Here is a 144,179-nt window from a genome sequence, read left to right on the forward strand (position 1 = left end):
GCAACATTTGAAAATGGACCATTTTTTTCGTTTCTGAAGCATGTCGTAAGGGGGGGGGTGGTTATCTCTTTCTCCAAAAAACAGTCGTTTTTGATTGAACAATAAAGGCCTCCAAATGGTATTTTATTCACTTCCCATGGAGGAGAAACACTTTTTAAGGCCTCAGAATGAGTAAAATGGCCATTTTCATTCACTTCTACCCATTCCTCAAATCTTGTGTTTAAGGCCCCTGGAAGCATGAAAATCACTTTAAACATCTCATTTTATCTTTAAAAGTGATTTTCCACGTACAAATGTGAATTGTAGTTCAAAGAGGCAACATTTGAAAACGGACCATTTTTTTAGTTTCTGAAGCATGTCGTAAGGGGGGGTGGTTATCTCTTTCATCAAAAATCGGGCGTTTTTGATTGAACAATAAAGGCCTACAAATGTTATTTAATTCACTTTCTTGGGTGGAGAAAAACTTTTTAAGGCCTCAGAGTGAATAAATTGGCCATTTTCATTCACATTTACCCATTTCTCAAATCTTGTGTTTAGGGCCCCTGGAAGCTTGAAAATCACTTTAAACATCTAATTTTATCTCTAAAAGTGATTATCCACGTACAAATGTGAATTGTCGTTCAAAGACGCAACATTTGAAACTGGACCATTTTTTTCGTTTCTGAAGCATGTCGTAAGGGGGGGTGGTTATCTCTTTCTCCAAAAAACAGTCGTTTTTGATTGAACAATAAAGGCCTCCAAATGGTATTTTATTCACTTCCCGTGGAGGAGAAACACTTTTTAAGGCCTCAGAATGAGTAAATTGGCCATTTTCATTCACTTCTACCCATTCCTCAAATCTTGTGTTTAAGGCCCCTGGAAGCATGAAAATCACTTTAAACATCTCCTTTTATCTTTAAAAGTGATTTTCCACGTACAAATGTATATTGTAGTTCAAAGAGGCAACATTTGAAAACGGACCATTTTTTTAGTTTCTGAAGCATGTCGTAAGGGGGGGTGGTTATCTCTTTCGTCAAAAATCGGGCGTTTTCGCTTGAACAATAAAGGCCTACAAATGTTATTTAATTCACTTCCCGTGGAGGAGAAACACTTTTTAAGGCCTCAGAATGAGTAAATTGGCCATTTTCATTCACTTCTACCCATTCCTCAAATCTTGTGTTTAAGGCCCCTGGAAGCATGAAAATCACTTTAAACATCTCATTTTATCTTTAAAAGTGATTTTCCACGTACAAATGTGGATTGTAGTTCAAAGAGGCAACATTTGAAAACGGACCATTTTTTTAGTTTCTGAAGCATGTCGTAAGGGGGGGGTGGTTATCTCTTTCATCAAAAATCGGGCGCTTTTGATTGAACAATAAAGGCCTACAAATGTTATTTAATTCACTTTCTTGGGTGGAGAAAAACTTTTTAAGGCCTCAGAGTGAATAAATTGGCCATTTTCATTCACATTTACCCATTTCTGAAATCTTGTGTTTAGGGCCCCTGGAAGCTTGAAAATCACTTTAAACATCTAATTTTATCTCTAAAAGTGATTATCCACGTACAAATGTGAATTGTCGTTCAAAGACGCAACATTTGAAAATGGACCATTTTTTTCGTTTCTGAAGCATGTCGTAAGGGGGGGTGGTTATCTCTTTCTCCAAAAAACAGTCGTTTTTGATTGAACAATAAAGGCCTCCAAATGGTATTTTATTCACTTCCCGTGGAGGAGAAACACTTTTTAAGGCCTCAGAATGAGTAAAGTGGCCATTTTCATTCACTTCTACCCATTCCTCAAATCTTGTGTTTAAGGCCCCTGGAAGCATGAAAATCACTTTAAACATCTCCTTTTATCTTTAAAAGTGATTTTCCACGTACAAATGTATATTGTAGTTCAAAGAGGCAACATTTGAAAACGGACCATTTTTTTAGTTTCTGAAGCATGTCGTAAGTGGGGGTGGTTATCTCTTTCGTCAAAAATCGGGCGTTTTCGCTTGAACAATAAAGGCCTACAAATGTTATTTAATTCACTTCCCGTGGAGGAGAAACACTTTTTAAGGCCTCAGAATGAGTAAATTGGCCATTTTCATTCACTTCTACCCATTCCTCAAATCTTGTGTTTAAGGCCCCTGGAAGCATGAAAATCACTTTAAACATCTCATTTTATCTTTAAAAGTGATTTTCCACGTACAAATGTGGATTGTAGTTCAAAGAGGCAACATTTGAAAACGGACCATTTTTTTAGTTTCTGAAGCATGTCGTAAGGGGGGGGTGGTTATCTCTTTCATCAAAAATCGGGCGCTTTTGATTGAACAATAAAGGCCTACAAATGTTATTTAATTCACTTTCTTGGGTGGAGAAAAACTTTTTAAGGCCTCAGAGTGAATAAATTGGCCATTTTCATTCACATTTACCCATTTCTCAAATCTTGTGTTTAGGGCCCCTGGAAGCTTGAAAATCACTTTAAACATCTAATTTTATCTCTAAAAGTGATTATCCACGTACAAATGTGAATTGTCGTTCAAAGACGCAACATTTGAAAATGGACCATTTTTTTCGTTTCTGAAGCATGTCGTAAGGGGGGGGGTGGTTATCTCTTTCTCCAAAAAACAGTCGTTTTTGATTGAACAATAAAGGCCTCCAAATGGTATTTTATTCACTTCCCATGGAGGAGAAACACTTTTTAAGGCCTCAGAATGAGTAAAATGGCCATTTTCATTCACTTCTACCCATTCCTCAAATCTTGTGTTTAAGGCCCCTGGAAGCATGAAAATCACTTTAAACATCTCATTTTATCTTTAAAAGTGATTTTCCACGTACAAATGTGAATTGTAGTTCAAAGAGGCAACATTTGAAAACGGACCATTTTTTTAGTTTCTGAAGCATGTCGTAAGGGGGGGTGGTTATCTCTTTCATCAAAAATCGGGCGTTTTTGATTGAACAATAAAGGCCTACAAATGTTATTTAATTCACTTTCTTGGGTGGAGAAAAACTTTTTAAGGCCTCAGAGTGAATAAATTGGCCATTTTCATTCACATTTACCCATTTCTCAAATCTTGTGTTTAGGGCCCCTGGAAGCTTGAAAATCACTTTAAACATCTAATTTTATCTCTAAAAGTGATTATCCACGTACAAATGTGAATTGTCGTTCAAAGACGCAACATTTGAAACTGGACCATTTTTTTCGTTTCTGAAGCATGTCGTAAGGGGGGGTGGTTATCTCTTTCTCAAAAAAACAGTCGTTTTTGATTGAACAATAAAGGCCTCCAAATGGTATTTTATTCACTTCCCGTGGAGGAGAAACACTTTTTAAGGCCTCAGAATGAGTAAATTGGCCATTTTCATTCACTTCTACCCATTCCTCAAATCTTGTGTTTAAGGCCCCTGGAAGCATGAAAATCACTTTAAACATCTCATTTTATCTTTAAAAGTGATTTTCCACGTACAAATGTGAATTGTAGTTCAAAGAGGCAACATTTGAAAACAGACCATTTTTTTAGTTTCTGAAGCATGTCGTAAGGGGGGGTGGTTATCTCTTTCGTCAAAAATCGGGCGTTTTCGCTTGAACAATAAAGGCCTACAAATGTTATTTAATTCACTTCCCGTGGAGGAGAAACACTTTTTAAGGCCTCAGAATGAGTAAATTGGCCATTTTCATTCACTTCTACCCATTCCTCAAATCTTGTGTTTAAGGCCCCTGGAAGCATGAAAATCACTTTAAACATCTCATTTTATCTTTAAAAGTGATTTTCCACGTACAAATGTGAATTGTAGTTCAAAGAATCAACATTTGAAAACGGACCATTTTTTTAGTTTCTGAAGCATGTCGTAAGGGGGGGTGGTTATCTCTTTCTCCAAAAAACAGTCGTTTTTGATTGAACAATAAAGGCCTCCAAATGGTATTTTATTCACTTCCCGTGGAGGAGAAACACTTTTTAAGGCCGCAGAGTGAGTAAATTGGCCATTTTCATTCACTTTTACCCATTCCTCAAATCTTGTGTTTAAGGCCCCTGGAAGCATGAAAATCACTTTAAACATCTCATTTTATCTTTAAAAGTGATTTTCCACGTACAAATGTGAATTGTAGTTCAAAGAGGCAACATTTGAAAACGGACCATTTTTTTAGTTTCTGAAGCATGTCGTAAGGGGGGGGGTGGTTATCTCTTTCGTCAAAAATCGGGCGTTTTCGCTTGAACAATAAAGGCCTACAAATGTTATTTAATTCACTTCCCGTGGAGGAGAAACACTTTTTAAGGCCTCAGAATGAGTAAATTGGCCATTTTCATTCACTTCTACCCATTCCTCAAATCTTGTGTTTAAGGCCCCTGGAAGCATGAAAATCACTTTAAACATCTCATTTTATCTTTAAAAGTGATTTTCCACGTACAAATGTGAATTGTAGTTCAAAGAGGCAACATTTGAAAACGGACCATTTTTTTAGTTTCTGAAGCATGTCGTAAGGGGGGGTGGTTATCTCTTTCTCCAAAAAACAGTCGTTTTTGATTGAACAATAAAATCCTCCAAATGGTATTTTATTCACTTCCCGTGGAGGAGAAACACTTTTTAAGGCCTCAGAATGAGTAAATTGGCCATTTTCATTCACTTCTACCCATTCCTCAAATCTTGTGTTTAAGGCCCCTGGAAGCATGAAAATCACTTTAAACATCTCATTTTATCTTTAAAAGTGATTTTCCACGTACAAATGTGGATTGTAGTTCAAAGAGGCAACATTTGAAAACGGACCATTTTTTTAGTTTCTGAAGCATGTCGTAAGGGGGGGGTGGTTATCTCTTTCATCAAAAATCGGGCGCTTTTGATTGAACAATAAAGGCCTACAAATGTTATTTAATTCACTTTCTTGGGTGGAGAAAAACTTTTTAAGGCCTCAGAGTGAATAAATTGGCCATTTTCATTCACATTTACCCATTTCTCAAATCTTGTGTTTAGGGCCCCTGGAAGCTTGAAAATCACTTTAAACATCTAATTTTATCTCTAAAAGTGATTATCCACGTACAAATGTGAATTGTCGTTCAAAGACGCAACTTTTGAAAATGGACCATTTTTTTCGTTTCTGAAGCATGTCGTAAGGGGGGGGTGGTTATCTCTTTCTCCAAAAAACAGTCGTTTTTGATTGAACAATAAAGGCCTCCAAATGGTATTTTATTCACTTCCCATGGAGGAGAAACACTTTTTAAGGCCTCAGAATGAGTAAAATGGCCATTTTCATTCACTTCTACCCATTCCTCAAATCTTGTGTTTAAGGCCCCTGGAAGCATGAAAATCACTTTAAACATCTCATTTTATCTTTAAAAGTGATTTTCCACGTACAAATGTGAATTGTAGTTCAAAGAGGCAACATTTGAAAACGGACCATTTTTTTAGTTTCTGAAGCATGTCGTAAGGGGGGGTGGTTATCTCTTTCATCAAAAATCGGGCGTTTTTGATTGAACAATAAAGGCCTACAAATGTTATTTAATTCACTTTCTTGGGTGGAGAAAAACTTTTTAAGGCCTCAGAGTGAATAAATTGGCCATTTTCATTCACATTTACCCATTTCTCAAATCTTGTGTTTAGGGCCCCTGGAAGCTTGAAAATCACTTTAAACATCTAATTTTATCTCTAAAAGTGATTATCCACGTACAAATGTGAATTGTCGTTCAAAGACGCAACATTTGAAACTGGACCATTTTTTTCGTTTCTGAAGCATGTCGTAAGGGGGGGTGGTTATCTCTTTCTCAAAAAAACAGTCGTTTTTGATTGAACAATAAAGGCCTCCAAATGGTATTTTATTCACTTCCCGTGGAGGAGAAACACTTTTTAAGGCCTCAGAATGAGTAAATTGGCCATTTTCATTCACTTCTACCCATTCCTCAAATCTTGTGTTTAAGGCCCCTGGAAGCATGAAAATCACTTTAAACATCTCCTTTTATCTTTAAAAGTGATTTTCCACGTACAAATGTATATTGTAGTTCAAAGAGGCAACATTTGAAAACAGACCATTTTTTTAGTTTCTGAAGCATGTCGTAAGGGGGGGTGGTTATCTCTTTCGTCAAAAATCGGGCGTTTTCGCTTGAACAATAAAGGCCTACAAATGTTATTTAATTCACTTTCCGTGGAGGAGAAAAACTTTTTAAGGCCTCAGAATGAGTAAATTGGCCATTTTCATTCACTTCTACCCATTCCTCAAATCTTGTGTTTAAGGCCCCTGGAAGCATGAAAATCACTTTAAACATCTCATTTTATCTTTAAAAGTGATTTTCCACGTACAAATGTGAATTGTAGTTCAAAGAGGCAACATTTGAAAACGGACCATTTTTTTAGTTTCTGAAGCATGTCGTAAGGGGGGGTGGTTATCTCTTTCATCAAAAATCGGGCGTTTTTGATTGAACAATAAAGGCCTACAAATGGTATTTAATTCACTTTCTTGGGTGGAGAAAAACTTTTTAAGGCCTCAGAGTGAATAAATTGGCCATTTTCATTCACATTTACCCATTTCTCAAATCTTGTGTTTAGGGCCCCTGGAAGCTTGAAAATCACTTTAAACATCTAATTTTATCTCTAAAAGTGATTATCCACGTACAAATGTGAATTGTCGTTCAAAGACGCAACATTTGAAAATGGACCATTTTTTTCGTTTCTGAAGCATGTCGTAAGGGGGGGTGGTTATCTCTTTCTCCAAAAAACAGTCGTTTTTGATTGAACAATAAAGGCCTCCAAATGGTATTTTATTCACTTCCCGTGGAGGAGAAACACTTTTTAAGGCCTCAGAATGAGTAAATTGGCCATTTTCATTCACTTCTACCCATTCCTCAAATCTTGTGTTTAAGGCCCCTGGAAGCATGAAAATCACTTTAAACATCTCCTTTTATCTTTAAAAGTGATTTTCCACGTACAAATGTATATTGTAGTTCAAAGAGGCAACATTTGAAAACGGACCATTTTTTTAGTTTCTGAAGCATGTCGTAAGGGGGGGTGGTTATCTCTTTCGTCAAAAATCGGGCGTTTTCGCTTGAACAATAAAGGCCTACAAATGTTATTTAATTCACTTCCCGTGGAGGAGAAACACTTTTTAAGGCCTCAGAATGAGTAAATTGGCCATTTTCATTCACTTCTACCCATTCCTCAAATCTTGTGTTTAAGGCCCCTGGAAGCATGAAAATCACTTTAAACATCTCATTTTATCTTTAAAAGTGATTTTCCACGTACAAATGTGGATTGTAGTTCAAAGAGGCAACATTTGAAAACGGACCATTTTTTTAGTTTCTGAAGCATGTCGTAAGGGGGGGGTGGTTATCTCTTTCATCAAAAATCGGGCGCTTTTGATTGAACAATAAAGGCCTACAAATGTTATTTAATTCACTTTCTTGGGTGGAGAAAAACTTTTTAAGGCCTCAGAGTGAATAAATTGGCCATTTTCATTCACATTTACCCATTTCTCAAATCTTGTGTTTAGGGCCCCTGGAAGCTTGAAAATCACTTTAAACATCTAATTTTATCTCTAAAAGTGATTATCCACGTACAAATGTGAATTGTCGTTCAAAGACGCAACATTTGAAAATGGACCATTTTTTTCGTTTCTGAAGCATGTCGTAAGGGGGGGGGTGGTTATCTCTTTCTCCAAAAAACAGTCGTTTTTGATTGAACAATAAAGGCCTCCAAATGGTATTTTATTCACTTCCCATGGAGGAGAAACACTTTTTAAGGCCTCAGAATGAGTAAAATGGCCATTTTCATTCACTTCTACCCATTCCTCAAATCTTGTGTTTAAGGCCCCTGGAAGCATGAAAATCACTTTAAACATCTCATTTTATCTTTAAAAGTGATTTTCCACGTACAAATGTGAATTGTAGTTCAAAGAGGCAACATTTGAAAACGGACCATTTTTTTAGTTTCTGAAGCATGTCGTAAGGGGGGGTGGTTATCTCTTTCATCAAAAATCGGGCGTTTTTGATTGAACAATAAAGGCCTACAAATGTTATTTAATTCACTTTCTTGGGTGGAGAAAAACTTTTTAAGGCCTCAGAGTGAATAAATTGGCCATTTTCATTCACATTTACCCATTTCTCAAATCTTGTGTTTAGGGCCCCTGGAAGCTTGAAAATCACTTTAAACATCTAATTTTATCTCTAAAAGTGATTATCCACGTACAAATGTGAATTGTCGTTCAAAGACGCAACATTTGAAACTGGACCATTTTTTTCGTTTCTGAAGCATGTCGTAAGGGGGGGTGGTTATCTCTTTCTCAAAAAAACAGTCGTTTTTGATTGAACAATAAAGGCCTCCAAATGGTATTTTATTCACTTCCCGTGGAGGAGAAACACTTTTTAAGGCCTCAGAATGAGTAAATTGGCCATTTTCATTCACTTCTACCCATTCCTCAAATCTTGTGTTTAAGGCCCCTGGAAGCATGAAAATCACTTTAAACATCTCCTTTTATCTTTAAAAGTGATTTTCCACGTGCAAATGTATATTGTAGTTCAAAGAGGCAACATTTGAAAACAGACCATTTTTTTAGTTTCTGAAGCATGTCGTAAGGGGGGGTGGTTATCTCTTTCGTCAAAAATCGGGCGTTTTCGCTTGAACAATAAAGGCCTACAAATGTTATTTAATTCACTTCCCGTGGAGGAGAAACACTTTTTAAGGCCTCAGAATGAGTAAATTGGCCATTTTCATTCACTTCTACCCATTCCTCAAATCTTGTGTTTAAGGCCCCTGGAAGCATGAAAATCACTTTAAACATCTCATTTTATCTTTAAAAGTGATTTTCCACGTACAAATGTGAATTGTAGTTCAAAGAATCAACATTTGAAAACGGACCATTTTTTTAGTTTCTGAAGCATGTCGTAAGGGGGGGTGGTTATCTCTTTCTCCAAAAAACAGTCGTTTTTGATTGAACAATAAAGGCCTCCAAATGGTATTTTATTCACTTCCCGTGGAGGAGAAACACTTTTTAAGGCCGCAGAGTGAGTAAATTGGCCATTTTCATTCACTTTTACCCATTCCTCAAATCTTGTGTTTAAGGCCCCTGGAAGCATGAAAATCACTTTAAACATCTCATTTTATCTTTAAAAGTGATTTTCCACGTACAAATGTGAATTGTAGTTCAAAGAGGCAACATTTGAAAACGGACCATTTTTTTAGTTTCTGAAGCATGTCGTAAGGGGGGGGGGGTGGTTATCTCTTTCGTCAAAAATCGGGCGTTTTCGCTTGAACAATAAAGGCCTACAAATGTTATTTAATTCACTTTCCGTGGAGGAGAAACACTTTTTAAGGCCTCAGAATGAGTAAATTGGCCATTTTCATTCACTTCTACCCATTCCTCAAATCTTGTGTTTAAGGCCCCTGGAAGCATGAAAATCACTTTAAACATCTCATTTTATCTTTAAAAGTGATTTTCCACGTACAAATGTGAATTGTAGTTCAAAGAGGCAACATTTGAAAACGGACCATTTTTTTAGTTTCTGAAGCATGTCGTAAGGGGGGGTGGTTATCTCTTTCATCAAAAATCTGGCGTTTTTGATTGAACAATAAAGGCCTACAAATGGTATTTAATTCACTTTCTTGGGTGGAGAAAAACTTTTTAATGCCTCAGAGTGAATAAATTGGCCATTTTCATTCACATTTACCCATTTCTCAAATCTTGTGTTTAGGGCCCCTGGAAGCTTGAAAATCACTTTAAACATCTAATTTTATCTCTAAAAGTGATTATCCACGTACAAATGTGAATTGTCGTTCAAAGACGCAACATTTGAAAATGGACCATTTTTTTCGTTTCTGAAGCATGTCGTAAGGGGGGGTGGTTATCTCTTTCTCCAAAAAACAGTCGTTTTTGATTGAACAATAAAGGCCTCCAAATGGTATTTTATTCACTTCCCGTGGAGGAGAAACACTTTTTAAGGCCTCAGAATGAGTAAATTGGCCATTTTCATTCACTTCTACCCATTCCTCAAATCTTGTGTTTAAGGCCCCTGGAAGCATGAAAATCACGTTAAACATCTCCTTTTATCTTTAAAAGTGATTTTCCACGTACAAATGTGAATTGTAGTTCAAAGAGGCAACATTTGAAAACGGACCATTTTTTTAGTTTCTGAAGCATGTCGTAAGGGGGGGGTGGTTATCTCTTTCATCAAAAATCGGGCGTTTTTGATTGAACAATAAAGGCCTACAAATGTTATTTAATTCACTTTCTTGGGTGGAGCAAAACTTTTTAAGGCCTCAGAGTGAATAAATTGGCCATTTTCATTCACATTTACCCATTTCTCAAATCTTGTGTTTAGGGCCCCTGGAAGCTTGAAAATCACTTTAAACATCTAATTTTATCTCTAAAAGTGATTATCCACGTACAAATGTGAATTGTCGTTCAAAGACGCAACATTTGAAACTGGACCATTTTTTTCGTTTCTGAAGCATGTCGTAAGGGGGGGTGGTTATCTCTTTCTCCAAAAAACAGTCGTTTTTGATTGAACAATAAAGGCCTCCAAATGGTATTTTATTCACTTCCCGTGGAGGAGAAACACTTTTTAAGGCCTCAGAATGAGTAAATTGGCCATTTTCATTCACTTCTACCCATTCCTCAAATCTTGTGTTTAAGGCCCCTGGAAGCATGAAAATCACTTTAAACATCTCCTTTTATCTTTAAAAGTGATTTTCCACGTACAAATGTATATTGTAGTTCAAAGAGGCAACATTTGAAATCAGACCATTTTTTTAGTTTCTGAAGCATGTCGTAAGGGGGGGTGGTTATCTCTTTCGTCAAAAATCGGGCGCTTTTGCTTGAACAATAAAGGCCTCCAAATGTTACTTATTTTGCTTCCCGTGGAGGAGAAACACTTTTTAAGGCCTCAGAATGAGTAAATTGGCCATTTTCATTCACTTCTACCCATTCCTCAAATCTTGTGTTTAAGGCCCCTGAAAGCATGAACATCACTTTAAACATCTCATTTTATCTTTAAAAGTGATTTTCCACGTACAAATGTGAATTGTAGTTCAAAGAGGCAACATTTGAAAACGGACCATTTTTTTAGTTTCTGAAGCATGTCGTAAGGGGGGGTGGTTATCTCTTTCGTCAAAAATCGGGCGTTTTCGCTTGAACAATAAAGGCCTACAAATGTTATTTAATTCACTTCCCGTGGAGGAGAAACACTTTTTAAGGCCTCAGAATGAGTAAATTGGCCATTTTCATTCACTTCTACCCATTCCTCAAATCTTGTGTATAAGGCCCCTGGAAGCATGAAAATCACTTTAAACATCTCATTTTATCTTTAAAAGTGATTTTCCACGTACAAATGTGAATTGTAGTTCAAAGAGGCAACATTTGAAAACTGACCATTTTTTTAGTTTCTGAAGCATGTCGTAAGGGGGGGTGGTTATCTCTTTCATCAAAAATCGGGCATTTTTGATTGAACAATAAAGGCCTACAAATGTTATTTAATTCACTTTCTTGGGTGGAGAAAAACTTTTTAAGGCCTCAGAGTGAATAAATTGGCCATTTTCATTCACATTTACCCATTTCTCAAATCTTGTGTTTAGGGCCCCTGGAAGCTTGAAAATCACTTTAAACATCTAATTTTATCTCTAAAAGTGATTATCCACGTACAAATGTGAATTGTAGTTCAAAGAGGCAACATTTGAAAATGGACCATTTTTTTCGTTTCTGAAGCATGTCGTAAGGGAGGGTGGTTATCTCTTTCATCAAAAATCGGGCGTTTTTGATTGAACAATAAAAGCCTACAAATGTCGTTTAATTCACTTTCTTGGGTGAAGAAAAACTTTTTAAGGCCTCAGAGTGAATAAATTGGCCATTTTCATTCACGTTTACCCATTTCTCAAATCTTGTGTTTAGGTCCCCTGGAAGCTTGAAAATCACTTTAAACATCTCATTTTATCTCAAAAATGATTATCCAAGTACAATGTTAATTGTAGTTCAAAGACGCAACATTTGAAAATGAACCATTTTTTTAGTTTCAGAAGCATGTCGTAAGGGAGGGTGGTTATCTCTTTCTCCAAAAAACAGTTGTTTTTGATTGAACAATAAAGGCCTCCAAATGGTATTTTATTCACTTCCCGTGGAGGAGAAACACTTTTTAAGGCCGCAGAGTGAGTAAATTGGCCATTTTCATTCACTTCTACCCATTCCTCAAATCTTGTGTTTAAGGCCCCTGGAAGCATGAAAATCACTTTAAACATCTCATTTTATCTTTAAAAGTGATTTTCCACGTACAAATGTGAATTGTAGTTCAAAGAGGCAACATTTGAAAACGGACCATTTTTTTAGTTTCTGAAGCATGTCGTAAGGGGGGGTGGTTATCTCTTTCATCAAAAATCGGGCGTTTTTGATTGAACAATAAAGGCCTACAAATGGTATTTAATTCACTTTCTTGGGTGGAGAAAAACTTTTTAAGGCCTCAGAGTGAATAAATTGGCCATTTTCATTCACATTTACCCATTTCTCAAATCTTGTGTTTAGGGCCCCTGGAAGCTTGAAAATCACTTTAAACATCTAATTTTATCTCTAAAAGTGATTATCCACGTACAAATGTGAATTGTCGTTCAAAGACGCAACATTTGAAAATGGACCATTTTTTTCGTTTCTGAAGCATGTCGTAAGGGGGGGTGGTTATCTCTTTCTCCAAAAAACAGTCGTTTTTGATTGAACAATAAAGGCCTCCAAATGGTATTTTATTCACTTCCCGTGGAGGAGAAACACTTTTTAAGGCCTCAGAATGAGTAAATTGGCCATTTTCATTCACTTCTACCCATTCCTCAAATCTTGTGTTTAAGGCCCCTGGAAGCATGAAAATCACGTTAAACATCTCCTTTTATCTTTAAAAGTGATTTTCCACGTACAAATGTGAATTGTAGTTCAAAGAGGCAACATTTGAAAACGGACCATTTTTTTAGTTTCTGAAGCATGTCGTAAGGGGGGGTGGTTATCTCTTTCATCAAAAATCGGGCGTTTTTGATTGAACAATAAAGGCCTACAAATGTTATTTAATTCACTTTCTTGGGTGGAGAAAAACTTTTTAAGGCCTCAGAGTGAATAAATTGGCCATTTTCATTCACATTTACCCATTTCTCAAATCTTGTGTTTAGGGCCCCTGGAAGCTTGAAAATCACTTTAAACATCTAATTTTATCTCTAAAAGTGATTATCCACGTACAAATGTGAATTGTCGTTCAAAGACGCAACATTTGAAACTGGACCATTTTTTTCGTTTCTGAAGCATGTCGTAAGGGGGGTGGTTATCTCTTTCTCCAAAAAACAGTCGTTTTTGATTGAACAATAAAGGCCTCCAAATGGTATTTTATTCACTTCCCGTGGAGGAGAAACACTTTTTAAGGCCTCAGAATGAGTAAATTGGCCATTTTCATTCACTTCTACCCATTCCTCAAATCTTGTGTTTAAGGCCCCTGGAAGCATGAAAATCACTTTAAACATCTCCTTTTATCTTTAAAAGTGATTTTCCACGTACAAATGTATATTGTAGTTCAAAGAGGCAACATTTGAAATCAGACCATTTTTTTAGTTTCAGAAGCATGTCGTAAGGGGGGGTGGTTATCTCTTTCGTCAAAAATCGGGCGCTTTTGCTTGAACAATAAAGGCCTCCAAATGTTACTTATTTTGCTTCCCGTGGAGGAGAAACACTTTTTAAGGCCTCAGAATGAGTAAATTGGCCATTTTCATTCACTTCTACCCATTCCTCAAATCTTGTGTTTAGGTCCCCTGGAAGCTTGAAAATCACTTTAAACATCTCATTTTATCTCAAAAATGATTATCCAAGTACAATGTTAATTGTAGTTCAAAGACGCAACATTTGAAAATGAACCATTTTTTTAGTTTCAGAAGCATGTCGTAAGGGAGGGTGGTTATCTCTTTCTCCAAAAAACAGTCGTTTTTGATTGAACAATAAAGGCCTCCAAATGGTATTTTATTCACTTCCCGTGGAGGAGAAACACTTTTTAAGGCCGCAGAGTGAGTAAATTGGCCATTTTCATTCACTTCTACCCATTCCTCAAATCTTGTGTTTAAGGCCCCTGGAAGCATGAAAATCACTTTAAACATCTCATTTTATCTTTAAAAGTGATTTTCCACGTACAAATGTGAATTGTAGTTCAAAGAGGCAACATTTGAAAACGGACCATTTTTTTAGTTTCTGAAGCATGTCGTAAGGGGGGGTGGTTATCTCTTTCATCAAAAATCGGGCGTTTTTGATTGAACAATAAAGGCCTACAAATGGTATTTAATTCACTTTCTTGGGTGGAGAAAAACTTTTTAAGGCCTCAGAGTGAATAAATTGGCCATTTTCATTCACATTTACCCATTTCTCAAATCTTGTGTTTAGGGCCCCTGGAAGCTTGAAAATCACTTTAAACATCTAATTTTATCTCTAAAAGTGATTATCCACGTACAAATGTGAATTGTCGTTCAAAGACGCAACATTTGAAAATGGACCATTTTTTTCGTTTCTGAAGCATGTCGTAAGGGGGGGTGGTTATCTCTTTCTCCAAAAAACAGTCGTTTTTGATTGAACAATAAAGGCCTCCAAATGGTATTTTATTCACTTCCCGTGGAGGAGAAACACTTTTTAAGGCCTCAGAATGAGTAAATTGGCCATTTTCATTCACTTCTACCCATTCCTCAAATCTTGTGTTTAAGGCCCCTGGAAGCATGAAAATCACGTTAAACATCTCCTTTTATCTTTAAAAGTGATTTTCCACGTACAAATGTGAATTGTAGTTCAAAGAGGCAACATTTGAAAACGGACCATTTTTTTAGTTTCTGAAGCATGTCGTAAGGGGGGGTGGTTATCTCTTTCATCAAAAATCGGGCGTTTTTGATTGAACAATAAAGGCCTACAAATCCTATTTAATTCACTTTCTTGGGTGGAGAAAAACTTTTTAAGGCCTCAGAGTGAATAAATTGGCCATTTTCATTCACATTTACCCATTTCTCAAATCTTGTGTTTAGGGCCCCTGGAAGCTTGAAAATCACTTTAAACATCTAATTTTATCTCTAAAAGTGATTATCCACGTACAAATGTGAATTGTCGTTCAAAGACGCAACATTTGAAACTGGACCATTTTTTTCGTTTCTGAAGCATGTCGTAAGGGGGGGTGGTTATCTCTTTCTCCAAAAAACAGTCGTTTTTGATTGAACAATAAAGGCCTCCAAATGGTATTTTATTCACTTCCCGTGGAGGAGAAACACTTTTTAAGGCCTCAGAATGAGTAAATTGGCCATTTTCATTCACTTCTACCCATTCCTCAAATCTTGTGTTTAAGGCCCCTGGAAGCATGAAAATCACTTTAAACATCTCCTTTTATCTTTAAAAGTGATTTTCCACGTACAAATGTATATTGTAGTTCAAAGAGGCAACATTTGAAATCAGACCATTTTTTTAGTTTCTGAAGCATGTCGTAAGGGGGGGTGGTTATCTCTTTCGTCAAAAATTGGGCGCTTTTGCTTGAACAATAAAGGCCTCCAAATGTTACTTATTTTGCTTCCCGTGGAGGAGAAACACTTTTTAAGGCCTCAGAATGAGTAAATTGGCCATTTTCATTCACTTCTACCCATTCCTCAAATCTTGTGTTTAGGTCCCCTGGAAGCTTGAAAATCACTTTAAACATCTCATTTTATCTCAAAAATGATTATCCAAGTACAATGTTAATTGTAGTTCAAAGACGCAACATTTGAAAATGAACCATTTTTTTAGTTTCAGAAGCATGTCGTAAGGGAGGGTGGTTATCTCTTTCTCCAAAAAACAGTCGTTTTTGATTGAACAATAAAGGCCTCCAAATGGTATTTTATTCACTTCCCGTGGAGGAGAAACACTTTTTAAGGCCGCAGAGTGAGTAAATTGGCCATTTTCATTCACTTCTACCCATTCCTCAAATCTTGTGTTTAAGGCCCCTGGAAGCATGAAAATCACTTTAAACATCTCATTTTATCTTTAAAAGTGATTTTCCACGTACAAATGTGGATTGTAGTTCAAAGAGGCAACATTTGAAAACGGACCATTTTTTTAGTTTCTGAAGCATGTCGTAAGGGGGGGGTGGTTATCTCTTTCATCAAAAATCGGGCGCTTTTGATTGAACAATAAAGGCCTACAAATGTTATTTAATTCACTTTCTTGGGTGGAGAAAAACTTTTTAAGGCCTCAGAGTGAATAAATTGGCCATTTTCATTCACATTTACCCATTTCTCAAATCTTGTGTTTAGGGCCCCTGGAAGCTTGAAAATCACTTTAAACATCTAATTTTATCTCTAAAAGTGATTATCCACGTACAAATGTGAATTGTCGTTCAAAGACGCAACATTTGAAAATGGACCATTTTTTTCGTTTCTGAAGCATGTCGTAAGGGGGGGGGTGGTTATCTCTTTCTCCAAAAAACAGTCGTTTTTGATTGAACAATAAAGGCCTCCAAATGGTATTTTATTCACTTCCCATGGAGGAGAAACACTTTTTAAGGCCTCAGAATGAGTAAAATGGCCATTTTCATTCACTTCTACCCATTCCTCAAATCTTGTGTTTAAGGCCCCTGGAAGCATGAAAATCACTTTAAACATCTCATTTTATCTTTAAAAGTGATTTTCCACGTACAAATGTGAATTGTAGTTCAAAGAGGCAACATTTGAAAACGGACCATTTTTTTAGTTTCTGAAGCATGTCGTAAGGGGGGGTGGTTATCTCTTTCATCAAAAATCGGGCGTTTTTGATTGAACAATAAAGGCCTACAAATGTTATTTAATTCACTTTCTTGGGTGGAGAAAAACTTTTTAAGGCCTCAGAGTGAATAAATTGGCCATTTTCATTCACATTTACCCATTTCTCAAATCTTGTGTTTAGGGCCCCTGGAAGCTTGAAAATCACTTTAAACATCTAATTTTATCTCTAAAAGTGATTATCCACGTACAAATGTGAATTGTCGTTCAAAGACGCAACATTTGAAACTGGACCATTTTTTTCGTTTCTGAAGCATGTCGTAAGGGGGGGTGGTTATCTCTTTCTCAAAAAAACAGTCGTTTTTGATTGAACAATAAAGGCCTCCAAATGGTATTTTATTCACTTCCCGTGGAGGAGAAACACTTTTTAAGGCCTCAGAATGAGTAAATTGGCCATTTTCATTCACTTCTACCCATTCCTCAAATCTTGTGTTTAAGGCCCCTGGAAGCATGAAAATCACTTTAAACATCTCATTTTATCTTTAAAAGTGATTTTCCACGTACAAATGTGAATTGTAGTTCAAAGAGGCAACATTTGAAAACAGACCATTTTTTTAGTTTCTGAAGCATGTCGTAAGGGGGGGTGGTTATCTCTTTCGTCAAAAATCGGGCGTTTTCGCTTGAACAATAAAGGCCTACAAATGTTATTTAATTCACTTCCCGTGGAGGAGAAACACTTTTTAAGGCCTCAGAATGAGTAAATTGGCCATTTTCATTCACTTCTACCCATTCCTCAAATCTTGTGTTTAAGGCCCCTGGAAGCATGAAAATCACTTTAAACATCTCATTTTATCTTTAAAAGTGATTTTCCACGTACAAATGTGAATTGTAGTTCAAAGAATCAACATTTGAAAACGGACCATTTTTTTAGTTTCTGAAGCATGTCGTAAGGGGGGGTGGTTATCTCTTTCTCCAAAAAACAGTCGTTTTTGATTGAACAATAAAGGCCTCCAAATGGTATTTTATTCACTTCCCGTGGAGGAGAAACACTTTTTAAGGCCGCAGAGTGAGTAAATTGGCCATTTTCATTCACTTTTACCCATTCCTCAAATCTTGTGTTTAAGGCCCCTGGAAGCATGAAAATCACTTTAAACATCTCATTTTATCTTTAAAAGTGATTTTCCACGTACAAATGTGAATTGTAGTTCAAAGAGGCAACATTTGAAAACGGACCATTTTTTTAGTTTCTGAAGCATGTCGTAAGGGGGGGGGTGGTTATCTCTTTCGTCAAAAATCGGGCGTTTTCGCTTGAACAATAAAGGCCTACAAATGTTATTTAATTCACTTCCCGTGGAGGAGAAACACTTTTTAAGGCCTCAGAATGAGTAAATTGGCCATTTTCATTCACTTCTACCCATTCCTCAAATCTTGTGTTTAAGGCCCCTGGAAGCATGAAAATCACTTTAAACATCTCATTTTATCTTTAAAAGTGATTTTCCACGTACAAATGTGAATTGTAGTTCAAAGAGGCAACATTTGAAAACGGACCATTTTTTTAGTTTCTGAAGCATGTCGTAAGGGGGGGTGGTTATCTCTTTCTCCAAAAAACAGTCGTTTTTGATTGAACAATAAAATCCTCCAAATGGTATTTTATTCACTTCCCGTGGAGGAGAAACACTTTTTAAGGCCTCAGAATGAGTAAATTGGCCATTTTCATTCACTTCTACCCATTCCTCAAATCTTGTGTTTAAGGCCCCTGGAAGCATGAAAATCACTTTAAACATCTCATTTTATCTTTAAAAGTGATTTTCCACGTACAAATGTGGATTGTAGTTCAAAGAGGCAACATTTGAAAACGGACCATTTTTTTAGTTTCTGAAGCATGTCGTAAGGGGGGGGTGGTTATCTCTTTCATCAAAAATCGGGCGCTTTTGATTGAACAATAAAGGCCTACAAATGTTATTTAATTCACTTTCTTGGGTGGAGAAAAACTTTTTAAGGCCTCAGAGTGAATAAATTGGCCATTTTCATTCACATTTACCCATTTCTCAAATCTTGTGTTTAGGGCCCCTGGAAGCTTGAAAATCACTTTAAACATCTAATTTTATCTCTAAAAGTGATTATCCACGTACAAATGTGAATTGTCGTTCAAAGACGCAACTTTTGAAAATGGACCATTTTTTTCGTTTCTGAAGCATGTCGTAAGGGGGGGGTGGTTATCTCTTTCTCCAAAAAACAGTCGTTTTTGATTGAACAATAAAGGCCTCCAAATGGTATTTTATTCACTTCCCATGGAGGAGAAACACTTTTTAAGGCCTCAGAATGAGTAAAATGGCCATTTTCATTCACTTCTACCCATTCCTCAAATCTTGTGTTTAAGGCCCCTGGAAGCATGAAAATCACTTTAAACATCTCATTTTATCTTTAAAAGTGATTTTCCACGTACAAATGTGAATTGTAGTTCAAAGAGGCAACATTTGAAAACGGACCATTTTTTTAGTTTCTGAAGCATGTCGTAAGGGGGGGTGGTTATCTCTTTCATCAAAAATCGGGCGTTTTTGATTGAACAATAAAGGCCTACAAATGTTATTTAATTCACTTTCTTGGGTGGAGAAAAACTTTTTAAGGCCTCAGAGTGAATAAATTGGCCATTTTCATTCACATTTACCCATTTCTCAAATCTTGTGTTTAGGGCCCCTGGAAGCTTGAAAATCACTTTAAACATCTAATTTTATCTCTAAAAGTGATTATCCACGTACAAATGTGAATTGTCGTTCAAAGACGCAACATTTGAAACTGGACCATTTTTTTCGTTTCTGAAGCATGTCGTAAGGGGGGGTGGTTATCTCTTTCTCAAAAAAACAGTCGTTTTTGATTGAACAATAAAGGCCTCCAAATGGTATTTTATTCACTTCCCGTGGAGGAGAAACACTTTTTAAGGCCTCAGAATGAGTAAATTGGCCATTTTCATTCACTTCTACCCATTCCTCAAATCTTGTGTTTAAGGCCCCTGGAAGCATGAAAATCACTTTAAACATCTCCTTTTATCTTTAAAAGTGATTTTCCACGTACAAATGTATATTGTAGTTCAAAGAGGCAACATTTGAAAACAGACCATTTTTTTAGTTTCTGAAGCATGTCGTAAGGGGGGGTGGTTATCTCTTTCGTCAAAAATCGGGCGTTTTCGCTTGAACAATAAAGGCCTACAAATGTTATTTAATTCACTTTCCGTGGAGGAGAAAAACTTTTTAAGGCCTCAGAATGAGTAAATTGGCCATTTTCATTCACTTCTACCCATTCCTCAAATCTTGTGTTTAAGGCCCCTGGAAGCATGAAAATCACTTTAAACATCTCATTTTATCTTTAAAAGTGATTTTCCACGTACAAATGTGAATTGTAGTTCAAAGAGGCAACATTTGAAAACGGACCATTTTTTTAGTTTCTGAAGCATGTCGTAAGGGGGGGTGGTTATCTCTTTCATCAAAAATCGGGCGTTTTTGATTGAACAATAAAGGCCTACAAATGGTATTTAATTCACTTTCTTGGGTGGAGAAAAACTTTTTAAGGCCTCAGAGTGAATAAATTGGCCATTTTCATTCACATTTACCCATTTCTCAAATCTTGTGTTTAGGGCCCCTGGAAGCTTGAAAATCACTTTAAACATCTAATTTTATCTCTAAAAGTGATTATCCACGTACAAATGTGAATTGTCGTTCAAAGACGCAACATTTGAAAATGGACCATTTTTTTCGTTTCTGAAGCATGTCGTAAGGGGGGGTGGTTATCTCTTTCTCCAAAAAACAGTCGTTTTTGATTGAACAATAAAGGCCTCCAAATGGTATTTTATTCACTTCCCGTGGAGGAGAAACACTTTTTAAGGCCTCAGAATGAGTAAATTGGCCATTTTCATTCACTTCTACCCATTCCTCAAATCTTGTGTTTAAGGCCCCTGGAAGCATGAAAATCACTTTAAACATCTCCTTTTATCTTTAAAAGTGATTTTCCACGTACAAATGTATATTGTAGTTCAAAGAGGCAACATTTGAAAACGGACCATTTTTTTAGTTTCTGAAGCATGTCGTAAGGGGGGGTGGTTATCTCTTTCGTCAAAAATCGGGCGTTTTCGCTTGAACAATAAAGGCCTACAAATGTTATTTAATTCACTTCCCGTGGAGGAGAAACACTTTTTAAGGCCTCAGAATGAGTAAATTGGCCATTTTCATTCACTTCTACCCATTCCTCAAATCTTGTGTTTAAGGCCCCTGGAAGCATGAAAATCACTTTAAACATCTCATTTTATCTTTAAAAGTGATTTTCCACGTACAAATGTGGATTGTAGTTCAAAGAGGCAACATTTGAAAACGGACCATTTTTTTAGTTTCTGAAGCATGTCGTAAGGGGGGGGTGGTTATCTCTTTCATCAAAAATCGGGCGCTTTTGATTGAACAATAAAGGCCTACAAATGTTATTTAATTCACTTTCTTGGGTGGAGAAAAACTTTTTAAGGCCTCAGAGTGAATAAATTGGCCATTTTCATTCACATTTACCCATTTCTCAAATCTTGTGTTTAGGGCCCCTGGAAGCTTGAAAATCACTTTAAACATCTAATTTTATCTCTAAAAGTGATTATCCACGTACAAATGTGAATTGTCGTTCAAAGACGCAACATTTGAAAATGGACCATTTTTTTCGTTTCTGAAGCATGTCGTAAGGGGGGGGGTGGTTATCTCTTTCTCCAAAAAACAGTCGTTTTTGATTGAACAATAAAGGCCTCCAAATGGTATTTTATTCACTTCCCATGGAGGAGAAACACTTTTTAAGGCCTCAGAATGAGTAAAATGGCCATTTTCATTCACTTCTACCCATTCCTCAAATCTTGTGTTTAAGGCCCCTGGAAGCATGAAAATCACTTTAAACATCTCATTTTATCTTTAAAAGTGATTTTCCACGTACAAATGTGAATTGTAGTTCAAAGAGGCAACATTTGAAAACGGACCATTTTTTTAGTTTCTGAAGCATGTCGTAAGGGGGGGTGGTTATCTCTTTCATCAAAAATCGGGCGTTTTTGATTGAACAATAAAGGCCTACAAATGTTATTTAATTCACTTTCTTGGGTGGAGAAAAACTTTTTAAGGCCTCAGAGTGAATAAATTGGCCATTTTCATTCACATTTACCCATTTCTCAAATCTTGTGTTTAGGGCCCCTGGAAGCTTGAAAATCACTTTAAACATCTAATTTTATCTCTAAAAGTGATTATCCACGTACAAATGTGAATTGTCGTTCAAAGACGCAACATTTGAAACTGGACCATTTTTTTCGTTTCTGAAGCATGTCGTAAGGGGGGGTGGTTATCTCTTTCTCAAAAAAACAGTCGTTTTTGATTGAACAATAAAGGCCTCCAAATGGTATTTTATTCACTTCCCGTGGAGGAGAAACACTTTTTAAGGCCTCAGAATGAGTAAATTGGCCATTTTCATTCACTTCTACCCATTCCTCAAATCTTGTGTTTAAGGCCCCTGGAAGCATGAAAATCACTTTAAACATCTCCTTTTATCTTTAAAAGTGATTTTCCACGTGCAAATGTATATTGTAGTTCAAAGAGGCAACATTTGAAAACAGACCATTTTTTTAGTTTCTGAAGCATGTCGTAAGGGGGGGTGGTTATCTCTTTCGTCAAAAATCGGGCGTTTTCGCTTGAACAATAAAGGCCTACAAATGTTATTTAATTCACTTCCCGTGGAGGAGAAACACTTTTTAAGGCCTCAGAATGAGTAAATTGGCCATTTTCATTCACTTCTACCCATTCCTCAAATCTTGTGTTTAAGGCCCCTGGAAGCATGAAAATCACTTTAAACATCTCATTTTATCTTTAAAAGTGATTTTCCACGTACAAATGTGAATTGTAGTTCAAAGAATCAACATTTGAAAACGGACCATTTTTTTAGTTTCTGAAGCATGTCGTAAGGGGGGGTGGTTATCTCTTTCTCCAAAAAACAGTCGTTTTTGATTGAACAATAAAGGCCTCCAAATGGTATTTTATTCACTTCCCGTGGAGGAGAAACACTTTTTAAGGCCGCAGAGTGAGTAAATTGGCCATTTTCATTCACTTTTACCCATTCCTCAAATCTTGTGTTTAAGGCCCCTGGAAGCATGAAAATCACTTTAAACATCTCATTTTATCTTTAAAAGTGATTTTCCACGTACAAATGTGAATTGTAGTTCAAAGAGGCAACATTTGAAAACGGACCATTTTTTTAGTTTCTGAAGCATGTCGTAAGGGGGGGGGGGTGGTTATCTCTTTCGTCAAAAATCGGGCGTTTTCGCTTGAACAATAAAGGCCTACAAATGTTATTTAATTCACTTTCCGTGGAGGAGAAACACTTTTTAAGGCCTCAGAATGAGTAAATTGGCCATTTTCATTCACTTCTACCCATTCCTCAAATCTTGTGTTTAAGGCCCCTGGAAGCATGAAAATCACTTTAAACATCTCATTTTATCTTTAAAAGTGATTTTCCACGTACAAATGTGAATTGTAGTTCAAAGAGGCAACATTTGAAAACGGACCATTTTTTTAGTTTCTGAAGCATGTCGTAAGGGGGGGTGGTTATCTCTTTCATCAAAAATCTGGCGTTTTTGATTGAACAATAAAGGCCTACAAATGGTATTTAATTCACTTTCTTGGGTGGAGAAAAACTTTTTAATGCCTCAGAGTGAATAAATTGGCCATTTTCATTCACATTTACCCATTTCTCAAATCTTGTGTTTAGGGCCCCTGGAAGCTTGAAAATCACTTTAAACATCTAATTTTATCTCTAAAAGTGATTATCCACGTACAAATGTGAATTGTCGTTCAAAGACGCAACATTTGAAAATGGACCATTTTTTTCGTTTCTGAAGCATGTCGTAAGGGGGGGTGGTTATCTCTTTCTCCAAAAAACAGTCGTTTTTGATTGAACAATAAAGGCCTCCAAATGGTATTTTATTCACTTCCCGTGGAGGAGAAACACTTTTTAAGGCCTCAGAATGAGTAAATTGGCCATTTTCATTCACTTCTACCCATTCCTCAAATCTTGTGTTTAAGGCCCCTGGAAGCATGAAAATCACTTTAAACATCTCCTTTTATCTTTAAAAGTGATTTTCCACGTACAAATGTATATTGTAGTTCAAAGAGGCAACATTTGAAAACAGACCATTTTTTTAGTTTCTGAAGCATGTCGTAAGGGGGGGTGGTTATCTCTTTCGTCAAAAATCGGGCGTTTTCGCTTGAACAATAAAGGCCTACAAATGTTATTTAATTCACTTTCCGTGGAGGAGAAAAACTTTTTAAGGCCTCAGAATGAGTAAATTGGCCATTTTCATTCACTTCTACCCATTCCTCAAATCTTGTGTTTAAGGCCCCTGGAAGCATGAAAATCACTTTAAACATCTCATTTTATCTTTAAAAGTGATTTTCCACGTACAAATGTGAATTGTAGTTCAAAGAGGCAACATTTGAAAACGGACCATTTTTTTAGTTTCTGAAGCATGTCGTAAGGGGGGGTGGTTATCTCTTTCATCAAAAATCGGGCGTTTTTGATTGAACAATAAAGGCCTACAAATGGTATTTAATTCACTTTCTTGGGTGGAGAAAAACTTTTTAAGGCCTCAGAGTGAATAAATTGGCCATTTTCATTCACATTTACCCATTTCTCAAATCTTGTGTTTAGGGCCCCTGGAAGCTTGAAAATCACTTTAAACATCTAATTTTATCTCTAAAAGTGATTATCCACGTACAAATGTGAATTGTCGTTCAAAGACGCAACATTTGAAAATGGACCATTTTTTTCGTTTCTGAAGCATGTCGTAAGGGGGGGGGTGGTTATCTCTTTCTCCAAAAAACAGTCGTTTTTGATTGAACAATAAAGGCCTCCAAATGGTATTTTATTCACTTCCCGTGGAGGAGAAACACTTTTTAAGGCCGCAGAGTGAGTAAATTGGCCATTTTCATTCACTTTTACCCATTCCTCAAATCTTGTGTTTAAGGCCCCTGGAAGCATGAAAATCACTTTAAACATCTCATTTTATCTTTAAAAGTGATTTTCCACGTACAAATGTGAATTGTAGTTCAAAGAATCAACATTTGAAAACGGACCATTTTTTTAGTTTCTGAAGCATGTCGTAAGGGGGGGTGGTTATCTCTTTCTCCAAAAAACAGTCGTTTTTGATTGAACAATAAAGGCCTCCAAATGGTATTTTATTCACTTCCCGTGGAGGAGAAACACTTTTTAAGGCCGCAGAGTGAGTAAATTGGCCATTTTCATTCACTTTTACCCATTCCTCAAATCTTGTGTTTAAGGCCCCTGGAAGCATGAAAATCACTTTAAACATCTCATTTTATCTTTAAAAGTGATTTTCCACGTACAAATGTGAATTGTAGTTCAAAGAGGCAACATTTGAAAACGGACCATTTTTTTAGTTTCTGAAGCATGTCGTAAGGGGGGGGGGGTGGTTATCTCTTTCGTCAAAAATCGGGCGTTTTCGCTTGAACAATAAAGGCCTACAAATGTTATTTAATTCACTTTCCGTGGAGGAGAAACACTTTTTAAGGCCTCAGAATGAGTAAATTGGCCATTTTCATTCACTTCTACCCATTCCTCAAATCTTGTGTTTAAGGCCCCTGGAAGCATGAAAATCACTTTAAACATCTCATTTTATCTTTAAAAGTGATTTTCCACGTACAAATGTGAATTGTAGTTCAAAGAGGCAACATTTGAAAACGGACCATTTTTTTAGTTTCTGAAGCATGTCGTAAGGGGGGGTGGTTATCTCTTTCATCAAAAATCTGGCGTTTTTGATTGAACAATAAAGGCCTACAAATGGTATTTAATTCACTTTCTTGGGTGGAGAAAAACTTTTTAATGCCTCAGAGTGAATAAATTGGCCATTTTCATTCACATTTACCCATTTCTCAAATCTTGTGTTTAGGGCCCCTGGAAGCTTGAAAATCACTTTAAACATCTAATTTTATCTCTAAAAGTGATTATCCACGTACAAATGTGAATTGTCGTTCAAAGACGCAACATTTGAAAATGGACCATTTTTTTCGTTTCTGAAGCATGTCGTAAGGGGGGGTGGTTATCTCTTTCTCCAAAAAACAGTCGTTTTTGATTGAACAATAAAGGCCTCCAAATGGTATTTTATTCACTTCCCGTGGAGGAGAAACACTTTTTAAGGCCTCAGAATGAGTAAATTGGCCATTTTCATTCACTTCTACCCATTCCTCAAATCTTGTGTTTAAGGCCCCTGGAAGCATGAAAATCACGTTAAACATCTCCTTTTATCTTTAAAAGTGATTTTCCACGTACAAATGTGAATTGTAGTTCAAAGAGGCAACATTTGAAAACGGACCATTTTTTTAGTTTCTGAAGCATGTCGTAAGGGGGGGGTGGTTATCTCTTTCATCAAAAATCGGGCGTTTTTGATTGAACAATAAAGGCCTACAAATGTTATTTAATTCACTTTCTTGGGTGGAGCAAAACTTTTTAAGGCCTCAGAGTGAATAAATTGGCCATTTTCATTCACATTTACCCATTTCTCAAATCTTGTGTTTAGGGCCCCTGGAAGCTTGAAAATCACTTTAAACATCTAATTTTATCTCTAAAAGTGATTATCCACGTACAAATGTGAATTGTCGTTCAAAGACGCAACATTTGAAACTGGACCATTTTTTTCGTTTCTGAAGCATGTCGTAAGGGGGGGTGGTTATCTCTTTCTCCAAAAAACAGTCGTTTTTGATTGAACAATAAAGGCCTCCAAATGGTATTTTATTCACTTCCCGTGGAGGAGAAACACTTTTTAAGGCCTCAGAATGAGTAAATTGGCCATTTTCATTCACTTCTACCCATTCCTCAAATCTTGTGTTTAAGGCCCCTGGAAGCATGAAAATCACTTTAAACATCTCCTTTTATCTTTAAAAGTGATTTTCCACGTACAAATGTATATTGTAGTTCAAAGAGGCAACATTTGAAATCAGACCATTTTTTTAGTTTCTGAAGCATGTCGTAAGGGGGGGTGGTTATCTCTTTCGTCAAAAATCGGGTGCTTTTGCTTGAACAATAAAGGCCTCCAAATGTTACTTATTTTGCTTCCCGTGGAGGAGAAACACTTTTTAAGGCCTCAGAATGAGTAAATTGGCCATTTTCATTCACTTCTACCCATTCCTCAAATCTTGTGTTTAAGGCCCCTGAAAGCATGAACATCACTTTAAACATCTCATTTTATCTTTAAAAGTGATTTTCCACGTACAAATGTGAATTGTAGTTCAAAGAGGCAACATTTGAAAACGGACCATTTTTTTAGTTTCTGAAGCATGTCGTAAGGGGGGGTGGTTATCTCTTTCGTCAAAAATCGGGCGTTTTCGCTTGAACAATAAAGGCCTACAAATGTTATTTAATTCACTTCCCGTGGAGGAGAAACACTTTTTAAGGCCTCAGAATGAGTAAATTGGCCATTTTCATTCACTTCTACCCATTCCTCAAATCTTGTGTATAAGGCCCCTGGAAGCATGAAAATCACTTTAAACATCTCATTTTATCTTTAAAAGTGATTTTCCACGTACAAATGTGAATTGTAGTTCAAAGAGGCAACATTTGAAAACTGACCATTTTTTTAGTTTCTGAAGCATGTCGTAAGGGGGGGTGGTTATCTCTTTCATCAAAAATCGGGCATTTTTGATTGAACAATAAAGGCCTACAAATGTTATTTAATTCACTTTCTTGGGTGGAGAAAAACTTTTTAAGGCCTCAGAGTGAATAAATTGGCCATTTTCATTCACATTTACCCATTTCTCAAATCTTGTGTTTAGGGCCCCTGGAAGCTTGAAAATCACTTTAAACATCTAATTTTATCTCTAAAAGTGATTATCCACGTACAAATGTGAATTGTAGTTCAAAGAGGCAACATTTGAAAATGGACCATTTTTTTCGTTTCTGAAGCATGTCGTAAGGGAGGGTGGTTATCTCTTTCATCAAAAATCGGGCGTTTTTGATTGAACAATAAAAGCCTACAAATGTCGTTTAATTCACTTTCTTGGGTGAAGAAAAACTTTTTAAGGCCTCAGAGTGAATAAATTGGCCATTTTCATTCACGTTTACCCATTTCTCAAATCTTGTGTTTAGGTCCCCTGGAAGCTTGAAAATCACTTTAAACATCTCATTTTATCTCAAAAATGATTATCCAAGTACAATGTTAATTGTAGTTCAAAGACGCAACATTTGAAAATGAACCATTTTTTTAGTTTCAGAAGCATGTCGTAAGGGAGGGTGGTTATCTCTTTCTCCAAAAAACAGTTGTTTTTGATTGAACAATAAAGGCCTCCAAATGGTATTTTATTCACTTCCCGTGGAGGAGAAACACTTTTTAAGGCCGCAGAGTGAGTAAATTGGCCATTTTCATTCACTTCTACCCATTCCTCAAATCTTGTGTTTAAGGCCCCTGGAAGCATGAAAATCACTTTAAACATCTCATTTTATCTTTAAAAGTGATTTTCCACGTACAAATGTGAATTGTAGTTCAAAGAGGCAACATTTGAAAACGGACCATTTTTTTAGTTTCTGAAGCATGTCGTAAGGGGGGGTGGTTATCTCTTTCATCAAAAATCGGGCGTTTTTGATTGAACAATAAAGGCCTACAAATGGTATTTAATTCACTTTCTTGGGTGGAGAAAAACTTTTTAAGGCCTCAGAGTGAATAAATTGGCCATTTTCATTCACATTTACCCATTTCTCAAATCTTGTGTTTAGGGCCCCTGGAAGCTTGAAAATCACTTTAAACATCTAATTTTATCTCTAAAAGTGATTATCCACGTACAAATGTGAATTGTCGTTCAAAGACGCAACATTTGAAAATGGACCATTTTTTTCGTTTCTGAAGCATGTCGTAAGGGGGGGTGGTTATCTCTTTCTCCAAAAAACAGTCGTTTTTGATTGAACAATAAAGGCCTCCAAATGGTATTTTATTCACTTCCCGTGGAGGAGAAACACTTTTTAAGGCCTCAGAATGAGTAAATTGGCCATTTTCATTCACTTCTACCCATTCCTCAAATCTTGTGTTTAAGGCCCCTGGAAGCATGAAAATCACGTTAAACATCTCCTTTTATCTTTAAAAGTGATTTTCCACGTACAAATGTGAATTGTAGTTCAAAGAGGCAACATTTGAAAACGGACCATTTTTTTAGTTTCTGAAGCATGTCGTAAGGGGGGGTGGTTATCTCTTTCATCAAAAATCGGGCGTTTTTGATTGAACAATAAAGGCCTACAAATGTTATTTAATTCACTTTCTTGGGTGGAGAAAAACTTTTTAAGGCCTCAGAGTGAATAAATTGGCCATTTTCATTCACATTTACCCATTTCTCAAATCTTGTGTTTAGGGCCCCTGGAAGCTTGAAAATCACTTTAAACATCTAATTTTATCTCTAAAAGTGATTATCCACGTACAAATGTGAATTGTCGTTCAAAGACGCAACATTTGAAACTGGACCATTTTTTTCGTTTCTGAAGCATGTCGTAAGGGGGGGTGGTTATCTCTTTCTCCAAAAAACAGTCGTTTTTGATTGAACAATAAAGGCCTCCAAATGGTATTTTATTCACTTCCCGTGGAGGAGAAACACTTTTTAAGGCCTCAGAATGAGTAAATTGGCCATTTTCATTCACTTCTACCCATTCCTCAAATCTTGTGTTTAAGGCCCCTGGAAGCATGAAAATCACTTTAAACATCTCCTTTTATCTTTAAAAGTGATTTTCCACGTACAAATGTATATTGTAGTTCAAAGAGGCAACATTTGAAATCAGACCATTTTTTTAGTTTCTGAAGCATGTCGTAAGGGGGGGTGGTTATCTCTTTCGTCAAAAATCGGGCGCTTTTGCTTGAACAATAAAGGCCTCCAAATGTTACTTATTTTGCTTCCCGTGGAGGAGAAACACTTTTTAAGGCCTCAGAATGAGTAAATTGGCCATTTTCATTCACTTCTACCCATTCCTCAAATCTTGTGTTTAGGTCCCCTGGAAGCTTGAAAATCACTTTAAACATCTCATTTTATCTCAAAAATGATTATCCAAGTACAATGTTAATTGTAGTTCAAAGACGCAACATTTGAAAATGAACCATTTTTTTAGTTTCAGAAGCATGTCGTAAGGGAGGGTGGTTATCTCTTTCTCCAAAAAACAGTCGTTTTTGATTGAACAATAAAGGCCTCCAAATGGTATTTTATTCACTTCCCGTGGAGGAGAAACACTTTTTAAGGCCGCAGAGTGAGTAAATTGGCCATTTTCATTCACTTCTACCCATTCCTCAAATCTTGTGTTTAAGGCCCCTGGAAGCATGAAAATCACTTTAAACATCTCATTTTATCTTTAAAAGTGATTTTCCACGTACAAATGTGAATTGTAGTTCAAAGAGGCAACATTTGAAAACGGACCATTTTTTTAGTTTCTGAAGCATGTCGTAAGGGGGGGTGGTTATCTCTTTCATCAAAAATCGGGCGTTTTTGATTGAACAATAAAGGCCTACAAATGGTATTTAATTCACTTTCTTGGGTGGAGAAAAACTTTTTAAGGCCTCAGAGTGAATAAATTGGCCATTTTCATTCACATTTACCCATTTCTCAAATCTTGTGTTTAGGGCCCCTGGAAGCTTGAAAATCACTTTAAACATCTAATTTTATCTCTAAAAGTGATTATCCACGTACAAATGTGAATTGTCGTTCAAAGACGCAACATTTGAAAATGGACCATTTTTTTCGTTTCTGAAGCATGTCGTAAGGGGGGGTGGTTATCTCTTTCTCCAAAAAACAGTCGTTTTTGATTGAACAATAAAGGCCTCCAAATGGTATTTTATTCACTTCCCGTGGAGGAGAAACACTTTTTAAGGCCTCAGAATGAGTAAATTGGCCATTTTCATTCACTTCTACCCATTCCTCAAATCTTGTGTTTAAGGCCCCTGGAAGCATGAAAATCACGTTAAACATCTCCTTTTATCTTTAAAAGTGATTTTCCACGTACAAATGTGAATTGTAGTTCAAAGAGGCAACATTTGAAAACGGACCATTTTTTTAGTTTCTGAAGCATGTCGTAAGGGGGGGTGGTTATCTCTTTCATCAAAAATCGGGCGTTTTTGATTGAACAATAAAGGCCTACAAATCTTATTTAATTCACTTTCTTGGGTGGAGAAAAACTTTTTAAGGCCTCAGAGTGAATAAATTGGCCATTTTCATTCACATTTACCCATTTCTCAAATCTTGTGTTTAGGGCCCCTGGAAGCTTGAAAATCACTTTAAACATCTAATTTTATCTCTAAAAGTGATTATCCACGTACAAATGTGAATTGTCGTTCAAAGACGCAACATTTGAAACTGGACCATTTTTTTCGTTTCTGAAGCATGTCGTAAGGGGGGGTGGTTATCTCTTTCTCCAAAAAACAGTCGTTTTTGATTGAACAATAAAGGCCTCCAAATGGTATTTTATTCACTTCCCGTGGAGGAGAAACACTTTTTAAGGCCTCAGAATGAGTAAATTGGCCATTTTCATTCACTTCTACCCATTCCTCAAATCTTGTGTTTAAGGCCCCTGGAAGCATGAAAATCACTTTAAACATCTCCTTTTATCTTTAAAAGTGATTTTCCACGTACAAATGTATATTGTAGTTCAAAGAGGCAACATTTGAAATCAGACCATTTTTTTAGTTTCTGAAGCATGTCGTAAGGGGGGGTGGTTATCTCTTTCGTCAAAAATTGGGCGCTTTTGCTTGAACAATAAAGGCCTCCAAATGTTACTTATTTTGCTTCCCGTGGAGGAGAAACACTTTTTAAGGCCTCAGAATGAGTAAATTGGCCATTTTCATTCACTTCTACCCATTCCTCAAATCTTGTGTTTAGGTCCCCTGGAAGCTTGAAAATCACTTTAAACATCTCATTTTATCTCAAAAATGATTATCCAAGTACAATGTTAATTGTAGTTCAAAGACGCAACATTTGAAAATGAACCATTTTTTTAGTTTCAGAAGCATGTCGTAAGGGAGGGTGGTTATCTCTTTCTCCAAAAAACAGTCGTTTTTGATTGAACAATAAAGGCCTCCAAATGGTATTTTATTCACTTCCCGTGGAGGAGAAACACTTTTTAAGGCCGCAGAGTGAGTAAATTGGCCATTTTCATTCACTTCTACCCATTCCTCAAATCTTGTGTTTAAGGCCCCTGGAAGCATGAAAATCACTTTAAACATCTCATTTTATCTTTAAAAGTGATTTTCCACGTACAAATGTGAATTGTAGTTCAAAGAGGCAACATTTGAAAACGGACCATTTTTTTAGTTTCTGAAGCATGTCGTAAGGGGGGGTGGTTATCTCTTTCATCAAAAATCGGGCGTTTTTGATTGAACAATAAAGGCCTACAAATGGTATTTAATTCACTTTCTTGGGTGGAGAAAAACTTTTTAAGGCCTCAGAGTGAATAAATTGGCCATTTTCATTCACATTTACCCATTTCTCAAATCTTGTGTTTAGGGCCCCTGGAAGCTTGAAAATCACTTTAAACATCTAATTTTATCTCTAAAAGTGATTATCCACGTACAAATGTGAATTGTCGTTCAAAGACGCAACATTTGAAAATGGACCATTTTTTTCGTTTCTGAAGCATGTCGTAAGGGGGGGTGGTTATCTCTTTCTCCAAAAAACAGTCGTTTTTGATTGAACAATAAAGGCCTCCAAATGGTATTTTATTCACTTCCCGTGGAGGAGAAACACTTTTTAAGGCCTCAGAATGAGTAAATTGGCCATTTTCATTCACTTCTACCCATTCCTCAAATCTTGTGTTTAAGGCCCCTGGAAGCATGAAAATCACGTTAAACATCTCCTTTTATCTTTAAAAGTGATTTTCCACGTACAAATGTGAATTGTAGTTCAAAGAGGCAACATTTGAAAATGGACCATTTTTTTAGTTTCTGAAGCATGTCGTAAGGGGGGGTGGTTATCTCTTTCATCAAAAATCGGGCGTTTTTGATTGAACAATAAAGGCCTACAAATGTTATTTAATTCACTTTCTTGGGTGGAGAAAAACTTTTTAAGGCCTCAGAGTGAATAAATTGGCCATTTTCATTCACATTTACCCATTTCTCAAATCTTGTGTTTAGGGCCCCTGGAAGCTTGAAAATCACTTTAAACATCTAATTTTATCTCTAAAAGTGATTATCCACGTACAAATGTGAATTGTCGTTCAAAGACGCAACATTTGAAACTGGACCATTTTTTTCGTTTCTGAAGCATGTCGTAAGGGGGGGTGGTTATCTCTTTCTCCAAAAAACAGTCGTTTTTGATTGAACAATAAAGGCCTCCAAATGGTATTTTATTCACTTCCCGTGGAGGAGAAACACTTTTTAAGGCCTCAGAATGAGTAAATTGGCCATTTTCATTCACTTCTACCCATTCCTCAAATCTTGTGTTTAAGGCCCCTGGAAGCATGAAAATCACTTTAAACATCTCCTTTTATCTTTAAAAGTGATTTTCCACGTACAAATGTATATTGTAGTTCAAAGAGGCAACATTTGAAATCAGACCATTTTTTTAGTTTCTGAAGCATGTCGTAAGGGGGGGTGGTTATCTCTTTCGTCAAAAATCGGGCGCTTTTGCTTGAACAATAAAGGCCTCCAAATGTTACTTATTTTGCTTCCCGTGGAGGAGAAACACTTTTTAAGGCCTCAGAATGAGTAAATTGGCCATTTTCATTCACTTCTACCCATTCCTCAAATCTTGTGTTTAAGGCCCCTGAAAGCATGAAAATCACTTTAAACATCTCATTTTATCTTTAAAAGTGATTTTCCACGTACAAATGTGAATTGTAGTTCAAAGAGGCAACATTTGAAAACGGACCATTTTTTTAGTTTCTGAAGCATGTCGTAAGGGGGGGTGGTTATCTCTTTCGTCAAAAATCGGGCGTTTTCGCTTGAACAATAAAGGCCTACAAATGTTATTTAATTCACTTCCCGTGGAGGAGAAACACTTTTTAAGGCCTCAGAATGAGTAAATTGGCCATTTTCATTCACTTCTACCCATTCCTCAAATCTTGTGTTTAAGGCCCCTGGAAGCATGAAAATCATTTTAAACATCTCATTTTATCTTTAAAAGTGATTTTCCACGTACAAATGTGAATTGTAGTTCAAAGAATCAACATTTGAAAACGGACCATTTTTTTAGTTTCTGAAGCATGTCGTAAGGGGGGGTGGTTATCTCTTTCTCCAAAAAACATTCGTTTTTGATTGAACAATAAAGGCCTCCAAATGGTATTTTATTCACTTCCCGTGGAGGAGAAACACTTTTTAAGGCCGCAGAGTGAGTAATTTGGCCATTTTCATTCACTTTTACCCATTCCTCAAATCTTGTGTTTAAGGCCCCTGGAAGCATGAAAATCACTTTAAACATCTCATTTTATCTTTAAAAGTGATTTTCCACGTACAAATGTGAATTGTAGTTCAAAGAGGCAACATTTGAAAACGGACCATTTTTTTAGTTTCTGAAGCATGTCGTAAGGGGGGGTGGTTATCTCTTTCATCAAAAATCGGGCGTTTTTGATTGAACAATAAAGGCCTACAAATGGTATTTAATTCACTTTCTTGGGTGGAGAAAAACTTTTTAAGGCCTCAGAGTGAATAAATTGGCCATTTTCATTCACATTTACCCATTTCTCAAATCTTGTGTTTAGGGCCCCTGGAAGCTTGAAAATCACTTTAAACATCTAATTTTATCTCTAAAAGTGATTATCCACGTACAAATGTGAATTGTCGTTCAAAGACGCAACATTTGAAAATGGACCATTTTTTTCGTTTCTGAAGCATGTCGTAAGGGGGGGTGGTTATCTCTTTCTCCAAAAAACAGTTGTTTTTGATTGAACAATAAAGGCCTCCAAATGGTATTTTATTCACTTCCCGTGGAGGAGAAACACTTTTTAAGGCCTCAGAATGAGTAAATTGGCCATTTTCATTCACTTCTACCCATTCCTCAAATCTTGTGTTTAAGGCCCCTGGAAGCATGAAAATCACTTTAAACATCTCCTTTTATCTTTAAAAGTGATTTTCCACGTACAAATGTATATTGTAGTTCAAAGAGGCAACATTTGAAAACGGACCATTTTTTTAGTTTCTGAAGCATGTCGTAAGGGGGGGTGGTTATCTCTTTCGTCAAAAATCGGGCGTTTTCGCTTGAACAATAAAGGCCTACAAATGTTATTTAATTCACTTCCCGTGGAGGAGAAACACTTTTTAAGGCCACAGAATGAGTAAATTGGCCATTTTCATTCACTTCTACCCATTCCTCAAATCTTGTGTTTAAGGCCCCTGGAAGCATGAAAATCACTTTAAACATCTCATTTTATCTTTAAAAGTGATTTTCCACGTACAAATGTGGATTGTAGTTCAAAGAGGCAACATTTGAAAACGGACCATTTTTTTAGTTTCTGAAGCATGTCGTAAGGGGGGGGTGGTTATCTCTTTCATCAAAAATCGGGCGCTTTTGATTGAACAATAAAGGCCTACAAATGTTATTTAATTCACTTTCTTGGGTGGAGAAAAACTTTTTAAGGCCTCAGAGTGAATAAATTGGCCATTTTCATTCACATTTACCCATTTCTCAAATCTTGTGTTTAGGGCCCTTGGAAGCTTGAAAATCACTTTAAACATCTAATTTTATCTCTAAAAGTGATTATCCACGTACAAATGTGAATTGTCGTTCAAAGACGCAACATTTGAAAATGGACCATTTTTTTCGTTTCTGAAGCATGTCGTAAGGGGGGGGTGGTTATCTCTTTCTCCAAAAAACAGTCGTTTTTGATTGAACAATAAAGGCCTCCAAATGGTATTTTATTCACTTCCCATGGAGGAGAAACACTTTTTAAGGCCTCAGAGTGAATAAATTGGCCATTTTCATTCACATTTACCCATTTCTCAAATCTTGTGTTTAGGGCCCCTGGAAGCTTGAAAATCACTTTAAACATCTAATTTTATCTCTAAAAGTGATTATCCACGTACAAATGTGAATTGTCGTTCAAAGACGCAACATTTGAAACTGGACCATTTTTTTCGTTTCTGAAGCATGTCGTAAGGGGGGGTGGTTATCTCTTTCTCAAAAAAACAGTCGTTTTTGATTGAACAATAAAGGCCTCCAAATGGTATTTTATTCACTTCCCGTGGAGGAGAAACACTTTTTAAGGCCTCAGAATGAGTAAATTGGCCATTTTCATTCACTTCTACCCATTCCTCAAATCTTGTGTTTAAGGCCCCTGGAAGCATGAAAATCACTTTAAACATCTCCTTTTATCTTTAAAAGTGATTTTCCACGTACAAATGTATATTGTAGTTCAAAGAGGCAACATTTGAAAACAGACCATTTTTTTAGTTTCTGAAGCATGTCGTAAGGGGGGGTGGTTATCTCTTTCGTCAAAAATCGGGCGTTTTCGCTTGAACAATAAAGGCCTACAAATGTTATTTAATTCACTTCCCGTGGAGGAGAAACACTTTTTAAGGCCTCAGAATGAGTAAATTGGCCATTTTCATTCACTTCTACCCATTCCTCAAATCTTGTGTTTAAGGCCCCTGGAAGCATGAAAATCACTTTAAACATCTCATTTTATCTTTAAAAGTGATTTTCCACGTACAAATGTGAATTGTAGTTCAAAGAATCAACATTTGAAAACGGACCATTTTTTTAGTTTCTGAAGCATGTCGTAAGGGGGGGTGGTTATCTCTTTCTCCAAAAAACAGTCGTTTTTGATTGAACAATAAAGGCCTCCAAATGGTATTTTATTCACTTCCCGTGGAGGAGAAACACTTTTTAAGGCCGCAGAGTGAGTAAATTGGCCATTTTCATTCACTTTTACCCATTCCTCAAATCTTGTGTTTAAGGCCCCTGGAAGCATGAAAATCACTTTAAACATCTCATTTTATCTTTAAAAGTGATTTTCCACGTACAAATGTGAATTGTAGTTCAAAGAGGCAACATTTGAAAACGGACCATTTTTTTAGTTTCTGAAGCATGTCGTAAGGGGGGGGGTGGTTATCTCTTTCGTCAAAAATCGGGCGTTTTCGCTTGAACAATAAAGGCCTACAAATGTTATTTAATTCACTTTCCGTGGAGGAGAAACACTTTTTAAGGCCTCAGAATGAGTAAATTGGCCATTTTCATTCACTTCTACCCATTCCTCAAATCTTGTGTTTAAGGCCCCTAGAAGCATGAAAATCACTTTAAACATCTCATTTTATCTTTAAAAGTGATTTTCCACGTACAAATGTGAATTGTAGTTCAAAGAGGCAACATTTGAAAACGGACCATTTTTTTAGTTTCTGAAGCATGTCGTAAGGGGGGGTGGTTATCTCTTTCATCAAAAATCGGGCGTTTTTGATTGAACAATAAAGGCCTACAAATGGTATTTAATTCACTTTCTTGGGTGGAGAAAAACTTTTTAAGGCCTCAGAGTGAATAAATTGGCCATTTTCATTCACATTTACCCATTTCTCAAATCTTGTGTTTAGGGCCCCTGGAAGCTTGAAAATCACTTTAAACATCTAATTTTATCTCTAAAAGTGATTATCCACGTACAAATGTGAATTGTCGTTCAAAGACGCAACATTTGAAAATGGACCATTTTTTTCGTTTCTGAAGCATGTCGTAAGGGGGGGTGGTTATCTCTTTCTCCAAAAAACAGTCGTTTTTGATTGAACAATAAAGGCCTCCAAATGGTATTTTATTCACTTCCCGTGGAGGAGAAACACTTTTTAAGGCCTCAGAATGAGTAAATTGGCCATTTTCATTCACTTCTACCCATTCCTCAAATCTTGTGTTTAAGGCCCCTGGAAGCATGAAAATCACGTTAAACATCTCCTTTTATCTTTAAAAGTGATTTTCCACGTACAAATGTGAATTGTAGTTCAAAGAGGCAACATTTGAAAACAGACCATTTTTTTAGTTTCTGAAGCATGTCGTAAGGGGGGGTGGTTATCTCTTTCATCAAAAATCGGGCGTTTTTGATTGAACAATAAAGGCCTACAAATGTTATTTAATTCACTTTCTTGGGTGGAGAAAAACTTTTTAAGGCCTCAGAGTGAATAAATTGGCCATTTTCATTCACATTTACCCATTTCTCAAATCTTGTGTTTAGGGCCCCTGGAAGCTTGAAAATCACTTTAAACATCTAATTTTATCTCTAAAAGTGATTATCCACGTACAAATGTGAATTGTCCTTCAAAGACGCAACATTTGAAACTGGACCATTTTTTTCGTTTCTGAAGCATGTCGTAAGGGGGGGTGGTTATCTCTTTCTCCAAAAAACAGTCGTTTTTGATTGAACAATAAAGGCCTCCAAATGGTATTTTATTCACTTCCCGTGGAGGAGAAACACTTTTTAAGGCCTCAGAATGAGTAAATTGGCCATTTTCATTCACTTCTACCCATTCCTCAAATCTTGTGTTTAAGGCCCCTGGAAGCATGAAAATCACTTTAAACATCTCCTTTTATCTTTAAAAGTGATTTTCCACGTACAAATGTATATTGTAGTTCAAAGAGGCAACATTTGAAAACGGACCATTTTTTTAGTTTCTGAAGCATGTCGTAAGGGGGGGTGGTTATCTCTTTCGTCAAAAATCGGGCGTTTTCGCTTGAACAATAAAGGCCTACAAATGTTATTTAATTCACTTCCCGTGGAGGAGAAACACTTTTTAAGGCCTCAGAATGAGTAAATTGGCCATTTTCATTCACTTCTACCCATTCCTCAAATCTTGTGTTTAAGGCCCCTGGAAGCATGAAAATCACTTTAAACATCTCATTTTATCTTTAAAAGTGATTTTCCACGTACAAATGTGGATTGTAGTTCAAAGAGGCAACATTTGAAAACGGACCATTTTTTTAGTTTCTGAAGCATGTCGTAAGGGGGGGGTGGTTATCTCTTTCATCAAAAATCGGGCGCTTTTGATTGAACAATAAAGGCCTACAAATGTTATTTAATTCACTTTCTTGGGTGGAGAAAAACTTTTTAAGGCCTCAGAGTGAATAAATTGGCCATTTTCATTCACATTTACCCATTTCTCAAATCTTGTGTTTAGGGCCCCTGGAAGCATGAAAATCACTTTAAACATCTCATTTTATCTTTAAAAGTGATTTTCCACGTACAAATGTGGATTGTAGTTCAAAGAGGCAACATTTGAAAACGGACCATTTTTTTAGTTTCTGAAGCATGTCGTAAGGGGGGGGTGTTTATCTCTTTCATCAAAAATCGGGCGCTTTTGATTGAACAATAAAGGCCTACAAATGTTATTTAATTCACTTTCTTGGGTGGAGAAAAACTTTTTAAGGCCTCAGAGTGAATAAATTGGCCATTTTCATTCACATTTACCCATTTCTCAAATCTTGTGTTTAGGGCCCCTGGAAGCTTGAAAATCACTTTAAACATCTAATTTTATCTCTAAAAGTGATTATCCACGTACAAATGTGAATTGTCGTTCAAAGACGCAACATTTGAAAATGGACCATTTTTTTCGTTTCTGAAGCATGTCGTAAGGGGGGGGGTGGTTATCTCTTTCTCCAAAAAACAGTCGTTTTTGATTGAACAATAAAGGCCTCCAAATGGTATTTTATTCACTTCCCATGGAGGAGAAACACTTTTTAAGGCCTCAGAATGAGTAAAATGGCCATTTTCATTCACTTCTACCCATTCCTCAAATCTTGTGTTTAAGGCCCCTGGAAGCATGAAAATCACTTTAAACATCTCATTTTATCTTTAAAAGTGATTTTCCACGTACAAATGTGAATTGTAGTTCAAAGAGGCAACATTTGAAAACGGACCATTTTTTTAGTTTCTGAAGCATGTCGTAAGGGGGGGTGGTTATCTCTTTCATCAAAAATCGGGCGTTTTTGATTGAACAATAAAGGCCTACAAATGTTATTTAATTCACTTTCTTGGGTGGAGAAAAACTTTTTAAGGCCTCAGAGTGAATAAATTGGCCATTTTCATTCACATTTACCCATTTCTCAAATCTTGTGTTTAGGGCCCCTGGAAGCTTGAAAATCACTTTAAACATCTAATTTTATCTCTAAAAGTGATTATCCACGTACAAATGTGAATTGTCGTTCAAAGACGCAACATTTGAAACTGGACCATTTTTTTCGTTTCTGAAGCATGTCGTAAGGGGGGGTGGTTATCTCTTTCTCAAAAAAACAGTCGTTTTTGATTGAACAATAAAGGCCTCCAAATGGTATTTTATTCACTTCCCGTGGAGGAGAAACACTTTTTAAGGCCTCAGAATGAGTAAATTGGCCATTTTCATTCACTTCTACCCATTCCTCAAATCTTGTGTTTAAGGCCCCTGGAAGCATGAAAATCACTTTAAACATCTCCTTTTATCTTTAAAAGTGATTTTCCACGTACAAATGTATATTGTAGTTCAAAGAGGCAACATTTGAAAACAGACCATTTTTTTAGTTTCTGAAGCATGTCGTAAGGGGGGGTGGTTATCTCTTTCGTCAAAAATCGGGCGTTTTCGCTTGAACAATAAAGGCCTACAAATGTTATTTAATTCACTTCCCGTGGAGGAGAAACACTTTTTAAGGCCTCAGAATGAGTAAATTGGCCATTTTCATTCACTTCTACCCATTCCTCAAATCTTGTGTTTAAGGCCCCTGGAAGCATGAATATCACTTTAAACATCTCATTTTATCTTTAAAAGTGATTTTCCACGTACAAATGTGAATTGTAGTTCAAAGAATCAACATTTGAAAACGGACCATTTTTTTAGTTTCTGAAGCATGTCGTAAGGGGGGGTGGTTATCTCTTTCTCCAAAAAACAGTCGTTTTTGATTGAACAATAAAGGCCTCCAAATGGTATTTTATTCACTTCCCGTGGAGGAGAAACACTTTTTAAGGCCGCAGAGTGAGTAAATTGGCCATTTTCATTCACTTTTACCCATTCCTCAAATCTTGTGTTTAAGGCCCCTGGAAGCATGAAAATCACTTTAAACATCTCATTTTATCTTTAAAAGTGATTTTCCACGTACAAATGTGAATTGTAGTTCAAAGAGGCAACATTTGAAAACGGACCATTTTTTTAGTTTCTGAAGCATGTCGTAAGGGGGGGGGGGGTTATCTCTTTCGTCAAAAATCGGGCGTTTTCGCTTGAACAATAAAGGCCTACAAATGTTATTTAATTCACTTTCCGTGGAGGAGAAACACTTTTTAAGGCCTCAGAATGAGTAAATTGGCCATTTTCATTCACTTCTACCCATTCCTCAAATCTTGTGTTTAAGGCCCCTGGAAGCATGAAAATCACTTTAAACATCTCATTTTATCTTTAAAAGTGATTTTCCACGTACAAATGTGAATTGTAGTTCAAAGAGGCAACATTTGAAAACGGACCATTTTTTTAGTTTCTGAAGCATGTCGTAAGGGGGGGTGGTTATCTCTTTCATCAAAAATCGGGCGTTTTTGATTGAACAATAAAGGCCTACAAATGGTATTTAATTCACTTTCTTGGGTGGAGAAAAACTTTTTAATGCCTCAGAGTGAATAAATTGGCCATTTTCATTCACATTTACCCATTTCTCAAATCTTGTGTTTAGGGCCCCTGGAAGCTTGAAAATCACTTTAAACATCTAATTTTATCTCTAAAAGTGATTATCCACGTACAAATGTGAATTGTCGTTCAAAGACGCAACATTTGAAAATGGACCATTTTTTTCGTTTCTGAAGCATGTCGTAAGGGGGGGTGGTTATCTCTTTCTCCAAAAAACAGTCGTTTTTGATTGAACAATAAAGGCCTCCAAATGGTATTTTATTCACTTCCCGTGGAGGAGAAACACTTTTTAAGGCCTCAGAATGAGTAAATTGGCCATTTTCATTCACTTCTACCCATTCCTCAAATCTTGTGTTTAAGGCCCCTGGAAGCATGAAAATCACGTTAAACATCTCCTTTTATCTTTAAAAGTGATTTTCCACGTACAAATGTGAATTGTAGTTCAAAGAGGCAACATTTGAAAACGGACCATTTTTTTAGTTTCTGAAGCATGTCGTAAGGGGGGGTGGTTATCTCTTTCATCAAAAATCGGGCGTTTTTGATTGAACAATAAAGGCCTACAAATGTTATTTAATTCACTTTCTTGGGTGGAGCAAAACTTTTTAAGGCCTCAGAGTGAATAAATTGGCCATTTTCATTCACATTTACCCATTTCTCAAATCTTGTGTTTAGGGCCCCTGGAAGCTTGAAAATCACTTTAAACATCTAATTTTATCTCTAAAAGTGATTATCCACGTACAAATGTGAATTGTCGTTCAAAGACGCAACATTTGAAACTGGACCATTTTTTTCGTTTCTGAAGCATGTCGTAAGGGGGGTGGTTATCTCTTTCTCCAAAAAACAGTCGTTTTTGATTGAACAATAAAGGCCTCCAAATGGTATTTTATTCACTTCCCGTGGAGGAGAAACACTTTTTAAGGCCTCAGAATGAGTAAATTGGCCATTTTCATTCACTTCTACCCATTCCTCAAATCTTGTGTTTAAGGCCCCTGGAAGCATGAAAATCACTTTAAACATCTCCTTTTATCTTTAAAAGTGATTTTCCACGTACAAATGTATATTGTAGTTCAAAGAGGCAACATTTGAAATCAGACCATTTTTTTAGTTTCTGAAGCATGTCGTAAGGGGGGGTGGTTATCTCTTTCGTCAAAAATCGGGCGCTTTTGCTTGAACAATAAAGGCCTCCAAATGTTACTTATTTTGCTTCCCGTGGAGGAGAAACACTTTTTAAGGCCTCAGAATGAGTAAATTGGCCATTTTCATTCACTTCTACCCATTCCTCAAATCTTGTGTTTAAGGCCCCTGAAAGCATGAAAATCACTTTAAACATCTCATTTTATCTTTAAAAGTGATTTTCCACGTACAAATGTGAATTGTAGTTCAAAGAGGCAACATTTGAAAACGGACCATTTTTTTAGTTTCTGAAGCATGTCGTAAGGGGGGGTGGTTATCTCTTTCGTCAAAAATCGGGCGTTTTCGCTTGAACAATAAAGGCCTACAAATGTTATTTAATTCACTTCCCGTGGAGGAGAAACACTTTTTAAGGCCTCAGAATGAGTAAATTGGCCATTTTCATTCACTTCTACCCATTCCTCAAATCTTGTGTTTAAGGCCCCTGGAAGCATGAAAATCATTTTAAACATCTCATTTTATCTTTAAAAGTGATTTTCCACGTACAAATGTGAATTGTAGTTCAAAGAATCAACATTTGAAAACGGACCATTTTTTTAGTTTCTGAAGCATGTCGTAAGGGGGGGTGGTTATCTCTTTCTCCAAAAAACATTCGTTTTTGATTGAACAATAAAGGCCTCCAAATGGTATTTTATTCACTTCCCGTGGAGGAGAAACACTTTTTAAGGCCGCAGAGTGAGTAATTTGGCCATTTTCATTCACTTTTACCCATTCCTCAAATCTTGTGTTTAAGGCCCCTGGAAGCATGAAAATCACTTTAAACATCTCATTTTATCTTTAAAAGTGATTTTCCACGTACAAATGTGAATTGTAGTTCAAAGAGGCAACATTTGAAAACGGACCATTTTTTTAGTTTCTGAAGCATGTCGTAAGGGGGGGTGGTTATCTCTTTCATCAAAAATCGGGCGTTTTTGATTGAACAATAAAGGCCTACAAATGGTATTTAATTCACTTTCTTGGGTGGAGAAAAACTTTTTAAGGCCTCAGAGTGAATAAATTGGCCATTTTCATTCACATTTACCCATTTCTCAAATCTTGTGTTTAGGGCCCCTGGAAGCTTGAAAATCACTTTAAACATCTAATTTTATCTCTAAAAGTGATTATCCACGTACAAATGTGAATTGTCGTTCAAAGACGCAACATTTGAAAATGGACCATTTTTTTCGTTTCTGAAGCATGTCGTAAGGGGGGGTGGTTATCTCTTTCTCCAAAAAACAGTTGTTTTTGATTGAACAATAAAGGCCTCCAAATGGTATTTTATTCACTTCCCGTGGAGGAGAAACACTTTTTAAGGCCTCAGAATGAGTAAATTGGCCATTTTCATTCACTTCTACCCATTCCTCAAATCTTGTGTTTAAGGCCCCTGGAAGCATGAAAATCACTTTAAACATCTCCTTTTATCTTTAAAAGTGATTTTCCACGTACAAATGTATATTGTAGTTCAAAGAGGCAACATTTGAAAACGGACCATTTTTTTAGTTTCTGAAGCATGTCGTAAGGGGGGGTGGTTATCTCTTTCGTCAAAAATCGGGCGTTTTCGCTTGAACAATAAAGGCCTACAAATGTTATTTAATTCACTTCCCGTGAAGGAGAAACACTTTTTAAGGCCACAGAATGAGTAAATTGGCCATTTTCATTCACTTCTACCCATTCCTCAAATCTTGTGTTTAAGGCCCCTGGAAGCATGAAAATCACTTTAAACATCTCATTTTATCTTTAAAAGTGATTTTCCACGTACAAATGTGGATTGTAGTTCAAAGAGGCAACATTTGAAAACGGACCATTTTTTTAGTTTCTGAAGCATGTCGTAAGGGGGGGGTGGTTATCTCTTTCATCAAAAATCGGGCGCTTTTGATTGAACAATAAAGGCCTACAAATGTTATTTAATTCACTTTCTTGGGTGGAGAAAAACTTTTTAAGGCCTCAGAGTGAATAAATTGGCCATTTTCATTCACATTTACCCATTTCTCAAATCTTGTGTTTAGGGCCCCTGGAAGCTTGAAAATCACTTTAAACATCTAATTTTATCTCTAAAAGTGATTATCCACGTACAAATGTGAATTGTCGTTCAAAGACGCAACATTTGAAAATGGACCATTTTTTTCGTTTCTGAAGCATGTCGTAAGGGGGGGGTGGTTATCTCTTTCTCCAAAAAACAGTCGTTTTTGATTGAACAATAAAGGCCTCCAAATGGTATTTTATTCACTTCCCATGGAGGAGAAACACTTTTTAAGGCCTCAGAGTGAATAAATTGGCCATTTTCATTCACATTTACCCATTTCTCAAATCTTGTGTTTAGGGCCCCTGGAAGCTTGAAAATCACTTTAAACATCTAATTTTATCTCTAAAAGTGATTATCCACGTACAAATGTGAATTGTCGTTCAAAGACGCAACATTTGAAACTGGACCATTTTTTTCGTTTCTGAAGCATGTCGTAAGGGGGGGTGGTTATCTCTTTCTCAAAAAAACAGTCGTTTTTGATTGAACAATAAAGGCCTCCAAATGGTATTTTATTCACTTCCCGTGGAGGAGAAACACTTTTTAAGGCCTCAGAATGAGTAAATTGGCCATTTTCATTCACTTCTACCCATTCCTCAAATCTTGTGTTTAAGGCCCCTGGAAGCATGAAAATCACTTTAAACATCTCCTTTTATCTTTAAAAGTGATTTTCCACGTACAAATGTATATTGTAGTTCAAAGAGGCAACATTTGAAAACAGACCATTTTTTTAGTTTCTGAAGCATGTCGTAAGGGGGGGTGGTTATCTCTTTCGTCAAAAATCGGGCGTTTTCGCTTGAACAATAAAGGCCTACAAATGTTATTTAATTCACTTCCCGTGGAGGAGAAACACTTTTTAAGGCCTCAGAATGAGTAAATTGGCCATTTTCATTCACTTCTACCCATTCCTCAAATCTTGTGTTTAAGGCCCCTGGAAGCATGAAAATCACTTTAAACATCTCATTTTATCTTTAAAAGTGATTTTCCACGTACAAATGTGAATTGTAGTTCAAAGAATCAACATTTGAAAACGGACCATTTTTTTAGTTTCTGAAGCATGTCGTAAGGGGGGGTGGTTATCTCTTTCTCCAAAAAACAGTCGTTTTTGATTGAACAATAAAGGCCTCCAAATGGTATTTTATTCACTTCCCGTGGAGGAGAAACACTTTTTAAGGCCGCAGAGTGAGTAAATTGGCCATTTTCATTCACTTTTACCCATTCCTCAAATCTTGTGTTTAAGGCCCCTGGAAGCATGAAAATCACTTTAAACATCTCATTTTATCTTTAAAAGTGATTTTCCACGTACAAATGTGAATTGTAGTTCAAAGAGGCAACATTTGAAAACGGACCATTTTTTTAGTTTCTGAAGCATGTCGTAAGGGGGGGGGTGGTTATCTCTTTCGTCAAAAATCGGGCGTTTTCGCTTGAACAATAAAGGCCTACAAATGTTATTTAATTCACTTTCCGTGGAGGAGAAACACTTTTTAAGGCCTCAGAATGAGTAAATTGGCCATTTTCATTCACTTCTACCCATTCCTCAAATCTTGTGTTTAAGGCCCCTAGAAGCATGAAAATCACTTTAAACATCTCATTTTATCTTTAAAAGTGATTTTCCACGTACAAATGTGAATTGTAGTTCAAAGAGGCAACATTTGAAAACGGACCATTTTTTTAGTTTCTGAAGCATGTCGTAAGGGGGGGTGGTTATCTCTTTCATCAAAAATCGGGCGTTTTTGATTGAACAATAAAGGCCTACAAATGGTATTTAATTCACTTTCTTGGGTGGAGAAAAACTTTTTAAGGCCTCAGAGTGAATAAATTGGCCATTTTCATTCACATTTACCCATTTCTCAAATCTTGTGTTTAGGGCCCCTGGAAGCTTGAAAATCACTTTAAACATCTAATTTTATCTCTAAAAGTGATTATCCACGTACAAATGTGAATTGTCGTTCAAAGACGCAACATTTGAAAATGGACCATTTTTTTCGTTTCTGAAGCATGTCGTAAGGGGGGGTGGTTATCTCTTTCTCCAAAAAACAGTCGTTTTTGATTGAACAATAAAGGCCTCCAAATGGTATTTTATTCACTTCCCGTGGAGGAGAAACACTTTTTAAGGCCTCAGAATGAGTAAATTGGCCATTTTCATTCACTTCTACCCATTCCTCAAATCTTGTGTTTAAGGCCCCTGGAAGCATGAAAATCACGTTAAACATCTCCTTTTATCTTTAAAAGTGATTTTCCACGTACAAATGTGAATTGTAGTTCAAAGAGGCAACATTTGAAAACAGACCATTTTTTTAGTTTCTGAAGCATGTCGTAAGGGGGGGTGGTTATCTCTTTCATCAAAAATCGGGCGTTTTTGATTGAACAATAAAGGCCTACAAATGTTATTTAATTCACTTTCTTGGGTGGAGAAAAACTTTTTAAGGCCTCAGAGTGAATAAATTGGCCATTTTCATTCACATTTACCCATTTCTCAAATCTTGTGTTTAGGGCCCCTGGAAGCTTGAAAATCACTTTAAACATCTAATTTTATCTCTAAAAGTGATTATCCACGTACAAATGTGAATTGTCCTTCAAAGACGCAACATTTGAAACTGGACCATTTTTTTCGTTTCTGAAGCATGTCGTAAGGGGGGGTGGTTATCTCTTTCTCCAAAAAACAGTCGTTTTTGATTGAACAATAAAGGCCTCCAAATGGTATTTTATTCACTTCCCGTGGAGGAGAAACACTTTTTAAGGCCTCAGAATGAGTAAATTGGCCATTTTCATTCACTTCTACCCATTCCTCAAATCTTGTGTTTAAGGCCCCTGGAAGCATGAAAATCACTTTAAACATCTCCTTTTATCTTTAAAAGTGATTTTCCACGTACAAATGTATATTGTAGTTCAAAGAGGCAACATTTGAAAACGGACCATTTTTTTAGTTTCTGAAGCATGTCGTAAGGGGGGGTGGTTATCTCTTTCGTCAAAAATCGGGCGTTTTCGCTTGAACAATAAAGGCCTACAAATGTTATTTAATTCACTTCCCGTGGAGGAGAAACACTTTTTAAGGCCTCAGAATGAGTAAATTGGCCATTTTCATTCACTTCTACCCATTCCTCAAATCTTGTGTTTAAGGCCCCTGGAAGCATGAAAATCACTTTAAACATCTCATTTTATCTTTAAAAGTGATTTTCCACGTACAAATGTGGATTGTAGTTCAAAGAGGCAACATTTGAAAACGGACCATTTTTTTAGTTTCTGAAGCATGTCGTAAGGGGGGGGTGGTTATCTCTTTCATCAAAAATCGGGCGCTTTTGATTGAACAATAAAGGCCTACAAATGTTATTTAATTCACTTTCTTGGGTGGAGAAAAACTTTTTAAGGCCTCAGAGTGAATAAATTGGCCATTTTCATTCACATTTACCCATTTCTCAAATCTTGTGTTTAGGGCCCCTGGAAGCTTGAAAATCACTTTAAACATCTAATTTTATCTCTAAAAGTGATTATCCACGTACAAATGTGAATTGTCGTTCAAAGACGCAACATTTGAAAATGGACCATTTTTTTCGTTTCTGAAGCATGTCGTAAGGGGGGGGGTGGTTATCTCTTTCTCCAAAAAACAGTCGTTTTTGATTGAACAATAAAGGCCTCCAAATGGTATTTTATTCACTTCCCATGGAGGAGAAACACTTTTTAAGGCCTCAGAATGAGTAAAATGGCCATTTTCATTCACTTCTACCCATTCCTCAAATCTTGTGTTTAAGGCCCCTGGAAGCATGAAAATCACTTTAAACATCTCATTTTATCTTTAAAAGTGATTTTCCACGTACAAATGTGAATTGTAGTTCAAAGAGGCAACATTTGAAAACGGACCATTTTTTTAGTTTCTGAAGCATGTCGTAAGGGGGGGTGGTTATCTCTTTCATCAAAAATCGGGCGTTTTTGATTGAACAATAAAGGCCTACAAATGTTATTTAATTCACTTTCTTGGGTGGAGAAAAACTTTTTAAGGCCTCAGAGTGAATAAATTGGCCATTTTCATTCACATTTACCCATTTCTCAAATCTTGTGTTTAGGGCCCCTGGAAGCTTGAAAATCACTTTAAACATCTAATTTTATCTCTAAAAGTGATTATCCACGTACAAATGTGAATTGTCGTTCAAAGACGCAACATTTGAAACTGGACCATTTTTTTCGTTTCTGAAGCATGTCGTAAGGGGGGGTGGTTATCTCTTTCTCAAAAAAACAGTCGTTTTTGATTGAACAATAAAGGCCTCCAAATGGTATTTTATTCACTTCCCGTGGAGGAGAAACACTTTTTAAGGCCTCAGAATGAGTAAATTGGCCATTTTCATTCACTTCTACCCATTCCTCAAATCTTGTGTTTAAGGCCCCTGGAAGCATGAAAATCACTTTAAACATCTCCTTTTATCTTTAAAAGTGATTTTCCACGTACAAATGTATATTGTAGTTCAAAGAGGCAACATTTGAAAACAGACCATTTTTTTAGTTTCTGAAGCATGTCGTAAGGGGGGGTGGTTATCTCTTTCGTCAAAAATCGGGCGTTTTCGCTTGAACAATAAAGGCCTACAAATGTTATTTAATTCACTTCCCGTGGAGGAGAAACACTTTTTAAGGCCTCAGAATGAGTAAATTGGCCATTTTCATTCACTTCTACCCATTCCTCAAATCTTGTGTTTAAGGCCCCTGGAAGCATGAAAATCACTTTAAACATCTCATTTTATCTTTAAAAGTGATTTTCCACGTACAAATGTGAATTGTAGTTCAAAGAATCAACATTTGAAAACGGACCATTTTTTTAGTTTCTGAAGCATGTCGTAAGGGGGGGTGGTTATCTCTTTCTCCAAAAAACAGTCGTTTTTGATTGAACAATAAAGGCCTCCAAATGGTATTTTATTCACTTCCCGTGGAGGAGAAACACTTTTTAAGGCCGCAGAGTGAGTAAATTGGCCATTTTCATTCACTTTTACCCATTCCTCAAATCTTGTGTTTAAGGCCCCTGGAAGCATGAAAATCACTTTAAACATCTCATTTTATCTTTAAAAGTGATTTTCCACGTACAAATGTGAATTGTAGTTCAAAGAGGCAACATTTGAAAACGGACCATTTTTTTAGTTTCTGAAGCATGTCGTAAGGGGGGGGGGGGGTTATCTCTTTCGTCAAAAATCGGGCGTTTTCGCTTGAACAATAAAGGCCTACAAATGTTATTTAATTCACTTTCCGTGGAGGAGAAACACTTTTTAAGGCCTCAGAATGAGTAAATTGGCCATTTTCATTCACTTCTACCCATTCCTCAAATCTTGTGTTTAAGGCCCCTGGAAGCATGAAAATCACTTTAAACATCTCATTTTATCTTTAAAAGTGATTTTCCACGTACAAATGTGAATTGTAGTTCAAAGAGGCAACATTTGAAAACGGACCATTTTTTTAGTTTCTGAAGCATGTCGTAAGGGGGGGTGGTTATCTCTTTCATCAAAAATCGGGCGTTTTTGATTGAACAATAAAGGCCTACAAATGGTATTTAATTCACTTTCTTGGGTGGAGAAAAACTTTTTAATGCCTCAGAGTGAATAAATTGGCCATTTTCATTCACATTTACCCATTTCTCAAATCTTGTGTTTAGGGCCCCTGGAAGCTTGAAAATCACTTTAAACATCTAATTTTATCTCTAAAAGTGATTATCCACGTACAAATGTGAATTGTCGTTCAAAGACGCAACATTTGAAAATGGACCATTTTTTTCGTTTCTGAAGCATGTCGTAAGGGGGGGTGGTTATCTCTTTCTCCAAAAAACAGTCGTTTTTGATTGAACAATAAAGGCCTCCAAATGGTATTTTATTCACTTCCCGTGGAGGAGAAACACTTTTTAAGGCCTCAGAATGAGTAAATTGGCCATTTTCATTCACTTCTACCCATTCCTCAAATCTTGTGTTTAAGGCCCCTGGAAGCATGAAAATCACGTTAAACATCTCCTTTTATCTTTAAAAGTGATTTTCCACGTACAAATGTGAATTGTAGTTCAAAGAGGCAACATTTGAAAACGGACCATTTTTTTAGTTTCTGAAGCATGTCGTAAGGGGGGGTGGTTATCTCTTTCATCAAAAATCGGGCGTTTTTGATTGAACAATAAAGGCCTACAAATGTTATTTAATTCACTTTCTTGGGTGGAGCAAAACTTTTTAAGGCCTCAGAGTGAATAAATTGGCCATTTTCATTCACATTTACCCATTTCTCAAATCTTGTGTTTAGGGCCCCTGGAAGCTTGAAAATCACTTTAAACATCTAATTTTATCTCTAAAAGTGATTATCCACGTACAAATGTGAATTGTCGTTCAAAGACGCAACATTTGAAACTGGACCATTTTTTTCGTTTCTGAAGCATGTCGTAAGGGGGGGTGGTTATCTCTTTCTCCAAAAAACAGTCGTTTTTGATTGAACAATAAAGGCCTCCAAATGGTATTTTATTCACTTCCCGTGGAGGAGAAACACTTTTTAAGGCCTCAGAATGAGTAAATTGGCCATTTTCATTCACTTCTACCCATTCCTCAAATCTTGTGTTTAAGGCCCCTGGAAGCATGAAAATCACTTTAAACATCTCCTTTTATCTTTAAAAGTGATTTTCCACGTACAAATGTATATTGTAGTTCAAAGAGGCAACATTTGAAATCAGACCATTTTTTTAGTTTCTGAAGCATGTCGTAAGGGGGGGTGGTTATCTCTTTCGTCAAAAATCGGGCGCTTTTGCTTGAACAATAAAGGCCTCCAAATGTTACTTATTTTGCTTCCCGTGGAGGAGAAACACTTTTTAAGGCCTCAGAATGAGTAAATTGGCCATTTTCATTCACTTCTACCCATTCCTCAAATCTTGTGTTTAAGGCCCCTGAAAGCATGAAAATCACTTTAAACATCTCATTTTATCTTTAAAAGTGATTTTCCACGTACAAATGTGAATTGTAGTTCAAAGAGGCAACATTTGAAAACGGACCATTTTTTTAGTTTCTGAAGCATGTCGTAAGGGGGGGTGGTTATCTCTTTCGTCAAAAATCGGGCGTTTTCGCTTGAACAATAAAGGCCTACAAATGTTATTTAATTCACTTCCCGTGGAGGAGAAACACTTTTTAAGGCCTCAGAATGAGTAAATTGGCCATTTTCATTCACTTCTACCCATTCCTCAAATCTTGTGTTTAAGGCCCCTGGAAGCATGAAAATCACTTTAAACATCTCATTTTATCTTTAAAAGTGATTTTCCACGTACAAATGTGAATTGTAGTTCAAAGAGGCAACATTTGAAAACTGACCATTTTTTTAGTTTCTGAAGCATGTCGTAAGGGGGGGTGGTTATCTCTTTCATCAAAAATCGGGCATTTTTGATTGAACAATAAAGGCCTACAAATGTTATTTAATTCACTTTCTTGGGTGGAGAAAAACTTTTTAAGGCCTCAGAGTGAATAAATTGGCCATTTTCATTCACATTTACCCATTTCTCAAATCTTGTGTTTAGGGCCCCTGGAAGCTTGAAAATCACTTTAAACATCTAATTTTATCTCTAAAAGTGATTATCCACGTACAAATGTGAATTGTAGTTCAAAGAGGCAACATTTGAAAATGGACCATTTTTTTCGTTTCTGAAGCATGTCGTAAGGGAGGGTGGTTATCTCTTTCATCAAAAATCGGGCGTTTTTGATTGAACAATAAAAGCCTACAAATGTCGTTTAATTCACTTTCTTGGGTGAAGAAAAACTTTTTAAGGCCTCAGAGTGAATAAATTGGCCATTTTCATTCACGTTTACCCATTTCTCAAATCTTGTGTTTAGGTCCCCTGGAAGCTTGAAAATCACTTTAAACATCTCATTTTATCTCAAAAATGATTATCCAAGTACAATGTTAATTGTAGTTCAAAGACGCAACATTTGAAAATGAACCATTTTTTTAGTTTCAGAAGCATGTCGTAAGGGAGGGTGGTTATTTTTTTCTCCAAAAAACAGTTGTTTTTGATTGAACAATAAAGGCCTCCAAATGGTATTTTATTCACTTCCCGTGGAGGAGAAACACTTTTTAAGGCCGCAGAGTGAGTAAATTGGCCATTTTCATTCACTTCTACCCATTCCTCAAATCTTGTGTTTAAGGCCCCTGGAAGCATGAAAATCACTTTAAACATCTCATTTTATCTTTAAAAGTGATTTTCCACGTACAAATGTGAATTGTAGTTCAAAGAGGCAACATTTGAAAACGGACCATTTTTTTAGTTTCTGAAGCATGTCGTAAGGGGGGGTGGTTATCTCTTTCATCAAAAATCGGGCGTTTTTGATTGAACAATAAAGGCCTACAAATGGTATTTAATTCACTTTCTTGGGTGGAGAAAAACTTTTTAAGGCCTCAGAGTGAATAAATTGGCCATTTTCATTCACATTTACCCATTTCTCAAATCTTGTGTTTAGGGCCCCTGGAAGCTTGAAAATCACTTTAAACATCTAATTTTATCTCTAAAAGTGATTATCCACGTACAAATGTGAATTGTCGTTCAAAGACGCAACATTTGAAAATGGACCATTTTTTTCGTTTCTGAAGCATGTCGTAAGGGGGGGTGGTTATCTCTTTCTCCAAAAAACAGTCGTTTTTGATTGAACAATAAAGGCCTCCAAATGGTATTTTATTCACTTCCCGTGGAGGAGAAACACTTTTTAAGGCCTCAGAATGAGTAAATTGGCCATTTTCATTCACTTCTACCCATTCCTCAAATCTTGTGTTTAAGGCACCTGGAAGCATGAAAATCACGTTAAACATCTCCTTTTATCTTTAAAAGTGATTTTCCACGTACAAATGTGAATTGTAGTTCAAAGAGGCAACATTTGAAAACGGACCATTTTTTTAGTTTCTGAAGCATGTCGTAAGGGGGGGTGGTTATCTCTTTCATCAAAAATCGGGCGTTTTTGATTGAACAATAAAGGCCTACAAATGTTATTTAATTCACTTTCTTGGGTGGAGAAAAACTTTTTAAGGCCTCAGAGTGAATAAATTGGCCATTTTCATTCACATTTACCCATTTCTCAAATCTTGTGTTTAGGGCCCCTGGAAGCTTGAAAATCACTTTAAACATCTAATTTTATCTCTAAAAGTGATTATCCACGTACAAATGTGAATTGTCGTTCAAAGACGCAACATTTGAAACTGGACCATTTTTTTCGTTTCTGAAGCATGTCGTAAGGGGGGGTGGTTATCTCTTTCTCCAAAAAACAGTCGTTTTTGATTGAACAATAAAGGCCTCCAAATGGTATTTTATTCACTTCCCGTGGAGGAGAAACACTTTTTAAGGCCTCAGAATGAGTAAATTGGCCATTTTCATTCACTTCTACCCATTCCTCAAATCTTGTGTTTAAGGCCCCTGGAAGCATGAAAATCACTTTAAACATCTCCTTTTATCTTTAAAAGTGATTTTCCACGTACAAATGTATATTGTAGTTCAAAGAGGCAACATTTGAAATCAGACCATTTTTTTAGTTTCTGAAGCATGTCGTAAGGGGGGGTGGTTATCTCTTTCGTCAAAAATCGGGCGCTTTTGCTTGAACAATAAAGGCCTCCAAATGTTACTTATTTTGCTTCCCGTGGAGGAGAAACACTTTTTAAGGCCTCAGAATGAGTAAATTGGCCATTTTCATTCACTTCTACCCATTCCTCAAATCTTGTGTTTAGGTCCCCTGGAAGCTTGAAAATCACTTTAAACATCTCATTTTATCTCAAAAATGATTATCCAAGTACAATGTTAATTGTAGTTCAAAGACGCAACATTTGAAAATGAACCATTTTTTTAGTTTCAGAAGCATGTCGTAAGGGAGGGTGGTTATCTCTTTCTCCAAAAAACAGTCGTTTTTGATTGAACAATAAAGGCCTCCAAATGGTATTTTATTCACTTCCCGTGGAGGAGAAACACTTTTTAAGGCCGCAGAGTGAGTAAATTGGCCATTTTCATTCACTTCTACCCATTCCTCAAATCTTGTGTTTAAGGCCCCTGGAAGCATGAAAATCACTTTAAACATCTCATTTTATCTTTAAAAGTGATTTTCCACGTACAAATGTGAATTGTAGTTCAAAGAGGCAACATTTGAAAACGGACCATTTTTTTAGTTTCTGAAGCATGTCGTAAGGGGGGGTGGTTATCTCTTTCATCAAAAATCGGGCGTTTTTGATTGAACAATAAAGGCCTACAAATGGTATTTAATTCACTTTCTTGGGTGGAGAAAAACTTTTTAAGGCCTCAGAGTGAATAAATTGGCCATTTTCATTCACATTTACCCATTTCTCAAATCTTGTGTTTAGGGCCCCTGGAAGCTTGAAAATCACTTTAAACATCTAATTTTATCTCTAAAAGTGATTATCCACGTACAAATGTGAATTGTCGTTCAAAGACGCAACATTTGAAAATGGACCATTTTTTTCGTTTCTGAAGCATGTCGTAAGGGGGGGTGGTTATCTCTTTCTCCAAAAAACAGTCGTTTTTGATTGAACAATAAAGGCCTCCAAATGGTATTTTATTCACTTCCCGTGGAGGAGAAACACTTTTTAAGGCCTCAGAATGAGTAAATTGGCCATTTTCATTCACTTCTACCCATTCCTCAAATCTTGTGTTTAAGGCCCCTGGAAGCATGAAAATCACGTTAAACATCTCCTTTTATCTTTAAAAGTGATTTTCCACGTACAAATGTGAATTGTAGTTCAAAGAGGCAACATTTGAAAACGGACCATTTTTTTAGTTTCTGAAGCATGTCGTAAGGGGGGGTGGTTATCTCTTTCATCAAAAATCGGGCGTTTTTGATTGAACAATAAAGGCCTACAAATCTTATTTAATTCACTTTCTTGGGTGGAGAAAAACTTTTTAAGGCCTCAGAGTGAATAAATTGGCCATTTTCATTCACATTTACCCATTTCTCAAATCTTGTGTTTAGGGCCCCTGGAAGCTTGAAAATCACTTTAAACATCTAATTTTATCTCTAAAAGTGATTATCCACGTACAAATGTGAATTGTCGTTCAAAGACGCAACATTTGAAACTGGACCATTTTTTTCGTTTCTGAAGCATGTCGTAAGGGGGGGTGGTTATCTCTTTCTCCAAAAAACAGTCGTTTTTGATTGAACAATAAAGGCCTCCAAATGGTATTTTATTCACTTCCCGTGGAGGAGAAACACTTTTTAAGGCCTCAGAATGAGTAAATTGGCCATTTTCATTCACTTCTACCCATTCCTCAAATCTTGTGTTTAAGGCCCCTGGAAGCATGAAAATCACTTTAAACATCTCCTTTTATCTTTAAAAGTGATTTTCCACGTACAAATGTATATTGTAGTTCAAAGAGGCAACATTTGAAATCAGACCATTTTTTTAGTTTCTGAAGCATGTCGTAAGGGGGGGTGGTTATCTCTTTCGTCAAAAATTGGGCGCTTTTGCTTGAACAATAAAGGCCTCCAAATGTTACTTATTTTGCTTCCCGTGGAGGAGAAACACTTTTTAAGGCCTCAGAATGAGTAAATTGGCCATTTTCATTCACTTCTACCCATTCCTCAAATCTTGTGTTTAGGTCCCCTGGAAGCTTGAAAATCACTTTAAACATCTCATTTTATCTCAAAAATGATTATCCAAGTACAATGTTAATTGTAGTTCAAAGACGCAACATTTGAAAATGAACCATTTTTTTAGTTTCAGAAGCATGTCGTAAGGGAGGGTGGTTATCTCTTTCTCCAAAAAACAGTCGTTTTTGATTGAACAATAAAGGCCTCCAAATGGTATTTTATTCACTTCCCGTGGAGGAGAAACACTTTTTAAGGCCGCAGAGTGAGTAAATTGGCCATTTTCATTCACTTCTACCCATTCCTCAAATCTTGTGTTTAAGGCCCCTGGAAGCATGAAAATCACTTTAAACATCTCATTTTATCTTTAAAAGTGATTTTCCACGTACAAATGTGAATTGTAGTTCAAAGAGGCAACATTTGAAAACGGACCATTTTTTTAGTTTCTGAAGCATGTCGTAAGGGGGGTGGTTATCTCTTTCATCAAAAATCGGGCGTTTTTGATTGAACAATAAAGGCCTACAAATGGTATTTAATTCACTTTCTTGGGTGGAGAAAAACTTTTTAAGGCCTCAGAGTGAATAAATTGGCCATTTTCATTCACATTTACCCATTTCTCAAATCTTGTGTTTAGGGCCCCTGGAAGCTTGAAAATCACTTTAAACATCTAATTTTATCTCTAAAAGTGATTATCCACGTACAAATGTGAATTGTCGTTCAAAGACGCAACATTTGAAAATGGACCATTTTTTTCGTTTCTGAAGCATGTCGTAAGGGGGGGTGGTTATCTCTTTCTCCAAAAAACAGTCGTTTTTGATTGAACAATAAAGGCCTCCAAATGGTATTTTATTCACTTCCCGTGGAGGAGAAACACTTTTTAAGGCCTCAGAATGAGTAAATTGGCCATTTTCATTCACTTCTACCCATTCCTCAAATCTTGTGTTTAAGGCCCCTGGAAGCATGAAAATCACGTTAAACATCTCCTTTTATCTTTAAAAGTGATTTTCCACGTACAAATGTGAATTGTAGTTCAAAGAGGCAACATTTGAAAATGGACCATTTTTTTAGTTTCTGAAGCATGTCGTAAGGGGGGGTGGTTATCTCTTTCATCAAAAATCGGGCGTTTTTGATTGAACAATAAAGGCCTACAAATGTTATTTAATTCACTTTCTTGGGTGGAGAAAAACTTTTTAAGGCCTCAGAGTGAATAAATTGGCCATTTTCATTCACATTTACCCATTTCTCAAATCTTGTGTTTAGGGCCCCTGGAAGCTTGAAAATCACTTTAAACATCTAATTTTATCTCTAAAAGTGATTATCCACGTACAAATGTGAATTGTCGTTCAAAGACGCAACATTTGAAACTGGACCATTTTTTTCGTTTCTGAAGCATGTCGTAAGGGGGGGTGGTTATCTCTTTCTCCAAAAAACAGTCGTTTTTGATTGAACAATAAAGGCCTCCAAATGGTATTTTATTCACTTCCCGTGGAGGAGAAACACTTTTTAAGGCCTCAGAATGAGTAAATTGGCCATTTTCATTCACTTCTACCCATTCCTCAAATCTTGTGTTTAAGGCCCCTGGAAGCATGAAAATCACTTTAAACATCTCCTTTTATCTTTAAAAGTGATTTTCCACGTACAAATGTATATTGTAGTTCAAAGAGGCAACATTTGAAATCAGACCATTTTTTTAGTTTCTGAAGCATGTCGTAAGGGGGGGTGGTTATCTCTTTCGTCAAAAATCGGGCGCTTTTGCTTGAACAATAAAGGCCTCCAAATGTTACTTATTTTGCTTCCCGTGGAGGAGAAACACTTTTTAAGGCCTCAGAATGAGTAAATTGGCCATTTTCATTCACTTCTACCCATTCCTCAAATCTTGTGTTTAAGGCCCCTGAAAGCATGAAAATCACTTTAAACATCTCATTTTATCTTTAAAAGTGATTTTCCACGTACAAATGTGAATTGTAGTTCAAAGAGGCAACATTTGAAAACGGACCATTTTTTTAGTTTCTGAAGCATGTCGTAAGGGGGGGTGGTTATCTCTTTCGTCAAAAATCGGGCGTTTTCGCTTGAACAATAAAGGCCTACAAATGTTATTTAATTCACTTCCCGTGGAGGAGAAACACTTTTTAAGGCCTCAGAATGAGTAAATTGGCCATTTTCATTCACTTCTACCCATTCCTCAAATCTTGTGTTTAAGGCCCCTGGAAGCATGAAAATCATTTTAAACATCTCATTTTATCTTTAAAAGTGATTTTCCACGTACAAATGTGAATTGTAGTTCAAAGAATCAACATTTGAAAACGGACCATTTTTTTAGTTTCTGAAGCATGTCGTAAGGGGGGGTGGTTATCTCTTTCTCCAAAAAACATTCGTTTTTGATTGAACAATAAAGGCCTCCAAATGGTATTTTATTCACTTCCCGTGGAGGAGAAACACTTTTTAAGGCCGCAGAGTGAGTAATTTGGCCATTTTCATTCACTTTTACCCATTCCTCAAATCTTGTGTTTAAGGCCCCTGGAAGCATGAAAATCACTTTAAACATCTCATTTTATCTTTAAAAGTGATTTTCCACGTACAAATGTGAATTGTAGTTCAAAGAGGCAACATTTGAAAACGGACCATTTTTTTAGTTTCTGAAGCATGTCGTAAGGGGGGGGTGGTTATCTCTTTCGTCAAAAATCGGGCGTTTTCGCTTGAACAATAAAGGCCTACAAATGTTATTTAATTCACTTTCCGTGGAGGAGAAACACTTTTTAAGGCCTCAGAATGAGTAAATTGGCCATTTTCATTCACATTTACCCATTTCTCAAATCTTGTGTTTAGGGCCCCTGGAAGCTTGAAAATCACTTTAAACATCTAATTTTATCTCTAAAAGTGATTATCCACGTACAAATGTGAATTGTCGTTCAAAGACGCAACATTTGAAAATGGACCATTTTTTTCGTTTCTGAAGCATGTCGTAAGGGGGGGTGGTTATCTCTTTCTCCAAAAAACAGTTGTTTTTGATTGAACAATAAAGGCCTCCAAATGGTATTTTATTCACTTCCCGTGGAGGAGAAACACTTTTTAAGGCCTCAGAATGAGTAAATTGGCCATTTTCATTCACTTCTACCCATTCCTCAAATCTTGTGTTTAAGGCCCCTGGAAGCATGAAAATCACTTTAAACATCTCCTTTTATCTTTAAAAGTGATTTTCCACGTACAAATGTATATTGTAGTTCAAAGAGGCAACATTTGAAAACGGACCATTTTTTTAGTTTCTGAAGCATGTCGTAAGGGGGGGTGGTTATCTCTTTCGTCAAAAATCGGGCGTTTTCGCTTGAACAATAAAGGCCTACAAATGTTATTTAATTCACTTCCCGTGGAGGAGAAACACTTTTTAAGGCCACAGAATGAGTAAATTGGCCATTTTCATTCACTTCTACCCATTCCTCAAATCTTGTGTTTAAGGCCCCTGGAAGCATGAAAATCACTTTAAACATCTCATTTTATCTTTAAAAGTGATTTTCCACGTACAAATGTGGATTGTAGTTCAAAGAGGCAACATTTGAAAACGGACCATTTTTTTAGTTTCTGAAGCATGTCGTAAGGGGGGGGTGGTTATCTCTTTCATCAAAAATCGGGCGCTTTTGATTGAACAATAAAGGCCTACAAATGTTATTTAATTCACTTTCTTGGGTGGAGAAAAACTTTTTAAGGCCTCAGAGTGAATAAATTGGCCATTTTCATTCACATTTACCCATTTCTCAAATCTTGTGTTTAGGGCCCCTGGAAGCTTGAAAATCACTTTAAACATCTAATTTTATCTCTAAAAGTGATTATCCACGTACAAATGTGAATTGTCGTTCAAAGACGCAACATTTGAAAATGGACCATTTTTTTCGTTTCTGAAGCATGTCGTAAGGGGGGGGTGGTTATCTCTTTCTCCAAAAAACAGTCGTTTTTGATTGAACAATAAAGGCCTCCAAATGGTATTTTATTCACTTCCCATGGAGGAGAAACACTTTTTAAGGCCTCAGAGTGAATAAATTGGCCATTTTCATTCACATTTACCCATTTCTCAAATCTTGTGTTTAGGGCCCCTGGAAGCTTGAAAATCACTTTAAACATCTAATTTTATCTCTAAAAGTGATTATCCACGTACAAATGTGAATTGTCGTTCAAAGACGCAACATTTGAAACTGGACCATTTTTTTCGTTTCTGAAGCATGTCGTAAGGGGGGGTGGTTATCTCTTTCTCAAAAAAACAGTCGTTTTTGATTGAACAATAAAGGCCTCCAAATGGTATTTTATTCACTTCCCGTGGAGGAGAAACACTTTTTAAGGCCTCAGAATGAGTAAATTGGCCATTTTCATTCACTTCTACCCATTCCTCAAATCTTGTGTTTAAGGCCCCTGGAAGCATGAAAATCACTTTAAACATCTCCTTTTATCTTTAAAAGTGATTTTCCACGTACAAATGTATATTGTAGTTCAAAGAGGCAACATTTGAAAACAGACCATTTTTTTAGTTTCTGAAGCATGTCGTAAGGGGGGGTGGTTATCTCTTTCGTCAAAAATCGGGCGTTTTCGCTTGAACAATAAAGGCCTACAAATGTTATTTAATTCACTTCCCGTGGAGGAGAAACACTTTTTAAGGCCTCAGAATGAGTAAATTGGCCATTTTCATTCACTTCTACCCATTCCTCAAATCTTGTGTTTAAGGCCCCTGGAAGCATGAAAATCACTTTAAACATCTCATTTTATCTTTAAAAGTGATTTTCCACGTACAAATGTGAATTGTAGTTCAAAGAATCAACATTTGAAAACGGACCATTTTTTTAGTTTCTGAAGCATGTCGTAAGGGGGGGTGGTTATCTCTTTCTCCAAAAAACAGTCGTTTTTGATTGAACAATAAAGGCCTCCAAATGGTATTTTATTCACTTCCCGTGGAGGAGAAACACTTTTTAAGGCCGCAGAGTGAGTAAATTGGCCATTTTCATTCACTTTTACCCATTCCTCAAATCTTGTGTTTAAGGCCCCTGGAAGCATGAAAATCACTTTAAACATCTCATTTTATCTTTAAAAGTGATTTTCCACGTACAAATGTGAATTGTAGTTCAAAGAGGCAACATTTGAAAACGGACCATTTTTTTAGTTTCTGAAGCATGTCGTAAGGGGGGGGGTGGTTATCTCTTTCGTCAAAAATCGGGCGTTTTCGCTTGAACAATAAAGGCCTACAAATGTTATTTAATTCACTTTCCGTGGAGGAGAAACACTTTTTAAGGCCTCAGAATGAGTAAATTGGCCATTTTCATTCACTTCTACCCATTCCTCAAATCTTGTGTTTAAGGCCCCTAGAAGCATGAAAATCACTTTAAACATCTCATTTTATCTTTAAAAGTGATTTTCCACGTACAAATGTGAATTGTCGTTCAAAGACGCAACATTTGAAAATGGACCATTTTTTTCGTTTCTGAAGCATGTCGTAAGGGGGGGTGGTTATCTCTTTCTCCAAAAAACAGTCGTTTTTGATTGAACAATAAAGGCCTCCAAATGGTATTTTATTCACTTCCCGTGGAGGAGAAACACTTTTTAAGGCCTCAGAATGAGTAAATTGGCCATTTTCATTCACTTCTACCCATTCCTCAAATCTTGTGTTTAAGGCCCCTGGAAGCATGAAAATCACGTTAAACATCTCCTTTTATCTTTAAAAGTGATTTTCCACGTACAAATGTGAATTGTAGTTCAAAGAGGCAACATTTGAAAACAGACCATTTTTTTAGTTTCTGAAGCATGTCGTAAGGGGGGGTGGTTATCTCTTTCATCAAAAATCGGGCGTTTTTGATTGAACAATAAAGGCCTACAAATGTTATTTAATTCACTTTCTTGGGTGGAGAAAAACTTTTTAAGGCCTCAGAGTGAATAAATTGGCCATTTTCATTCACATTTACCCATTTCTCAAATCTTGTGTTTAGGGCCCCTGGAAGCTTGAAAATCACTTTAAACATCTAATTTTATCTCTAAAAGTGATTATCCACGTACAAATGTGAATTGTCGTTCAAAGACGCAACATTTGAAACTGGACCATTTTTTTCGTTTCTGAAGCATGTCGTAAGGGGGGGTGGTTATCTCTTTCTCCAAAAAACAGTCGTTTTTGATTGAACAATAAAGGCCTCCAAATGGTATTTTATTCACTTCCCGTGGAGGAGAAACACTTTTTAAGGCCTCAGAATGAGTAAATTGGCCATTTTCATTCACTTCTACCCATTCCTCAAATCTTGTGTTTAAGGCCCCTGGAAGCATGAAAATCACTTTAAACATCTCCTTTTATCTTTAAAAGTGATTTTCCACGTACAAATGTATATTGTAGTTCAAAGAGGCAACATTTGAAATCAGACCATTTTTTTAGTTTCTGAAGCATGTCGTAAGGGGGGGTGGTTATCTCTTTCGTCAAAAATCGGGCGCTTTTGCTTGAACAATAAAGGCCTCCAAATGTTACTTATTTTGCTTCCCGTGGAGGAGAAACACTTTTTAAGGCCTCAGAATGAGTAAATTGGCCATTTTCATTCACTTCTACCCATTCCTCAAATCTTGTGTTTAAGGCCCCTGAAAGCATGAAAATCACTTTAAACATCTCATTTTATCTTTAAAAGTGATTTTCCACGTACAAATGTGAATTGTAGTTCAAAGAGGCAACATTTGAAAACGGACCATTTTTTTAGTTTCTGAAGCATGTCGTAAGGGGGGGTGGTTATCTCTTTCGTCAAAAATCGGGCGTTTTCGCTTGAACAATAAAGGCCTACAAATGTTATTTAATTCACTTCCCGTGGAGGAGAAACACTTTTTAAGGCCTCAGAATGAGTAAATTGGCCATTTTCATTCACTTCTACCCATTCCTCAAATCTTGTGTTTAAGGCCCCTGGAAGCATGAAAATCACGTTAAACATCTCCTTTTATCTTTAAAAGTGATTTTCCACGTACAAATGTGAATTGTAGTTCAAAGAGGCAACATTTGAAAACGGACCATTTTTTTAGTTTCTGAAGCATGTCGTAAGGGGGGGTGGTTATCTCTTTCTCCAAAAAACAGTCGTTTTTGATTGAACAATAAAGGCCTCCAAATGGTATTTTATTCACTTCCCGTGGAGGAGAAACACTTTTTAAGGCCTCAGAATGAGTAAATTGGCCATTTTCATTCACTTCTACCCATTCCTCAAATCTTGTGTTTAAGGCCCCTGGAAGCATGAAAATCACTTTAAACATCTCCTTTTATCTTTAAAAGTGATTTTCCACGTACAAATGTATATTGTAGTTCAAAGAGGCAACATTTGAAATCAGACCATTTTTTTAGTTTCTGAAGCATGTCGTAAGGGGGGGTGGTTATCTCTTTCGTCAAAAATCGGGCGCTTTTGCTTGAACAATAAAGGCCTCCAAATGTTACTTATTTTGCTTCCCGTGGAGGAGAAACACTTTTTAAGGCCTCAGAATGAGTAAATTGGCCATTTTCATTCACTTCTACCCATTCCTCAAATCTTGTGTTTAAGGCCCCTGAAAGCATGAAAATCACTTTAAACATCTCATTTTATCTTTAAAAGTGATTTTCCACGTACAAATGTGAATTGTAGTTCAAAGAGGCAACATTTGAAAACGGACCATTTTTTTAGTTTCTGAAGCATGTCGTAAGGGGGGGTGGTTATCTCTTTCGTCAAAAATCGGGCGTTTTCGCTTGAACAATAAAGGCCTACAAATGTTATTTAATTCACTTTCCGTGGAGGAGAAACACTTTTTAAGGCCTCAGAATGAGTAAATTGGCCATTTTCATTCACTTCTACCCATTCCTCAAATCTTGTGTTTAAGGCCCCTGGAAGCATGAAAATCACTTTAAACATCTCATTTTATCTTTAAAAGTGATTTTCCACGTACAAATGTGAATTGTAGTTCAAAGAGGCAACATTTGAAAACGGACCATTTTTTTTGTTTCTGAAGCATGTCGTAAGGGGGGGTGGTTATCTCTTTCATCAAAAATCGGGCGTTTTTGATTGAACAATAAAGGCCTACAAATGGTATTTAATTGACTTTCTTGGGTGGAGAAAAACTTTTTAAGGCCTCAGAGTGAATAAATTGGCCATTTTCATTCACATTTACCCATTTCTCAAATCTTGTGTTTAGGGCCCCTGGAAGCTTGAAAATCACTTTAAACATCTAATTTTATCTCTAAAAGTGATTATCCACGTACAAATGTGAATTGTCGTTCAAAGACGCAACATTTGAAAATGGACCATTTTTTTCGTTTCTGAAGCATGTCGTAAGGGGGGGTGGTTATCTCTTTCTCCAAAAAACAGTTGTTTTTGATTGAACAATAAAGGCCTCCAAATGGTATTTTATTCACTTCCCGTGGAGGAGAAACACTTTTTAAGGCCTCAGAATGAGTAAATTGGCCATTTTCATTCACTTCTACCCATTCCTCAAATCTTGTGTTTAAGGCCCCTGGAAGCATGAAAATCACTTTAAACATCTCCTTTTATCTTTAAAAGTGATTTTCCACGTACAAATGTATATTGTAGTTCAAAGAGGCAACATTTGAAAACGGACCATTTTTTTAGTTTCTGAAGCATGTCGTAAGGGGGGGTGGTTATCTCTTTCGTCAAAAATCGGGCGTTTTCGCTTGAACAATAAAGGCCTCCAAATGTTACTTAATTCACTTCCCGTGGAGGAGAAACACTTTTTAAGGCCCCAGAGTGAGTAAATTGGCCATTTTCATTCACATTTACCCATTTCTCAAATCTTGTGTTTAGGGCCCCTGGAAGCTTGAAAATCACTTTAAACATCTAATTTTATCTCTAAAAGTGATTATCCACATACAAATGTGAATTGTAGTTCAAAGAGGCAACATTTGAAAATGGACCATTTTTTTCGTTTCTGAAGCATGTCGTAAGGCGGGGTGGTTATCTCTTTCACCAAAAAACAGGTGTTTTTGATTGAACAATAAAGGCCTCCAAATGTTATTTTATTCACTTCCCATGGAGGAGAAACACTTTTTAAGGCCGCAGAGTGAGTAAATTGGCCATTTTCATTCACGTTTACCCATTTCTCAAATCTTGTGTTTAGGGCCCCTGGAAGCTTGAAAATCACTTTAAACATCTAATTTTATCTCTAAAAGTGATTTTCCACGTACAAATGTAAATTGTAGTTCAAAGAGGCAACATTTGAAAACGGACCATTTTTTTAGTTTCTGAAGCATGTCGTAAGGGGGGGTGGTTATCTCTTTCGTCAAAAATCGGGCGTTTTCGCTTGAACAATAAAGGCCTACAAATGTTATTTAATTCACTTCCCGTGGAGGAGAAACACTTTTTAAGGCCTCAGAATGAGTAAATTGGCCATTTTCATTCACTTCTACCCATTCCTCAAATCTTGTGTTTAAGGCCCCTGGAAGCATGAAAATCACTTTAAACATCTCATTTTATCTTTAAAAGTGATTTTCCACGTACAAATGTGAATTGTAGTTCAAAGAATCAACATTTGAAAACGGACCATTTTTTTAGTTTCTGAAGCATGTCGTAAGGGGGGGTGGTTATCTCTTTCTCCAAAAAACAGTCGTTTTTGATTGAACAATAAAGGCCTCCAAATGGTATTTTATTCACTTCCCATGGAGGAGAAACACTTTTTAAGGCCGCAGAGTGAGTAAATTGGCCATTTTCATTCACTTTTACCCATTCCTCAAATCTTGTGTTTAAGGCCCCTGGAAGCATGAAAATCACTTTAAACATCTCATTTTATCTTTAAAAGTGATTTTCCACGTACAAATGTGAATTGTAGTTCAAAGAGGCAACATTTGAAAACGGACCATTTTTTTAGTTTCTGAAGCATGTCGTAAGGGGGGGGTGGTTATCTCTTTCGTCAAAAATCGGGCGTTTTCGCTTGAACAATAAAGGCCTCCAAATGTTACTTAATTCACTTCCCGTGGAGGAGAAACACTTTTTAAGGCCGCAGAGTGAGTAAATTGGCCATTTTCATTCACTTTTACCCATTCCTCAAATCTTGTGTTTAAGGCCCCTGGAAGCATGAAAATCACTTTAAACATCTCATTTTATCTTTAAAATACGATTTTCCACGTACAAATGTGAATTGTAGTTCAAAGAGGCAACATTTGAAAACTGACCATTTTTTTAGTTTCTGAAGCATGTCGTAAGGGGGGTGGTTATCTCTTTCGCCAAAAATCGGATCGGGCGTTTTCGCTTGAACAATAAAGGCCTACAAATGTTATTTAATTCACTTCCCGTGGTGGAGAAACATTTTTTAAGGCCTCAGAATGAGTAAATTGGCCATTTTCCTTCACTTCTACCCATTCCTCAAATCTTGTGTTTAAGGCCACTGGAAGCATGAAAATCACTTTAAACATCTCATTTAATCTTTAAAAGTGATTTTCCACGTACAAATGTGAATTGTAGTTCAAAGAGGCAACATTTGAAAACTGACCATTTTTTTAGTTTCTGAAGCATGTCGTAAGGGGGGGTGGTTATCTCTTTCATCAAAAATCGGGCGTTTTTGATTGAACAATAAAGGCCTCCAAATGTTATTTTATTCACTTCCCGTGGAGGAGAAACACTTTTTAAGGCCGCAGAGTGAGTAAATTGGCCATTTTCATTCACGTTTACCCATTTCTCAAATCTTGTGTTTAGGGCCCCTGGAAGCTTGAAAATCACTTTAAACATCTAATTTTATCTCTAAAAGTGATTATCCACGTACAAATGTGAATTGTCGTTCAAAGACGCAACATTTGAAAATGGACCATTTTTTTAGTTTCTGAAGCATGTCGTAAGGGGGGGTGGTTATCTCTTTCTCCAAAAAACAGTCGTTTTTGATTGAACAATAAAGGCCTCCAAATGTTATTTTATTCACTTCCCGTGGAGGAGAAACACTTTTTCAGGCCGCAGAGTGAGTAAATTGGCCATTTTCATTCACTTTTACCCATTCCTCAAATCTTGTGTTTAAGGCCCCAGGAAGCATGAAAATCACTTTAAACATCTCATTTTATCTTTAAAAGTGATTTTCCACGTACAAATGTGAATTGTAGTTCAAAGAGGCAACATTTGAAAACGGACCATTTATTTAGTTTCTGAAGCATGTCGTAAGGGGGGTGGTTATCTCTTTCGTCAAAAATCGGGCGTTTTCGCTTGAACAATAAAGGCCTCCAAATGTTACTTAATTCACTTCCCGTGGAGGAGAAACACTTTTTAAGGCCGCAGAGTGAGTAAATTGGCCATTTTCATTCACTTTTACCCATTCCTCAAATCTTGTGTTTAAGGCCCCTGGAAGCATGAAAATCACTTTAAACATCTCATTTTATCTTTAAAATACGATTTTCCACGTACAAATGTGAATTGTAGTTCAAAGAGGCAACATTTGAAAACTGACCATTTTTTTAGTTTCTGAAGCATGTCGTAAGGGGGGGTGGTTATCTCTTTCGTCAAAAATCGGATCGGGCGTTTTCGCTTGAACAATAAAGGCCTACAAATGTTATTTAATTCACTTCCCGTGGTGGAGAAACATTTTTTAAGGCCTCAGAATGAGTAAATTGGCCATTTTCATTCACTTCTACCCATTCCTCAAATCTTGTGTTTAAGGCCACTGGAAGCATGAAAATCACTTTAAACATCTCATTTAATCTTTAAAAGTGATTTTCCACGTACAAATGTGAATTGTAGTTCAAAGAGGCAACATTTGAAAACTGACCATTTTTTTAGTTTCTGAAGCATGTCGTAAGGGGGGGTGGTTATCTCTTTCATCAAAAATCAGGCGTTTTTGATTGAACAATAAAGGCCTCCAAATGTTATTTTATTCACTTCCCGTGGAGGAGAAACACTTTTTAAGGCCGCAGAGTGAGTAAATTGGCCATTTTCATTCACGTTTACCCATTTCTCAAATCTTGTATTTAAGGCCCCTGGAAGCATGAAAATCACTTTAAACATCTCATTTAATCTTTAAAAGTGATTTTCCACGTACAAATGTGAATTGTAGTTCAAAGAGGCAACATTTGAAAACTGACCATTTTTTTAGTTTCTGAAGCATGTCGTAAGGGGGGGTGGTTATCTCTTTCATCAAAAATCGGGCGTTTTTGATTGAACAATAAAGGCCTCCAAATGTTATTTTATTCACTTCCCGTGGAGGAGAAACACTTTTTAAGGCCGCAGAGTGAGTAAATTGGCCATTTTCATTCACGTTTACCCATTTCTCAAATCTTGTGTTTAGGGCCCCTGGAAGCTTGAAAATCACTTTAAACATCTAATTTTATCTCTAAAAGTGATTATCCACGTACAAATGTGAATTGTCGTTCAAAGACGCAACATTTGAAAATGGACCATTTATTTAGTTTCTGAAGCATGTCGTAAGGGGGGGTGGTTATCACTTTCGTCAAAAATCGGGCGTTTTCGCTTGAACAATAAAGGCCTCCAAATGTTACTTAATTCACTTCCCGTGGAGGAGAAACACTTTTTAAGGCCGCAGAGTGAGTAAATTGGCCATTTTCATTCACTTTTACCCATTCCTCAAATCTTGTGTTTAAGGCCCCTGGAAGCATGAAAATCACTTTAAACATCTCATTTTATCTTTAAAAGTGATTTTCCACGTACAAATGTGAATTGTAGTTCAAAGAGGCAACATTTGAAAACGGACCATTTATTTAGTTTCTGAAGCATGTCGTAAGGGGGGGTGGTTATCTCTTTCGTCAAAAATCGGGCGTTTTCGCTTGAACAATAAAGGCCTCCAAATGTTACTTAATTTACTTCCCGTGGAGGAGAAACACTTTTTAAGGCCGCAGAGTGAGTAAATTGGCCATTTTCATTCACTTTTACCCATTCCTCAAATCTTGTGTTTAAGGCCCCTGGAAGCATGAAAATCACTTTAAACATCTCATTTTATCTTTAAAATACGATTTTCCACGTACAAATGTGAATTGTAGTTCAAAGAGGCAACATTTGAAAACTGACCATTTTTTTAGTTTCTGAAGCATGTCGTAAGGGGGGGTGGTTATCTCTTTCGTCAAAAATCGGATCGGGCGTTTTCGCTTGAACAATAAAGGCCTACAAATGTTATTTAATTCACTTCCCGTGGTGGAGAAACATTTTTTAAGGCCTCAGAATGAGTAAATTGGCCATTTTCATTCACTTCTACCCATTCCTCAAATCTTGTGTTTAAGGCCACTGGAAGCATGAAAATCACTTTAAACATCTCATTTAATCTTTAAAAGTGATTTTCCACGTACAAATGTGAATTGTAGTTCAAAGAGGCAACATTTGAAAACTGACCATTTTTTTAGTTTCTGAAGCATGTCGTAAGGGGGGGTGGTTATCTCTTTCATCAAAAATCGGGCGTTTTTGATTGAACAATAAAGGCCTCCAAATGTTATTTTATTCACTTCCAGTGGAGGAGAAACACTTTTTAAGGCCGCAGAGTGAGTAAATTGGCCATTTTCATTCACGTTTACCCATTTCTCAAATCTTGTGTTTAGGGCCCCTGGAAGCTTGAAAATCACTTTAAACATCTAATTTTATCTCTAAAATTGATTATCCACGTACAAATGTGAATTGTCGTTCAAAGACGCAACATTTGAAAATGGACCATTTTTTTAGTTTCTGAAGCATGTCGTAAGGGGGGGTGGTTATCTCTTTCTCCAAAAAACAGTCGTTTTTGATTGAACAATAAAGGCCTCCAAATGGTATTTTATTCACTTCCCGTGGAGGAGAAACACTTTTTAAGGCCGCAGAGTGAGTAAATTGGCCATTTTCATTCACTTTTACCCATTCCTCAAATCTTGTGTTTAAGGCCCCTGGAAGCATGAAAATCACTTTAAACATCTCATTTTATCTTTAAAAGTGATTTTCCACGTACAAATGTGAATTGTAGTTCAAAGAGGCAACATTTGAAAACGGACCATTTTTTTAGTTTCTGAAGCATGTCGTAAGGGGGGGGTGGTTATCTCTTTCGTCAAAAATCGGGCGTTTTCGCTTGAACAATAAAGGCCTACAAATGTTATTTAATTCACTTTCCGTGGAGGAGAAACACTTTTTAAGGCCTCAGAATGAGTAAATTGGCCATTTTCATTCACTTCTACCCATTCCTCAAATCTTGTGTTTAAGGCCCCTGGAAGCATGAAAATCACTTTAAACATCTCATTTTATCTTTAAAAGTGATTTTCCACGTACAAATGTGAATTGTAGTTCAAAGAGGCAACATTTGAAAACGGACCATTTTTTTAGTTTCTGAAGCATGTCGTAAGGGGGGGTGGTTATCTCTTTCATCAAAAATCGGGCGTTTTTGATTGAACAATAAAGGCCTACAAATGGTATTTAATTCACTTTCTTGGGTGGAGAAAAAATTTTTAAGGCCTCAGAGTGAATAAATTGGCCTTTTTCATTCACATTTACCCATTTCTCAAATCTTGTGTTTAGGGCCCCTGGAAGCTTGAAAATCACTTTAAACATCTAATTTTATCTCTAAAAGTGATTATCCACGTACAAATGTGAATTGTCGTTCAAAGACGCAACATTTGAAAATGGACCATTTTTTTCGTTTCTGAAGCATGTCGTAAGGGGGGTGGTTATCTCTTTCTCCAAAAAACAGTTGTTTTTGATTGAACAATAAAGGCCTCCAAATGGTATTTTATTCACTTCCCGTGGAGGAGAAACACTTTTTAAGGCCTCAGAATGAGTAAATTGGCCATTTTCATTCACTTCTACCCATTCCTCAAATCTTGTGTTTAAGGCCCCTGGAAGCATGAAAATCACTTTAAACATCTCCTTTTATCTTTAAAAGTGATTTTCCACGTACAAATGTGAATTGTAGTTCAAAGAGGCAACATTTGAAAACGGACCATTTTTTTAGTTTCTGAAGCATGTCGTAAGGGGGGGTGGTTATCTCTTTCGTCAAAAATCGGGCGCTTTCGCTTGAACAATAAAGGCCTCCAAATGTTACTTATTTTGCTTCCCGTGGAGGAGAAACACTTTTTAAGGCCTCAGAATGAGTAAATTGGCCATTTTCATTCACTTCTACCCATTCCTCAAATCTTGTGTTTAAGGCCCCTGGAAGCATGAAAATCACTTTAAACATCTCATTTTATCTTTAAAAGTGATTTTCCACGTACAAATGTGAATTGTAGTTCAAAGAGGCAACATTTGAAAACGGACCATTTTTTTAGTTTCTAAAGCATGTCGTAAGGGGGGGGGTGGTTATCTCTTTCGTCAAAAATCGGGCGTTTTCGCTTGAACAATAAAGGCCTCCAAATGTTACTTAATTCACTTCCCGTGGAGGAGAAACACTTTTTAAGGCCGCAGAGTGAGTAAATTGGCCATTTTCATTCACTTTTACCCATTCCTCAAATCTTGTGTTTAAGGCCCCTGGAAGCATGAAAATCACTTTAAACATCTCATTTTATCTTTAAAATATGATTTTCCACGTACAAATGTGAATTGTAGTTCAAAGAGGCAACATTTGAAAACTGACCATTTTTTTAGTTTCTGAAGCATGTCGTAAGGGGGGGTGGTTATCTCTTTCATCAAAAATCGGGCGTTTTTGATTGAACAATAAAGGCCTCCAAATGTTATTTTATTCACTTCCCGTGGAGGAGAAACACTTTTTAAGGCCGCAGAGTGAGTAAATTGGCCATTTTCATTCACGTTTACCCATTTCTCAAATCTTGTGTTTAGGGCCCCTGGAAGCTTGAAAATCACTTTAAACATCTAATTTTATCTCTAAAAGTGATTATCCACGTACAAATGTGAATTGTCGTTCAAAGACGCAACATTTGAAAATGGACCATTTTTTTAGTTTCTGAAGCATGTCGTAAGGGGGGGTGGTTATCTCTTTCTCCAAAAAACAGTCGTTTTTGATTGAACAATAAAGGCCTCCAAATGTTATTTTATTCACTTCCCGTGGAGGAGAAACACTTTTTCAGGCCGCAGAGTGAGTAAATTGGCCATTTTCATTCACTTTTACCCATTCCTCAAATCTTGTGTTTAAGGCCCCTGGAAGCATGAAAATCACTTTAAACATCTCATTTTATCTTTAAAATACGATTTTCCACGTACAAATGTGAATTGTAGTTCAAAGAGGCAACATTTGAAAACTGACCATTTTTTTAGTTTCTGAAGCATGTCGTAAGGGGGGGTGGTTATCTCTTTCGTCAAAAATCGGATCGGGCGTTTTCGCTTGAACAATAAAGGCCTACAAATGTTATTTAATTCACTTCCCGTGGTGGAGAAACATTTTTTAAGGCCTCAGAATGAGTAAATTGGCCATTTTCATTCACTTCTACCCATTCCTCAAATCTTGTGTTTAAGGCCACTGGAAGCATGAAAATCACTTTAAACATCTCATTTAATCTTTAAAAGTGATTTTCCACGTACAAATGTGAATTGTAGTTCAAAGAGGCAACATTTGAAAACTGACCATTTTTTTAGTTTCTGAAGCATGTCGTAAGGGGGGGTGGTTATCTCTTTCATCAAAAATCGGGCGTTTTTGATTGAACAATAAAGGCCTCCAAATGTTATTTTATTCACTTCCCGTGGAGGAGAAACACTTTTTAAGGCCGCAGAGTGAGTAAATTGGCCATTTTCATTCACGTTTACCCATTTCTCAAATCTTGTGTTTAGGGCCCCTGGAAGCTTGAAAATCACTTTAAACATCTAATTTTATCTCTAAAAGTGATTATCCACGTACAAATGTGAATTGTCGTTCAAAGACGCAACATTTGAAAATGGACCATTTATTTAGTTTCTGAAGCATGTCGTAAGGGGGGGTGGTTATCACTTTCGTCAAAAATCGGGCGTTTTCGCTTGAACAATAAAGGCCTCCAAATGTTACTTAATTCACTTCCCGTGGAGGAGAAACACTTTTTAAGGCCGCAGAGTGAGTAAATTGGCCATTTTCATTCACTTTTACCCATTCCTCAAATCTTGTGTTTAAGGCCCCTGGAAGCATGAAAATCACTTTAAACATCTCATTTTATCTTTAAAAGTGATTTTCCACGTACAAATGTGAATTGTAGTTCAAAGAGGCAACATTTGAAAACGGACCATTTATTTAGTTTCTGAAGCATGTCGTAAGGGGGGGTGGTTATCTCTTTCGTCAAAAATCGGGCGTTTTCGCTTGAACAATAAAGGCCTCCAAATGTTACTTAATTCACTTCCCGTGGAGGAGAAACACTTTTTAAGGCCGCAGAGTGAGTAAATTGGCCATTTTCATTCACTTTTACCCATTCCTCAAATCTTGTGTTTAAGGCCCCTGGAAGCATGAAAATCACTTTAAACATCTCATTTTATCTTTAAAATACGATTTTCCACGTACAAATGTGAATTGTAGTTCAAAGAGGCAACATTTGAAAACTGACCATTTTTTTAGTTTCTGAAGCATGTCGTAAGGGGGGGTGGTTATCTCTTTCGTCAAAAATCGGATCGGACGTTTTCGCTTGAACAATAAAGGCCTACAAATGTTATTTAATTCACTTCCCGTGGTGGAGAAACATTTTTTAAGGCCTCAGAATGAGTAAATTGGCCATTTTCCTTCACTTCTACCCATTCCTCAAATCTTGTGTTTAAGGCCACTGGAAGCATGAAAATCACTTTAAACATCTCATTTAATCTTTAAAAGTGATTTTCCACGTACAAATGTGAATTGTAGTTCAAAGAGGCAACATTTGAAAACTGACCATTTTTTTAGTTTCTGAAGCATGTCGTAAGGGGGGGTGGTTATCTCTTTCATCAAAAATCGGGCGTTTTTGATTGAACAATAAAGGCCTCCAAATGTTATTTTATTCACTTCCCGTGGAGGAGAAACACTTTTTAAGGCCGCAGAGTGAGTAAATTGGCCATTTTCATTCACGTTTACCCATTTCTCAAATCTTGTGTTTAGGGCCCCTGGAAGCTTGAAAATCACTTTAAACATCTAATTTTATCTCTAAAAGTGATTATCCACGTACAAATGTGAATTGTCGTTCAAAGACGCAACATTTGAAAATGGACCATTTATTTAGTTTCTGAAGCATGTCGTAAGGGGGGGTGGTTATCACTTTCGTCAAAAATCGGGCGTTTTCGCTTGAACAATAAAGGCCTCCAAATGTTACTTAATTCACTTCCCGTGGAGGAGAAACACTTTTTAAGGCCGCAGAGTGAGTAAATTGGCCATTTTCATTCACTTTTACCCATTCCTCAAATCTTGTGTTTAAGGCCCCTGGAAGCATGAAAATCACTTTAAACATCTCATTTTATCTTTAAAAGTGATTTTCCACGTACAAATGTGAATTGTAGTTCAAAGAGGCAACATTTGAAAACGGACCATTTATTTAGTTTCTGAAGCATGTCGTAAGGGGGGGTGGTTATCTCTTTCGTCAAAAATCGGGCGTTTTCGCTTGAACAATAAAGGCCTCCAAATGTTACTTAATTCACTTCCCGTGGAGGAGAAACACTTTTTAAGGCCGCAGAGTGAGTAAATTGGCCATTTTCATTCACTTTTACCCATTCCTCAAATCTTGTGTTTAAGGCCCCTGGAAGCATGAAAATCACTTTAAACATCTCATTTTATCTTTAAAATACGATTTTCCACGTACAAATGTGAATTGTAGTTCAAAGAGGCAACATTTGAAAACTGACCATTTTTTTAGTTTCTGAAGCATGTCGTAAGGGGGGGTGGTTATCTCTTTCGTCAAAAATCGGATCGGGCGTTTTCGCTTGAACAATAAAGGCCTACAAATGTTATTTAATTCACTTCCCGTGGTGGAGAAACATTTTTTAAGGCCTCAGAATGAGTAAATTGGCCATTTTCATTCACTTCTACCCATTCCTCAAATCTTGTGTTTAAGGCCACTGGAAGCATGAAAATCACTTTAAACATCTCATTTAATCTTTAAAAGTGATTTTCCATGTACAAATGTGAATTGTAGTTCAAAGAGGCAACATTTGAAAACTGACCATTTTTTTAGTTTCTGAAGCATGTCGTAAGGGGGGGTGGTTATCTCTTTCATCAAAAATCGGGCGTTTTTGATTGAACAATAAAGGCCTCCAAATGTTATTTTATTCACTTCCCGTGGAGGAGAAACACTTTTTAAGGCCGCAGAGTGAGTAAATTGGCCATTTTCATTCACGTTTACCCATTTCTCAAATCTTGTGTTTAGGGCCCCTGGAAGCTTGAAAATCACTTTAAACATCTAATTTTATCTCTAAAAGTGATTATCCACGTACAAATGTGAATTGTCGTTCAAAGACGCAACATTTGAAAATGGACCATTTATTTAGTTTCTGAAGCATGTCGTAAGGGGGGGTGGTTATCTCTTTCGTCAAAAATCGGGCGTTTTCGCTTGAACAATAAAGGCCTCCAAATGTTACTTAATTCACTTCCCGTGGAGGAGAAACACTTTTTAAGGCCGCAGAGTGAGTAAATTGGCCATTGTCATTCACTTTTACCCATTCCTCAAATCTTGTGTTTAAGGCCCCTGGAAGCATGAAAATCACTTTAAACATCTCATTTAATCTTTAAAAGTGATTTTCCCCGTACAAATGTGAATTGTAGTTCAAAGAGGCAACATTTGAAAACTGACCATTTTTTTAGTTTCTGAAGCATGTCGTAAGGGGGGGTGGTTATCTCTTTCATCAAAAATCGGGCGTTTTTGATTGAACAATAAAGGCCTCCAAATGTTATTTTATTCACTTCCCGTGGAGGAGAAACACTTTTTAAGGCCGCAGAGTGAGTAAATTGGCCATTTTCATTCACGTTTACCCATTTCTCAAATCTTGTGTTTAGGGCCCCTGGAAGCTTGAAAATCACTTTAAACATCTAATTTTATCTCTAAAAGTGATTATCCACGTACAAATGTGAATTGTCGTTCAAAGACGCAACATTTGAAAATGGACCATTTATTTAGTTTCTGAAGCATGTCGTAAGGGGGGGTGGTTATCACTTTCGTCAAAAATCGGGCGTTTTCGCTTGAACAATAAAGGCCTCCAAATGTTACTTAATTCACTTCCCGTGGAGGAGAAACACTTTTTAAGGCCGCAGAGTGAGTAAATTGGCCATTTTCATTCACTTTTACCCATTCCTCAAATCTTGTGTTTAAGGCCCCTGGAAGCATGAAAATCACTTTAAACATCTCATTTTATCTTTAAAAGTGATTTTCCACGTACAAATGTGAATTGTAGTTCAAAGAGGCAACATTTGAAAACGGACCATTTATTTAGTTTCTGAAGCATGTCGTAAGGGGGGGTGGTTATCTCTTTCGTCAAAAATCGGGCGTTTTCGCTTGAACAATAAAGGCCTCCAAATGTTACTTAATTCACTTCCCGTGGAGGAGAAACACTTTTTAAGGCCGCAGAGTGAGTAAATTGGCCATTTTCATTCACTTTTACCCATTCCTCAAATCTTGTGTTTAAGGCCCCTGGAAGCATGAAAATCACTTTAAACATCTCATTTTATCTTTAAAATACGATTTTCCACGTACAAATGTGAATTGTAGTTCAAAGAGGCAACATTTGAAAACTGACCATTTTTTTAGTTTCTGAAGCATGTCGTAAGGGGGGGTGGTTATCTCTTTCGTCAAAAATCGGATCGGACGTTTTCGCTTGAACAATAAAGGCCTACAAATGTTATTTAATTCACTTCCCGTGGTGGAGAAACATTTTTTAAGGCCTCAGAATGAGTAAATTGGCCATTTTCCTTCACTTCTACCCATTCCTCAAATCTTGTGTTTAAGGCCACTGGAAGCATGAAAATCACTTTAAACATCTCATTTAATCTTTAAAAGTGATTTTCCACGTACAAATGTGAATTGTAGTTCAAAGAGGCAACATTTGAAAACTGACCATTTTTTTAGTTTCTGAAGCATGTCGTAAGGGGGGGTGGTTATCTCTTTCATCAAAAATCGGGCGTTTTTGATTGAACAATAAAGGCCTCCAAATGTTATTTTATTCACTTCCCGTGGAGGAGAAACACTTTTTAAGGCCGCAGAGTGAGTAAATTGGCCATTTTCATTCACGTTTACCCATTTCTCAAATCTTGTGTTTAGGGCCCCTGGAAGCTTGAAAATCACTTTAAACATCTAATTTTATCTCTAAAAGTGATTATCCACGTACAAATGTGAATTGTCGTTCAAAGACGCAACATTTGAAAATGGACCATTTATTTAGTTTCTGAAGCATGTCGTAAGGGGGGGTGGTTATCACTTTCGTCAAAAATCGGGCGTTTTCGCTTGAACAATAAAGGCCTCCAAATGTTACTTAATTCACTTCCCGTGGAGGAGAAACACTTTTTAAGGCCGCAGAGTGAGTAAATTGGCCATTTTCATTCACTTTTACCCATTCCTCAAATCTTGTGTTTAAGGCCCCTGGAAGCATGAAAATCACTTTAAACATCTCATTTTATCTTTAAAAGTGATTTTCCACGTACAAATGTGAATTGTAGTTCAAAGAGGCAACATTTGAAAACGGACCATTTATTTAGTTTCTGAAGCATGTCGTAAGGGGGGGTGGTTATCTCTTTCGTCAAAAATCGGGCGTTTTCGCTTGAACAATAAAGGCCTCCAAATGTTACTTAATTCACTTCCCGTGGAGGAGAAACACTTTTTAAGGCCGCAGAGTGAGTAAATTGGCCATTTTCATTCACTTTTACCCATTCCTCAAATCTTGTGTTTAAGGCCCCTGGAAGCATGAAAATCACTTTAAACATCTCATTTTATCTTTAAAATACGATTTTCCACGTACAAATGTGAATTGTAGTTCAAAGAGGCAACATTTGAAAACTGACCATTTTTTTAGTTTCTGAAGCATGTCGTAAGGGGGGGTGGTTATCTCTTTCGTCAAAAATCGGATCGGGCGTTTTCGCTTGAACAATAAAGGCCTACAAATGTTATTTAATTCACTTCCCGTGGTGGAGAAACATTTTTTAAGGCCTCAGAATGAGTAAATTGGCCATTTTCCTTCACTTCTACCCATTCCTCAAATCTTGTGTTTAAGGCCACTGGAAGCATGAAAATCACTTTAAACATCTCATTTAATCTTTAAAAGTGATTTTCCACGTACAAATGTGAATTGTAGTTCAAAGAGGCAACATTTGAAAACTGACCATTTTTTTAGTTTCTGAAGCATGTCGTAAGGGGGGGTGGTTATCTCTTTCATCAAAAATCGGGCGTTTTTGATTGAACAATAAAGGCCTCCAAATGTTATTTTATTCACTTCCCGTGGAGGAGAAACACTTTTTAAGGCCGCAGAGTGAGTAAATTGGCCATTTTCATTCACGTTTACCCATTTCTCAAATCTTGTGTTTAGGGCCCCTGGAAGCTTGAAAATCACTTTAAACATCTAATTTTATCTCTAAAAGTGATTATCCACGTACAAATGTGAATTGTCGTTCAAAGACGCAACATTTGAAAATGGACCATTTTTTTAGTTTCTGAAGCATGTCGTAAGGGGGGGTGGTTATCTCTTTCTCCAAAAAACAGTCGTTTTTGATTGAACAATAAAGGCCTCCAAATGTTATTTTATTCACTTCCCGTGGAGGAGAAACACTTTTTCAGGCCGCAGAGTGAGTAAATTGGCCATTTTCATTCACTTTTACCCATTCCTCAAATCTTGTGTTTAAGGCCCCTGGAAGCATGAAAATCACTTTAAACATCTCATTTTATCTTTAAAATACGATTTTCCACGTACAAATGTGAATTGTAGTTCAAAGAGGCAACATTTGAAAACTGACCATTTTTTTAGTTTCTGAAGCATGTCGTAAGGGGGGGTGGTTATCTCTTTCGTCAAAAATCGGATCGGGCGTTTTCGCTTGAACAATAAAGGCCTACAAATGTTATTTAATTCACTTCCCGTGGTGGAGAAACATTTTTTAAGGCCTCAGAATGAGTAAATTGGCCATTTTCATTCACTTCTACCCATTCCTCAAATCTTGTGTTTAAGGCCACTGGAAGCATGAAAATCACTTTAAACATCTCATTTAATCTTTAAAAGTGATTTTCCACGTACAAATGTGAATTGTAGTTCAAAGAGGCAACATTTGAAAACTGACCATTTTTTTAGTTTCTGAAGCATGTCGTAAGGGGGGGTGGTTATCTCTTTCATCAAAAATCGGGCGTTTTTGATTTAACAATAAAGGCCTCCAAATGTTATTTTATTCACTTCCCGTGGAGGAGAAACACTTTTTAAGGCCGCAGAGTGAGTAAATTGGCCATTTTCATTCACGTTTACCCATTTCTCAAATCTTGTGTTTAGGGCCCCTGGAAGCTTGAAAATCACTTTAAACATCTAATTTTATCTCTAAAAGTGATTATCCACGTACAAATGTGAATTGTCGTTCAAAGACGCAACATTTGAAAATGGACCATTTATTTAGTTTCTGAAGCATGTCGTAAGGGGGGGTGGTTATCTCTTTCGTCAAAAATCGGGCGTTTTCGCTTGAACAATAAAGGCCTCCAAATGTTACTTAATTCACTTCCCGTGGAGGAGAAACACTTTTTAAGGCCGCAGAGTGAGTAAATTGGCCATTGTCATTCACTTTTACCCATTCCTCAAATCTTGTGTTTAAGGCCCCTGGAAGCATGAAAATCACTTTAAACATCTCATTTAATCTTTAAAAGTGATTTTCCACGTACAAATGTGAATTGTAGTTCAAAGAGGCAACATTTGAAAACTGACCATTTTTTTAGTTTCTGAAGCATGTCGTAAGGGGGGGTGGTTATCTCTTTCATCAAAAATCGGGCGTTTTTGATTGAACAATAAAGGCCTCCAAATGTTATTTTATTCACTTCCCGTGGAGGAGAAACACTTTTTAAGGCCGCAGAGTGAGTAAATTGGCCATTTTCATTCACGTTTACCCATTTCTCAAATCTTGTGTTTAGGGCCCCTGGAAGCTTGAAAATCACTTTAAACATCTAATTTTATCTCTAAAAGTGATTATCCACGTACAAATGTGAATTGTCGTTCAAAGACGCAACATTTGAAAATGGACCATTTATTTAGTTTCTGAAGCATGTCGTAAGGGGGGGTGGTTATCACTTTCGTCAAAAATCGGGCGTTTTCGCTTGAACAATAAAGGCCTCCAAATGTTACTTAATTCACTTCCCGTGGAGGAGAAACACTTTTTAAGGCCGCAGAGTGAGTAAATTGGCCATTTTCATTCACTTTTACCCATTCCTCAAATCTTGTGTTTAAGGCCCCTGGAAGCATGAAAATCACTTTAAACATCTCATTTTATCTTTAAAAGTGATTTTCCACGTACAAATGTGAATTGTAGTTCAAAGAGGCAACATTTGAAAACGGACCATTTATTTAGTTTCTGAAGCATGTCGTAAGGGGGGGTGGTTATCTCTTTCGTCAAAAATCGGGCGTTTTCGCTTGAACAATAAAGGCCTCCAAATGTTACTTAATTCACTTCCCGTGGAGGAGAAACACTTTTTAAGGCCGCAGAGTGAGTAAATTGGCCATTTTCATTCACTTTTACCCATTCCTCAAATCTTGTGTTTAAGGCCCCTGGAAGCATGAAAATCACTTTAAACATCTCATTTTATCTTTAAAATACGATTTTCCACGTACAAATGTGAATTGTAGTTCAAAGAGGCAACATTTGAAAACTGACCATTTTTTTAGTTTCTGAAGCATGTCGTAAGGGGGGGTGGTTATCTCTTTCGTCAAAAATCGGATCGGGCGTTTTCGCTTGAACAATAAAGGCCTACAAATGTTATTTAATTCACTTCCCGTGGTGGAGAAACATTTTTTAAGGCCTCAGAATGAGTAAATTGGCCATTTTTATTCACTTCTACCCATTCCTCAAATCTTGTGTTTAAGGCCACTGGAAGCATGAAAATCACTTTAAACATCTCATTTAATCTTTAAAAGTGATTTTCCACGTACAAATGTGAATTGTAGTTCAAAGAGGCAACATTTGAAAACTGACCACTTTTTTAGTTTCTGAAGCATGTCGTAAGGGGGGGTGGTTATCTCTTTCATCAAAAATCGGGCGTTTTTGATTGAACAATAAAGGCCTCCAAATGTTATTTTATTCACTTCCCGTGGAGGAGAAACACTTTTTAAGGCCGCAGAGTGAGTAAATTGGCCATTTTCATTCACGTTTACCCATTTCTCAAATCTTGTGTTTAGGGCCCCTGGAAGCTTGAAAATCACTTTAAACATCTAATTTTATCTCTAAAATTGATTATCCACGTACAAATGTGAATTGTCGTTCAAAGACGCAACATTTGAAAATGGACCATTTTTTTAGTTTCTGAAGCATGTCGTAAGGGGGGGTGGTTATCTCTTTCTCCAAAAAACAGTCGTTTTTGATTGAACAATAAAGGCCTCCAAATGTTATTTTATTCACTTCCCGTGGAGGAGAAACACTTTTTAAGGCCGCAGAGTGAGTAAATTGGCCATTTTCATTCACTTTTACCCATTCCTCAAATCTTGTGTTTAAGGTCCCTGGAAGCATGAAAATCACTTTAAACATCTCATTTTATCTTTAAAAGTGATTTTCCACGTACAAATGTGAATTGTAGTTCAAAGAGGCAACATTTGAAAACGGACCATTTATTTAGTTTCTAAAGCATGTCGTAAGGGGGGGTGGTTATCTCTTTCGTCAAAAATCGGGCGTTTTCGCTTGAACAATAAAGGCCTACAAATGTTATTTTATTCACTTTCCGTGGAGGAGAAACACTTTTTAAGGCCTCAGAATGAGTAAATTGGCCATTTTCATTCACTTCTACCCATTCCTCAAATCTTGTGTTTAAGGCCCCTGGAAGCATGAAAATCACTTTAAACATCTCATTTTATCTTTAAAATACGATTTTCCACGTACAAATGTGAATTGTAGTTCAAAGAGGCAACATTTGAAAACTGACCATTTTTTTAGTTTCTGAAGCATGTCGTAAGGGGGGGTGGTTATCTCTTTCGTCAAAAATCGGATCGGGCGTTTTCGCTTGAACAATAAAGGCCTACAAATGTTATTTAATTCACTTCCCGTGGTGGAGAAACATTTTTTAAGGCCTCAGAATGAGTAAATTGGCCATTTTCATTCACTTCTACCCATTCCTCAAATCTTGTGTTTAAGGCCACTGGAAGCATGAAAATCACTTTAAACATCTCATTTAATCTTTAAAAGTGATTTTCCACGTACAAATGTGAATTGTAGTTCAAAGAGGCAACATTTGAAAACTGACCATTTTTTTAGTTTCTGAAGCATGTCGTAAGGGGGGGTGGTTATCTCTTTCATCAAAAATCGGGCGTTTTTGATTGAACAATAAAGGCCTCCAAATGTTATTTTATTCACTTCCCGTGGAGGAGAAACACTTTTTAAGGCCGCAGAGTGAGTAAATTGGCCATTTTCATTCACGTTTACCCATTTCTCAAATCTTGTGTTTAGGGCCCCTGGAAGCTTGAAAATCACTTTAAACATCTAATTTTATCTCTAAAAGTGATTATCCACGTACAAATGTGAATTGTCGTTCAAAGACGCAACATTTGAAAATGGACCATTTATTTAGTTTCTGAAGCATGTCGTAAGGGGGGGTGGTTATCACTTTCGTCAAAAATCGGGCGTTTTCGCTTGAACAATAAAGGCCTCCAAATGTTACTTAATTCACTTCCCGTGGAGGAGAAACACTTTTTAAGGCCGCAGAGTGAGTAAATTGGCCATTTTCATTCACTTTTACCCATTCCTCAAATCTTGTGTTTAAGGCCCCTGGAAGCATGAAAATCACTTTAAACATCTCATTTTATCTTTAAAAGTGATTTTCCACGTACAAATGTGAATTGTAGTTCAAAGAGGCAACATTTGAAAACGGACCATTTATTTAGTTTCTGAAGCATGTCGTAAGGGGGGGTGGTTATCTCTTTCGTCAAAAATCGGGCGTTTTCGCTTGAACAATAAAGGCCTCCAAATGTTACTTAATTCACTTCCCGTGGAGGAGAAACACTTTTTAAGGCCGCAGAGTGAGTAAATTGGCCATTTTCATTCACTTTTACCCATTCCTCAAATCTTGTGTTTAAGGCCCCTGGAAGCATGAAAATCACTTTAAACATCTCATTTTATCTTTAAAATACGATTTTCCACGTACAAATGTGAATTGTAGTTCAAAGAGGCAACATTTGAAAACTGACCATTTTTTTAGTTTCTGAAGCATGTCGTAAGGGGGGGTGGTTATCTCTTTCGTCAAAAATCGGATCGGACGTTTTCGCTTGAACAATAAAGGCCTACAAATGTTATTTAATTCACTTCCCGTGGTGGAGAAACATTTTTTAAGGCCTCAGAATGAGTAAATTGGCCATTTTCCTTCACTTCTACCCATTCCTCAAATCTTGTGTTTAAGGCCACTGGAAGCATGAAAATCACTTTAAACATCTCATTTAATCTTTAAAAGTGATTTTCCACGTACAAATGTGAATTGTAGTTCAAAGAGGCAACATTTGAAAACTGACCATTTTTTTAGTTTCTGAAGCATGTCGTAAGGGGGGGTGGTTATCTCTTTCATCAAAAATCGGGCGTTTTTGATTGAACAATAAAGGCCTCCAAATGTTATTTTATTCACTTCCCGTGGAGGAGAAACACTTTTTAAGGCCGCAGAGTGAGTAAATTGGCCATTTTCATTCACGTTTACCCATTTCTCAAATCTTGTGTTTAGGGCCCCTGGAAGCTTGAAAATCACTTTAAACATCTAATTTTATCTCTAAAAGTGATTATCCACGTACAAATGTGAATTGTCGTTCAAAGACGCAACATTTGAAAATGGACCATTTATTTAGTTTCTGAAGCATGTCGTAAGGGGGGGTGGTTATCACTTTCGTCAAAAATCGGGCGTTTTCGCTTGAACAATAAAGGCCTCCAAATGTTACTTAATTCACTTCCCGTGGAGGAGAAACACTTTTTAAGGCCGCAGAGTGAGTAAATTGGCCATTTTCATTCACTTTTACCCATTCCTCAAATCTTGTGTTTAAGGCCCCTGGAAGCATGAAAATCACTTTAAACATCTCATTTTATCTTTAAAAGTGATTTTCCACGTACAAATGTGAATTGTAGTTCAAAGAGGCAACATTTGAAAACGGACCATTTATTTAGTTTCTGAAGCATGTCGTAAGGGGGGGTGGTTATCTCTTTCGTCAAAAATCGGGCGTTTTCGCTTGAACAATAAAGGCCTCCAAATGTTACTTAATTCACTTCCCGTGGAGGAGAAACACTTTTTAAGGCCGCAGAGTGAGTAAATTGGCCATTTTCATTCACTTTTACCCATTCCTCAAATCTTGTGTTTAAGGCCCCTGGAAGCATGAAAATCACTTTAAACATCTCATTTTATCTTTAAAATACGATTTTCCACGTACAAATGTGAATTGTAGTTCAAAGAGGCAACATTTGAAAACTGACCATTTTTTTAGTTTCTGAAGCATGTCGTAAGGGGGGGTGGTTATCTCTTTCGTCAAAAATCGGATCGGGCGTTTTCGCTTGAACAATAAAGGCCTACAAATGTTATTTAATTCACTTCCCGTGGTGGAGAAACATTTTTTAAGGCCTCAGAATGAGTAAATTGGCCATTTTCATTCACTTCTACCCATTCCTCAAATCTTGTGTTTAAGGCCACTGGAAGCATGAAAATCACTTTAAACATCTCATTTAATCTTTAAAAGTGATTTTCCATGTACAAATGTGAATTGTAGTTCAAAGAGGCAACATTTGAAAACTGACCATTTTTTTAGTTTCTGAAGCATGTCGTAAGGGGGGGTGGTTATCTCTTTCATCAAAAATCGGGCGTTTTTGATTGAACAATAAAGGCCTCCAAATGTTATTTTATTCACTTCCCGTGGAGGAGAAACACTTTTTAAGGCCGCAGAGTGAGTAAATTGGCCATTTTCATTCACGTTTACCCATTTCTCAAATCTTGTGTTTAGGGCCCCTGGAAGCTTGAAAATCACTTTAAACATCTAATTTTATCTCTAAAAGTGATTATCCACGTACAAATGTGAATTGTCGTTCAAAGACGCAACATTTGAAAATGGACCATTTATTTAGTTTCTGAAGCATGTCGTAAGGGGGGGTGGTTATCTCTTTCGTCAAAAATCGGGCGTTTTCGCTTGAACAATAAAGGCCTCCAAATGTTACTTAATTCACTTCCCGTGGAGGAGAAACACTTTTTAAGGCCGCAGAGTGAGTAAATTGGCCATTGTCATTCACTTTTACCCATTCCTCAAATCTTGTGTTTAAGGCCCCTGGAAGCATGAAAATCACTTTAAACATCTCATTTAATCTTTAAAAGTGATTTTCCCCGTACAAATGTGAATTGTAGTTCAAAGAGGCAACATTTGAAAACTGACCATTTTTTTAGTTTCTGAAGCATGTCGTAAGGGGGGGTGGTTATCTCTTTCATCAAAAATCGGGCGTTTTTGATTGAACAATAAAGGCCTCCAAATGTTATTTTATTCACTTCCCGTGGAGGAGAAACACTTTTTAAGGCCGCAGAGTGAGTAAATTGGCCATTTTCATTCACGTTTACCCATTTCTCAAATCTTGTGTTTAGGGCCCCTGGAAGCTTGAAAATCACTTTAAACATCTAATTTTATCTCTAAAAGTGATTATCCACGTACAAATGTGAATTGTCGTTCAAAGACGCAACATTTGAAAATGGACCATTTATTTAGTTTCTGAAGCATGTCGTAAGGGGGGGTGGTTATCACTTTCGTCAAAAATCGGGCGTTTTCGCTTGAACAATAAAGGCCTCCAAATGTTACTTAATTCACTTCCCGTGGAGGAGAAACACTTTTTAAGGCCGCAGAGTGAGTAAATTGGCCATTTTCATTCACTTTTACCCATTCCTCAAATCTTGTGTTTAAGGCCCCTGGAAGCATGAAAATCACTTTAAACATCTCATTTTATCTTTAAAAGTGATTTTCCACGTACAAATGTGAATTGTAGTTCAAAGAGGCAACATTTGAAAACGGACCATTTATTTAGTTTCTGAAGCATGTCGTAAGGGGGGGTGGTTATCTCTTTCGTCAAAAATCGGGCGTTTTCGCTTGAACAATAAAGGCCTCCAAATGTTACTTAATTCACTTCCCGTGGAGGAGAAACACTTTTTAAGGCCGCAGAGTGAGTAAATTGGCCATTTTCATTCACTTTTACCCATTCCTCAAATCTTGTGTTTAAGGCCCCTGGAAGCATGAAAATCACTTTAAACATCTCATTTTATCTTTAAAATACGATTTTCCACGTACAAATGTGAATTGTAGTTCAAAGAGGCAACATTTGAAAACTGACCATTTTTTTAGTTTCTGAAGCATGTCGTAAGGGGGGGTGGTTATCTCTTTCGTCAAAAATCGGATCGGACGTTTTCGCTTGAACAATAAAGGCCTACAAATGTTATTTAATTCACTTCCCGTGGTGGAGAAACATTTTTTAAGGCCTCAGAATGAGTAAATTGGCCATTTTCCTTCACTTCTACCCATTCCTCAAATCTTGTGTTTAAGGCCACTGGAAGCATGAAAATCACTTTAAACATCTCATTTAATCTTTAAAAGTGATTTTCCACGTACAAATGTGAATTGTAGTTCAAAGAGGCAACATTTGAAAACTGACCATTTTTTTAGTTTCTGAAGCATGTCGTAAGGGGGGGTGGTTATCTCTTTCATCAAAAATCGGGCGTTTTTGATTGAACAATAAAGGCCTCCAAATGTTATTTTATTCACTTCCCGTGGAGGAGAAACACTTTTTAAGGCCGCAGAGTGAGTAAATTGGCCATTTTCATTCACGTTTACCCATTTCTCAAATCTTGTGTTTAGGGCCCCTGGAAGCTTGAAAATCACTTTAAACATCTAATTTTATCTCTAAAAGTGATTATCCACGTACAAATGTGAATTGTCGTTCAAAGACGCAACATTTGAAAATGGACCATTTATTTAGTTTCTGAAGCATGTCGTAAGGGGGGGTGGTTATCACTTTCGTCAAAAATCGGGCGTTTTCGCTTGAACAATAAAGGCCTCCAAATGTTACTTAATTCACTTCCCGTGGAGGAGAAACACTTTTTAAGGCCGCAGAGTGAGTAAATTGGCCATTTTCATTCACTTTTACCCATTCCTCAAATCTTGTGTTTAAGGCCCCTGGAAGCATGAAAATCACTTTAAACATCTCATTTTATCTTTAAAAGTGATTTTCCACGTACAAATGTGAATTGTAGTTCAAAGAGGCAACATTTGAAAACGGACCATTTATTTAGTTTCTGAAGCATGTCGTAAGGGGGGGTGGTTATCTCTTTCGTCAAAAATCGGGCGTTTTCGCTTGAACAATAAAGGCCTCCAAATGTTACTTAATTCACTTCCCGTGGAGGAGAAACACTTTTTAAGGCCGCAGAGTGAGTAAATTGGCCATTTTCATTCACTTTTACCCATTCCTCAAATCTTGTGTTTAAGGCCCCTGGAAGCATGAAAATCACTTTAAACATCTCATTTTATCTTTAAAATACGATTTTCCACGTACAAATGTGAATTGTAGTTCAAAGAGGCAACATTTGAAAACTGACCATTTTTTTAGTTTCTGAAGCATGTCGTAAGGGGGGGTGGTTATCTCTTTCGTCAAAAATCGGATCGGGCGTTTTCGCTTGAACAATAAAGGCCTACAAATGTTATTTAATTCACTTCCCGTGGTGGAGAAACATTTTTTAAGGCCTCAGAATGAGTAAATTGGCCATTTTCCTTCACTTCTACCCATTCCTCAAATCTTGTGTTTAAGGCCACTGGAAGCATGAAAATCACTTTAAACATCTCATTTAATCTTTAAAAGTGATTTTCCACGTACAAATGTGAATTGTAGTTCAAAGAGGCAACATTTGAAAACTGACCATTTTTTTAGTTTCTGAAGCATGTCGTAAGGGGGGGTGGTTATCTCTTTCATCAAAAATCGGGCGTTTTTGATTGAACAATAAAGGCCTCCAAATGTTATTTTATTCACTTCCCGTGGAGGAGAAACACTTTTTAAGGCCGCAGAGTGAGTAAATTGGCCATTTTCATTCACGTTTACCCATTTCTCAAATCTTGTGTTTAGGGCCCCTGGAAGCTTGAAAATCACTTTAAACATCTAATTTTATCTCTAAAAGTGATTATCCACGTACAAATGTGAATTGTCGTTCAAAGACGCAACATTTGAAAATGGACCATTTTTTTAGTTTCTGAAGCATGTCGTAAGGGGGGGTGGTTATCTCTTTCTCCAAAAAACAGTCGTTTTTGATTGAACAATAAAGGCCTCCAAATGTTATTTTATTCACTTCCCGTGGAGGAGAAACACTTTTTCAGGCCGCAGAGTGAGTAAATTGGCCATTTTCATTCACTTTTACCCATTCCTCAAATCTTGTGTTTAAGGCCCCTGGAAGCATGAAAATCACTTTAAACATCTCATTTTATCTTTAAAATACGATTTTCCACGTACAAATGTGAATTGTAGTTCAAAGAGGCAACATTTGAAAACTGACCATTTTTTTAGTTTCTGAAGCATGTCGTAAGGGGGGGTGGTTATCTCTTTCGTCAAAAATCGGATCGGGCGTTTTCGCTTGAACAATAAAGGCCTACAAATGTTATTTAATTCACTTCCCGTGGTGGAGAAACATTTTTTAAGGCCTCAGAATGAGTAAATTGGCCATTTTCATTCACTTCTACCCATTCCTCAAATCTTGTGTTTAAGGCCACTGGAAGCATGAAAATCACTTTAAACATCTCATTTAATCTTTAAAAGTGATTTTCCACGTACAAATGTGAATTGTAGTTCAAAGAGGCAACATTTGAAAACTGACCATTTTTTTAGTTTCTGAAGCATGTCGTAAGGGGGGGTGGTTATCTCTTTCATCAAAAATCGGGCGTTTTTGATTTAACAATAAAGGCCTCCAAATGTTATTTTATTCACTTCCCGTGGAGGAGAAACACTTTTTAAGGCCGCAGAGTGAGTAAATTGGCCATTTTCATTCACGTTTACCCATTTCTCAAATCTTGTGTTTAGGGCCCCTGGAAGCTTGAAAATCACTTTAAACATCTAATTTTATCTCTAAAAGTGATTATCCACGTACAAATATGAATTGTCGTTCAAAGACGCAACATTTGAAAATGGACCATTTATTTAGTTTCTGAAGCATGTCGTAAGGGGGGGTGGTTATCTCTTTCGTCAAAAATCGGGCGTTTTCGCTTGAACAATAAAGGCCTCCAAATGTTACTTAATTCACTTCCCGTGGAGGAGAAACACTTTTTAAGGCCGCAGAGTGAGTAAATTGGCCATTGTCATTCACTTTTACCCATTCCTCAAATCTTGTGTTTAAGGCCCCTGGAAGCATGAAAATCACTTTAAACATCTCATTTAATCTTTAAAAGTGATTTTCCACGTACAAATGTGAATTGTAGTTCAAAGAGGCAACATTTGAAAACTGACCATTTTTTTAGTTTCTGAAGCATGTCGTAAGGGGGGGTGGTTATCTCTTTCATCAAAAATCGGGCGTTTTTGATTGAACAATAAAGGCCTCCAAATGTTATTTTATTCACTTCCCGTGGAGGAGAAACACTTTTTAAGGCCGCAGAGTGAGTAAATTGGCCATTTTCATTCACGTTTACCCATTTCTCAAATCTTGTGTTTAGGGCCCCTGGAAGCTTGAAAATCACTTTAAACATCTAATTTTATCTCTAAAAGTGATTATCCACGTACAAATGTGAATTGTCGTTCAAAGACGCAACATTTGAAAATGGACCATTTATTTAGTTTCTGAAGCATGTCGTAAGGGGGGGTGGTTATCACTTTCGTCAAAAATCGGGCGTTTTCGCTTGAACAATAAAGGCCTCCAAATGTTACTTAATTCACTTCCCGTGGAGGAGAAACACTTTTTAAGGCCGCAGAGTGAGTAAATTGGCCATTTTCATTCACTTTTACCCATTCCTCAAATCTTGTGTTTAAGGCCCCTGGAAGCATGAAAATCACTTTAAACATCTCATTTTATCTTTAAAAGTGATTTTCCACGTACAAATGTGAATTGTAGTTCAAAGAGGCAACATTTGAAAACGGACCATTTATTTAGTTTCTGAAGCATGTCGTAAGGGGGGGTGGTTATCTCTTTCGTCAAAAATCGGGCGTTTTCGCTTGAACAATAAAGGCCTCCAAATGTTACTTAATTCACTTCCCGTGGAGGAGAAACACTTTTTAAGGCCGCAGAGTGAGTAAATTGGCCATTTTCATTCACTTTTACCCATTCCTCAAATCTTGTGTTTAAGGCCCCTGGAAGCATGAAAATCACTTTAAACATCTCATTTTATCTTTAAAATACGATTTTCCACGTACAAATGTGAATTGTAGTTCAAAGAGGCAACATTTGAAAACTGACCATTTTTTTAGTTTCTGAAGCATGTCGTAAGGGGGGGTGGTTATCTCTTTCGTCAAAAATCGGATCGGGCGTTTTCGCTTGAACAATAAAGGCCTACAAATGTTATTTAATTCACTTCCCGTGGTGGAGAAACATTTTTTAAGGCCTCAGAATGAGTAAATTGGCCATTTTTATTCACTTCTACCCATTCCTCAAATCTTGTGTTTAAGGCCACTGGAAGCATGAAAATCACTTTAAACATCTCATTTAATCTTTAAAAGTGATTTTCCACGTACAAATGTGAATTGTAGTTCAAAGAGGCAACATTTGAAAACTGACCACTTTTTTAGTTTCTGAAGCATGTCGTAAGGGGGGGTGGTTATCTCTTTCATCAAAAATCGGGCGTTTTTGATTGAACAATAAAGGCCTCCAAATGTTATTTTATTCACTTCCCGTGGAGGAGAAACACTTTTTAAGGCCGCAGAGTGAGTAAATTGGCCATTTTCATTCACGTTTACCCATTTCTCAAATCTTGTGTTTAGGGCCCCTGGAAGCTTGAAAATCACTTTAAACATCTAATTTTATCTCTAAAATTGATTATCCACGTACAAATGTGAATTGTCGTTCAAAGACGCAACATTTGAAAATGGACCATTTTTTTAGTTTCTGAAGCATGTCGTAAGGGGGGGTGGTTATCTCTTTCTCCAAAAAACAGTCGTTTTTGATTGAACAATAAAGGCCTCCAAATGTTATTTTATTCACTTCCCGTGGAGGAGAAACACTTTTTAAGGCCGCAGAGTGAGTAAATTGGCCATTTTCATTCACTTTTACCCATTCCTCAAATCTTGTGTTTAAGGTCCCTGGAAGCATGAAAATCACTTTAAACATCTCATTTTATCTTTAAAAGTGATTTTCCACGTACAAATGTGAATTGTAGTTCAAAGAGGCAACATTTGAAAACGGACCATTTATTTAGTTTCTAAAGCATGTCGTAAGGGGGGGTGGTTATCTCTTTCGTCAAAAATCGGGCGTTTTCGCTTGAACAATAAAGGCCTACAAATGTTATTTTATTCACTTTCCGTGGAGGAGAAACACTTTTTAAGGCCTCAGAATGAGTAAATTGGCCATTTTCATTCACTTCTACCCATTCCTCAAATCTTGTGTTTAAGGCCCCTGGAAGCATGAAAATCATTTTAAACATCTCATTTTATCTTTAAAAGTGATTTTCCACGTACAAATGTGAATTGTAGTTCAAAGAATCAACATTTGAAAACGGACCATTTTTTTAGTTTCTGAAGCATGTCGTAAGGGGGGGTGGTTATCTCTTTCTCCAAAAAACAGTCGTTTTTGATTGAACAATAAAGGCCTCCAAATGGTATTTTATTCACTTCCCGTGGAGGAGAAACACTTTTTAAGGCCTCAGAATGAGTAAATTGGCCATTTTCATTCACTTCTACCCATTCCTCAAATCTTGTGTTTAAGGCCCCTGGAAGCATGAAAATCACTTTAAACATCTCCTTTTATCTTTAAAAGTGATTTTCCACGTACAAATGTATATTGTAGTTCAAAGAGGCAACATTTGAAAACGGACCATTTTTTTAGTTTCTGAAGCATGTCGTAAGGGGGGGTGGTTATCTCTTTCGTAAAAAATCGGGCGTTTTCGCTTGAACAATAAAGGCCTCCAAATGTTACTTAATTCACTTCCCGTGGAGGAGAAACACTTTTTAAGGCCCCAGAGTGAGTAAATTGGCCATTTTCATTCACATTTACCCATTTCTCAAATCTTGTGTTTAGGGCCCCTGGAAGCTTGAAAATCACTTTAAACATCTAATTTTATCTCTAAAAGTGATTATCCACATACAAATGTGAATTGTAGTTCAAAGAGGCAACATTTGAAAATGGACCATTTTTTTCGTTTCTGAAGCATGTCGTAAGGCGGGGTGGTTATCTCTTTCACCAAAAAACAGGCGTTTTTGATTGAACAATAAAGGCCTCCAAATGTTATTTTATTCACTTCCCATGGAGGAGAAACACTTTTTAAGGCCGCAGAGTGAGTAAATTGGCCATTTTCATTCACGTTTACCCATTTCTCAAATCTTGTGTTTAGGGCCCCTGGAAGCTTGAAAATCACTTCAAACATCTAATTTTATCTCTAAAAGTGATTTTCCACGTACAAATGTAAATTGTAGTTCAAAGAGGCAACATTTGAAAACGGACCATTTTTTTAGTTTCTGAAGCATGTCGTAAGGGTTATCTCTTTCGTCAAAAATCGGGCGTTTTCGCTTGAACAATAAAGGCCTACAAATGTTATTTAATTCACTTCCCGTGGAGGAGAAACACTTTTTAAGGCCTCAGAATGAGTAAATTGGCCATTTTCATTCACTTCTACCCATTCCTCAAATCTTGTGTTTAAGGCCCCTGGAAGCATGAAAATCACTTTAAACATCTCATTTTATCTTTAAAAGTGATTTTCCACGTACAAATGTGAATTGTAGTTCAAAGAATCAACATTTGAAAACGGACCATTTTTTTAGTTTCTGAAGCATGTCGTAAGGGGGGGTGGTTATCTCTTTCTCCAAAAAACAGTCGTTTTTGATTGAACAATAAAGGCCTCCAAATGGTATTTTATTCACTTCCCATGGAGGAGAAACACTTTTTAAGGCCGCAGAGTGAGTAAATTGGCCATTTTCATTCACTTTTACCCATTCCTCAAATCTTGTGTTTAAGGCCCCTGGAAGCATGAAAATCACTTTAAACATCTCATTTTATCTTTAAAAGTGATTTTCCATGTACAAATGTGAATTGTAGTTCAAAGAGGCAACATTTGAAAACGGACCATTTTTTTAGTTTCTGAAGCATGTCGTAAGGGGGGGGTGGTTATCTCTTTCGTCAAAAATCGGGCGTTTTCGCTTGAACAATAAAGGCCTCCAAATGTTACTTAATTCACTTCCCGTGGAGGAGAAACACTTTTTAAGGCTGCAGAGTGAGTAAATTGGCCATTTTCATTCACTTTTACCCATTCCTCAAATCTTGTGTTTAAGGCCCCTGGAAGCATGAAAATCACTTTAAACATCTCATTTTATCTTTAAAATACGATTTTCCACGTACAAATGTGAATTGTAGTTCAAAGAGGCAACATTTGAAAACTGACCATTTTTTTAGTTTCTGAAGCATGTCGTAAGGGGGGGTGGTTATCTCTTTCGTCAAAAATCGGATCGGGCGTTTTCGCTTGAACAATAAAGGCCTACAAATGTTATTTAATTCACTTCCCGTGGTGGAGAAACATTTTTTAAGGCCTCAGAATGAGTAAATTGGCCATTTTCATTCACTTCTACCCATTCCTCAAATCTTGTGTTTAAGGCCACTGGAAGCATGAAAATCACTTTAAACATCTCATTTTATCTTTAAAAGTGATTTTCCACGTACAAATGTGAATTGTAGTTCAAAGAATCAACATTTGAAAACGGACCATTTTTTTAGTTTCTGAAGCATGTCGTAAGGGGGGGTGGTTATCTCTTTCTCCAAAAAACAGTCGTTTTTGATTGAACAATAAAGGCCTCCAAATGGTATTTTATTCACTTCCCATGGAGGAGAAACACTTTTTAAGGCCGCAGAGTGAGTAAATTGGCCATTTTTATTCACTTTTACCCATTCTTCAAATCTTGTGTTTAAGGCCCCTGGAAGCATGAAAATCACTTTAAACATCTCATTTTATCTTTAAAAGTGATTTTCCACATACAAATGTGAATTGTAGTTCAAAGAGGCAACATTTGAAAACGGACCATTTTTTTAGTTTCTGAAGCATGTCGTAAGGGGGGGGTGGTTATCTCTTTCGTCAAAAATCGGGCGTTTTCGCTTGAACAATAAAGGCCTCCAAATGTTACTTAATTCACTTCCCGTGGAGGAGAAACACTTTTTAAGGCCGCAGAGTGAGTAAATTGGCCATTTTCATTCACTTTTACCCATTCCTCAAATCTTGTGTTTAAGGCCCCTGGAAGCATGAAAATCACTTTAAACATCTCATTTTATCTTTAAAATACGATTTTCCACGTACAAATGTGAATTGTAGTTCAAAGAGGCAACATTTGAAAACTGACCATTTTTTTAGTTTCTGAAGCATGTCGTAAGGGGGGGTGGTTATCTCTTTCGTCAAAAATCGGATCGGGCGTTTTCGCTTGAACAATAAAGGCCTACAAATGTTATTTAATTCACTTCCCGTGGTGGAGAAACATTTTTTAAGGCCTCAGAATGAGTAAATTGGCCATTTTCATTCACTTCTACCCATTCCTCAAATCTTGTGTTTAAGGCCACTGGAAGCATGAAAATTACTTTAAACATCTCATTTAATCTTTAAAAGTGATTTTCCACGTACAAATGTGAATTGTAGTTCAAAGAGGCAACATTTGAAAACTGACCATTTTTTTAGTTTCTGAAGCATGTCGTAAGGGGGGGTGGTTATCTCTTTCATCAAAAATCGGGCGTTTTTGATTGAACAATAAAGGCCTCAAATGTTATTTTATTCACTTCCCGTGGAGGAGAAACACTTTTTAAGGCCGCAGAGTGAGTAAATTGGCCATTTTCATTCACGTTTACCCATTTCTCAAATCTTGTGTTTAGGGCCCCTGGAAGCTTGAAAATCACTTTAAACATCTAATTTTATCTCTAAAATTGATTATCCACGTACAAATGTGAATTGTCGTTCAAAGACGCAACATTTGAAAATGGACCATTTTTTTAGTTTCTGAAGCATGTCGTAAGGGGGGGTGGTTATCTCTTTCTCCAAAAAACAGTCGTTTTTGATTGAACAATAAAGGCCTCCAAATGTTATTTTATTCACTTCCCGTGGAGGAGAAACACTTTTTAAGGCCGCAGAGTGAGTAAATTGGCCATTTTCATTCACTTTTACCCATTCCTCAAATCTTGTGTTTAAGGCTCCTGGAAGCATGAAAATCACTTTAAACATCTCATTTTATCTTTAAAAGTGATTTTCCACGTACAAATGTGAATTGTAGTTCAAAGAGGCAACATTTGAAAACGGACCATTTATTTAGTTTCTGAAGCATGTCGTAAGGGGGGGTGGTTATCTCTTTCGTCAAAAATCGGGCGTTTTCGCTTGAACAATAAAGGCCTACAAATGTTATTTAATTCACTTCCCGTGGAGGAGAAACACTTTTTAAGGCCTCAGAATGAGTAAATTGGCCATTTTCATTCACTTCTACCCATTCCTCAAATCTTGTGTTTAAGGCCCCTGGAAGCATGAAAATCACTTTAAACATCTCATTTTATCTTTAAAAGTGATTTTCCACGTACAAATGTGAATTGTAGTTCAAAGAATCAACATTTGAAAACGGACCATTTTTTTAGTTTCTGAAGCATGTCGTAAGGGGGGGTGGTTATCTCTTTCGTCAAAAATCGGGCGTTTTCGCTTGAACAATAAAGGCCTCCAAATGTTACTTAATTCACTTCCCGTGGAGGAGAAACACTTTTTAAGGCCGCAGAGTGAGTAAATTGGCCATTTTCATTCACTTTTACCCATTCCTCAAATCTTGTGTTTAAGGCCCCTGGAAGCATGAAAATCACTTTAAACATCTCATTTTATCTTTAAAATACGATTTTCCACGTACAAATGTGAATTGTAGTTCAAAGAGGCAACATTTGAAAACTGACCATTTTTTTAGTTTCTGAAGCATGTCGTAAGGGGGGGTGGTTATCTCTTTCGTCAAAAATCGGATCGGGCGTTTTCGCTTGAACAATAAAGGCCTACAAATGTTATTTAATTCACTTCCCGTGGTGAAGAAACATTTTTTAAGGCCTCAGAATGAGTAAATTGGCCATTTTTATTCACTTCTACCCATTCCTCAAATCTTGTGTTTAAGGCCACTGGAAGCATGAAAATCACTTTAAACATCTCATTTAATCTTTAAAAGTGATTTTCCACGTACAAATGTGAATTGTAGTTCAAAGAGGCAACATTTGAAAACTGACCACTTTTTTAGTTTCTGAAGCATGTCGTAAGGGGGGGTGGTTATCTCTTTCATCAAAAATCGGGCGTTTTTGATTGAACAATAAAGGCCTCCAAATGTTATTTTATTCACTTCCCGTGGAGGAGAAACACTTTTTAAGGCCGCAGAGTGAGTAAATTGGCCATTTTCATTCACGTTTACCCATTTCTCAAATCTTGTGTTTAGGGCCCCTGGAAGCTTGAAAATCACTTTAAACATCTAATTTTATCTCTAAAATTGATTATCCACGTACAAATGTGAATTGTCGTTCAAAGACGCAACATTTGAAAATGGACCATTTTTTTAGTTTCTGAAGCATGTCGTAAGGGGGGGTGGTTATCTCTTTCTCCAAAAAACAGTCGTTTTTGATTGAACAATAAAGGCCTCCAAATGTTATTTTATTCACTTCCCGTGGAGGAGAAACACTTTTTAAGGCCGCAGAGTGAGTAAATTGGCCATTTTCATTCACTTTTACCCATTCCTCAAATCTTGTGTTTAAGGTCCCTGGAAGCATGAAAATCACTTTAAACATCTCATTTTATCTTTAAAAGTGATTTTCCACGTACAAATGTGAATTGTAGTTCAAAGAGGCAACATTTGAAAACGGACCATTTATTTAGTTTCTAAAGCATGTCGTAAGGGGGGGTGGTTATCTCTTTCGTCAAAAATCGGGCGTTTTCGCTTGAACAATAAAGGCCTACAAATGTTATTTTATTCACTTTCCGTGGAGGAGAAACACTTTTTAAGGCCTCAGAATGAGTAAATTGGCCATTTTCATTCACTTCTACCCATTCCTCAAATCTTGTGTTTAAGGCCCCTGGAAGCATGAAAATCATTTTAAACATCTCATTTTATCTTTAAAAGTGATTTTCCACGTACAAATGTGAATTGTAGTTCAAAGAATCAACATTTGAAAACGGACCATTTTTTTAGTTTCTGAAGCATGTCGTAAGGGGGGGTGGTTATCTCTTTCTCCAAAAAACAGTCGTTTTTGATTGAACAATAAAGGCCTCCAAATGGTATTTTATTCACTTCCCGTGGAGGAGAAACACTTTTTAAGGCCTCAGAATGAGTAAATTGGCCATTTTCATTCACTTCTACCCATTCCTCAAATCTTGTGTTTAAGGCCCCTGGAAGCATGAAAATCACTTTAAACATCTCCTTTTATCTTTAAAAGTGATTTTCCACGTACAAATGTATATTGTAGTTCAAAGAGGCAACATTTGAAAACGGACCATTTTTTTAGTTTCTGAAGCATGTCGTAAGGGGGGGTGGTTATCTCTTTCGTAAAAAATCGGGCGTTTTCGCTTGAACAATAAAGGCCTCCAAATGTTACTTAATTCACTTCCCGTGGAGGAGAAACACTTTTTAAGGCCCCAGAGTGAGTAAATTGGCCATTTTCATTCACATTTACCCATTTCTCAAATCTTGTGTTTAGGGCCCCTGGAAGCTTGAAAATCACTTTAAACATCTAATTTTATCTCTAAAAGTGATTATCCACATACAAATGTGAATTGTAGTTCAAAGAGGCAACATTTGAAAATGGACCATTTTTTTCGTTTCTGAAGCATGTCGTAAGGCGGGGTGGTTATCTCTTTCACCAAAAAACAGGCGTTTTTGATTGAACAATAAAGGCCTCCAAATGTTATTTTATTCACTTCCCATGGAGGAGAAACACTTTTTAAGGCCGCAGAGTGAGTAAATTGGCCATTTTCATTCACGTTTACCCATTTCTCAAATCTTGTGTTTAGGGCCCCTGGAAGCTTGAAAATCACTTTAAACATCTAATTTTATCTCTAAAAGTGATTTTCCACGTACAAATGTAAATTGTAGTTCAAAGAGGCAACATTTGAAAACGGACCATTTTTTTAGTTTCTGAAGCATGTCGTAAGGGTTATCTCTTTCGTCAAAAATCGGGCGTTTTCGCTTGAACAATAAAGGCCTACAAATGTTATTTAATTCACTTCCCGTGGAGGAGAAACACTTTTTAAGGCCTCAGAATGAGTAAATTGGCCATTTTCATTCACTTCTACCCATTCCTCAAATCTTGTGTTTAAGGCCCCTGGAAGCATGAAAATCACTTTAAACATCTCATTTTATCTTTAAAAGTGATTTTCCACGTACAAATGTGAATTGTAGTTCAAAGAATCAACATTTGAAAACGGACCATTTTTTTAGTTTCTGAAGCATGTCGTAAGGGGGGGTGGTTATCTCTTTCTCCAAAAAACAGTCGTTTTTGATTGAACAATAAAGGCCTCCAAATGGTATTTTATTCACTTCCCATGGAGGAGAAACACTTTTTAAGGCCGCAGAGTGAGTAAATTGGCCATTTTCATTCACTTTTACCCATTCCTCAAATCTTGTGTTTAAGGCCCCTGGAAGCATGAAAATCACTTTAAACATCTCATTTTATCTTTAAAAGTGATTTTCCATGTACAAATGTGAATTGTAGTTCAAAGAGGCAACATTTGAAAACGGACCATTTTTTTAGTTTCTGAAGCATGTCGTAAGGGGGGGGTGGTTATCTCTTTCGTCAAAAATCGGGCGTTTTCGCTTGAACAATAAAGGCCTCCAAATGTTACTTAATTCACTTCCCGTGGAGGAGAAACACTTTTTAAGGCTGCAGAGTGAGTAAATTGGCCATTTTCATTCACTTTTACCCATTCCTCAAATCTTGTGTTTAAGGCCCCTGGAAGCATGAAAATCACTTTAAACATCTCATTTTATCTTTAAAATACGATTTTCCACGTACAAATGTGAATTGTAGTTCAAAGAGGCAACATTTGAAAACTGACCATTTTTTTAGTTTCTGAAGCATGTCGTAAGGGGGGGTGGTTATCTCTTTCGTCAAAAATCGGATCGGGCGTTTTCGCTTGAACAATAAAGGCCTACAAATGTTATTTAATTCACTTCCCGTGGTGGAGAAACATTTTTTAAGGCCTCAGAATGAGTAAATTGGCCATTTTCATTCACTTCTACCCATTCCTCAAATCTTGTGTTTAAGGCCACTGGAAGCATGAAAATCACTTTAAACATCTCATTTAATCTTTAAAAGTGATTTTCCACGTACAAATGTGAATTGTAGTTCAAAGAGGCAACATTTGAAAACTGACCATTTTTTTAGTTTCTGAAGCATGTCGTAAGGGGGGGTGGTTATCTCTTTCATCAAAAATCGGGCGTTTTTGATTGAACAATAAAGGCCTCCAAATGTTATTTTATTCACTTCCAGTGGAGGAGAAACACTTTTTAAGGCCGCAGAGTGAGTAAATTGGCCATTTTCATTCACGTTTACCCATTTCTCAAATCTTGTGTTTAGGGCCCCTGGAAGCTTGAAAATCACTTTAAACATCTAATTTTATCTCTAAAATTGATTATCCACGTACAAATGTGAATTGTCGTTCAAAGACGCAACATTTGAAAATGGACCATTTTTTTAGTTTCTGAAGCATGTCGTAAGGGGGGGTGGTTATCTCTTTCTCCAAAAAACAGTCGTTTTTGATTGAACAATAAAGGCCTCCAAATGTTATTTTATTCACTTCCCGTGGAGGAGAAACACTTTTTAAGGCCGCAGAGTGAGTAAATTGGCCATTTTCATTCACTTTTACCCATTCCTCAAATCTTGTGTTTAAGGCCCCTGGAAGCATAAAAATCACTTTAAACATCTCATTTTATCTTTAAAAGTGATTTTCCACGTACAAATGTGAATTGTAGTTCAAAGAGGCAACATTTGAAAACGGACCATTTATTTAGTTTCTAAAGCATGTCGTAAGGGGGGGTGGTTATCTCTTTCGTCAAAAATCGGGCGTTTTTGCTTGAACAATAAAGGCCTACAAATGTTATTTTATTCACTTTCCGTGGAGGAGAAACACTTTTTAAGGCCTCAGAATGAGTAAATTGGCCATTTTCATTCACTTCTACCCATTCCTCAAATCTTGTGTTTAAGGCCCCTGGAAGCATGAAAATCATTTTAAACATCTCATTTTATCTTTAAAAGTGATTTTCCACGTACAAATGTGAATTGTAGTTCAAAGAATCAACATTTGAAAACGGACCATTTTTTTAGTTTCTGAAGCATGTCGTAAGGGGGGGTGGTTATCTCTTTCTCCAAAAAACAGTCGTTTTTGATTGAACAATAAAGGCCTCCAAATGGTATTTTATTCACTTCCCGTGGAGGAGAAACACTTTTTAAGGCCGCAGAGTGAGTAAATTGGCCATTTTCATTCACTTTTACCCATTCCTCAAATCTTGTGTTTAAGGCCCCTGGAAGCATGAAAATCACTTTAAACATCTCATTTTATCTTTAAAAGTGATTTTCCACGTACAAATGTGAATTGTAGTTCAAAGAGGCAACATTTGAAAACGGACCATTTTTTTAGTTTCTGAAGCATGTCGTAAGGGGGGGGTGGTTATCTCTTTCGTCAAAAATCGGGCGTTTTCGCTTGAACAATAAAGGCCTACAAATGTTATTTAATTCACTTTCCGTGGAGGAGAAACACTTTTTAAGGCCTCAGAATGAGTAAATTGGCCATTTTCATTCACTTCTACCCATTCCTCAAATCTTGTGTTTAAGGCCCCTGGAAGCATGAAAATCACTTTAAACATCTCATTTTATCTTTAAAAGTGATTTTCCACGTACAAATGTGAATTGTAGTTCAAAGAGGCAACATTTGAAAACGGACCATTTTTTTAGTTTCTGAAGCATGTCGTAAGGGGGGGTGGTTATCTCTTTCATCAAAAATCGGGCGTTTTTGATTGAACAATAAAGGCCTACAAATGGTATTTAATTCACTTTCTTGGGTGGAGAAAAATTTTTTAAGGCCTCAGAGTGAATAAATTGGCCATTTTCATTCACATTTACCCATTTCTCAAATCTTGTGTTTAGGGCCCCTGGAAGCTTGAAAATCACTTTAAACATCTAATTTTATCTCTAAAAGTGATTATCCACGTACAAATGTGAATTGTCGTTCAAAGACGCAACATTTGAAAATGGACCATTTTTTTCGTTTCTGAAGCATGTCGTAAGGGGGGGTGGTTATCTCTTTCTCCAAAAAACAGTTGTTTTTGATTGAACAATAAAGGCCTCCAAATGGTATTTTATTCACTTCCCGTGGAGGAGAAACACTTTTTAAGGCCTCAGAATGAGTAAATTGGCCATTTTCATTCACTTCTACCCATTCCTCAAATCTTGTGTTTAAGGCCCCTGGAAGCATGAAAATCACTTTAAACATCTCCTTTTATCTTTAAAAGTGATTTTCCACGTACAAATGTGAATTGTAGTTCAAAGAGGCAACATTTGAAAACGGACCATTTTTTTAGTTTCTGAAGCATGTCGTAAGGGGGGGTGGTTATCTCTTTCGTCAAAAATCGGGCGCTTTCGCTTGAACAATAAAGGCCTCCAAATGTTACTTATTTTGCTTCCCGTGGAGGAGAAACACTTTTTAAGGCCTCAGAATGAGTAAATTGGCCATTTTCATTCACTTCTACCCATTCCTCAAATCTTGTGTTTAAGGCCCCTGGAAGCATGAAAATCACTTTAAACATCTCATTTTATCTTTAAAAGTGATTTTCCACGTACAAATGTGAATTGTAGTTCAAAGAGGCAACATTTGAAAACGGACCATTTTTTTAGTTTCTAAAGCATGTCGTAAGGGGGGGGTGGTTATCTCTTTCGTCAAAAATCGGGCGTTTTCGCTTGAACAATAAAGGCCTCCAAATGTTACTTAATTCACTTCCCGTGGAGGAGAAACACTTTTTAAGGCCGCAGAGTGAGTAAATTGGCCATTTTCATTCACTTTTACCCATTCCTCAAATCTTGTGTTTAAGGCCCCTGGAAGCATGAAAATCACTTTAAACATCTCATTTTATCTTTAAAATACGATTTTCCACGTACAAATGTGAATTGTAGTTCAAAGAGGCAACATTTGAAAACTGACCATTTTTTTAGTTTCTGAAGCATGTCGTAAGGGGGGGTGGTTATCTCTTTCATCAAAAATCGGGCGTTTTTGATTGAACAATAAAGGCCTCCAAATGTTATTTTATTCACTTCCCGTGGAGGAGAAACACTTTTTAAGGCCGCAGAGTGAGTAAATTGGCCATTTTCATTCACGTTTACCCATTTCTCAAATCTTGTGTTTAGGGCCCCTGGAAGCTTGAAAATCACTTTAAACATCTAATTTTATCTCTAAAAGTGATTATCCACGTACAAATGTGAATTGTCGTTCAAAGACGCAACATTTGAAAATGGACCATTTTTTTAGTTTCTGAAGCATGTCGTAAGGGGGGGTGGTTATCTCTTTCTCCAAAAAACAGTCGTTTTTGATTGAACAATAAAGGCCTCCAAATGTTATTTTATTCACTTCCCGTGGAGGAGAAACACTTTTTAAGGCCGCAGAGTGAGTAAATTGGCCATTTTCATTCACTTTTACCCATTCCTCAAATCTTGTGTTTAAGGCCCCTGGAAGCATGAAAATCACTTTAAACATCTCATTTTATCTTTAAAAGTGATTTTCCACGTACAAATGTGAATTGTAGTTCAAAGAGGCAACATTTGAAAACGGACCATTTATTTAGTTTCTGAAGCATGTCGTAAGGGGGGGTGGTTATCTCTTTCGTCAAAAATCGGGCGTTTTCGCTTGAACAATAAAGGCCTCCAAATGTTACTTAATTCACTTCCCGTGGAGGAGAAACACTTTTTAAGGCCGCAGAGTGAGTAAATTGGCCATTTTCATTCACTTTTACCCATTCCTCAAATCTTGTGTTTAAGGCCCCTGGAAGCATGAAAATCACTTTAAACATCTCATTTTATCTTTAAAATACGATTTTCCACGTACAAATGTGAATTGTAGTTCAAAGAGGCAACATTTGAAAACTGACCATTTTTTTAGTTTCTGAAGCATGTCGTAAGGGGGGGTGGTTATCTCTTTCGTCAAAAATCGGATCGGACGTTTTCGCTTGAACAATAAAGGCCTACAAATGTTATTTAATTCACTTCCCGTGGTGGAGAAACATTTTTTAAGGCCTCAGAATGAGTAAATTGGCCATTTTCCTTCACTTCTACCCATTCCTCAAATCTTGTGTTTAAGGCCACTGGAAGCATGAAAATCACTTTAAACATCTCATTTAATCTTTAAAAGTGATTTTCCACGTACAAATGTGAATTGTAGTTCAAAGAGGCAACATTTGAAAACTGACCATTTTTTTAGTTTCTGAAGCATGTCGTAAGGGGGGGTGGTTATCTCTTTCATCAAAAATCGGGCGTTTTTGATTGAACAATAAAGGCCTCCAAATGTTATTTTATTCACTTCCCGTGGAGGAGAAACACTTTTTAAGGCCGCAGAGTGAGTAAATTGGCCATTTTCATTCACGTTTACCCATTTCTCAAATCTTGTGTTTAGGGCCCCTGGAAGCTTGAAAATCACTTTAAACATCTAATTTTATCTCTAAAAGTGATTATCCACGTACAAATGTGAATTGTCGTTCAAAGACGCAACATTTGAAAATGGACCATTTATTTAGTTTCTGAAGCATGTCGTAAGGGGGGGTGGTTATCACTTTCGTCAAAAATCGGGCGTTTTCGCTTGAACAATAAAGGCCTCCAAATGTTACTTAATTCACTTCCCGTGGAGGAGAAACACTTTTTAAGGCCGCAGAGTGAGTAAATTGGCCATTTTCATTCACTTTTACCCATTCCTCAAATCTTGTGTTTAAGGCCCCTGGAAGCATGAAAATCACTTTAAACATCTCATTTTATCTTTAAAAGTGATTTTCCACGTACAAATGTGAATTGTAGTTCAAAGAGGCAACATTTGAAAACGGACCATTTATTTAGTTTCTGAAGCATGTCGTAAGGGGGGGTGGTTATCTCTTTCGTCAAAAATCGGGCGTTTTCGCTTGAACAATAAAGGCCTCCAAATGTTACTTAATTCACTTCCCGTGGAGGAGAAACACTTTTTAAGGCCGCAGAGTGAGTAAATTGGCCATTTTCATTCACTTTTACCCATTCCTCAAATCTTGTGTTTAAGGCCCCTGGAAGCATGAAAATCACTTTAAACATCTCATTTTATCTTTAAAATACGATTTTCCACGTACAAATGTGAATTGTAGTTCAAAGAGGCAACATTTGAAAACTGACCATTTTTTTAGTTTCTGAAGCATGTCGTAAGGGGGGGTGGTTATCTCTTTCGTCAAAAATCGGATCGGGCGTTTTCGCTTGAACAATAAAGGCCTACAAATGTTATTTAATTCACTTCCCGTGGTGGAGAAACATTTTTTAAGGCCTCAGAATGAGTAAATTGGCCATTTTCCTTCACTTCTACCCATTCCTCAAATCTTGTGTTTAAGGCCACTGGAAGCATGAAAATCACTTTAAACATCTCATTTAATCTTTAAAAGTGATTTTCCACGTACAAATGTGAATTGTAGTTCAAAGAGGCAACATTTGAAAACTGACCATTTTTTTAGTTTCTGAAGCATGTCGTAAGGGGGGGTGGTTATCTCTTTCATCAAAAATCGGGCGTTTTTGATTGAACAATAAAGGCCTCCAAATGTTATTTTATTCACTTCCCGTGGAGGAGAAACACTTTTTAAGGCCGCAGAGTGAGTAAATTGGCCATTTTCATTCACGTTTACCCATTTCTCAAATCTTGTGTTTAGGGCCCCTGGAAGCTTGAAAATCACTTTAAACATCTAATTTTATCTCTAAAAGTGATTATCCACGTACAAATGTGAATTGTCGTTCAAAGACGCAACATTTGAAAATGGACCATTTTTTTAGTTTCTGAAGCATGTCGTAAGGGGGGGTGGTTATCTCTTTCTCCAAAAAACAGTCGTTTTTGATTGAACAATAAAGGCCTCCAAATGTTATTTTATTCACTTCCCGTGGAGGAGAAACACTTTTTCAGGCCGCAGAGTGAGTAAATTGGCCATTTTCATTCACTTTTACCCATTCCTCAAATCTTGTGTTTAAGGCCCCTGGAAGCATGAAAATCACTTTAAACATCTCATTTTATCTTTAAAATACGATTTTCCACGTACAAATGTGAATTGTAGTTCAAAGAGGCAACATTTGAAAACTGACCATTTTTTTAGTTTCTGAAGCATGTCGTAAGGGGGGGTGGTTATCTCTTTCGTCAAAAATCGGATCGGGCGTTTTCGCTTGAACAATAAAGGCCTACAAATGTTATTTAATTCACTTCCCGTGGTGGAGAAACATTTTTTAAGGCCTCAGAATGAGTAAATTGGCCATTTTCATTCACTTCTACCCATTCCTCAAATCTTGTGTTTAAGGCCACTGGAAGCATGAAAATCACTTTAAACATCTCATTTAATCTTTAAAAGTGATTTTCCACGTACAAATGTGAATTGTAGTTCAAAGAGGCAACATTTGAAAACTGACCATTTTTTTAGTTTCTGAAGCATGTCGTAAGGGGGGGTGGTTATCTCTTTCATCAAAAATCGGGCGTTTTTGATTTAACAATAAAGGCCTCCAAATGTTATTTTATTCACTTCCCGTGGAGGAGAAACACTTTTTAAGGCCGCAGAGTGAGTAAATTGGCCATTTTCATTCACGTTTACCCATTTCTCAAATCTTGTGTTTAGGGCCCCTGGAAGCTTGAAAATCACTTTAAACATCTAATTTTATCTCTAAAAGTGATTATCCACGTACAAATGTGAATTGTCGTTCAAAGACGCAACATTTGAAAATGGACCATTTATTTAGTTTCTGAAGCATGTCGTAAGGGGGGGTGGTTATCTCTTTCGTCAAAAATCGGGCGTTTTCGCTTGAACAATAAAGGCCTCCAAATGTTACTTAATTCACTTCCCGTGGAGGAGAAACACTTTTTAAGGCCGCAGAGTGAGTAAATTGGCCATTGTCATTCACTTTTACCCATTCCTCAAATCTTGTGTTTAAGGCCCCTGGAAGCATGAAAATCACTTTAAACATCTCATTTAATCTTTAAAAGTGATTTTCCACGTACAAATGTGAATTGTAGTTCAAAGAGGCAACATTTGAAAACTGACCATTTTTTTAGTTTCTGAAGCATGTCGTAAGGGGGGGTGGTTATCTCTTTCATCAAAAATCGGGCGTTTTTGATTGAACAATAAAGGCCTCCAAATGTTATTTTATTCACTTCCCGTGGAGGAGAAACACTTTTTAAGGCCGCAGAGTGAGTAAATTGGCCATTTTCATTCACGTTTACCCATTTCTCAAATCTTGTGTTTAGGGCCCCTGGAAGCTTGAAAATCACTTTAAACATCTAATTTTATCTCTAAAAGTGATTATCCACGTACAAATGTGAATTGTCGTTCAAAGACGCAACATTTGAAAATGGACCATTTATTTAGTTTCTGAAGCATGTCGTAAGGGGGGGTGGTTATCACTTTCGTCAAAAATCGGGCGTTTTCGCTTGAACAATAAAGGCCTCCAAATGTTACTTAATTCACTTCCCGTGGAGGAGAAACACTTTTTAAGGCCGCAGAGTGAGTAAATTGGCCATTTTCATTCACTTTTACCCATTCCTCAAATCTTGTGTTTAAGGCCCCTGGAAGCATGAAAATCACTTTAAACATCTCATTTTATCTTTAAAAGTGATTTTCCACGTACAAATGTGAATTGTAGTTCAAAGAGGCAACATTTGAAAACGGACCATTTATTTAGTTTCTGAAGCATGTCGTAAGGGGGGGTGGTTATCTCTTTCGTCAAAAATCGGGCGTTTTCGCTTGAACAATAAAGGCCTCCAAATGTTACTTAATTCACTTCCCGTGGAGGAGAAACACTTTTTAAGGCCGCAGAGTGAGTAAATTGGCCATTTTCATTCACTTTTACCCATTCCTCAAATCTTGTGTTTAAGGCCCCTGGAAGCATGAAAATCACTTTAAACATCTCATTTTATCTTTAAAATACGATTTTCCACGTACAAATGTGAATTGTAGTTCAAAGAGGCAACATTTGAAAACTGACCATTTTTTTAGTTTCTGAAGCATGTCGTAAGGGGGGGTGGTTATCTCTTTCGTCAAAAATCGGATCGGGCGTTTTCGCTTGAACAATAAAGGCCTACAAATGTTATTTAATTCACTTCCCGTGGTGGAGAAACATTTTTTAAGGCCTCAGAATGAGTAAATTGGCCATTTTTATTCACTTCTACCCATTCCTCAAATCTTGTGTTTAAGGCCACTGGAAGCATGAAAATCACTTTAAACATCTCATTTAATCTTTAAAAGTGATTTTCCACGTACAAATGTGAATTGTAGTTCAAAGAGGCAACATTTGAAAACTGACCACTTTTTTAGTTTCTGAAGCATGTCGTAAGGGGGGGTGGTTATCTCTTTCATCAAAAATCGGGCGTTTTTGATTGAACAATAAAGGCCTCCAAATGTTATTTTATTCACTTCCCGTGGAGGAGAAACACTTTTTAAGGCCGCAGAGTGAGTAAATTGGCCATTTTCATTCACGTTTACCCATTTCTCAAATCTTGTGTTTAGGGCCCCTGGAAGCTTGAAAATCACTTTAAACATCTAATTTTATCTCTAAAATTGATTATCCACGTACAAATGTGAATTGTCGTTCAAAGACGCAACATTTGAAAATGGACCATTTTTTTAGTTTCTGAAGCATGTCGTAAGGGGGGGTGGTTATCTCTTTCTCCAAAAAACAGTCGTTTTTGATTGAACAATAAAGGCCTCCAAATGTTATTTTATTCACTTCCCGTGGAGGAGAAACACTTTTTAAGGCCGCAGAGTGAGTAAATTGGCCATTTTCATTCACTTTTACCCATTCCTCAAATCTTGTGTTTAAGGTCCCTGGAAGCATGAAAATCACTTTAAACATCTCATTTTATCTTTAAAAGTGATTTTCCACGTACAAATGTGAATTGTAGTTCAAAGAGGCAACATTTGAAAACGGACCATTTATTTAGTTTCTAAAGCATGTCGTAAGGGGGGGTGGTTATCTCTTTCGTCAAAAATCGGGCGTTTTCGCTTGAACAATAAAGGCCTACAAATGTTATTTTATTCACTTTCCGTGGAGGAGAAACACTTTTTAAGGCCTCAGAATGAGTAAATTGGCCATTTTCATTCACTTCTACCCATTCCTCAAATCTTGTGTTTAAGGCCCCTGGAAGCATGAAAATCATTTTAAACATCTCATTTTATCTTTAAAAGTGATTTTCCACGTACAAATGTGAATTGTAGTTCAAAGAATCAACATTTGAAAACGGACCATTTTTTTAGTTTCTGAAGCATGTCGTAAGGGGGGGTGGTTATCTCTTTCTCCAAAAAACAGTCGTTTTTGATTGAACAATAAAGGCCTCCAAATGGTATTTTATTCACTTCCCGTGGAGGAGAAACACTTTTTAAGGCCTCAGAATGAGTAAATTGGCCATTTTCATTCACTTCTACCCATTCCTCAAATCTTGTGTTTAAGGCCCCTGGAAGCATGAAAATCACTTTAAACATCTCCTTTTATCTTTAAAAGTGATTTTCCACGTACAAATGTATATTGTAGTTCAAAGAGGCAACATTTGAAAACGGACCATTTTTTTAGTTTCTGAAGCATGTCGTAAGGGGGGGTGGTTATCTCTTTCGTAAAAAATCGGGCGTTTTCGCTTGAACAATAAAGGCCTCCAAATGTTACTTAATTCACTTCCCGTGGAGGAGAAACACTTTTTAAGGCCCCAGAGTGAGTAAATTGGCCATTTTCATTCACATTTACCCATTTCTCAAATCTTGTGTTTAGGGCCCCTGGAAGCTTGAAAATCACTTTAAACATCTAATTTTATCTCTAAAAGTGATTATCCACATACAAATGTGAATTGTAGTTCAAAGAGGCAACATTTGAAAATGGACCATTTTTTTCGTTTCTGAAGCATGTCGTAAGGCGGGGTGGTTATCTCTTTCACCAAAAAACAGGCGTTTTTGATTGAACAATAAAGGCCTCCAAATGTTATTTTATTCACTTCCCATGGAGGAGAAACACTTTTTAAGGCCGCAGAGTGAGTAAATTGGCCATTTTCATTCACGTTTACCCATTTCTCAAATCTTGTGTTTAGGGCCCCTGGAAGCTTGAAAATCACTTCAAACATCTAATTTTATCTCTAAAAGTGATTTTCCACGTACAAATGTAAATTGTAGTTCAAAGAGGCAACATTTGAAAACGGACCATTTTTTTAGTTTCTGAAGCATGTCGTAAGGGTTATCTCTTTCGTCAAAAATCGGGCGTTTTCGCTTGAACAATAAAGGCCTACAAATGTTATTTAATTCACTTCCCGTGGAGGAGAAACACTTTTTAAGGCCTCAGAATGAGTAAATTGGCCATTTTCATTCACTTCTACCCATTCCTCAAATCTTGTGTTTAAGGCCCCTGGAAGCATGAAAATCACTTTAAACATCTCATTTTATCTTTAAAAGTGATTTTCCACGTACAAATGTGAATTGTAGTTCAAAGAATCAACATTTGAAAACGGACCATTTTTTTAGTTTCTGAAGCATGTCGTAAGGGGGGGTGGTTATCTCTTTCTCCAAAAAACAGTCGTTTTTGATTGAACAATAAAGGCCTCCAAATGGTATTTTATTCACTTCCCATGGAGGAGAAACACTTTTTAAGGCCGCAGAGTGAGTAAATTGGCCATTTTCATTCACTTTTACCCATTCCTCAAATCTTGTGTTTAAGGCCCCTGGAAGCATGAAAATCACTTTAAACATCTCATTTTATCTTTAAAAGTGATTTTCCATGTACAAATGTGAATTGTAGTTCAAAGAGGCAACATTTGAAAACGGACCATTTTTTTAGTTTCTGAAGCATGTCGTAAGGGGGGGGTGGTTATCTCTTTCGTCAAAAATCGGGCGTTTTCGCTTGAACAATAAAGGCCTCCAAATGTTACTTAATTCACTTCCCGTGGAGGAGAAACACTTTTTAAGGCTGCAGAGTGAGTAAATTGGCCATTTTCATTCACTTTTACCCATTCCTCAAATCTTGTGTTTAAGGCCCCTGGAAGCATGAAAATCACTTTAAACATCTCATTTTATCTTTAAAATACGATTTTCCACGTACAAATGTGAATTGTAGTTCAAAGAGGCAACATTTGAAAACTGACCATTTTTTTAGTTTCTGAAGCATGTCGTAAGGGGGGGTGGTTATCTCTTTCGTCAAAAATCGGATCGGGCGTTTTCGCTTGAACAATAAAGGCCTACAAATGTTATTTAATTCACTTCCCGTGGTGGAGAAACATTTTTTAAGGCCTCAGAATGAGTAAATTGGCCATTTTCATTCACTTCTACCCATTCCTCAAATCTTGTGTTTAAGGCCACTGGAAGCATGAAAATCACTTTAAACATCTCATTTTATCTTTAAAAGTGATTTTCCACGTACAAATGTGAATTGTAGTTCAAAGAATCAACATTTGAAAACGGACCATTTTTTTAGTTTCTGAAGCATGTCGTAAGGGGGGGTGGTTATCTCTTTCTCCAAAAAACAGTCGTTTTTGATTGAACAATAAAGGCCTCCAAATGGTATTTTATTCACTTCCCATGGAGGAGAAACACTTTTTAAGGCCGCAGAGTGAGTAAATTGGCCATTTTTATTCACTTTTACCCATTCTTCAAATCTTGTGTTTAAGGCCCCTGGAAGCATGAAAATCACTTTAAACATCTCATTTTATCTTTAAAAGTGATTTTCCACATACAAATGTGAATTGTAGTTCAAAGAGGCAACATTTGAAAACGGACCATTTTTTTAGTTTCTGAAGCATGTCGTAAGGGGGGGGTGGTTATCTCTTTCGTCAAAAATCGGGCGTTTTCGCTTGAACAATAAAGGCCTCCAAATGTTACTTAATTCACTTCCCGTGGAGGAGAAACACTTTTTAAGGCCGCAGAGTGAGTAAATTGGCCATTTTCATTCACTTTTACCCATTCCTCAAATCTTGTGTTTAAGGCCCCTGGAAGCATGAAAATCACTTTAAACATCTCATTTTATCTTTAAAATACGATTTTCCACGTACAAATGTGAATTGTAGTTCAAAGAGGCAACATTTGAAAACTGACCATTTTTTTAGTTTCTGAAGCATGTCGTAAGGGGGGGTGGTTATCTCTTTCGTCAAAAATCGGATCGGGCGTTTTCGCTTGAACAATAAAGGCCTACAAATGTTATTTAATTCACTTCCCGTGGTGGAGAAACATTTTTTAAGGCCTCAGAATGAGTAAATTGGCCATTTTCATTCACTTCTACCCATTCCTCAAATCTTGTGTTTAAGGCCACTGGAAGCATGAAAATTACTTTAAACATCTCATTTAATCTTTAAAAGTGATTTTCCACGTACAAATGTGAATTGTAGTTCAAAGAGGCAACATTTGAAAACTGACCATTTTTTTAGTTTCTGAAGCATGTCGTAAGGGGGGGTGGTTATCTCTTTCATCAAAAATCGGGCGTTTTTGATTGAACAATAAAGGCCTCAAATGTTATTTTATTCACTTCCCGTGGAGGAGAAACACTTTTTAAGGCCGCAGAGTGAGTAAATTGGCCATTTTCATTCACGTTTACCCATTTCTCAAATCTTGTGTTTAGGGCCCCTGGAAGCTTGAAAATCACTTTAAACATCTAATTTTATCTCTAAAATTGATTATCCACGTACAAATGTGAATTGTCGTTCAAAGACGCAACATTTGAAAATGGACCATTTTTTTAGTTTCTGAAGCATGTCGTAAGGGGGGGTGGTTATCTCTTTCTCCAAAAAACAGTCGTTTTTGATTGAACAATAAAGGCCTCCAAATGTTATTTTATTCACTTCCCGTGGAGGAGAAACACTTTTTAAGGCCGCAGAGTGAGTAAATTGGCCATTTTCATTCACTTTTACCCATTCCTCAAATCTTGTGTTTAAGGCTCCTGGAAGCATGAAAATCACTTTAAACATCTCATTTTATCTTTAAAAGTGATTTTCCACGTACAAATGTGAATTGTAGTTCAAAGAGGCAACATTTGAAAACGGACCATTTATTTAGTTTCTGAAGCATGTCGTAAGGGGGGGTGGTTATCTCTTTCGTCAAAAATCGGGCGTTTTCGCTTGAACAATAAAGGCCTACAAATGTTATTTAATTCACTTCCCGTGGAGGAGAAACACTTTTTAAGGCCTCAGAATGAGTAAATTGGCCATTTTCATTCACTTCTACCCATTCCTCAAATCTTGTGTTTAAGGCCCCTGGAAGCATGAAAATCACTTTAAACATCTCATTTTATCTTTAAAAGTGATTTTCCACGTACAAATGTGAATTGTAGTTCAAAGAATCAACATTTGAAAACGGACCATTTTTTTAGTTTCTGAAGCATGTCGTAAGGGGGGGTGGTTATCTCTTTCGTCAAAAATCGGGCGTTTTCGCTTGAACAATAAAGGCCTCCAAATGTTACTTAATTCACTTCCCGTGGAGGAGAAACACTTTTTAAGGCCGCAGAGTGAGTAAATTGGCCATTTTCATTCACTTTTACCCATTCCTCAAATCTTGTGTTTAAGGCCCCTGGAAGCATGAAAATCACTTTAAACATCTCATTTTATCTTTAAAATACGATTTTCCACGTACAAATGTGAATTGTAGTTCAAAGAGGCAACATTTGAAAACTGACCATTTTTTTAGTTTCTGAAGCATGTCGTAAGGGGGGGTGGTTATCTCTTTCGTCAAAAATCGGATCGGGCGTTTTCGCTTGAACAATAAAGGCCTACAAATGTTATTTAATTCACTTCCCGTGGTGAAGAAACATTTTTTAAGGCCTCAGAATGAGTAAATTGGCCATTTTTATTCACTTCTACCCATTCCTCAAATCTTGTGTTTAAGGCCACTGGAAGCATGAAAATCACTTTAAACATCTCATTTAATCTTTAAAAGTGATTTTCCACGTACAAATGTGAATTGTAGTTCAAAGAGGCAACATTTGAAAACTGACCACTTTTTTAGTTTCTGAAGCATGTCGTAAGGGGGGGTGGTTATCTCTTTCATCAAAAATCGGGCGTTTTTGATTGAACAATAAAGGCCTCCAAATGTTATTTTATTCACTTCCCGTGGAGGAGAAACACTTTTTAAGGCCGCAGAGTGAGTAAATTGGCCATTTTCATTCACGTTTACCCATTTCTCAAATCTTGTGTTTAGGGCCCCTGGAAGCTTGAAAATCACTTTAAACATCTAATTTTATCTCTAAAATTGATTATCCACGTACAAATGTGAATTGTCGTTCAAAGACGCAACATTTGAAAATGGACCATTTTTTTAGTTTCTGAAGCATGTCGTAAGGGGGGGTGGTTATCTCTTTCTCCAAAAAACAGTCGTTTTTGATTGAACAATAAAGGCCTCCAAATGTTATTTTATTCACTTCCCGTGGAGGAGAAACACTTTTTAAGGCCGCAGAGTGAGTAAATTGGCCATTTTCATTCACTTTTACCCATTCCTCAAATCTTGTGTTTAAGGTCCCTGGAAGCATGAAAATCACTTTAAACATCTCATTTTATCTTTAAAAGTGATTTTCCACGTACAAATGTGAATTGTAGTTCAAAGAGGCAACATTTGAAAACGGACCATTTATTTAGTTTCTAAAGCATGTCGTAAGGGGGGGTGGTTATCTCTTTCGTCAAAAATCGGGCGTTTTCGCTTGAACAATAAAGGCCTACAAATGTTATTTTATTCACTTTCCGTGGAGGAGAAACACTTTTTAAGGCCTCAGAATGAGTAAATTGGCCATTTTCATTCACTTCTACCCATTCCTCAAATCTTGTGTTTAAGGCCCCTGGAAGCATGAAAATCATTTTAAACATCTCATTTTATCTTTAAAAGTGATTTTCCACGTACAAATGTGAATTGTAGTTCAAAGAATCAACATTTGAAAACGGACCATTTTTTTAGTTTCTGAAGCATGTCGTAAGGGGGGGTGGTTATCTCTTTCTCCAAAAAACAGTCGTTTTTGATTGAACAATAAAGGCCTCCAAATGGTATTTTATTCACTTCCCGTGGAGGAGAAACACTTTTTAAGGCCTCAGAATGAGTAAATTGGCCATTTTCATTCACTTCTACCCATTCCTCAAATCTTGTGTTTAAGGCCCCTGGAAGCATGAAAATCACTTTAAACATCTCCTTTTATCTTTAAAAGTGATTTTCCACGTACAAATGTATATTGTAGTTCAAAGAGGCAACATTTGAAAACGGACCATTTTTTTAGTTTCTGAAGCATGTCGTAAGGGGGGGTGGTTATCTCTTTCGTAAAAAATCGGGCGTTTTCGCTTGAACAATAAAGGCCTCCAAATGTTACTTAATTCACTTCCCGTGGAGGAGAAACACTTTTTAAGGCCCCAGAGTGAGTAAATTGGCCATTTTCATTCACATTTACCCATTTCTCAAATCTTGTGTTTAGGGCCCCTGGAAGCTTGAAAATCACTTTAAACATCTAATTTTATCTCTAAAAGTGATTATCCACATACAAATGTGAATTGTAGTTCAAAGAGGCAACATTTGAAAATGGACCATTTTTTTCGTTTCTGAAGCATGTCGTAAGGCGGGGTGGTTATCTCTTTCACCAAAAAACAGGCGTTTTTGATTGAACAATAAAGGCCTCCAAATGTTATTTTATTCACTTCCCATGGAGGAGAAACACTTTTTAAGGCCGCAGAGTGAGTAAATTGGCCATTTTCATTCACGTTTACCCATTTCTCAAATCTTGTGTTTAGGGCCCCTGGAAGCTTGAAAATCACTTTAAACATCTAATTTTATCTCTAAAAGTGATTTTCCACGTACAAATGTAAATTGTAGTTCAAAGAGGCAACATTTGAAAACGGACCATTTTTTTAGTTTCTGAAGCATGTCGTAAGGGTTATCTCTTTCGTCAAAAATCGGGCGTTTTCGCTTGAACAATAAAGGCCTACAAATGTTATTTAATTCACTTCCCGTGGAGGAGAAACACTTTTTAAGGCCTCAGAATGAGTAAATTGGCCATTTTCATTCACTTCTACCCATTCCTCAAATCTTGTGTTTAAGGCCCCTGGAAGCATGAAAATCACTTTAAACATCTCATTTTATCTTTAAAAGTGATTTTCCACGTACAAATGTGAATTGTAGTTCAAAGAATCAACATTTGAAAACGGACCATTTTTTTAGTTTCTGAAGCATGTCGTAAGGGGGGGTGGTTATCTCTTTCTCCAAAAAACAGTCGTTTTTGATTGAACAATAAAGGCCTCCAAATGGTATTTTATTCACTTCCCATGGAGGAGAAACACTTTTTAAGGCCGCAGAGTGAGTAAATTGGCCATTTTCATTCACTTTTACCCATTCCTCAAATCTTGTGTTTAAGGCCCCTGGAAGCATGAAAATCACTTTAAACATCTCATTTTATCTTTAAAAGTGATTTTCCATGTACAAATGTGAATTGTAGTTCAAAGAGGCAACATTTGAAAACGGACCATTTTTTTAGTTTCTGAAGCATGTCGTAAGGGGGGGGTGGTTATCTCTTTCGTCAAAAATCGGGCGTTTTCGCTTGAACAATAAAGGCCTCCAAATGTTACTTAATTCACTTCCCGTGGAGGAGAAACACTTTTTAAGGCTGCAGAGTGAGTAAATTGGCCATTTTCATTCACTTTTACCCATTCCTCAAATCTTGTGTTTAAGGCCCCTGGAAGCATGAAAATCACTTTAAACATCTCATTTTATCTTTAAAATACGATTTTCCACGTACAAATGTGAATTGTAGTTCAAAGAGGCAACATTTGAAAACTGACCATTTTTTTAGTTTCTGAAGCATGTCGTAAGGGGGGGTGGTTATCTCTTTCGTCAAAAATCGGATCGGGCGTTTTCGCTTGAACAATAAAGGCCTACAAATGTTATTTAATTCACTTCCCGTGGTGGAGAAACATTTTTTAAGGCCTCAGAATGAGTAAATTGGCCATTTTCATTCACTTCTACCCATTCCTCAAATCTTGTGTTTAAGGCCACTGGAAGCATGAAAATCACTTTAAACATCTCATTTAATCTTTAAAAGTGATTTTCCACGTACAAATGTGAATTGTAGTTCAAAGAGGCAACATTTGAAAACTGACCATTTTTTTAGTTTCTGAAGCATGTCGTAAGGGGGGGTGGTTATCTCTTTCATCAAAAATCGGGCGTTTTTGATTGAACAATAAAGGCCTCCAAATGTTATTTTATTCACTTCCAGTGGAGGAGAAACACTTTTTAAGGCCGCAGAGTGAGTAAATTGGCCATTTTCATTCACGTTTACCCATTTCTCAAATCTTGTGTTTAGGGCCCCTGGAAGCTTGAAAATCACTTTAAACATCTAATTTTATCTCTAAAATTGATTATCCACGTACAAATGTGAATTGTCGTTCAAAGACGCAACATTTGAAAATGGACCATTTTTTTAGTTTCTGAAGCATGTCGTAAGGGGGGGTGGTTATCTCTTTCTCCAAAAAACAGTCGTTTTTGATTGAACAATAAAGGCCTCCAAATGTTATTTTATTCACTTCCCGTGGAGGAGAAACACTTTTTAAGGCCGCAGAGTGAGTAAATTGGCCATTTTCATTCACTTTTACCCATTCCTCAAATCTTGTGTTTAAGGCCCCTGGAAGCATAAAAATCACTTTAAACATCTCATTTTATCTTTAAAAGTGATTTTCCACGTACAAATGTGAATTGTAGTTCAAAGAGGCAACATTTGAAAACGGACCATTTATTTAGTTTCTAAAGCATGTCGTAAGGGGGGGTGGTTATCTCTTTCGTCAAAAATCGGGCGTTTTTGCTTGAACAATAAAGGCCTACAAATGTTATTTTATTCACTTTCCGTGGAGGAGAAACACTTTTTAAGGCCTCAGAATGAGTAAATTGGCCATTTTCATTCACTTCTACCCATTCCTCAAATCTTGTGTTTAAGGCCCCTGGAAGCATGAAAATCATTTTAAACATCTCATTTTATCTTTAAAAGTGATTTTCCACGTACAAATGTGAATTGTAGTTCAAAGAATCAACATTTGAAAACGGACCATTTTTTTAGTTTCTGAAGCATGTCGTAAGGGGGGGTGGTTATCTCTTTCTCCAAAAAACAGTCGTTTTTGATTGAACAATAAAGGCCTCCAAATGGTATTTTATTCACTTCCCGTGGAGGAGAAACACTTTTTAAGGCCGCAGAGTGAGTAAATTGGCCATTTTCATTCACTTTTACCCATTCCTCAAATCTTGTGTTTAAGGCCCCTGGAAGCATGAAAATCACTTTAAACATCTCATTTTATCTTTAAAAGTGATTTTCCACGTACAAATGTGAATTGTAGTTCAAAGAGGCAACATTTGAAAACGGACCATTTTTTTAGTTTCTGAAGCATGTCGTAAGGGGGGGGTGGTTATCTCTTTCGTCAAAAATCGGGCGTTTTCGCTTGAACAATAAAGGCCTACAAATGTTATTTAATTCACTTTCCGTGGAGGAGAAACACTTTTTAAGGCCTCAGAATGAGTAAATTGGCCATTTTCATTCACTTCTACCCATTCCTCAAATCTTGTGTTTAAGGCCCCTGGAAGCATGAAAATCACTTTAAACATCTCATTTTATCTTTAAAAGTGATTTTCCACGTACAAATGTGAATTGTAGTTCAAAGAGGCAACATTTGAAAACGGACCATTTTTTTAGTTTCTGAAGCATGTCGTAAGGGGGGGTGGTTATCTCTTTCATCAAAAATCGGGCGTTTTTGATTGAACAATAAAGGCCTACAAATGGTATTTAATTCACTTTCTTGGGTGGAGAAAAATTTTTTAAGGCCTCAGAGTGAATAAATTGGCCATTTTCATTCACATTTACCCATTTCTCAAATCTTGTGTTTAGGGCCCCTGGAAGCTTGAAAATCACTTTAAACATCTAATTTTATCTCTAAAAGTGATTATCCACGTACAAATGTGAATTGTCGTTCAAAGACGCAACATTTGAAAATGGACCATTTTTTTCGTTTCTGAAGCATGTCGTAAGGGGGGGTGGTTATCTCTTTCTCCAAAAAACAGTTGTTTTTGATTGAACAATAAAGGCCTCCAAATGGTATTTTATTCACTTCCCGTGGAGGAGAAACACTTTTTAAGGCCTCAGAATGAGTAAATTGGCCATTTTCATTCACTTCTACCCATTCCTCAAATCTTGTGTTTAAGGCCCCTGGAAGCATGAAAATCACTTTAAACATCTCCTTTTATCTTTAAAAGTGATTTTCCACGTACAAATGTGAATTGTAGTTCAAAGAGGCAACATTTGAAAACGGACCATTTTTTTAGTTTCTGAAGCATGTCGTAAGGGGGGGTGGTTATCTCTTTCGTCAAAAATCGGGCGCTTTCGCTTGAACAATAAAGGCCTCCAAATGTTACTTATTTTGCTTCCCGTGGAGGAGAAACACTTTTTAAGGCCTCAGAATGAGTAAATTGGCCATTTTCATTCACTTCTACCCATTCCTCAAATCTTGTGTTTAAGGCCCCTGGAAGCATGAAAATCACTTTAAACATCTCATTTTATCTTTAAAAGTGATTTTCCACGTACAAATGTGAATTGTAGTTCAAAGAGGCAACATTTGAAAACGGACCATTTTTTTAGTTTCTAAAGCATGTCGTAAGGGGGGGGTGGTTATCTCTTTCGTCAAAAATCGGGCGTTTTCGCTTGAACAATAAAGGCCTCCAAATGTTACTTAATTCACTTCCCGTGGAGGAGAAACACTTTTTAAGGCCGCAGAGTGAGTAAATTGGCCATTTTCATTCACTTTTACCCATTCCTCAAATCTTGTGTTTAAGGCCCCTGGAAGCATGAAAATCACTTTAAACATCTCATTTTATCTTTAAAATACGATTTTCCACGTACAAATGTGAATTGTAGTTCAAAGAGGCAACATTTGAAAACTGACCATTTTTTTAGTTTCTGAAGCATGTCGTAAGGGGGGGTGGTTATCTCTTTCATCAAAAATCGGGCGTTTTTGATTGAACAATAAAGGCCTCCAAATGTTATTTTATTCACTTCCCGTGGAGGAGAAACACTTTTTAAGGCCGCAGAGTGAGTAAATTGGCCATTTTCATTCACGTTTACCCATTTCTCAAATCTTGTGTTTAGGGCCCCTGGAAGCTTGAAAATCACTTTAAACATCTAATTTTATCTCTAAAAGTGATTATCCACGTACAAATGTGAATTGTCGTTCAAAGACGCAACATTTGAAAATGGACCATTTTTTTAGTTTCTGAAGCATGTCGTAAGGGGGGGTGGTTATCTCTTTCTCCAAAAAACAGTCGTTTTTGATTGAACAATAAAGGCCTCCAAATGTTATTTTATTCACTTCCCGTGGAGGAGAAACACTTTTTCAGGCCGCAGAGTGAGTAAATTGGCCATTTTCATTCACTTTTACCCATTCCTCAAATCTTGTGTTTAAGGCCCCTGGAAGCATGAAAATCACTTTAAACATCTCATTTTATCTTTAAAAGTGATTTTCCACGTACAAATGTGAATTGTAGTTCAAAGAGGCAACATTTGAAAACGGACCATTTATTTAGTTTCTGAAGCATGTCGTAAGGGGGGGTGGTTATCTCTTTCGTCAAAAATCGGGCGTTTTCGCTTGAACAATAAAGGCCTCCAAATGTTACTTAATTCACTTCCCGTGGAGGAGAAACACTTTTTAAGGCCGCAGAGTGAGTAAATTGGCCATTTTCATTCACTTTTACCCATTCCTCAAATCTTGTGTTTAAGGCCCCTGGAAGCATGAAAATCACTTTAAACATCTCATTTTATCTTTAAAATACGATTTTCCACGTACAAATGTGAATTGTAGTTCAAAGAGGCAACATTTGAAAACTGACCATTTTTTTAGTTTCAGAAGCATGTCGTAAGGGGGGGTGGTTATCTCTTTCGTCAAAAATCGGATCGGGCGTTTTCGCTTGAACAATAAAGGCCTACAAATGTTATTTAATTCACTTCCCGTGGTGGAGAAACATTTTTTAAGGCCTCAGAATGAGTAAATTGGCCATTTTCATTCACTTCTACCCATTCCTCAAATCTTGTGTTTAAGGCCACTGGAAGCATGAAAATCACTTTAAACATCTCATTTAATCTTTAAAAGTGATTTTCCATGTACAAATGTGAATTGTAGTTCAAAGAGGCAACATTTGAAAATGGACCATTTATTTAGTTTCTGAAGCATGTCGTAAGGGGGGGTGGTTATCACTTTCGTCAAAAATCGGGCGTTTTCGCTTGAACAATAAAGGCCTCCAAATGTTACTTAATTCACTTCCCGTGGAGGAGAAACACTTTTTAAGGCCGCAGAGTGAGTAAATTGGCCATTTTCATTCACTTTTACCCATTCCTCAAATCTTGTGTTTAAGGCCCCTGGAAGCATGAAAATCACTTTAAACATCTCATTTTATCTTTAAAAGTGATTTTCCACGTACAAATGTGAATTGTAGTTCAAAGAGGCAACATTTGAAAACGGACCATTTATTTAGTTTCTGAAGCATGTCGTAAGGGGGGGTGGTTATCTCTTTCGTCAAAAATCGGGCGTTTTCGCTTGAACAATAAAGGCCTCCAAATGTTACTTAATTCACTTCCCGTGGAGGAGAAACACTTTTTAAGGCCGCAGAGTGAGTAAATTGGCCATTTTCATTCACTTTTACCCATTCCTCAAATCTTGTGTTTAAGGCCCCTGGAAGCATGAAAATCACTTTAAACATCTCATTTTATCTTTAAAATACGATTTTCCACGTACAAATGTGAATTGTAGTTCAAAGAGGCAACATTTGAAAACTGACCATTTTTTTAGTTTCTGAAGCATGTCGTAAGGGGGGGTGGTTATCTCTTTCATCAAAAATCGGATCGGACGTTTTCGCTTGAACAATAAAGGCCTACAAATGTTATTTAATTCACTTCCCGTGGTGGAGAAACATTTTTTAAGGCCTCAGAATGAGTAAATTGGCCATTTTCCTTCACTTCTACCCATTCCTCAAATCTTGTGTTTAAGGCCACTGGAAGCATGAAAATCACTTTAAACATCTCATTTAATCTTTAAAAGTGATTTTCCACGTACAAATGTGAATTGTAGTTCAAAGAGGCAACATTTGAAAACCGACCATTTTTTTAGTTTCTGAAGCATGTCGTAAGGGGGGGTGGTTATCTCTTTCATCAAAAATCGGGCGTTTTTGATTGAACAATAAAGGCCTCCAAATGTTATTTTATTCACTTCCCGTGGAGGAGAAACACTTTTTAAGGCCGCAGAGTGAGTAAATTGGCCATTTTCATTCACGTTTACCCATTTCTCAAATCTTGTGTTTAGGGCCCCTGGAAGCTTGAAAATCACTTTAAACATCTAATTTTATCTCTAAAAATGATTATCCACGTACAAATGTGAATTGTCGTTCAAAGACGCAACATTTGAAAATGGACCATTTATTTAGTTTCTGAAGCATGTCGTAAGGGGGGGTGGTTATCACTTTCGTCAAAAATCGGGCGTTTTCGCTTGAACAATAAAGGCCTCCAAATGTTACTTAATTCACTTCCCGTGGAGGAGAAACACTTTTTAAGGCCGCAGAGTGAGTAAATTGGCCATTTTCATTCACTTTTACCCATTCCTCAAATCTTGTGTTTAAGGCCCCTGGAAGCATGAAAATCACTTTAAACATCTCATTTTATCTTTAAAAGTGATTTTCCACGTACAAATGTGAATTGTAGTTCAAAGAGGCAACATTTGAAAATGGACCATTTATTTAGTTTCTGAAGCATGTCGTAAGGGGGGGTGGTTATCTCTTTCGTCAAAAATCGGGCGTTTTCGCTTGAACAATAAAGGCCTCCAAATGTTACTTAATTCACTTCCCGTGGAGGAGAAACACTTTTTAAGGCCGCAGAGTGAGTAAATTGGCCATTTTCATTCACTTTTACCCATTCCTCAAATCTTGTAATTAAGGCCCCTGGAAGCATGAAAATCACTTTAAACATCTCATTTTATCTTTAAAATACGATTTTCCACGTACAAATGTGAATTGTAGTTCAAAGAGGCAACATTTGAAAACTGACCATTTTTTTAGTTTCTGAAGCATGTCGTAAGGGGGGGTGGTTATCTCTTTCGTCAAAAATCGGATCGGGCGTTTTCGCTTGAACAATAAAGGCCTACAAATGTTATTTAATTCACTTCCCGTGGTGGAGAAACATTTTTTAAGGCCTCAGAATGAGTAAATTGGCCATTTTCCTTCACTTCTACCCATTCCTCAAATCTTGTGTTTAAGGCCACTGGAAGCATGAAAATCACTTTAAACATCTCATTTAATCTTTAAAAGTGATTTTCCACGTACAAATGTGAATTGTAGTTCAAAGAGGCAACATTTGAAAACTGACCATTTTTTTAGTTTCTGAAGCATGTCGTAAGGGGGGGTGGTTATCTCTTTCATCAAAAATCGGGCGTTTTTGATTGAACAATAAAGGCCTCCAAATGTTATTTTATTCACTTCCCGTGGAGGAGAAACACTTTTTAAGGCCGCAGAGTGAGTAAATTGGCCATTTTCATTCACGTTTACCCATTTCTCAAATCTTGTGTTTAGGGCCCCTGGAAGCTTGAAAATCACTTTAAACATCTAATTTTATCTCTAAAAGTGATTATCCACGTACAAATGTGAATTGTCGTTCAAAGACGCAACATTTGAAAATGGACCATTTTTTTAGTTTCTGAAGCATGTCGTAAGGGGGGGTGGTTATCTCTTTCTCCAAAAAACAGTCGTTTTTGATTGAACAATAAAGGCCTCCAAATGTTATTTTATTCACTTCCCGTGGAGGAGAAACACTTTTTCAGGCCGCAGAGTGAGTAAATTGGCCATTTTCATTCACTTTTACCCATTCCTCAAATCTTGTGTTTAAGGCCCCTGGAAGCATGAAAATCACTTTAAACATCTCATTTTATCTTTAAAATACGATTTTCCACGTACAAATGTGAATTGTAGTTCAAAGAGGCAACATTTGAAAACTGACCATTTTTTTAGTTTCTGAAGCATGTCGTAAGGGGGGGTGGTTATCTCTTTCGTCAAAAATCGGATCGGGCGTTTTCGCTTGAACAATAAAGGCCTACAAATGTTATTTAATTCACTTCCCGTGGTGGAGAAACATTTTTTAAGGCCTCAGAATGAGTAAATTGGCCATTTTCATTCACTTCTACCCATTCCTCAAATCTTGTGTTTAAGGCCACTGGAAGCATGAAAATCACTTTAAACATCTCATTTAATCTTTAAAAGTGATTTTCCACGTACAAATGTGAATTGTAGTTCAAAGAGGCAACATTTGAAAACTGACCATTTTTTTAGTTTCTGAAGCATGTCGTAAGGGGGGGTGGTTATCTCTTTCATCAAAAATCGGGCGTTTTTGATTGAACAATAAAGGCCTCCAAATGTTATTTTATTCACTTCCCGTGGAGGAGAAACACTTTTTAAGGCCGCAGAGTGAGTAAATTGGCCATTTTCATTCACGTTTACCCATTTCTCAAATCTTGTGTTTAGGGCCCCTGGAAGCTTGAAAATCACTTTAAACATCTAATTTTATCTCTAAAAGTGATTATCCACGTACAAATGTGAATTGTCGTTCAAAGACGCAACATTTGAAAATGGACCATTTATTTAGTTTCTGAAGCATGTCGTAAGGGGGGGTGGTTATCACTTTCGTCAAAAATCGGGCGTTTTCGCTTGAACAATAAAGGCCTCCAAATGTTACTTAATTCACTTCCCGTGGAGGAGAAACACTTTTTAAGGCCGCAGAGTGAGTAAATTGGCCATTTTCATTCACTTTTACCCATTCCTCAAATCTTGTGTTTAAGGCCCCTGGAAGCATGAAAATCACTTTAAACATCTCATTTTATCTTTAAAAGTGATTTTCCACGTACAAATGTGAATTGTAGTTCAAAGAGGCAACATTTGAAAACGGACCATTTATTTAGTTTCTGAAGCATGTCGTAAGGGGGGGTGGTTATCTCTTTCGTCAAAAATCGGGCGTTTTCGCTTGAACAATAAAGGCCTCCAAATGTTACTTAATTCACTTCCCGTGGAGGAGAAACACTTTTTAAGGCCGCAGAGTGAGTAAATTGGCCATTTTCATTCACTTTTACCCATTCCTCAAATCTTGTGTTTAAGGCCCCTGGAAGCATGAAAATCACTTTAAACATCTCATTTTATCTTTAAAATACGATTTTCCACGTACAAATGTGAATTGTAGTTCAAAGAGGCAACATTTGAAAACTGACCATTTTTTTAGTTTCTGAAGCATGTCGTAAGGGGGGGTGGTTATCTCTTTCGTCAAAAATCGGATCGGGCGTTTTCGCTTGAACAATAAAGGCCTACAAATGTTATTTAATTCACTTCCCGTGGTGGAGAAACATTTTTTAAGGCCTCAGAATGAGTAAATTGGCCATTTTCATTCACTTCTACCCATTCCTCAAATCTTGTGTTTAAGGCCACTGGAAGCATGAAAATCACTTTAAACATCTCATTTAATCTTTAAAAGTGATTTTCCATGTACAAATGTGAATTGTAGTTCAAAGAGGCAACATTTGAAAACTGACCATTTTTTTAGTTTCTGAAGCATGTCGTAAGGGGGGGTGGTTATCTCTTTCATCAAAAATCGGGCGTTTTTGATTGAACAATAAAGGCCTCCAAATGTTATTTTATTCACTTCCCGTGGAGGAGAAACACTTTTTAAGGCCGCAGAGTGAGTAAATTGGCCATTTTCATTCACGTTTACCCATTTCTCAAATCTTGTGTTTAGGGCCCCTGGAAGCTTGAAAATCACTTTAAACATCTAATTTTATCTCTAAAAGTGATTATCCACGTACAAATGTGAATTGTCGTTCAAAGACGCAACATTTGAAAATGGACCATTTATTTAGTTTCTGAAGCATGTCGTAAGGGGGGGTGGTTATCTCTTTCGTCAAAAATCGGGCGTTTTCGCTTGAACAATAAAGGCCTCCAAATGTTACTTAATTCACTTCCCGTGGAGGAGAAACACTTTTTAAGGCCGCAGAGTGAGTAAATTGGCCATTGTCATTCACTTTTACCCATTCCTCAAATCTTGTGTTTAAGGCCCCTGGAAGCATGAAAATCACTTTAAACATCTCATTTAATCTTTAAAAGTGATTTTCCACGTACAAATGTGAATTGTAGTTCAAAGAGGCAACATTTGAAAACTGACCATTTTTTTAGTTTCTGAAGCATGTCGTAAGGGGGGGTGGTTATCTCTTTCATCAAAAATCGGGCGTTTTTGATTGAACAATAAAGGCCTCCAAATGTTATTTTATTCACTTCCCGTGGAGGAGAAACACTTTTTAAGGCCGCAGAGTGAGTAAATTGGCCATTTTCATTCACGTTTACCCATTTCTCAAATCTTGTGTTTAGGGCCCCTGGAAGCTTGAAAATCACTTTAAACATCTAATTTTATCTCTAAAAGTGATTATCCACGTACAAATGTGAATTGTCGTTCAAAGACGCAACATTTGAAAATGGACCATTTATTTAGTTTCTGAAGCATGTCGTAAGGGGGGGTGGTTATCACTTTCGTCAAAAATCGGGCGTTTTCGCTTGAACAATAAAGGCCTCCAAATGTTACTTAATTCACTTCCCGTGGAGGAGAAACACTTTTTAAGGCCGCAGAGTGAGTAAATTGGCCATTTTCATTCACTTTTACCCATTCCTCAAATCTTGTGTTTAAGGCCCCTGGAAGCATGAAAATCACTTTAAACATCTCATTTTATCTTTAAAAGTGATTTTCCACGTACAAATGTGAATTGTAGTTCAAAGAGGCAACATTTGAAAACGGACCATTTATTTAGTTTCTGAAGCATGTCGTAAGGGGGGGTGGTTATCTCTTTCGTCAAAAATCGGGCGTTTTCGCTTGAACAATAAAGGCCTCCAAATGTTACTTAATTCACTTCCCGTGGAGGAGAAACACTTTTTAAGGCCGCAGAGTGAGTAAATTGGCCATTTTCATTCACTTTTACCCATTCCTCAAATCTTGTGTTTAAGGCCCCTGGAAGCATGAAAATCACTTTAAACATCTCATTTTATCTTTAAAATACGATTTTCCACGTACAAATGTGAATTGTAGTTCAAAGAGGCAACATTTGAAAACTGACCATTTTTTTAGTTTCTGAAGCATGTCGTAAGGGGGGGTGGTTATCTCTTTCGTCAAAAATCGGATCGGACGTTTTCGCTTGAACAATAAAGGCCTACAAATGTTATTTAATTCACTTCCCGTGGTGGAGAAACATTTTTTAAGGCCTCAGAATGAGTAAATTGGCCATTTTCCTTCACTTCTACCCATTCCTCAAATCTTGTGTTTAAGGCCACTGGAAGCATGAAAATCACTTTAAACATCTCATTTAATCTTTAAAAGTGATTTTCCACGTACAAATGTGAATTGTAGTTCAAAGAGGCAACATTTGAAAACTGACCATTTTTTTAGTTTCTGAAGCATGTCGTAAGGGGGGGTGGTTATCTCTTTCATCAAAAATCGGGCGTTTTTGATTGAACAATAAAGGCCTCCAAATGTTATTTTATTCACTTCCCGTGGAGGAGAAACACTTTTTAAGGCCGCAGAGTGAGTAAATTGGCCATTTTCATTCACGTTTACCCATTTCTCAAATCTTGTGTTTAGGGCCCCTGGAAGCTTGAAAATCACTTTAAACATCTAATTTTATCTCTAAAAGTGATTATCCACGTACAAATGTGAATTGTCGTTCAAAGACGCAACATTTGAAAATGGACCATTTTTTTAGTTTCTGAAGCATGTCGTAAGGGGGGGTGGTTATCTCTTTCTCCAAAAAACAGTCGTTTTTGATTGAACAATAAAGGCCTCCAAATGTTATTTTATTCACTTCCCGTGGAGGAGAAACACTTTTTCAGGCCGCAGAGTGAGTAAATTGGCCATTTTCATTCACTTTTACCCATTCCTCAAATCTTGTGTTTAAGGCCCCTGGAAGCATGAAAATCACTTTAAACATCTCATTTTATCTTTAAAATACGATTTTCCACGTACAAATGTGAATTGTAGTTCAAAGAGGCAACATTTGAAAACTGACCATTTTTTTAGTTTCTGAAGCATGTCGTAAGGGGGGGTGGTTATCTCTTTCGTCAAAAATCGGATCGGGCGTTTTCGCTTGAACAATAAAGGCCTACAAATGTTATTTAATTCACTTCCCGTGGTGGAGAAACATTTTTTAAGGCCTCAGAATGAGTAAATTGGCCATTTTCATTCACTTCTACCCATTCCTCAAATCTTGTGTTTAAGGCCACTGGAAGCATGAAAATCACTTTAAACATCTCATTTAATCTTTAAAAGTGATTTTCCACGTACAAATGTGAATTGTAGTTCAAAGAGGCAACATTTGAAAACTGACCATTTTTTTAGTTTCTGAAGCATGTCGTAAGGGGGGGTGGTTATCTCTTTCATCAAAAATCGGGCGTTTTTGATTTAACAATAAAGGCCTCCAAATGTTATTTTATTCACTTCCCGTGGAGGAGAAACACTTTTTAAGGCCGCAGAGTGAGTAAATTGGCCATTTTCATTCACGTTTACCCATTTCTCAAATCTTGTGTTTAGGGCCCCTGGAAGCTTGAAAATCACTTTAAACATCTAATTTTATCTCTAAAAGTGATTATCCACGTACAAATGTGAATTGTCGTTCAAAGACGCAACATTTGAAAATGGACCATTTATTTAGTTTCTGAAGCATGTCGTAAGGGGGGGTGGTTATCTCTTTCGTCAAAAATCGGGCGTTTTCGCTTGAACAATAAAGGCCTCCAAATGTTACTTAATTCACTTCCCGTGGAGGAGAAACACTTTTTAAGGCCGCAGAGTGAGTAAATTGGCCATTGTCATTCACTTTTACCCATTCCTCAAATCTTGTGTTTAAGGCCCCTGGAAGCATGAAAATCACTTTAAACATCTCATTTAATCTTTAAAAGTGATTTTCCACGTACAAATGTGAATTGTAGTTCAAAGAGGCAACATTTGAAAACTGACCATTTTTTTAGTTTCTGAAGCATGTCGTAAGGGGGGGTGGTTATCTCTTTCATCAAAAATCGGGCGTTTTTGATTGAACAATAAAGGCCTCCAAATGTTATTTTATTCACTTCCCGTGGAGGAGAAACACTTTTTAAGGCCGCAGAGTGAGTAAATTGGCCATTTTCATTCACGTTTACCCATTTCTCAAATCTTGTGTTTAGGGCCCCTGGAAGCTTGAAAATCACTTTAAACATCTAATTTTATCTCTAAAAGTGATTATCCACGTACAAATGTGAATTGTCGTTCAAAGACGCAACATTTGAAAATGGACCATTTATTTAGTTTCTGAAGCATGTCGTAAGGGGGGGTGGTTATCACTTTCGTCAAAAATCGGGCGTTTTCGCTTGAACAATAAAGGCCTCCAAATGTTACTTAATTCACTTCCCGTGGAGGAGAAACACTTTTTAAGGCCGCAGAGTGAGTAAATTGGCCATTTTCATTCACTTTTACCCATTCCTCAAATCTTGTGTTTAAGGCCCCTGGAAGCATGAAAATCACTTTAAACATCTCATTTTATCTTTAAAAGTGATTTTCCACGTACAAATGTGAATTGTAGTTCAAAGAGGCAACATTTGAAAACGGACCATTTATTTAGTTTCTGAAGCATGTCGTAAGGGGGGGTGGTTATCTCTTTCGTCAAAAATCGGGCGTTTTCGCTTGAACAATAAAGGCCTCCAAATGTTACTTAATTCACTTCCCGTGGAGGAGAAACACTTTTTAAGGCCGCAGAGTGAGTAAATTGGCCATTTTCATTCACTTTTACCCATTCCTCAAATCTTGTGTTTAAGGCCCCTGGAAGCATGAAAATCACTTTAAACATCTCATTTTATCTTTAAAATACGATTTTCCACGTACAAATGTGAATTGTAGTTCAAAGAGGCAACATTTGAAAACTGACCATTTTTTTAGTTTCTGAAGCATGTCGTAAGGGGGGGTGGTTATCTCTTTCGTCAAAAATCGGATCGGGCGTTTTCGCTTGAACAATAAAGGCCTACAAATGTTATTTAATTCATTTCCCGTGGTGGAGAAACATTTTTTAAGGCCTCAGAATGAGTAAATTGGCCATTTTTATTCACTTCTACCCATTCCTCAAATCTTGTGTTTAAGGCCACTGGAAGCATGAAAATCACTTTAAACATCTCATTTAATCTTTAAAAGTGATTTTCCACGTACAAATGTGAATTGTAGTTCAAAGAGGCAACATTTGAAAACTGACCACTTTTTTAGTTTCTGAAGCATGTCGTAAGGGGGGGTGGTTATCTCTTTCATCAAAAATCGGGCGTTTTTGATTGAACAATAAAGGCCTCCAAATGTTATTTTATTCACTTCCCGTGGAGGAGAAACACTTTTTAAGGCCGCAGAGTGAGTAAATTGGCCATTTTCATTCACGTTTACCCATTTCTCAAATCTTGTGTTTAGGGCCCCTGGAAGCTTGAAAATCACTTTAAACATCTAATTTTATCTCTAAAATTGATTATCCACGTACAAATGTGAATTGTCGTTCAAAGACGCAACATTTGAAAATGGACCATTTTTTTAGTTTCTGAAGCATGTCGTAAGGGGGGGTGGTTATCTCTTTCTCCAAAAAACAGTCGTTTTTGATTGAACAATAAAGGCCTCCAAATGTTATTTTATTCACTTCCCGTGGAGGAGAAACACTTTTTAAGGCCGCAGAGTGAGTAAATTGGCCATTTTCATTCACTTCTACCCATTCCTCAAATCTTGTGTTTAAGGCCCCTGGAAGCATGAAAATCATTTTAAACATCTCATTTTATCTTTAAAAGTGATTTTCCACGTACAAATGTGAATTGTAGTTCAAAGAATCAACATTTGAAAACGGACCATTTTTTTAGTTTCTGAAGCATGTCGTAAGGGGGGGTGGTTATCTCTTTCTCCAAAAAACAGTCGTTTTTGATTGAACAATAAAGGCCTCCAAATGGTATTTTATTCACTTCCCGTGGAGGAGAAACACTTTTTAAGGCCTCAGAATGAGTAAATTGGCCATTTTCATTCACTTCTACCCATTCCTCAAATCTTGTGTTTAAGGCCCCTGGAAGCATGAAAATCACTTTAAACATCTCCTTTTATCTTTAAAAGTGATTTTCCACGTACAAATGTATATTGTAGTTCAAAGAGGCAACATTTGAAAACGGACCATTTTTTTAGTTTCTGAAGCATGTCGTAAGGGGGGGTGGTTATCTCTTTCGTAAAAAATCGGGCGTTTTCGCTTGAACAATAAAGGCCTCCAAATGTTACTTAATTCACTTCCCGTGGAGGAGAAACACTTTTTAAGGCCCCAGAGTGAGTAAATTGGCCATTTTCATTCACATTTACCCATTTCTCAAATCTTGTGTTTAGGGCCCCTGGAAGCTTGAAAATCACTTTAAACATCTAATTTTATCTCTAAAAGTGATTATCCACATACAAATGTGAATTGTAGTTCAAAGAGGCAACATTTGAAAATGGACCATTTTTTTCGTTTCTGAAGCATGTCGTAAGGCGGGGTGGTTATCTCTTTCACCAAAAAACAGGCGTTTTTGATTGAACAATAAAGGCCTCCAAATGTTATTTTATTCACTTCCCATGGAGGAGAAACACTTTTTAAGGCCGCAGAGTGAGTAAATTGGCCATTTTCATTCACGTTTACCCATTTCTCAAATCTTGTGTTTAGGGCCCCTGGAAGCTTGAAAATCACTTTAAACATCTAATTTTATCTCTAAAAGTGATTTTCCACGTACAAATGTAAATTGTAGTTCAAAGAGGCAACATTTGAAAACGGACCATTTTTTTAGTTTCTGAAGCATGTCGTAAGGGTTATCTCTTTCGTCAAAAATCGGGCGTTTTCGCTTGAACAATAAAGGCCTACAAATGTTATTTAATTCACTTCCCGTGGAGGAGAAACACTTTTTAAGGCCTCAGAATGAGTAAATTGGCCATTTTCATTCACTTCTACCCATTCCTCAAATCTTGTGTTTAAGGCCCCTGGAAGCATGAAAATCACTTTAAACATCTCATTTTATCTTTAAAAGTGATTTTCCACGTACAAATGTGAATTGTAGTTCAAAGAATCAACATTTGAAAACGGACCATTTTTTTAGTTTCTGAAGCATGTCGTAAGGGGGGGTGGTTATCTCTTTCTCCAAAAAACAGTCGTTTTTGATTGAACAATAAAGGCCTCCAAATGGTATTTTATTCACTTCCCATGGAGGAGAAACACTTTTTAAGGCCGCAGAGTGAGTAAATTGGCCATTTTCATTCACTTTTACCCATTCCTCAAATCTTGTGTTTAAGGCCCCTGGAAGCATGAAAATCACTTTAAACATCTCATTTTATCTTTAAAAGTGATTTTCCATGTACAAATGTGAATTGTAGTTCAAAGAGGCAACATTTGAAAACGGACCATTTTTTTAGTTTCTGAAGCATGTCGTAAGGGGGGGGTGGTTATCTCTTTCGTCAAAAATCGGGCGTTTTCGCTTGAACAATAAAGGCCTCCAAATGTTACTTAATTCACTTCCCGTGGAGGAGAAACACTTTTTAAGGCTGCAGAGTGAGTAAATTGGCCATTTTCATTCACTTTTACCCATTCCTCAAATCTTGTGTTTAAGGCCCCTGGAAGCATGAAAATCACTTTAAACATCTCATTTTATCTTTAAAATACGATTTTCCACGTACAAATGTGAATTGTTGTTCAAAGAGGCAACATTTGAAAACTGACCATTTTTTTAGTTTCTGAAGCATGTCGTAAGGGGGGGTGGTTATCTCTTTCGTCAAAAATCGGATCGGGCGTTTTCGCTTGAACAATAAAGGCCTACAAATGTTATTTAATTCACTTCCCGTGGTGGAGAAACATTTTTTAAGGCCTCAGAATGAGTAAATTGGCCATTTTCATTCACTTCTACCCATTCCTCAAATCTTGTGTTTAAGGCCACTGGAAGCATGAAAATCACTTTAAACATCTCATTTTATCTTTAAAAGTGATTTTCCACGTACAAATGTGAATTGTAGTTCAAAGAATCAACATTTGAAAACGGACCATTTTTTTAGTTTCTGAAGCATGTCGTAAGGGGGGGTGGTTATCTCTTTCTCCAAAAAACAGTCGTTTTTGATTGAACAATAAAGGCCTCCAAATGGTATTTTATTCACTTCCCATGGAGGAGAAACACTTTTTAAGGCCGCAGAGTGAGTAAATTGGCCATTTTCATTCACTTTTACCCATTCTTCAAATCTTGTGTTTAAGGCCCCTGGAAGCATGAAAATCACTTTAAACATCTCATTTTATCTTTAAAAGTGATTTTCCACATACAAATGTGAATTGTAGTTCAAAGAGGCAACATTTGAAAACGGACCATTTTTTTAGTTTCTGAAGCATGTCGTAAGGGGGGGGTGGTTATCTCTTTCGTCAAAAATCGGGCGTTTTCGCTTGAACAATAAAGGCCTCCAAATGTTACTTAATTCACTTCCCGTGGAGGAGAAACACTTTTTAAGGCCGCAGAGTGAGTAAATTGGCCATTTTCATTCACTTTTACCCATTCCTCAAATCTTGTGTTTAAGGCCCCTGGAAGCATGAAAATCACTTTAAACATCTCATTTTATCTTTAAAATACGATTTTCCACGTACAAATGTGAATTGTAGTTCAAAGAGGCAACATTTGAAAACTGACCATTTTTTTAGTTTCTGAAGCATGTCGTAAGGGGGGGTGGTTATCTCTTTCGTCAAAAATCGGATCGGGCGTTTTCGCTTGAACAATAAAGGCCTACAAATGTTATTTAATTCACTTCCCGTGGTGGAGAAACATTTTTTAAGGCCTCAGAATGAGTAAATTGGCCATTTTCATTCACTTCTACCCATTCCTCAAATCTTGTGTTTAAGGCCACTGGAAGCATGAAAATTACTTTAAACATCTCATTTAATCTTTAAAAGTGATTTTCCACGTACAAATGTGAATTGTAGTTCAAAGAGGCAACATTTGAAAACTGACCATTTTTTTAGTTTCTGAAGCATGTCGTAAGGGGGGGTGGTTATCTCTTTCATCAAAAATCGGGCGTTTTTGATTGAACAATAAAGGCCTCCAAATGTTATTTTATTCACTTCCCGTGGAGGAGAAACACTTTTTAAGGCCGCAGAGTGAGTAAATTGGCCATTTTCATTCACGTTTACCCATTTCTCAAATCTTGTGTTTAGGGCCCCTGGAAGCTTGAAAATCACTTTAAACATCTAATTTTATCTCTAAAATTGATTATCCACGTACAAATGTGAATTGTCGTTCAAAGACGCAACATTTGAAAATGGACCATTTTTTTCGTTTCTGAAGCATGTCGTAAGGCGGGGTGGTTATCTCTTTCACCAAAAAACAGGCGTTTTTGATTGAACAATAAAGGCCTCCAAATGTTATTTTATTCACTTCCCATGGAGGAGAAACACTTTTTAAGGCCGCAGAGTGAGTAAATTGGCCATTTTCATTCACGTTTACCCATTTCTCAAATCTTGTGTTTAGGGCCCCTGGAAGCTTGAAAATCACTTTAAACATCTAATTTTATCTCTAAAAGTGATTTTCCACGTACAAATGTAAATTGTAGTTCAAAGAGGCAACATTTGAAAACGGACCATTTTTTTAGTTTCTGAAGCATGTCGTAAGGGTTATCTCTTTCGTCAAAAATCGGGCGTTTTCGCTTGAACAATAAAGGCCTACAAATGTTATTTAATTCACTTCCCGTGGAGGAGAAACACTTTTTAAGGCCTCAGAATGAGTAAATTGGCCATTTTCATTCACTTCTACCCATTCCTCAAATCTTGTGTTTAAGGCCCCTGGAAGCATGAAAATCACTTTAAACATCTCATTTTATCTTTAAAAGTGATTTTCCACGTACAAATGTGAATTGTAGTTCAAAGAATCAACATTTGAAAACGGACCATTTTTTTAGTTTCTGAAGCATGTCGTAAGGGGGGGTGGTTATCTCTTTCTCCAAAAAACAGTCGTTTTTGATTGAACAATAAAGGCCTCCAAATGGTATTTTATTCACTTCCCATGGAGGAGAAACACTTTTTAAGGCCGCAGAGTGAGTAAATTGGCCATTTTCATTCACTTTTACCCATTCCTCAAATCTTGTGTTTAAGGCCCCTGGAAGCATGAAAATCACTTTAAACATCTCATTTTATCTTTAAAAGTGATTTTCCATGTACAAATGTGAATTGTAGTTCAAAGAGGCAACATTTGAAAACGGACCATTTTTTTAGTTTCTGAAGCATGTCGTAAGGGGGGGGTGGTTATCTCTTTCGTCAAAAATCGGGCGTTTTCGCTTGAACAATAAAGGCCTCCAAATGTTACTTAATTCACTTCCCGTGGAGGAGAAACACTTTTTAAGGCTGCAGAGTGAGTAAATTGGCCATTTTCATTCACTTTTACCCATTCCTCAAATCTTGTGTTTAAGGCCCCTGGAAGCATGAAAATCACTTTAAACATCTCATTTTATCTTTAAAATACGATTTTCCACGTACAAATGTGAATTGTAGTTCAAAGAGGCAACATTTGAAAACTGACCATTTTTTTAGTTTCTGAAGCATGTCGTAAGGGGGGGTGGTTATCTCTTTCGTCAAAAATCGGATCGGGCGTTTTCGCTTGAACAATAAAGGCCTACAAATGTTATTTAATTCACTTCCCGTGGTGGAGAAACATTTTTTAAGGCCTCAGAATGAGTAAATTGGCCATTTTCATTCACTTCTACCCATTCCTCAAATCTTGTGTTTAAGGCCACTGGAAGCATGAAAATCACTTTAAACATCTCATTTTATCTTTAAAAGTGATTTTCCACGTACAAATGTGAATTGTAGTTCAAAGAATCAACATTTGAAAACGGACCATTTTTTTAGTTTCTGAAGCATGTCGTAAGGGGGGGTGGTTATCTCTTTCTCCAAAAAACAGTCGTTTTTGATTGAACAATAAAGGCCTCCAAATGGTATTTTATTCACTTCCCATGGAGGAGAAACACTTTTTAAGGCCGCAGAGTGAGTAAATTGGCCATTTTCATTCACTTTTACCCATTCTTCAAATCTTGTGTTTAAGGCCCCTGGAAGCATGAAAATCACTTTAAACATCTCATTTTATCTTTAAAAGTGATTTTCCACATACAAATGTGAATTGTAGTTCAAAGAGGCAACATTTGAAAACGGACCATTTTTTTAGTTTCTGAAGCATGTCGTAAGGGGGGGGTGGTTATCTCTTTCGTCAAAAATCGGGCGTTTTCGCTTGAACAATAAAGGCCTCCAAATGTTACTTAATTCACTTCCCGTGGAGGAGAAACACTTTTTAAGGCCGCAGAGTGAGTAAATTGGCCATTTTCATTCACTTTTACCCATTCCTCAAATCTTGTGTTTAAGGCCCCTGGAAGCATGAAAATCACTTTAAACATCTCATTTTATCTTTAAAATACGATTTTCCACGTACAAATGTGAATTGTAGTTCAAAGAGGCAACATTTGAAAACTGACCATTTTTTTAGTTTCTGAAGCATGTCGTAAGGGGGGGTGGTTATCTCTTTCGTCAAAAATCGGATCGGGCGTTTTCGCTTGAACAATAAAGGCCTACAAATGTTATTTAATTCACTTCCCGTGGTGGAGAAACATTTTTTAAGGCCTCAGAATGAGTAAATTGGCCATTTTCATTCACTTCTACCCATTCCTCAAATCTTGTGTTTAAGGCCACTGGAAGCATGAAAATTACTTTAAACATCTCATTTAATCTTTAAAAGTGATTTTCCACGTACAAATGTGAATTGTAGTTCAAAGAGGCAACATTTGAAAACTGACCATTTTTTTAGTTTCTGAAGCATGTCGTAAGGGGGGGTGGTTATCTCTTTCATCAAAAATCGGGCGTTTTTGATTGAACAATAAAGGCCTCCAAATGTTATTTTATTCACTTCCCGTGGAGGAGAAACACTTTTTAAGGCCGCAGAGTGAGTAAATTGGCCATTTTCATTCACGTTTGCCCATTTCTCAAATCTTGTGTTTAGGGCCCCTGGAAGCTTGAAAATCACTTTAAACATCTAATTTTATCTCTAAAATTGATTATCCACGTACAAATGTGAATTGTCGTTCAAAGACGCAACATTTGAAAATGGACCATTTTTTTAGTTTCTGAAGCATGTCGTAAGGGGGGGTGGTTATCTCTTTCTCCAAAAAACAGTCGTTTTTGATTGAACAATAAAGGCCTCCAAATGTTATTTTATTCACTTCCCGTGGAGGAGAAACACTTTTTAAGGCCGCAGAGTGAGTAAATTGGCCATTTTCATTCACTTTTACCCATTCCTCAAATCTTGTGTTTAAGGCTCCTGGAAGCATGAAAATCACTTTAAACATCTCATTTTATCTTTAAAAGTGATTTTCCACGTACAAATGTGAATTGTAGTTCAAAGAGGCAACATTTGAAAACGGACCATTTATTTAGTTTCTGAAGCATGTCGTAAGGGGGGGTGGTTATCTCTTTCGTCAAAAATCGGGCGTTTTCGCTTGAACAATAAAGGCCTACAAATGTTATTTAATTCACTTCCCGTGGAGGAGAAACACTTTTTAAGGCCTTAGAATGAGTAAATTGGCCATTTTCATTCACTTCTACCCATTCCTCAAATCTTGTGTTTAAGGCCCCTGGAAGCATGAAAATCACTTTAAACATCTCATTTTATCTTTAAAAGTGATTTTCCACGTACAAATGTGAATTGTAGTTCAAAGAATCAACATTTGAAAACGGACCATTTTTTTAGTTTCTGAAGCATGTCGTAAGGGGGGGTGGTTATCTCTTTCGTCAAAAATCGGGCGTTTTCGCTTGAACAATAAAGGCCTCCAAATGTTACTTAATTCACTTCCCGTGGAGGAGAAACACTTTTTAAGGCCGCAGAGTGAGTAAATTGGCCATTTTCATTCACTTTTACCCATTCCTCAAATCTTGTGTTTAAAGCCCCTGGAAGCATGAAAATCACTTTAAACATCTCATTTTATCTTTAAAATACGATTTTCCACGTACAAATGTGAATTGTAGTTCAAAGAGGCAACATTTGAAAACTGACCATTTTTTTAGTTTCTGAAGCATGTCGTAAGGGGGGGTGGTTATCTCTTTCGTCAAAAATCGGATCGGGCGTTTTCGCTTGAACAATAAAGGCCTACAAATGTTATTTAATTCACTTCCCGTGGTGGAGAAACATTTTTTAAGGCCTCAGAATGAGTAAATTGGCCATTTTTATTCACTTCTACCCATTCCTCAAATCTTGTGTTTAAGGCCACTGGAAGCATGAAAATCACTTTAAACATCTCATTTAATCTTTAAAAGTGATTTTCCACGTACAAATGTGAATTGTAGTTCAAAGAGGCAACATTTGAAAACTGACCACTTTTTTAGTTTCTGAAGCATGTCGTAAGGGGGGGTGGTTATCTCTTTCGTCAAAAATCGGATCGGGCGTTTTCGCTTGAACAATAAAGGCCTACAAATGTTATTTAATTCACTTCCCGTGGTGGAGAAACATTTTTTAAGGCCTCAGAATGAGTAAATTGGCCATTTTCATTCACTTCTACCCATTCCTCAAATCTTGTGTTTAAGGCCACTGGAAGCATGAAAATCACTTTAAACATCTCATTTTATCTTTAAAAGTGATTTTCCACGTACAAATGTGAATTGTAGTTCAAAGAATCAACATTTGAAAACGGACCATTTTTTTAGTTTCTGAAGCATGTCGTAAGGGGGGGTGGTTATCTCTTTCTCCAAAAAACAGTCGTTTTTGATTGAACAATAAAGGCCTCCAAATGGTATTTTATTCACTTCCCATGGAGGAGAAACACTTTTTAAGGCCGCAGAGTGAGTAAATTGGCCATTTTCATTCACTTTTACCCATTCTTCAAATCTTGTGTTTAAGGCCCCTGGAAGCATGAAAATCACTTTAAACATCTCATTTTATCTTTAAAAGTGATTTTCCACATACAAATGTGAATTGTAGTTCAAAGAGGCAACATTTGAAAACGGACCATTTTTTTAGTTTCTGAAGCATGTCGTAAGGGGGGGGTGGTTATCTCTTTCGTCAAAAATCGGGCGTTTTCGCTTGAACAATAAAGGCCTCCAAATGTTACTTAATTCACTTCCCGTGGAGGAGAAACACTTTTTAAGGCCGCAGAGTGAGTAAATTGGCCATTTTCATTCACTTTTACCCATTCCTCAAATCTTGTGTTTAAGGCCCCTGGAAGCATGAAAATCACTTTAAACATCTCATTTTATCTTTAAAATACGATTTTCCACGTACAAATGTGAATTGTAGTTCAAAGAGGCAACATTTGAAAACTGACCATTTTTTTAGTTTCTGAAGCATGTCGTAAGGGGGGGTGGTTATCTCTTTCGTCAAAAATCGGATCGGGCGTTTTCGCTTGAACAATAAAGGCCTACAAATGTTATTTAATTCACTTCCCGTGGTGGAGAAACATTTTTTAAGGCCTCAGAATGAGTAAATTGGCCATTTTCATTCACTTCTACCCATTCCTCAAATCTTGTGTTTAAGGCCACTGGAAGCATGAAAATTACTTTAAACATCTCATTTAATCTTTAAAAGTGATTTTCCACGTACAAATGTGAATTGTAGTTCAAAGAGGCAACATTTGAAAACTGACCATTTTTTTAGTTTCTGAAGCATGTCGTAAGGGGGGGTGGTTATCTCTTTCATCAAAAATCGGGCGTTTTTGATTGAACAATAAAGGCCTCCAAATGTTATTTTATTCACTTCCCGTGGAGGAGAAACACTTTTTAAGGCCGCAGAGTGAGTAAATTGGCCATTTTCATTCACGTTTACCCATTTCTCAAATCTTGTGTTTAGGGCCCCTGGAAGCTTGAAAATCACTTTAAACATCTAATTTTATCTCTAAAATTGATTATCCACGTACAAATGTGAATTGTCGTTCAAAGACGCAACATTTGAAAATGGACCATTTTTTTCGTTTCTGAAGCATGTCGTAAGGCGGGGTGGTTATCTCTTTCACCAAAAAACAGGCGTTTTTGATTGAACAATAAAGGCCTCCAAATGTTATTTTATTCACTTCCCATGGAGGAGAAACACTTTTTAAGGCCGCAGAGTGAGTAAATTGGCCATTTTCATTCACGTTTACCCATTTCTCAAATCTTGTGTTTAGGGCCCCTGGAAGCTTGAAAATCACTTTAAACATCTAATTTTATCTCTAAAAGTGATTTTCCACGTACAAATGTAAATTGTAGTTCAAAGAGGCAACATTTGAAAACGGACCATTTTTTTAGTTTCTGAAGCATGTCGTAAGGGTTATCTCTTTCGTCAAAAATCGGGCGTTTTCGCTTGAACAATAAAGGCCTACAAATGTTATTTAATTCACTTCCCGTGGAGGAGAAACACTTTTTAAGGCCTCAGAATGAGTAAATTGGCCATTTTCATTCACTTCTACCCATTCCTCAAATCTTGTGTTTAAGGCCCCTGGAAGCATGAAAATCACTTTAAACATCTCATTTTATCTTTAAAAGTGATTTTCCACGTACAAATGTGAATTGTAGTTCAAAGAATCAACATTTGAAAACGGACCATTTTTTTAGTTTCTGAAGCATGTCGTAAGGGGGGGTGGTTATCTCTTTCTCCAAAAAACAGTCGTTTTTGATTGAACAATAAAGGCCTCCAAATGGTATTTTATTCACTTCCCATGGAGGAGAAACACTTTTTAAGGCCGCAGAGTGAGTAAATTGGCCATTTTCATTCACTTTTACCCATTCCTCAAATCTTGTGTTTAAGGCCCCTGGAAGCATGAAAATCACTTTAAACATCTCATTTTATCTTTAAAAGTGATTTTCCATGTACAAATGTGAATTGTAGTTCAAAGAGGCAACATTTGAAAACGGACCATTTTTTTAGTTTCTGAAGCATGTCGTAAGGGGGGGTGGTTATCTCTTTCGTCAAAAATCGGGCGTTTTCGCTTGAACAATAAAGGCCTCCAAATGTTACTTAATTCACTTCCCGTGGAGGAGAAACACTTTTTAAGGCTGCAGAGTGAGTAAATTGGCCATTTTCATTCACTTTTACCCATTCCTCAAATCTTGTGTTTAAGGCCCCTGGAAGCATGAAAATCACTTTAAACATCTCATTTTATCTTTAAAATACGATTTTCCACGTACAAATGTGAATTGTAGTTCAAAGAGGCAACATTTGAAAACTGACCATTTTTTTAGTTTCTGAAGCATGTCGTAAGGGGGGGTGGTTATCTCTTTCGTCAAAAATCGGATCGGGCGTTTTCGCTTGAACAATAAAGGCCTACAAATGTTATTTAATTCACTTCCCGTGGTGGAGAAACATTTTTTAAGGCCTCAGAATGAGTAAATTGGCCATTTTCATTCACTTCTACCCATTCCTCAAATCTTGTGTTTAAGGCCACTGGAAGCATGAAAATCACTTTAAACATCTCATTTTATCTTTAAAAGTGATTTTCCACGTACAAATGTGAATTGTAGTTCAAAGAATCAACATTTGAAAACGGACCATTTTTTTAGTTTCTGAAGCATGTCGTAAGGGGGGGTGGTTATCTCTTTCTCCAAAAAACAGTCGTTTTTGATTGAACAATAAAGGCCTCCAAATGGTATTTTATTCACTTCCCATGGAGGAGAAACACTTTTTAAGGCCGCAGAGTGAGTAAATTGGCCATTTTCATTCACTTTTACCCATTCTTCAAATCTTGTGTTTAAGGCCCCTGGAAGCATGAAAATCACTTTAAACATCTCATTTTATCTTTAAAAGTGATTTTCCACATACAAATGTGAATTGTAGTTCAAAGAGGCAACATTTGAAAACGGACCATTTTTTTAGTTTCTGAAGCATGTCGTAAGGGGGGGGTGGTTATCTCTTTCGTCAAAAATCGGGCGTTTTCGCTTGAACAATAAAGGCCTCCAAATGTTACTTAATTCACTTCCCGTGGAGGAGAAACACTTTTTAAGGCCGCAGAGTGAGTAAATTGGCCATTTTCATTCACTTTTACCCATTCCTCAAATCTTGTGTTTAAGGCCCCTGGAAGCATGAAAATCACTTTAAACATCTCATTTTATCTTTAAAATACGATTTTCCACGTACAAATGTGAATTGTAGTTCAAAGAGGCAACATTTGAAAACTGACCATTTTTTTAGTTTCTGAAGCATGTCGTAAGGGGGGGTGGTTATCTCTTTCGTCAAAAATCGGATCGGGCGTTTTCGCTTGAACAATAAAGGCCTACAAATGTTATTTAATTCACTTCCCGTGGTGGAGAAACATTTTTTAAGGCCTCAGAATGAGTAAATTGGCCATTTTCATTCACTTCTACCCATTCCTCAAATCTTGTGTTTAAGGCCACTGGAAGCATGAAAATTACTTTAAACATCTCATTTAATCTTTAAAAGTGATTTTCCACGTACAAATGTGAATTGTAGTTCAAAGAGGCAACATTTGAAAACTGACCATTTTTTTAGTTTCTGAAGCATGTCGTAAGGGGGGGTGGTTATCTCTTTCATCAAAAATCGGGCGTTTTTGATTGAACAATAAAGGCCTCCAAATGTTATTTTATTCACTTCCCGTGGAGGAGAAACACTTTTTAAGGCCGCAGAGTGAGTAAATTGGCCATTTTCATTCACGTTTGCCCATTTCTCAAATCTTGTGTTTAGGGCCCCTGGAAGCTTGAAAATCACTTTAAACATCTAATTTTATCTCTAAAATTGATTATCCACGTACAAATGTGAATTGTCGTTCAAAGACGCAACATTTGAAAATGGACCATTTTTTTAGTTTCTGAAGCATGTCGTAAGGGGGGGTGGTTATCTCTTTCTCCAAAAAACAGTCGTTTTTGATTGAACAATAAAGGCCTCCAAATGTTATTTTATTCACTTCCCGTGGAGGAGAAACACTTTTTAAGGCCGCAGAGTGAGTAAATTGGCCATTTTCATTCACTTTTACCCATTCCTCAAATCTTGTGTTTAAGGCTCCTGGAAGCATGAAAATCACTTTAAACATCTCATTTTATCTTTAAAAGTGATTTTCCACGTACAAATGTGAATTGTAGTTCAAAGAGGCAACATTTGAAAACGGACCATTTATTTAGTTTCTGAAGCATGTCGTAAGGGGGGGTGGTTATCTCTTTCGTCAAAAATCGGGCGTTTTCGCTTGAACAATAAAGGCCTACAAATGTTATTTAATTCACTTCCCGTGGAGGAGAAACACTTTTTAAGGCCTTAGAATGAGTAAATTGGCCATTTTCATTCACTTCTACCCATTCCTCAAATCTTGTGTTTAAGGCCCCTGGAAGCATGAAAATCACTTTAAACATCTCATTTTATCTTTAAAAGTGATTTTCCACGTACAAATGTGAATTGTAGTTCAAAGAATCAACATTTGAAAACGGACCATTTTTTTAGTTTCTGAAGCATGTCGTAAGGGGGGGTGGTTATCTCTTTCGTCAAAAATCGGGCGTTTTCGCTTGAACAATAAAGGCCTCCAAATGTTACTTAATTCACTTCCCGTGGAGGAGAAACACTTTTTAAGGCCGCAGAGTGAGTAAATTGGCCATTTTCATTCACTTTTACCCATTCCTCAAATCTTGTGTTTAAAGCCCCTGGAAGCATGAAAATCACTTTAAACATCTCATTTTATCTTTAAAATACGATTTTCCACGTACAAATGTGAATTGTAGTTCAAAGAGGCAACATTTGAAAACTGACCATTTTTTTAGTTTCTGAAGCATGTCGTAAGGGGGGGTGGTTATCTCTTTCGTCAAAAATCGGATCGGGCGTTTTCGCTTGAACAATAAAGGCCTACAAATGTTATTTAATTCACTTCCCGTGGTGGAGAAACATTTTTTAAGGCCTCAGAATGAGTAAATTGGCCATTTTTATTCACTTCTACCCATTCCTCAAATCTTGTGTTTAAGGCCACTGGAAGCATGAAAATCACTTTAAACATCTCATTTAATCTTTAAAAGTGATTTTCCACGTACAAATGTGAATTGTAGTTCAAAGAGGCAACATTTGAAAACTGACCACTTTTTTAGTTTCTGAAGCATGTCGTAAGGGGGGGTGGTTATCTCTTTCATCAAAAATCGGGCGTTTTTGATTGAACAATAAAGGCCTCCAAATGTTATTTTATTCACTTCCCGTGGAGGAGAAACACTTTTTAAGGCCGCAGAGTGAGTAAATTGGCCATTTTCATTCACGTTTACCCATTTCTCAAATCTTGTGTTTAGGGCCCCTGGAAGCTTGAAAATCACTTTAAACATCTAATTTTATCTCTAAAATTGATTATCCACGTACAAATGTGAATTGTCGTTCAAAGACGCAACATTTGAAAATGGACCATTTTTTTAGTTTCTGATGCATGTCGTAAGGGGGGGTGGTTATCTCTTTCTCCAAAAAACAGTCGTTTTTGATTGAACAATAAAGGCCTCCAAATGTTATTTTATTCACTTCCCGTGGAGGAGAAACACTTTTTAAGGCCGCAGAGTGAGTAAATTGGCCATTTTCATTCACTTTTACCCATTCCTCAAATCTTGTGTTTAAGGTCCCTGGAAGCATGAAAATCACTTTAAACATCTCATTTTATCTTTAAAAGTGATTTTCCACGTACAAATGTGAATTGTAGTTCAAAGAGGCAACATTTGAAAACGGACCATTTATTTAGTTTCTAAAGCATGTCGTAAGGGGGGGTGGTTATCTCTTTCGTCAAAAATCGGGCGTTTTCGCTTGAACAATAAAGGCCTACAAATGTTATTTTATTCACTTTCCGTGGAGGAGAAACACTTTTTAAGGCCTCAGAATGAGTAAATTGGCCATTTTCATTCACTTCTACCCATTCCTCAAATCTTGTGTT

The sequence above is a fragment of the Triturus cristatus genome, chromosome 8 (genome assembly GCF_964204655.1).
Source record: "Triturus cristatus chromosome 8, aTriCri1.1, whole genome shotgun sequence".
Classification (NCBI taxonomy): domain Eukaryota; kingdom Metazoa; phylum Chordata; class Amphibia; order Caudata; family Salamandridae; genus Triturus; species Triturus cristatus.